A 144,179-nucleotide genomic window follows, 5' to 3' on the forward strand; every position below is an offset into this window, starting at 1 on the left:
TGTACCCCACACAAACAAATATCTGTAAGGTCCCTCAGTCGAGCAGTGAATTTGAAACACAGATTAAACTTCAAAGAGCAGGGAGGTTTTCCAGTGTCTCACAAAGTAGGGCACCTATTGGTAGATGGGTAAAACAAATAAAAATCAGACATGGAATATCCCTTGAGCATGGTGAAGTTATTAATTACACTTTGTATGGTGTATCAATACACCCAGTCACTACAAATATACAGATATCCTTCCTAACTCAGTTGCCGGAGAGGAAGGAAACCGCTCAGGGATTTCACCATGAGACCAATGGTGACTTTAAAACAGTTACAAAGTTTAATGGCTGTGATAGAAGAAAACTGAGGATGGATCAACATTGTAGTTACTCCACAATACGAACGTAACTGACAGAGTAAAAATAAGGAAACCTATACAGAATACAAATATTCCAAAACATGCATCCTGTTTGCAACAAGGCACTAAAGTAATACTGCAAAACATTTGGCAAAGCAAATAACTTTTCCTCCTGAATACAAAGTGTTATGTTTGGGGCAAATCCAATATAACACATTACTGAGTACCAGCATTGTGGTGGCGCATCATGTTATGAGTATGCTTGTAATCATTGAGGACTGGGGAGTTTTTCAGGATAAAAAATAAATGGAATGGAGCTAAGCACAGGCAACATTCTAGAGGAAAATCTGATTCAGTCTGCTTTCCACAAGAAACTGGGAGATTAATTCACCTTTCAGCAGGACAATAACCTAAAACACAAGGCCAAATCTACATTGGAGTTGCTTACTTACCAAGAAAACATTGAATTTTGCTGAGTGGCCAAGTTACAGCTTTGACTTAAATCTATTTGAAATCTATGGCAAGACCTGAAAATGGTTGTCTAGCAATTAACAACAACCAATTTGATAGAGAATTTTGGAAGAATTTTGAAAAGAACAATGGGCAAATGTTACACAATCCAGGTGTAGAAAGCTCTTAGAGACTTACCCAGAAAGACTCACACCTGTAATCGCTGCCAAAAGTGCTTCTACAAAGTATTGACTCAGGGGTGTGAATACATATGTAATGAGATATCTGTATTTCATTATCAATACATTTGAAAAAAAAAACATATATTTAACACATTTTGAATTCAGGCTGTAACACAACAAAATGTGAAATAAGTCAAGGGGTATGAATACTTTCTGAAGGCACTGTGTGTGTGTGTGTGTGTGTGTGTGTGTGTGTGTGTGTGTGTGTGTGTGTGTGCATGTGGCTGTGTTTACTCTCAACACTATATTCATGATGTCTCTGATGGACTGTAATTACATACAAATTAGGGGAGACGGAAGTGACCCCAACACTGCCCTCCAAAGTCGTCAACAGAGGAGTGACACACACACAGCCCACTGGGCAAAAATCTATGTGACGATGTTGAATCAACATGAAAAATGTATTGAATTTGCACCCAACTTTAAATCTAAAGCCAATGACATGCTGACCATTTTTGTTGATTTCACAATGAATTCACATCAGTTGACAACTCATCAATCAAAACTAGATGTTTAACTGACATCTGTGCCCAGCGGGAGAGCAGTGGTGATAAGGGCTAATGATGTGAGATTAGAAAAGTTTCCAATAGCAAACCTACTGTACTGTACCATATATATATATATATATATATATATATATATATATATATATATATATATATATATATATATATATATATATGCCCTTGTCCATTGTTATGCAAATACCTCAGCCTCAGAAGCAACACTTGGGAATGAAGGCTATGTGATTTGAATTATCTTTTAAAACACTCAATAGTTTATTAATCACAGAACAAAAAGACAGTGAAGAGCCACTGTCTGAAAATCCAGAAACATTTTTTATACTTAAAGGTGCAATATGCAGAAAACGCTCTGCCATTTCCTGTTTGCGAAAATGATAATGGTTCACCTAATTTCAGTTTATCTGACAAAACAAGCAATACTTGTGTTAAGAATCGCTGTGAAATATTTTTAATGACAACAAATATTTTATTTTCAGCTGTTGAAGTTCGTGTACCAAACCAAAAGTAAAAGACACAAAAACAAAACTTAAGAATGGGAAGCATAAAAATAGTGCACATAGAATAGATCTACTGCTTTTAGACTTGCATTCAATGAGAATGACAGATCTATTACTCATATGTCTATGTGAATTTGGTGACGTTCACCAAAAAGTTACATAAAAGGATAGTTAGCCCAAATTATAAAATTAAACATTAGTTTACTTACTCTGTATTTGTATTTACTATGGATCCCCCTTAGCTGCTACCAAGGCAGCAGCTACTCTTCCTGGGTTCCAGCAAAATGAAGGCAGTTATACAATTTTGAAAACATTACAATACATTCACAGATTTCACAACACACTGTGTGCCCTCAGGCCCCTACTCCACCACTACCACATATCTACAATACAAAATCTACGTGAAAGTGTGTGTATAGTGCGAATGTTATCGTGTGTGTGTATGCATGTGTCTGTGCCTATGTTTGTGTTGCTTCCCAGTCCCCGCTGTTCCATAAGGTGTATTTTCAAAATGTCAATGCCTCTCATAAGTACAAGTAGTGATGAAGTCAATCTCTTCTCCGCTTTGAGCCAGGAGAGATTGACATGCATATTATTAATATTAGCTCTCTGTGTACATCCAAGGGCCCAGCCATGCTGCCCTGTTCTGCCCTAAGTCCCTTTTTGTGGCACCTGACCACACGACTGAACAATAGTTCAGGTGTGACAAAACTAGGGCCTGTAGGACCTGCCTTGTTGATAGTGTTGTTAAGAAGGTAGAGCAGTACTTTATTATGGACAGACTTCTCCCCATCTTAGCTACTGTTGTATCAATATGTTTTGACCATGACAGTTTATAATCCAGGGTTACTCCAAGCAGTTTAGTCACCTCAACTTGCTTAATTTCCAAATGATTTATTACAAGATTTAGTTGAGGTTTAGGGTATAGTGAATGATTTGTCCCAAATACAATGCTTTTAGTTTCAGAAATATTTAGGACTAACTTATTCCTTGCCGTCCACTCTGAAACAAACTGCAGCTCTTCGTAAGTGTTGCAGTCATTTCAGTCACTGACGTGTATAAAATTGAGTCATCCGCATACATAGACACACTGGCTTTACTCAAAGCCAGTGGCATGTCGTTAATAAAGATTTAAAAAATTAATGGGCCTAGATAGCTGCCCTGGGGAATTCCTGATTCTACCTGGATTATGTTGGAGAGACTTCCATTAAAGAACACCCTCTGTGTTCTGTTAGACAGGTAACTCTTTATCCACAATATAGCAGGGGGTGTAAAGCCATAACACATACATTTTTCCAGCAGCAAACTATGATCGATAATGTCAAAAGCTGCACTAAAGTCTAACAAAACAGCCCCCACATTTTTTATCATCAATTTATCTTAGCCAATCATCAGTCATTTGTGTAAGTGCTGTGCTTGTTGAATGTCATTCCCCATGCTGAATGTCTGTTATAAATTTGTGTACTGTAAAATAGCATTGTATCTGGTCAAACTGTAAGGACAGACGCTGGGAGATGAGAAGCAAGTACAGGGAGTGAACATTTAATAAACAATCGGCATGAAACGAACAAGGACAGCATCTGGACAGGGGAAATATAATGATAATAATGCTGACACGGGGATCAACCCGAGGAACAGACAGATATAGCAGGGGCAATCAACAAAGTAATGGAGTCCTGATGAGTCCAAAGAAGCACTGGTGCGCGTAGCGATGGTGACAGGTGTGCATAACAATGGGCAGCCTGGCACCCTTGAGCACCAGGGAGCGGGAGCAGGCGTGACATTACCCCCCCCCCTCTATGGGCGCCACCCAATATCCCACCTGGGTGAGCCTTATGGCCCGGCCGAGACATGGGAGTCGGACGAGCCGGCTGAGGCGTGGGGGTCGGACGAGCCGGCTGAAGCGTGGGAGCCCGACGAGCCGGCTGAGACGTGGGAGCCCGACGAGGCGGCTGAGGCGTGAGAGCCTGACAATCCCTCTGAGGTGTGGGAGCCTGACGAGCCGGCTGAGGTGTGGAAGCCTGGCGAGCTGGCTGAGTCGTGTGAGCCTGACGAGCCGGCTGAGGCGTGGGAGCCTGACGAGCCGGCTGAGGCATTGTCACGTCCTGACCAGTATTTAGGTATTATTTGTATTATATTTGGTCAGGGCGTGGCAGAGGTATGTTTGTTTTGTATGGTGGGTTTTTTTTGTGTGTGGTTTAGAGGGGTGTGCTATTTAGGTGTTCCTGGGTTTTGGGTGTATGTTTCTGAATTAGTATGTTCTAGGTTAGTTTTTCTATGTGTAGGTTTGGGTGCTGGACTCTCAATTGGAGGCAGGTGTTTCTAGTTGCCTCTGATTGGGAGTCCTATAAGTAGGTGTGTGTTTGGTTTGTCATTTGTGGGTAGTTACATTTTGCACTGCTAAGTATTGTTGCTTTAGCCTGTGAAACTGTCCTTCGTCGTTCTTGTTTTCTTGTTTTTTGTGTATGCTTCATTATATCTAATTAAAAGATGAGCATCCACATTCCTGCTGCGTATTGGTCCTCCCTTCAACACGGCAATACTTGTGACAGGCATGACGTGGAGTGGGAGCCTGTGATCAAACCGAGGCAAGGAAACCTCTCGAGCCAGCCAAGGCGTGGAAGCCCGATGAGCCAGCTGAGGCACCCCCGTTTCCTTTCCAAAGAAGCACTGGTGCACGTAACTATGGTGACAGGTGTACATAATGATGGGCAGCCTGGCACCCTCGAGCACCAGGGAACGGGAGCAGGCATGACAGTATCCCCCCCCCCCCACACACACACACCTGGCATCCCACCTGGGCGAGCCTGACGGCCTGGCCGAGACATGGGAGTCGGACGAGCAGGCTGAGGCGTGGAAGCCCAACGAGCCGGCTGAGGTGTGGGAGCCCGACAAACCGGCTGAGGTGTGGGAGCCCAACGAGCCGGCTGAGGCATGAGAGCCTGACAATTCCGCTGAGGCGTGGGAGTCTGACGAGCTAGCTGAGGCATGGGAGCCGGATGAGCCGGCTGAGGCGTGGAAGCCTGGCAAGCTGGCTGAGCCATGGGGGCCTGACGAGCCGGCTGAGGCATGACGTGGGGTGGGAGCCTGTGAGCCAACTGAGGCAAGGAAACCTCTTGAGTCAGCTTTTTTTAATGTATTGTGTAGTGGAGCTGCATAAGTGTTGCTCTCCACTTTCTGGAGGATCAAGTTTTGAAATCAGTGGTATGATAACTAAAGAGATGGAGAAAACACCTGTCTCCGGATTACATCTTCAAACTAAGGGCAACCGTGGTATGGCATTCCTGACAGGGAGACGCATCCATCATGCATGATGATGTATACAGGTAAGATAGTCTAGCATTAGCAGCTACATTTTCCGGTATTACACATTTCTAATTTTGACAGAAAGTGTTTTGATTTCAAGCTAAAGGGTACTGTTAGCTAGCTAGCTAACGTTCGCTGGCTGGCTCCCTAGCTGACATTATTATTTGTTTCCTAGAGCCGTTTGCTTTTCTAATTAGAGCCTAATGTTAGCTAGCTAACATTGGACCAGGTTGGTTAGCTCCCAGCACTGTGGCATTGTTGGTACGTTGTTCATTGTTGTTTAACTAGCTAACGTTAGCTGGCTGGCTCATTAGCTAACGTTACGTGACGTGTGTGATCTTAAATGTTGTTTACATAGCCAGGTTCATTGTTTACCTAGTTAGCTAGCTATATGTCTTAAGCTAAAGTGTACTGTTAGCTAGCTAGCTAACGTTAGTTTGCTGGCTCCCTAGCGGACGTTATTATTTGTTTCCCAGAGCTGTTTGTTTTCTAGTTAGAGCCTAATGTTAGGCATTGTTGGTAGTTTTTTCATTGTTATTTAACTAGCTAACGTTAGCTGGCTGGCTCGTTAGCTAATGTTACATGATGTGTGTACAACACCCGTTGAATATGGCCGGTGTCAGTAAACGTCTGCAAAAAGCGTAATGAAATTGTTGCCAGCAGAGCTGGTTAGGCTGTTTTCATGGTATCCAGAGGTAAACAAGTGTGCGCTCCGAGAGTGAAACGAAGGCGATTTTCTCAAAAGTGAGTTTAAAAGTTGATCAACTTTCAAAGCAGAATTACTTTCCCATTGTTCCACAAATGCAGTGTATGATATACCATTTTGTATCTCTGAGTATCTACTTTTATCCAATGTAAAAAATACAATTTCACATTTTGCTACGTAATTCCGAATCCAGGTGGTGAGTCACATATAGCAAATAGGAGTGGCAATATCGTCCACTCTTATCCTTAGTAATTTTCCATCCAAGTTGTCAGACCCCGGTGGCTTATCATTGTTAATAGACCACAATAATCTTTTCACCTCTTCCACACTCACTTTACGGAATTGTACATTTCAATGCTTGTCTTCCATAATTTGGTCAGATATACTTGGATGTGTAGTGTCAGCGTTTGTTGCTGGCATGTCATGCCTATGTTTGCTAATCTTGCCAATGAAAAAATCATTAAAGTAGTTGGCAATATCATTCGGTTTTATAATGAATGAGCCATCTGATTCAAAGAATGGTGGAGCTAAGTACTGGATACTGCTTTCAAGAAAATTTCTGCAGCATTAGTAAAGATTTGATCAATACATGTTGATGATTTAATTCCTGTGCTGTTTGTAACTGTCACGTCCTGGCCAGTATAAGGTTAATTGGTATTGTAGTTTGGTCAGGACGTGGCAGAGGGTATTCGTTTTATGTGGTTCGGGGTGGTGTGTTTGTTGAAGGGGCATTTGATTGAAGTATTCCGGGGTTTTTGGGCACTGTGGGTTTCATGTATTATATGGTTAGTCTAGTGTGTGTGTTTCTATGTTGAGTTAATTGGGGTTGGACTTCCAATTGAAGGCAGCTGTTTGGTGTTGCCTTTGATTGGAAGTCCTATATTAGTTGGGTGTGTTTGTCTTGTATTTTGTGGGAGATTGTTCTGTGCTTAGCCTTGTGCCTAGCCAGACTGTTTTGTTGTTCGTGGTTTCGTTTTGTTCTTTTGGAATGTTCGTTTTGATTTAATAAATGTTCAAAATGAACAACCGCATGCCTGCTGCGTTTTGGTCCTCCTTCACCGACGACAACCGTGACAGAATCTCCCACCAACTATGGACCAAGCAGCAGAGGAAGGAGCAGAGGGACTTCGAGTTGGACTGGCGGGAGAAATGGACCTGGGAGGAAGTTCTGGACGGGGCTGGACCTTGGCACCAGGCTGGGGATTATCGCCGCCCGCAGTGGGAAATTGAGGCAGCCAAGGCAGAGAGGCGGAGGTACGAGGCCATGGACGCGCCTAGGGAGAAGCACGAGAGGCACCCCCAAGAATGTTTTTGGGGGGGGCACACGGGTAGTTTGGCTAGGCCTAGGAAGAGCCGGAAGCCAGCTACCCGTGGTTATATGGAGGAGCGTATGGGGTGGAGAGCGCCATGTTTCGCTGAGGAGCGCACTCTCACCCATACGCACGCACAGTCCGGTGCACGTTATTCCAGCCCCTCGCAGGTGCCGTGCTAGAGCGGGCATCCAGCCTGGTAGGAGGATGCCTGCGCAGCGCATCTGGTCGCCGGTACGCCTCCGAGGACCAGGCTACCCAACTCCCGCTCTACGCACGGCTACGATCAGGCCCCTGCACAGCCCAGTCTGCCCTGTACGAGCACCCCGCTCGTACAGGGCTACTAGTTCCATCCAGCCAAGGCGGGTTGTGCAGGAGGTAAGATCAAGACCGACTGTGCGCCTCCATAGCCCTGGGTTTCCAGCTCCTGTCTCTCGTGCGAACCCGGAAGTGCGTCAACCCAGTCCGACTCGTCCTGTTCCCGCTCCCCGCACTAGCCTGGAGGTGCGTGTTCACAATCTGGTAAGCCCAGTACCAGCACCACGCACCAGGCTTCAAGTGCGTAAACCCAGCCTCGCCAGTCAACAGTCATCAGAGCTGCCCGCCAGTCAACAGTCACCAGAGCTGCCCGCCAGTCAACAGTCACCAGAGCTTCCCGCCAGTCAACAGTCACCAGAGCTGCCCGCCAGTCAACAGTCACCAGAGCTGCCCGCCAGTCAACAGTCGTCAGAGCTGCCCGCCAGTCAACAGTCGTCAGAGCTGCCCGCCAGTCAACAGTCGTCAGAGCTGCCCGCCAGTCAACAGTCGTCGGAGCTGCCCGCCAGTCAACAGTTGTCGGAGCTGCCCGCCAGTCAACAGTCGTCGGAGCTGCCCGCCAGTCAACAGTCGTCGGAGCTGCCCACCAGTCAACAGTCGTCGGAGCTGCCCACCAGTCAACAGTCGTCGGAGCTGCCCGCCAGTCAACAGTCACCGGAGCTGCCCGCCAGTCAACAGTCACCGGAGCTGCCAGACTGCGCTGAACTGCCGGAGTGGCCAGACTGCGCTGAACTGCCGGAGTGGCCAGACTGCGCTGAACTGCCGGAGTGGCCAGACTGCGCTGAACTGCCGGAGTGGCCAGACTGCGCTGAACTGCCGGAGTGGCCAGACTGCCCTGAACTGCCGGAGTGGCCAGACTGCCCTGAACTGCCGGAGTGGCCAGACTGCCCTGAACTGCCGGAGTGGCCAGACTGCCCAGACTGTCCTGAGCTGCCAGACTGCCCAGACTGTCCCGAGCCGCCAGACTGGCCAGACTGACCCGAGCGGCCAGACTGGCCAGACTGCCCCGAGCGGCCAGACTGGCCAGACTGCCCCCTAGCGGCCAGACTGGCCAGACTGCCCCGAGCGGCCAGACTGGCCAGACTGCCCCGAGCGGCCAGACTGGCCAGACTGCCCCGAGCGGCCAGAGTGGCCCGACTGCCTGGAACGGCCAGAACCGGAGCCACCTCCTGATATAGGTGGGTTGGGGAGGGGGGGTGTAGCACAGTGCCGTCGTTGACGGCAGCCACCCTCCCTTCCCTCCCTTTTAGTAGAGGGGAAATTTTGTTTTGTTGTTTGGGGTTGTGGTTTGTTTTTTGTTTTTGTAAGGTGCTTCCGGGGTTAGCACCTTTAAGGGGGGGGGGGGGGGTACTGTCACGTCCTGGCCAGTATAAGGTTAATTGGTATTGTAGTTTGGTCAGGACGTGGCAGAGGGTATTCGTTTTATGTGGTTCGGGGTGGTGTGTTTGTTGAAGGGGCATTTGATTTAAGTATTCCGGGGTTTTTGGGCACTGTTTGGTTTTCATGTATTCTATGGTTAGTCTAGTGTGTGTGTTTCTATGTTGAGTTAATTGGGGTTGGACTTCCAATTGAAGGCAGCTGTTTGGTGTTGCCTTTGATTGGAAGTCCTATATTAGTTGGGTGTGTTTGTCTTGTATTTTGTGGGAGATTGTTCTGTGTTTAGCCTTGTGCCTTACCAGACTGTTTTTGTTGATCGTTCGTTCTTTGTTATTTTGGTGTTCATTTTGTATTTTTTAAAAAGCAAGATGAGCATACACATACCTGCTGCGTTTTGGTCCTCCTTCACCGACGACAACCGTGACAGTAACTAACGTGGTAGGTTGACTGATAACCTGAACCAGGTTGCAGGCACGGTTACAGTTTGAAGTTTTTTCTTGAGTGGGCAGCTTGATGAAAGCCAGTAAATATTTAAATCACCCAGAAAATGTAACTCTCTGTTGATATCAAATACTTTATAAAGCATTTCACACATGTTATCCAGATACTGACTGTTAGCACTTGGTGGTCTATAGCAGTTTCCCACAAAAATGGGCTTTAGGTGAGGCAGATGAACTTCAACAGTATTTAACATGAGATCATCTCTAATCTTTACAGGAATGTGGTTCTGAATATAAACAGCAACACCTCCACCATTGGCATTTCTTTCTTTTCTGTAAATATTCTAAACTTGTATTGCTACCACTGTATCATCAAAGGTATTATCTAAGTGAGTTTCAGAGATAGTCAGAATATGAATGTCATCTGTTACTAGCAATTTATTGATTTCATGAACCTTGTTTCTTAAGCTACATATGTTAATGTGGCCTATTTTAAGCAGGTTTCTTCTGGGATGCTTACTTGTTTTCATTGCTTTACTGGGAAGCTTAGCAGAAGTAAATCTGCTCATGTTATTTACAATGGACTTCCTACTAGGGCACACTGCCTCAGTGCAAACAGTATAAATCTCGTTCATCGGCACATGATTACTGCATACAATAGCTATAGGATCAGCAGAGGCATTCAGGGCAGTTATAGGGACATAAATTAGGTTACTTACATTGTGTCTACCAACTCCCCTGGTACAATGAACATTTGCTGAAGCGTTATGACAACTCAGCATCACAATGGTAGGGATTAACTGAGCTGGGCTTGGGTCATTGATCAATGTCTCAACTCAGCCTTATAATGCTGTGAAATGATCCAGGAACCCAAATGATTTGGGTGGATCCCATCCTCCTTATAAAATGTGTTTTGTTTCCAAAAGGTATCGAAATTCTCAAAAGTTGCACACATTGAGCTGCAATAATCACGTAGCCAGTTGTGAGGTGAAAGAATCCTGCCAAAACGTTCAATGCCACGATTTAGAGAGGGCACAGGGCCAGAGATAATGTTTTTTTATTACTTTCTAGCAGAGTGTCAATCAGCTCTTTAAAATCCAGTTTCAACTGTTCAGAGCTGCCCTTTATGTCATTAAAACCCACATGGACTACGATAGAATCGATTTCCATGTCCTGAAGTAGTAAATTCGGGAGCAGCTTAGTAATGTGATTTTCTCGAACTCCAGGATAGGACATTGTTTTTGCACCAGGAACGGTCACATTTCTTATCATGGAGCTGCCCAAAATCACGGCTGGTGAGAAAGACGAGGAAATCCACCCATTCCCACACGTCACAGGATTCGGAGATCCCTTTACGGATGGGTGAGAGGCACCTGGTGCAGGCCTCCGACAGAGCGAGAAGCCCGGCTCGATCCAGAGCAGGGATGGAAGGTTGCCAACGTCGACTTCGAAATCGTAGGAGTAGACACTGCGGCCGCAGACACAGGTACCCCCAGCAACAAAGGTGCAGGAAGATCAGGCTCCAGGACGGCGAAACTATTCGTTGTTTGTATTCGCTTATTTCCCCAGTTTCTTACTTAGGCTGGCGACCTGCGTGATCAAGAAAGCCACCTCAAGAACTTCATGAAAAACACTTGTGACTTCAATTACTTTAAATACAAATGACTGCCCTATTATGCCCTATTATTACAAAAGTATGTGGACTCCCCTTCAAATTAGTGGATTCGGCTATTTCATCCACACCCGTTGCTGACAGGTGTATAAAATCAAGCACACAGCCATGCAATCTCCATAGTACAACATTGGCAGTAGAATGGCCTGCACTAAAGAGCTCAGTGACTTTCAACATGGCACCGTCATAGGATGCCACCTTTCCAACAAGTCAGTTCGTAAAATTTCTCCCCTGCTAGAGCTGCCCCGGTCAACTGTAAGTGGAAACTTTTAGGAGCAACAACGGCTCAGCCACAAAGTGGTAGGCCACACAAGCTCACAAAATGGGACCACCAAGTGCTGAAGCATGTAATGCATATATATCATCTGTCCTCAGTTGCAACACTCGCTACTGAGTTCCAAACTGCCTCTAGAAGTAACGTCAGCACAATAACTGTTAGTCTGGAGTGTCATGAAATGGGTTTCCATGGCCGAGCAGCTGCACACAAGCCTAAGATCACCATGCGCAATGCCAAACGTCAGCAGGAGTGGTGTAAAGCTCACCGCCATTGCACTCTGTAGCAATGGAAACGCATTCTCTGGAGTGATGAATCACGCTTCACCACCTGGCTGTCCGACGGACGAATCTGGGTTTGGCGGATGCCAGGAGAGCGCTACCCGCGGGAATGCATAGTGCCAACTGTAAAGTTGGTGGAGGAGGAATAATGGTTTGGGGCTGCTTTTCATGGTTCGGGTTAGGCCCAGTGATGAGACATCTTAATGCTACAGCATACAATGATGTTCTAGACAATTCTGTGCTTCCAACTTTGTGGAAACAGTTTGGGGAAGGACCTTTGCTGTTACAGCATGACAATGTCCCCGTGCACAAAGCGAGGTCCATACAGAAATGGTTTGTTGAGATCGGTGTGGAAGAACTTGACTGGCCTGCAGAGAGTGCGAACCTCAACCCCATCGAGCACCTTTAGGATGAACTGGAACTCCGACTACGAGACTTGTGGCTGCTCTTGTCCCCATAGCAATGTTCCAATATCTATTGGAAAGCCTTACCAGAAGAGTGATGGCTGTTAAAGAAGCAAAGGGTGGACCAACTCTATATTAATATTCATGATTTTGGAATGAGATGTTCGACAACCAGGTGTTCACATACTTTTGGTCATGTTGTGTATTTGTTGGCATCACATTCAGTGGTTTCTGGTCAACAACCTCAATGGCACACATGGCTGTTCAGTGTTCAACGTTTGGTGTGCAATTTAACGTTTCAGATATAAAAGGTAAAATGTATTAATTTGAGAGGAGAGACGCCAGGGGATAAATCATCGGTATGCTATTGTGCCTCGTTGTCATTAATAACAGCTCTCGTTTTTTATGCGATACCTGGGGAGCACTTGTGTCCTACGGGATTTAGTTGCGCGCTGTGTGGAATACAGATTGAACGCGTAGAGAAAGATGCACACACAGTTGAGTCAGGGTACGGAGTGTGTGTGGATGGGTGTGTGAGAGAGCTGACTATACACAGGGTTCAGGGCTGCCGTTCACAAGAGTCCCTTACCTGTGCGGAACAAATAGTGAATTGGAGATGAAAAGGCGCCCCCGTGCCAATGACCAAAATAAGGGCGAGTGAGTGCTTAGGCTGAACGCATAGGCTATTTTAGTGAATGTTCTAACGATTCCCGGAGACAGGCATTTTGGTGTTTTGAGTGAAGGTAAATTTGGACTCTTAATTCCTACTCTGTCAGTCTTTAATTTGTATTTTTCACCTGTATTTTTATCACTGAGTGCTCAATGGAAGATAAAGGGACAACGTGCGCACCAAGAAAATAACTTGCATCCAAGAGATCCAACAAGTGGCTGAATTAATATTATTTATCTGCATGAACGACTGGACAAAAACAACGGATTAAGCATCGTTGAATTGTTTCATTGTCTTTGTCTGCCGCTCTTCTACCGCAGTGAGAAACCGCTGGTCTTTTTTATTTGCATGTTGCGCTGAAAGCTCACTGGCAGTGCGTCTCAGCAGATGGAGTCGCCGTGATGTGTTTAGTTTTGTTCAGCTAATAGCAATTATAAGTGTGGCAATATAGGCATGTTTCAAAAGTTGGCAATTCATTTCCTCAACCTAGGCTAGATCCATCTCGCAATGTCTGTAAAAATAACTGTCAAGTATCCAGATAAATAAAAAGGATATACTGTGACAACGTCACATTTAAAAAAAAAAAAATCTTCTAAGGCTTCTTAGTGTTCATTTACCAAAGAACGGGGAGGAATTTACGGATCTTCTCCTTTCTCCTGCCTCTCAGTCCTGTGGCCACAGCGGTTCCTTCCTATTCATGGACTTGACCCCCGCACCCTCTTTGAAAGTAAAGTTGTGAACGACTCTCTGAAGAACCACTCATATGAAGACCAGGTCACAGGTGGCAGCCCCAGACCGTCACCGCAGCCATGCCTATCATGCATCCAATCACCTCCAATTTGATGTACCGGGGCATCTGCACTATCCCGGACATGCTCGCCTACCGAGCCCCGGTCAACCTGCCCGAGGACGAGGTTGAAGGTGAGGATAAGACTTTACCTGTTCTATAATCATCTCTGTTTCGGTTACCAGCTCTGAGGGTATTCTGTTGCCTAGTCAATATATAATCATGGCTCTTTCAATGTGTGAAAAAGTGTCAGGTTAAGGCAATTGCATTCACTATAGGCTAATTGGTGTGGCTCCCAGCGAGCGGTTTGAGTTCATTCAGACGGACTCGCTGTCTGCGTTATCAGATTAAGCACCATGGACAGCGCCACTCAAAGCGTCTGCATTTCAAGCAGTCCCTCGCCTCACCGTGATGGCAATGTGTGACTCGGTTTAGACCACCCAACCACTGTAGATTGTCATTCACAGATGTTTCGTGGCTTTTCTACCTCAACGTTATAATTGAATAAATGATGAAGCTATCAATTAATTAATTGATTTAATAATCAATCAGTGAGATAATTGTGTGTGATTAGAGCTTCACCTGTTTGCAGGTGAAAGGGGAATTGTGAGAGGAGTGGGAATTGTGAGAGGAGTGGGATGTCCACATATTCAAAAGACAGTGCTACAAGCCTGTCCACTGAGTCCACATATTTTGTTTATTGGTGTGTAATAGTGGCTTATTGTGGACTTGCTTATCAGTGACTAACCAGTACTTGTTCTAGTAAGAAGGCAGCACTCTAAAATGAAAGCTAGCATTGCTACTGTCTCGCCAACAAAAGGGTTAGCGATCAGTGTTAATGTATGCATATCTGCACCCTGGCACACGTTGCCCAATAGCAATAATGTCTGTATCCATATAAACATCACTTGAAATGTAAAGACCTGGTAGACACATAATCTGTATTACATTGAAACCCTGTAAAGGAATCCTCTCAATGAGACAGAACACTCATGCTTACATTGTGACTGAAATCTCCCACTGTAGTGGATGAAATCACCTATTCTATGAAGTTTCCATTTTTTATGTCAAGTGCACAAGTACAGTGAAATAGTACAGTCATTGTTTATTTCAAGGTACAGTATGTATTTAGTTTTGCTCCCTGATCTTTATTAGCCGATAGAACTTGCAAGATATCATGGTAGCCAATGTTTGTGGTAGCCATTAAGACCTGGATTTACTGTTACTGTTGCTAGTAACGTTAGTAACGTTAGTACTCAGGTTAGCATGTGGTTAGCTATAGCTAACATTGCCCAACGAGAGCATTTTAGCCAGTTTTCTTATATTTACATTTAATGAATACTATGATGGTAAAGGTTTATCCTGATTTTGTGTAACAGTATGAGAAATGCTGATGTGCTGAACTGTTAATAACTGATTTGTTTCAAGGGTGCTAGTGGTTAGCTAGAAGGGGCAAGCCAGTAGGGGTGTAAACGTGTCTATGCTTGAAGTCTGCGCGTTGTATAAGTGATACAGTTGAAGTCGTAAGTTTACATACACCTTAGTCAAATACATTTAAACTCAGTTTTCACAATTCCTGATATTTAATGCTAGTAAAAAATTCCCTGTTTTAGGTCAGTTAGGATCACCACTTTATTTTAAGAATGTGAAATGTCAGAATAATACAAAAGAGAATGATTTATTTCAGCTTTTATTTCTTTCATCACATCCCCATTGTGTCAGAAGTTTACATACACTCAATTAGTATTTGGTAGCATTGCCTTTAAATTGCTTAACTTGGGTCAAACGTTTCGGGTAGCCTTCCACAAGCTTCCCACAATAAGTTGGGTGATTTTTGGCCCATTCCTCCTAACAGAGCTGGTGTAACTGAGTCAGGTTTGTAGGCCTCCTTGCTCGCACACGCTTTTTCAGTTCTGCCTACATATTTTCTAAAGGACTGAGGTCAAGGCTTTGTGGTGGCCACTCATATACCTTGACTTTGTTGTCCTTAAGCCATTTTGACACACATTTGGAAGTATGCTTGGGGACATTGTCCATTTGGAAGACCATTTTGCGACCAAGCTTTAACTTCCTGACTGATGTCTTGAGATGTTGCTTCAATATATCCAAATAATTTTCCTGCCTCATGATGACATCTATTTTGTGAAGTGCACCAGACAACATGATGCTGCCACCCCCATGCTTCACGGTTGGGATGGTGTTCTTCGGCTTGCAAGCCTCCCCCTTTTTCCTCCAAACATAGCGATGGTCATTATGGCCAAACAGTTCTATTTTTGTTTCATCTGACCAGAGGACATTTCTCCAAAAAATATGATTCTTGTCCACATGTGCAGTTGCAAACCGTAGTCTGTCTTTTTTATGGTGGTTTTGGAGCAGTGATTCTTCCTTGCTGAGCGGCCTTTCAGGTTATGTTGATATAGGACTTGTTATACTGTGGATATAGATTTTTTTGTACCTTTTTTCCTCCAGCATCTTCACAAAGTCCTTTGCTGTTATTCTGGAATTGATTTGCACTTCGCACCAAATTACGTTAATCTCTAGGAGACAGAACGCGTCTCCTTCCTGAGCGGTATGACGGCTGAGTGGTTCCATTGTGTTTATACTTGCGTACTATTGTTTGTACAGATTAATTAACGTTGTACCTTCATGTAACGGGCGTCGTAAGGATTAGACCAAGGTGCAGCGGGAACGTGTATACTCATCTTCTTTATTTTTTTGAAAAGAAGGAAAAAACAAACAAATCACGTATACAAAACAACAAATGACACTAAACAGTCCTGTCAGGTGCACAGACACAAAACAGGAGACAACTACCCACAAATCCCATTACAAAAACACCCCTATACATAGGACCTTCTCCATTCAACGACCCCTGTGACAGAACCACCCACCGTAAAAGGACCAAGCAGCGTGAGAGGAGGTACCTGGAGTCGTGGACATGGGAAGAAATCCTGGATGGGAAGGGACCCTGGAGCCAGGCTGGGGAGTATCGTCGCCGAAGGAGGAATTGGAAGAAGCCAAGAGGGAGTGACGGTATTATGAGGCGCTGTATCTTCCAATAGGGGAGGTGAAGAGGCAGCCCCCCAATTTTTTTTTTGGGGGGGCATACGAGGAATTTGGCGAGGTCAGGGGGAGCCCTGATCTAACTTCCCGGGCATTTCGGAGAGAGCCATGGAGTAAACCGGAGCCAGTCAGGGAGTCAAGCGCGGAGCACGACGCTAGATTCCGGAGAGAGGTACTGGTGGAAAGGGCATGGCGGAGCAGGCGTGGGGAGGGGCGAGCAATGCAGTGATGCACACTATGTCGCCCATACGCACTCACAGTCCGGTGTGGTCGATACAAGCTCCTCAACGTTGCCATGCGAGAGTTGGCCGGCAGCCAGGAAAAAGTGCGCCGGCTCAACATATCTGGCCTCCAGTGCGGCTCTTCGGCCCAGGATACCCTACGCCTGCTCCACGCACGGTACTCCAAAACACAGCCCAGTTCGTCCTGTGCCAGTGCTCCGGCCTTGCCGGGCTAGAGTCAGCATCGAGCCAGGACGGGTTGTGCTAGCCATAAGCGCCAGACCTCCAGTGAGCCTCCATGGCCCAGTATATCCTACGCCTGCTCCATGCACGGTACCCCTCATCCCCCAGCACAGCCCAGTTCGTCCTACATTTACATTTACATTTAAGTCATTTAGCACACGCTCTTATCCAGAGCGACTTACAAATTGGTGCATTCACCTTATGATATCCAGTGGAACAACCACTTTACAATAGTGCATCTAAATCTTTTAAGGGGGGGGGGGGGTTAGAAGGATTACTTTATCCTATCCCAGGTATTCCTTAAAGAGGTGGGGTTTCAGGTGTCTCCGGAAGGTGGTGATTGACTCCGCTGTCCTGGCGTCGTGAGGGAGCTTGTTCCACCATTGGGGTGCCAGAGCAGCGAACAGTTTGGACTGGGCTGAGCAGGAACCGTGCTTCCTCAGAGGTAGGGAGGCCAGCAGGCCAGAGGTGGATGAACGCAGTGCCCTTGTTTGGGTGTAGGGCCTGATCAAAGCCTGAAGGTATGGAGGTGCCGTTCCCCTCACAGCTCCGTAGGCAAGCACCATGGTCTTGTAGCGGATGCGAGCTTCAACTGGAAGCCAGTGGAGAGAGCGGAGGAGCGGGGTGACGTGAGAGAACTTGGGAAGGTTGAACACCAGACGGGCTGCGGCGTTCTGGATGAGTTGTAGGGGTTTAATGGCACAGGCAGGGAGCCCAGCCAACAGCGAGTTGCAGTAATCCAGACGGGAGATGACAAGTGCCTGGATTAGGACCTGCGTCGCTTCCTGTGTGAGGTAGGGTCGTACTCTGCGAATGTTGTAGAGCATGAACCTACAGGATCGGGTCACCGCCTTGATGTTAGTGGAGAACGACAGGGTGTTGTCCAGGATCACGCCAAGGTTCTTAGCACTCTGGGAGGAGGACACAAGGGAGTTGTCAACCGTGATGGCGAGATCATGGAACGGGCAGTCCTTCCCCGGGAGGAAGAGCAGCTCCGTCTTGCCGAGGTTCAGCTTGAGGTGGTGATCCGTCATCCACACTGATATGTCTGCCAGACATGCAGAGATGCGATTCGCCGCCTGGTTATCAGAAGGGGGAAAGGAGAAGATTAATTCCACGCCACCTGGTAGGAGCGACCTGTCAGGTAGGACGCAATCCAAGCGTGGGCCGCGCCGGAGATGCCCAACTCGGAGAGGGTGGAGAGGAGGATCTGATGGTTCACAGTATCAAAGGCAGCAGATAGGTCTAGAAGGATGAGAGCAGAGGAGAGAGAGTTAGCTTTAGCAGTGCGGAGAGCCTCCGTGACACAGAGAAGAGCAGTCTCAGTTGAATGCCCAGTCTTGAAACCTGACTGATTAGGATCAAGAAGGTCATTCTGAGAGAGATAGCAGGAGAGCTGGCCAAGGACGGCACGTTCAAGAGTTTTGGAGAGAAAAGAAAGAAGGGATACTGGTCTGTAGTTGTTGACATGGGAGGGATCGAGTGTAGGTTTTTTCAGAAGGGGTGCAACTCTCGCTCTCTTGAAGACGGAAGGGACGTAGCCAGCGGTCAAGGATGAGTTGATGAGCGAGGTGAGGTAGGGGAGAAGATCTCCGGAAATGGTCTGGAGAAGAGAGGAGGGGATAGGGTCAAGTGGGCAGGTTGTTGGGCGGCCGGCCGTCACAAGACGCAAGATTTCATCTGGAGAGAGAGGGGAGATAGAGGTCAAAGCACAGGGTAGGGCAGTGTGAGCAGGACCAGCGGTGTCGTTTGACTTAGCAAACGAGGATCGGATATCGTCAACCTTCTTTTCAAAATGGTTGACGAAGTCATCCGCAGAGAGGGAGGAGGGGGGGGGGGAGGGGGAGGAGGATTCAGGAGGGAGGAGAAGGTAGCAAAGAGCTTCCTAGGGTTAGAGGCAGATGCTTGGAATTTAGAGTGGTAGAAAGTGGCTTTAGCAGCAGAGACAGAAGAGGAGAATGTAGAGAGGAGGGAGTGAAAGGATGCCAGGTCCGCAGGAGGCGAGTTTTCCTCCATTTCCGCTCGGCTGCCCGGAGCCCTGTTCTGTGAGCTCGCAGTGAGTCGTCAAGCCACGGAGCAGGAGGGGAGGACCGAGCCGGCCTGGAGGATAGGGGACAGAGAAAATCAAAGGATGCAGAAAGGGAGGAGAGGAGGGTTGAGGAGGCAGAATCAGGAGATAGGTTGGAGAAGGTTTGAGCAGAGGGAAGAGATGATAGGATGGAAGAGGAGAGAGTAGCGGGAGAGAGAGAGAGAAGGTTGGGACGGCGCAATACCATCCTAGTAGGGGCAGAGTGAGAAGTGTTGGATGAGAGCGAGAGGGAAAAGGATACAAGGTACTGGTCGGAGATTTGGAGGGGAGTTGCAATGAGATTAGTGGAAGAACAGCATCTAGTAAAGATGAGGTCAAGCGTATTGCCTGCCTTGTGAGTAGGGGGGAAGGTGAGAGGGTGAGGTCAAAAGAGGAGAGGAGTGGAAAGAAGGAGGCAGAGAGGAATGAGTCAAAGGTAGACGTGGGGAGGTTAAAGTCACCCAGAACTGTGAGAGGTGAGCCATCCTCAGGAAAGGAACTTATCAAGGCGTCAAGCTCATTGATGAACTCTCCAAGGGAACCTGGAGGGCGATAAATGATAAGGATGTTAAGCTTGAAAGGGCTGGTAACTGTGACAGCATGGAATTCAAATGAGGAGATAGACAGATGGGTCAGGGGAGAAAGAGAGAATGTCCACTTGGGAGAGATGAGGATTCCAGTGCCACCACCCCGCTGGCTCGATGCTCTAGGGGTATGCGAGAATACGTGGGCAGACGAGGAGAGAGCAGTAGGAGTAGCAGTGTTATCTGTGGTAATCCATGTTTCCGTCAGCGCCAGGAAGTCTAGGGACTGGAGGGTAGCATAGGCTGAGATGAACTCAGCCTTGTTGGCCGCAGACCGGCAGTTCCAGAGGCTGCCGGAGACCTGGAACTCCACATGGGTCGTGTGCGCTGGGACCACCAGGTTAAAGTGGCAGCGGCCACGCGGTGTGAAGCGTTTGTATGGCCTGTGCAGAGGGGAGAGAACAGGGATAGACAGACACATAGTTGACAAGCTACAGAAGTGTTGTTTCTTATATTATTGTCTCTTGTGTCTTTAGAGAACTGTTTCACTTTGATATCCTTTTTCTTCTGTCCTGATTTTCTCTTTCTTTTCTTCTGTTAACTAGATATTCTTTGTTATTTTTCGTTAGCTAGCTAGCTTCTTCCAAAAGAGTCCCTAGCAACTGCTTAGCAACTGGTAAACAATTCAGCTAGCTAAGATAACTACAATTTTATGAAAAATAGTAACTTTTTTCAAAAGCCTATCTTCTTTGTTTGTTGCTTCTTTTTTCTCCTATTCAGTCTTGCAGTTTTCTTTTGATTTTTTCTGATGTACTTCACTCTAAAAACCATGTAAATTTCAATATTTGTAGGAGCTCATTTTTCAGCAGCTGCTGCTCAATTTGGAATTCCGGAATCCTGTGCCAGCGCTCCTCCCTTGCCGGGCTAGAGTCAGCATCGAGCCAGGACGGGTTGTGCTAGCCGTAAGCGCCAGACCTCCAGTAAACCTCCATGGCCCAGTACGTCCGGTACCTGCTCCGCACACTCTCCCTCCAGTGCGCACCCATAACCCGGTACGGCCGGTGCCTGCTGTGAGCACTTGGCCCTTAGTGCGTCTCCCCAGTCCGGTGAGACCGATTCCTGCTCCACGTAAAAAGCCTCCAGTGATAATTGATGGTCCAACGCCTAAGGATGATCCATGGCACTAAGCCTCTAGTGATGATCCATGGCCCGGAGCCTGTAGGGACATTCCATGGCACAAAGCCTGAAGAGGTAATCCATGGCCCGGAACCTGAGGAAAGAATCCTTGGCAAGAAGCCTGGAGGGATTCTAAATGGTCCGGAGCTTGTAAGGATAAACCATGGCACGATGCCTGTCGGAATAATCCATGGCCCGGCACCTGTAGTGAGAATCCAAGGTAAGAAGCCTCCAGTGATGATCCTTGGCGCGGAACCTATAGAAATGATCCATGGCATGGAGTCAGCAGCAACGATCATTAGTCCAGAACTGATTATGACGCCTCCTAGTCTGGAGCCTCCGGCGACGCTGTTCCGTCAACGACCCATGTGACAACGGTAAAGAACCATAACATACCAAGTCCTCATTGCTTTTGGGAAAAAAATGTGGCACTCTGAATGAAGTCAACTTATCATCTGACCATATAATTTGATTGAATTATTCTGTATCAGCAAAAAAATATATATCAGCAAAAAAATATATACAGTTGAAGTCGATAGTTTACATACACTTAGGTCGGAGTCATTAAAACTAGTTTTTCAACCACTCCACAAATTTCTTGTTAACACTCAGTTGGGTAAAATAACCCCACTGTTGGTGTTAATAATCAGAGTTGATACATAACCACACCCTTCATTATCATATTTTCCCAACATGCTCTATTGCAGGTTAATTTTAAGAATTGTTTGTTTCAATATCTAGGTTTTTGCATGTAAATTGATTCATTCATTTTATGCTACTCAAATATAAATAACATACATTCTCATCTTTTACTTGGACTTATTGCAGTCATTACTGAAATTGTCGTTCCAGTTGAGATATTTAAGGTAGTCTCATATTGTAGTCTTCTGAACTCTGGCAGTCATTCTGCATGCAAATATTGAATATCCCCAATATGAATTACACATCACTTTGCAAGCCAGCATAATATGTCTTGCAGGTCTGATGTGGCCTGTAAACTATGAGTTTCAGGCAACTGTATTAGGGTAAAACTAGGCACTGAAAAGAAGACCTTAATACAATACATATTTCATGTCTTAATTTCATTTTAATGACAACATATTTACTTAGGATCTTTCTTGTTGAAGACCACAGGACTAAAAATGAATAAATGCAACAACCATGTCTTTGTCACTAGCAAAAAGTCATGGGTGATAACTCAACAATTCAAATCAAAATCAAATCAAATTTATTTATATAGCCCTTCGTACATCAGCTGATATCTCAAAGTGCTGTACAGAAACCCAGCCTAAAACCCCAAACAGCAAGCAATGCATGTGAAAGAAGCACGGTGGCTAGGAAAAACTCCCTAGGAAAAACTCCCTAGAAAGGCAAAAACCTAGGAAGAAACCTAGAGAGGAACCAGGCTATGAGGGGTGGCCAGTCCTCTTCTGGCTGTGCCGGGTGGATATTATAACAGAACATGGTCAAGATGTTAAAATGTTCATAAATGACCAGCATGGTCAAATCATAATAATCATAGTAGTTGTCGAGGGTGCAACAAGCACGTCCGGTGAACAGGTCAGGGTTCCATAGCCGCAGGCAGAACAGTTGAAACTGGAGCAGCAGCACGGCCAGGTGGACTGGGGACAGCAAGGAGTCATCATGCCAGGTAGTCTTGAGGCATGGTCCTAGGGCTCAGGTCCTCCGAGAGACAGACAGAAAGAGAGAAAGAGAGAATTAGAGAGAGCATATTTAAATTCACACAGGACACCGGATAAGACAAGAGAAATACTCCAGATGTAACAGACTGACCCTAGCCCCCCGACACATAAACTACTGCAGCATAAATACTGGAGGCTGAGACAGGAGGGATCAGAAGACACTGTGGCCCCATCCGATGATACCCCCGGACAGGGCCAAACAGGCAATTCACTTGATAGGCACCTTGGGAAATGTGCAAATAATGCTTAAAACCCTACAGCAGGGCTATTCAATTCTGGTCCTGGAGGTCCAAAACACGTCTGGTTTTGTATTTATGTATGGTTCTTCAGAGAACCTAAAATGTTTTCGCTATGGTATCGCTCTCAATAACCTTATTTGGTTCGAACTTTCACCTTTTATTTTTAAGGGTGTATAGAAACCCAGTGGATTAATAATCTCAATGATAGAGAAATGCTCACATTGTGACAGAAATCTCCTATTGTAGGGCTTCACTCAGTGTTGTGTTGTCTGACTGGCTTACCCTTGTCACCTGATTGAGGTTTATGGATCAGCTACAGTATATTTATAGCTTGTATTTAAAGGGAACACAATTATACTGTAGTGTTGAGTTCAGATAGAGAGAGGAAGAAAGGCTCAAGGCACTCAACCCACTCTCAAGTCCCAGTTTGAGACAGACAGCATTTGGCTGCATGGTTGAGCTTTGACAGATTGACTGAAACTGTTGGTATATTGTGTTGCTTTTCGGTGTGAGAAGATGTATATCAATGTACAAACAATTAAAATACCTCACATTTTGGCTTATCTGACCATGACAGAATACATGCATAAGTGTGAATGACAGCGTCTGATTATGTCTTGCAGGTCAGGTCTTGTGAGAGACCTCACTGTGTGGTGGTTACCGATGAGGAAATTCCCTGGGACAAAAACCAGATGAATAGCTAATTGAACCTGGAGTCACATATGCATGCACACACACGCACAGACTCACTCACTCACTCACTCACTCACTCACTCACTCACTCACTCACTCACTCACTCACTCACTCACTCGGTAAAGATGGCACCGGAGATGAAGGCTGACGTTTTACGTGTCCCCAACCAATTGTGTTTTTTTTGTTCGTTTCTTTGCGTTGTTTGTAACTTATTTGAACTTATTTTTTACATAATGTTGCCACTACCGTCTCTTATGACCGAAAATAACTTCTGGACATCAGGACTGCGATTACTCACCACGGACTGGCAGAATCCTTTTTTTCCTTTAACGAGTCTGACGAGCCCAACGTGAATGATATACTGCTCTCCCGGGAACAGGCCCAGATCCCCGTGATTTACGTGAAGAGAAGGAGGAGGCCAAAGGGCGGGCTGCCTTCTGAGAATTTGCAGGCGATCGAATAAACCCCCACTTCCTTCAATTCTGCTAGCAAACAACTTATCTTTGGAAAATAAAATAGATGACCTACGCGGAAGATTATACTACCAACGGGACATTCAAAACTGTAATATCTTATGCTTCACAGAGTCGTGGCTGAACGACGACACTATCAACATACAGCTGGCTGGTTATACGCTATACCGGCAGGATAGAACAACGGCGTCTGGCAAAACAAGGGGCGGCGGACTATGTATTTTTGTAAATAACAGCTGGTGCACAATATCTAAGGAAGTCTCGAGCTATTGCTCGCCTGAGATAGAGTATCTGATGATAAGCTGTAGACCACACTATCCACCTAGAGAGTTTTCATCTGTAGCTGTTTACATACCACCACAGACTGAGGCTGGCACTAAGACCACAATGAATGAACTGTATTCCGCCATAAGCAAACAAGAAAACGATCACCCAGAGGCGGGGCTCCTATTAGCATGCGACTTTAATGCAGGGAAACTTAAATCCGTTTTACCAAATTTCTATCAGCATGTTAAATGTGCAACCAGAGGGAAAAAACTCTGGACCACCTTTACTTCACACACAGAGACGCATACTGTCATGTCTGCTCCCTCTCCGGCCTCTAGGTCCCCATGCTCCTTGTTATGGCGCACACCTGTCACCCTCGTCACGAGCATCAGACTCACCTGGACTCCATCACTTCCTTGATTACCTTCCCTAAATATGTCACTCCCTTTGGTTCCTTCCCCAGGCGTTATTGTTTCTGTTCCAATGTTAAGTTTGTGCGTTGTTCGTGTTTTGTTTTATGTTGCGTTTATTTATTAAAACACTCACTCCCTGAACTTGCTTCCCGATTCTCAGCGCACATCATTACAGAATAATGCCTCACCTAAGGGAAGGATCAGGGAGTGTTTTTTTATTTTTTTTCGGTGGGAATGATGTCGGGTCCGGAAGCCGCTACAGGCTCTCATGCCTCAGCCGGATCACCAGGCTCCCCTGTTACAGCAGGCTTGTCAGTCTTTCATTCCTTCACTGGATTGCCAGGTTCCCCAGCTTCCACTGGCTCATCAGTGCCCCAGGCAGCAACAGGTTCCCGTGTATCAGCAGGGGGGATCGGTCTGCTCCTGATCCCCGGGATCGTCCCTTTGGTTGGTGTCCTGCGGCTGGAGCCGAACACACCGGGGAGGAGATACCGTCATGTATGCCCTCTCCGGCCTCTAGGTCACCAGGCTGCTCGTTATGGCGCACACCTGTCACCATTGTTACACGCACCTGCGTGTCATCAGACTCACCTGGACTCCATCACTTCCCCGATTATCTTCCCTATATATGTCACTCCCTTTGGTTCCTTCCCCGGGCCTTATTGTTTCTGTTCCAGTGTTAAGTCTGTGCGTTGTTCGTGTTTCTTGTTTTGTTTTATGTTACGTTAATTTATTAAAACACTCACTCCCTGAACTTGCTTCCCGACTCTCAGCGCACATCGTTATACAGACAAAGTTCGCCCTCCATTTGGCAAATCTGACCATAATTCTATCCTCCTGATTCCTGCTTAAAAGCAAAAATTAAAGCAGGAAGCACCAGTGACTCGATCAATAAAAAAGTGGTCAGATGAAGCAGATGCTAAGCTACAGGACTGTTTTGCTAGCACAGACTGGAATTTGTTCCGGGATGCCTCCAATGGAATTGAGGAGTACACCACATTGGCTTCATCAATAAGTGCACTGATGACGTCATCCCCACAGTGACCGTACGTACATACCCCAACCAGAAGCCAAGGATTTTCAGGCAACAGCCACACTGAGCTAAATGCTAGAGCTGCTGCTTTCAAGGAGCGGCACTCTAACCCGGAAGCTTAGAAGAAATCCCGCTATGCCCTCCAACGAACCATCAAACAGGCAAAGCATCAATACAGGACTAAGATCGAATCGTACTACACCGGCTCTGTGGCAGGGCTTGCAAACCGTTACAGACTACAAAGGGAAGCACAGCCGAGAGCTGCCCAGTGACACGAGCCTACCAGATGAGCTAAATCACTTCTATGCTCGCCTCGAGGCAAATAACACTGAAACATGCATGAGAGCACCAGCTGTTCTGGAAGACTGTGTGATCACACTCTCTGCAGCCAATGTAAGTAAGACCTTTATCCTCTCTGGGGTATGTGGGACGCTAGCGCACGCTATTCAACAGCCAGTGAAATAGCAGGGCGACAAATTCAAAACAACAAAAATCTCATAATTCAAATTTCTCAAACATACAACTATAATATACCATTTTAAAGAAACACTTCTCGTTAATCCAACCACATTGTCTGATTTCAAAAAGGCTTTACGGCGAAAGCATAACATTAGATTATGTTAGGACAGCGCCTAGACAAGAAAAACCACACAGCCATTTTCCAAGCAAGGAGAGGCGTCACAAAAAACAGAAATACAGCTAAAATGAATCACTAACCTTTGATCTTCATCAGATGGCACTCATTGGACTTCATGTTACACAATACATGTATGTTTTGCTCGATAAAGTTCATATTTATATCCAAAAACCCCATTTTACATTGTTGTGTAAAGTTCAGAAATGTTTTGCCTCCCAAAACTTCCGGTGAATGAGCACATCAATTTACAGAAATACTCATCATAAATGTTGATAAAATATTAAACTGTTATTCAAAGAATTATAGATACACTTCTCCTTAATGCAACCGCTGTGTCAGATTTAAAAAAAGCTTTACGGCGAAAGCTAATTTTGCAATAATCCGAGTACAGTGCTCAGATATCAAAACAAGCCATACAGATACCCGCCATTTTGGAGTCAACAGAAATGACAAAAATTACATTATAAATATTCACTTACCTTTGATGATCTTCATCGGAATGCACTCCCAGGGATCCCAGTTCCAGAATAAATGTTTGTTTTGTTCGATAAAGTTCATCTTTATGTCCAAATACCTCAATTCTGTTTGCGCGTTCTGTCGAGTAATCCAAATTCACTGTGCTCGCTCAATGAGTTCAGACGAAAAGTCTAAAAAGTTATACTACAGTTCGTAGAAATATGTCAAACGATGTATAGAATCAATCTTTAGGATGTTTTTATCATAAATCTTCCATAATATTCCAACCGGACGATTCCTTTGTCTTCAGAAATGAAAAGGAACACAGCTAACTCTCACGTGAAAGCGCGCGATTGAGCTCATGTAATTTTCTCAGTCATCTGATTCCAATGGCTCTTATTCTCTCCCCATTCACAGTAGAAGCATGAAACAATGTTCTAAAGACTGTTTACATCTAGTGGAAGTCTTAGGAAGTGCAAAATGACCCCATTGTATACTGGATAGGGAATCACTTGAAAAACTACAAACCTCAGATTTCCACACTTCTTGGTTGGATTTCTTCTCAGGTTTTTGCCTGCCATATGAGTTATGTTATACTCACAGACATCATTCAAACAGTTTTAGAAACTTCAGAGTGTTTTCTATCCAGATTTACTAATAATATGCATATCCTACCTTCTGGGCCTGAGAAGCAGGCAGTTTACTACGGGCATGCTTTTCATCCGGACGTCAAAATATTGCCCCCTACCCCGATGAAGTTAAACAGGTCAACATTCACAAGGCCGCAGGGCCAGAAAGGATTACCATGACGTGTACTGCAAGGATGTGCTGACCAACTGGCAACTGTCTTTACTGACATTTTCAACCTCTCCCTGAATGAGTCTGTAATACCAACATGTTTTAAGCAGACCACCATAGTCCCTGTGCCAAAGACAGTAAGGTACCCTGCCTAATTACTACCGATCCGTGGCACTCACGTCTGTAGCCATGAAGTGCTTTGAAAGGCTGGTCATGGCTCACATCAATACCGTTATCCCAGAAACCCTAGACCCACTCCAATTTGCATACCGCCCCAACAAATCCACAAATTATGCAATCTCTATTGCACTCCGCACTGCCCTTTCCCACCTGGACAAAAGGAACACTAATGTGAGAATACTATTAATTGACTACAGCTCAGCGTTCAACACCATAGTGCCCTCAAAGATCATCACTAAGCTAAGGACCCTGGGACTAAACACCTCCCTCTGCAACTGGATCCTGGACTTACTGACTGGCTTCCCCCAGTGTTAAGGGTAGGTAACAACACATCTGCCACGCTGATCCTCAACACAGGGGCCCCTCAGGGGTGCATGCTCATTCCCCTGCTGTACTCCCTCTTCACTCAAGACTGCACGGCCAGGCACGACTCCAACACCGTCGTTAAGTTTGCCGATGACATAACAGTGGTAGGCCTGATCACCGACAACGCGAGACAGCCTGTAGGGAGGAGGTCAGAGACCTGGCCGTGTGGTGCCAGGACAACAACCTCTCCCTCAACATGATCAAGACAAAGGAGATGCTTGTGGACTAAAGGAAAAAGAGGACAGAGCACGCCCCCATTCTCATCAACGGGGCAGTAGTGGAGAAGGTTGAGACTTTCAAGTTCCTTGGTGTCCACATCACCAACAAACAATTTTTTAAATTCATTTATTTATTTATTTTTTATTTCACCTTTACTTAACCAGGTAGGCCAGTTGAGAACAAGTTCTCATTTACAACTGCTACCTGACCAAGATTAAGCAAAGCAGTGCAACAAAATCAACAACACAGTTACACATAAACAAACGTACAGTCAATAACACAACAGAAAAATCTATGTACAGTGTGTACAAATTTAGAAGATTAGGGAAGTAAGGCAATAAATAGTCCATAGAGGCGAATTAATTACAATTAAGTATTAACACTGAGTGATAGATGAGCAGATGATGATGTGCAAGTAGAGATACTGGGGTGCAAAAGAGCAAGAAGATAAATAACAGTATGGGGACGAGGTAGTTGGGTGTGCTATTTACAGATTGGCTGTCAACAGGTACAGTGAACGGTAAGCTACGCTGAGAGGGAGAAATAAGTCTCCAGCTTCAGTGTTTTTTGCAATTTGTTCCAGTCATTGGCAGCAGAGAACTGGAAGGAAAGGCGGCCTAAATTAGTGTTGGCTTTGGGGATAACCAGTGAAATATACCTGCTGGAGCGCGTGCTATGGGTGGGTGTTGCTATGGTGACCAGTGAGCTGAGATAAGGCGAGGCTTTACCTAGCAAAGACTTATAGATGACCTGGAGCCAGTGGGTTTGGTGACAAATATGTAGCTAGGGCCAGCCAACAAGAGCATACAGGTCGCAGGGGTGGGTAGTATATGGGGCTTTGGTGACGAAACAGATGGCACTGTGATAGACTACATTCAGTTTGCTGAGTAGAGTGTTGGAAGCTATTTTGTAAATGACATCGCCGAAGTCAAGGATTGGTAGGATAGTCAGTTTTACGAGGGTATGTTTGGCAATATGTGTGAAGAAGGCTTTGTTGCGAAATAGGAAGCCGATTCTAGATTTAATTTTGGATTGGAGATGCTTCATGTGAGTCTGGAAGGAGATTTTACAATCTAACCAGACACCGAGTTATTTGTAGTTGTCCACATATTCTAAGTCAGAACTGTTCCGAATAGTGATGCTAGTCGGGCGGGCAGGTGCGGGCAGCAATCGGTTGAAGAGCATGCATTTAGTTTTACTAGCATTGAAAAGCAGTTGGAAGCCACAGAAGTAGTGTATCTATGGCATTGAAGCTCGTTTGGAGGTTTGTTAACACATTGTCCAAAGAAGGGCCAGATGTATACAGAATGGTGTCGTCTGCGACATCATTGCGGCATCATTGATATATACAGAGAAAAGAGTCAATCCGAGAATTGAACCCTGTGGCACCCCCATAGAGAGGTCCACCCCCATAGAGAGGTCCAGACAACAGGCCCTCCGATTTGACACACAGAACTCTGAGGAGTAGTTGGTGAACCAGGTGAGTTAGTCATTTGAGAAACCAAGGCTATTGAATGTGATTGACAGAGTCGAAAGCCTTGGCCAGGTGGATGAAGATGGCTGCACAGTACTGTCTTTTATCGATGGCGGTTATGATATAATTTAGGACCTTGAGCATGGCTGAGGTGCACACATGACCAGCTCGAAAAACAGATTGCATAGTGGAAAAGGTACGGTGGGATTCGAAATGGTCGGTGATCTGTTTGTTAGCTTGGCTTTCGAAGATTTTAGAAAGGCAGGGCAGGATGGATATAATAGGTCTATAACAGTTTGGGTCTAGAGTGTCTCCCCCTTTGAAGAGGGGGATGACTGATCATTTTAGAAAGACAGGGTCCAGATTATGTAGCCCAGCTGATTTTTTATGGATCCAGATTTTGCAGCTCTTTCAGAACATCAGGTGTCTGGATTTGGGTGAAGGAAAAGCGGGGTTGGGGGCTGGGGGGAGGGGGCTTGGGCAAGTTGCTGCAGGAGGTGCAGAGCAGTTGTCACGTTCGCTATCTTCAAACTCCCGATCATAAATAAACCAAGGCGCAGCGTGCATGGAATTCCACATCATTTAATGAAAAAATGAAACTCAACAAAACAGAAGAAAAACGAAACGTGACGTCCTGGGGCTGCTCACAGGCAGCTACACAAAAACAAGATCCCACAATCACAGGTGGGAAAAGGGCTGCCTAAGTATGATCCCCAATCAGAGACAACGATAGACAGCTGCCTCTGATTGGGAATCATTCCCGGCCAAAAAAGAAATAGAAAACATAGAATGCCCACCCCACATCACACCCTGACCTAACCAAAATGAGAAATAAAACGGCTCTCTAAGGTCAGGGCGTGACAGCAGTTGGTCGGGGTAGGGGTAGCCAGAGGTGGAAAGCATGGCCAGCCATAGAAAAATGCTTATTGAAATGATCGATAAGCATAGATTTATCGGAGGTAACAGTGTTTCCTAGCCTCAGTGCAGTGGGCAGCAGGGAGGAGGTGCTCTTATTCTCCATGGACTTTACAGTGTCCCAATTTTGGGGGGAATTAGTGCTACAGGATGCAAATTTCTGTTTGAAAAGCTAGCCTTAGCTTTCCTGACTGACTGTGTATATTGGTTCCTGACTTCCCTGAAAAGTTGCATATCGCGGGGGCTATTTGATGCGAATGCAGAACGCCACAGGATGATTTTGTGCTGGTCAAGGGCAGTCAAGTCTGGGATGAACCAAGGGCTATATCTGTTCTTAGTTCTATATTTTTTGAATGGGGCATGCTTATTTAAGAGGGTGAGGAAAGCACTTTTAAAGAGCAACCAGGCATCCTCTACTGACGGGATGAGGTCAATATCCTTCCAGGATACCCGGGCCAGGTCGATTAGAAAGGCCTGCTCGCTGAAGTGTTTTAGGGAGCGTTTGACAGTGATGTGGGGTGGTTGTTTGACCGAGGACCCATTAAGTACGCAGGCAATGAGGCAGTGATCGCTGAGATCCTGGTTGAAGACAGCAGAGGTGTATTTAGAGGGCATGTTGGTCAGGATGACATCTAAGAGGGTGCCCATGGTTACGGGTTTAGGGTTGTACCTAGTAGGTTCCTTGATAATTTGTGTGAGATTGAGGGCATCTAGCTTAGATTGTAGGACTGCCAGGGTGTAAAGCATATCCCAGTTTAGGTCACCAAACAGTACGAACTCTGAAGATAGATTGGGAGCAATCAATTCACATATGGTGTCTAGGGCACAGCTGGGGGCTGAGGGGGGGTCTATAACAAGCGGCAATGGTGAGAGACTTGTTTCTGGAAAGGTGGATGTTTAAAAGTAGAAGCTCAAATTGTTTGGGCACAGACCAGGATAGTATGACAGAACTCTGCAGGCTATCTCTGCAGTAGATTGCAACTCTGCCCCCTTTGGCAGTTCTATCTTGTCGGAAAATGTTGTAGTTGGGGATGGAAATTTCAGGATTTTTGGTGGCCTTCCTAAGCCAGGATTCAGACACGGCTTGGACATCAGGGTTGGCGGAGTGTGCTAAAGCAGTGAGTAAACCAAACTTTGGGAGGAGGCTTCTGATGTTAACATGCATGAAATCAAGGCTTTTATGGTTACAGAAGTCAACAAATGAGAGCGCCTGGGGAATGGGAGTGGTGCTGGGGGCTGCAGGGCCTGGGTTAACTGCTACATCACCAGAGGAAAAGAGTAGGATAAGGGTACGGCTAAAGGAGATAAGAACTGGTCGTCTATTGCGTTCGGAACAGAGAGTAAAAGGAGCAGATTTCTGGGCATGGAAGAATAGATTCAAGACATAATGTACAGACAAGGTTATGGTAGGATGTGAGTACAGTGGAGGTAAACCTAGGCTTTGAGTGACGATGAGAGAGGTTTTGTCTCTGGAGGCACCAGTTAAGCCAGGTGAGGTCACAGCATGTGTGGGGGTGGACAAAAGAGCTATCTAAGGCATATAGGGCAGGGCTGGGGGCTCTACAGTGAAATAAGACACTTATCACTAACCAAAACAGCAATAGACAAGCCATATTGACATTAGGGAGAGGCATGTGTAGCCAAGTGATCATAGGGTCCAATGAGTAGCAATAGGTGAGTCACGGGGCCGATTCAGTAGTAGCTACTACGCTAGGCGAGCTGGAGATACGGCGATTCAGACAGCTAGTGTGCCGATTACGTTGGCAGACCAGTCGTGATAGATCGGCGGGGCTCCGTGTTGGCAGTAAAGGGTGCAGGCCAATTGGCAAAAGAGGTATTGTAGCCCAAGAAATTAGCTGGTGGACCTCTTTGGCTAGCTGGGAGATGTGCCCAGCTCAAAGCTAGCTCAAGGCTAACTGGTGCTTGCTTCGGGACAGAGACATTAGCCAGGAGTAGTCACACGGATTGCAGCTAGCTAGCTGCGATGCTCCGGTGTAAAGGTTCAGAGCTTGCAGTAGGAATCGGGAGATGTGGTAGAGAAAAAGCAGTCCTATATGCTCTGGGTTGATATCGCTCTGTGTAGACTGGCAGGTATTGACCGAGCTGAGGCTGGCTGGTGTCCGAGATAATGGTGAAGACCACTAGCAGTGGCTAACTGACTACTAGCTAGTTAGCTGGCTAGTCTTTGATGGGGTTCCGGTTCTAAAGTATAAAATAGCAGATCCGTACCACATTGGGTGAGGCAGGTTGAAGGAGAGTATATTCAGTCTGTAGATGTAAAGTCAGATTTAAATATATCCGAAATAAATACAAAAACATTTTAGGAAAACAATATTTACACGGGACAGGACGGGACAAGACAAAACACACGTCTGACTGCTACGCCATCTTGGAAAATTTCTGGTCCAAGCACACCAAGACAGACGTGAAGAGGGCACGACAAAACCTATTCCCCCTCAGGAGACTGAAAAGATTTGGCATGGGTCCTCAGATCCTCAAACAGTTCTACAGCTGCACCATCGAGAGCATCCTGACGGGTTGCATCACTGCCTGATATGGCAACTGTTCGGCCTCTGACCACAAGGCACTACAGAGGGTAGTGCAAACCCCCAGTACATCACCGGGGCCAAGCTTCCTGCCATCCAGGACCTCTATACCAGGCCGTGTCAGAGGAAGGCCCTGAAAATTGTTAGACTCCAGCCACCCAAGTCATAGATTGTTCACTCCGCTACCGCACGGCAAGCGGTACCAGAGCGTCAAGTCTAGGTCCAAGAGGCTTCTAAACAGCATCTACCCCCAAGCCATAAGACTCCTGAACATCTAATCAAATGGCTACCCAGACTATTTGCATTGCCCCCCCACACCTCCCCCTCTTTTACACCGCTGCTACTCTCTGTTGTTATCATCTATGCATAGTCACTTTAATAACTCTACCTACATATACATATTGCCTCAACTAACCAGTGCCCCCACACATTGACTCTATACCAGTACCGCCCTGTATATAGTCTCGCTATTGTTATTTTACTGCTGCTCTTTAATAACTTTTACTTTTATTTCTTATCTGTATTTCTTAAACTGCATTGTTGGTTAGGGGCTTGTAAGTAAGCATTTCACTGTAAGGTCTACACTTGTTGTATTCGGCGCATGTGACAAATACAATTTGATTTGATTTGACATGCACACAGGCACTCACACGCACACACAGACTCGCATGTGCACACACAAACACACACTCACACATGCATGCATACACACACACAAGATGCAAGCAAGTACGTGCACGCATGCACACACACACACACACACACACACACACACACACACACACACACACTTTGGGCTTGGCACAGCACAGTAAACCTATTCTGTGCTGTGACTGTTTACAATTAGAAAAGCTGGCTGAAAAACGTGAATAACAAAATGATTACATTTTGTATGGATGATGAGTTTCAACTCTCTATAGACTGATCATGTGATAAATCAACGCTCCTCGAGTGGATGCCAACAGGGTTGTTCAGACAGTGAGTAGTTTCGGAATATGTATTTTTCTCTCTCTCTCTCTCTCTCTCTCTCTCTCTCTCTCTCTCTCTCGCTTTACTAGCAAACATATATTTTTCTCTAAGATGAAATACACTGTCTAGTTGCTTCTTTTGTCAACAGACTTATTGAAGAAGGTATTTTTAATTAACCTTGATTTTATCAGGGATTAATACTGAGACCAAAGTATATTTAAGGGATGAGCCCTGAATTACAGAAATGACAGAAAATACACACATCGAAATATAAATAAGCAGAAAGAAAAACACGGTCATAAAAAACAAACATATATCAGTAATAAGTTCGTCAAGCAGCTTTCTGAATTGCCTTAGAGGCACCAAAACATAAAGTTTAATAAGAACATTTTGAAGATTGTTCCACAAATAAGGTGCAAGAAAACTAAAAGCGGATTTACTTGGGTGTGGTAACTCATAAGTCTAAAGTTTAGTAATGACATTAGGTACAGGTGGAGGTTTTGTAAAAGGGTGCTATAAATGAAAACATAACAATGTATCAACCTATGTGACATCAAAGAGGGCAAACCAACTTTCTGGTAGAGAATTCAGTGATGAGTACTAAAACTGCGCCCGTAATAAAGCATAAACTGCATTTAATGACAAACTGCATGTAACGGCTTTAATGAAGTTGAAGTCTAGGACCAATAGGAACGTCGACTGAATAATCTGCTTTATACTTTTTAACGAGAGGCATTACCTATTTCTAGAGAACAAGCCCAATTTTGTTCTCAGCTTCTTAACTAACTCATCAATATGCTTTCAAATGACATATTTTCATCTTTACAAATGCCAAGATATTTGTAAGCAGGGACATGATCAATCTGGACACCATCCAAAGTACATTCAGCAAGCTTAAATCATTATTTTATTTGTATTAGTTATTTTTATGCGCTCTAGAGAACAACATGTACTTACTTTTCCCTGCATTCAGTACTACACTGAACACAAATATAAACACAACATGTAAAGTGTTTCATGAGCTGAAATAAACGATCCCAGAAATGTTTCCATATGCAAAAAAACGTATTTCTCTCAAATTATGTCCACAAATTTGTATACATCCCTGTTAGTGAGCATTTCTTCTTTGCCAAGATAATCCATCCATCTGACAGTTGTGGCATATCGATAAGCTAATTAAACAACATGATCATTACACAGGTGCACCTTATGCAGGGGACAATATAGGCCACTCTAAAATGTGCAGTTTTGTCACACAACACAATGCCACAGAGGGAGCGTGCAAGTTTTGAGGGAGCGTGCAATTGGCATGCTGACTGCAGCAATTTCCACCAGAGCTATTGCCAGATAATTGAATATTAATTTGTCTACCATAAGCTGCCTCTAACGTAGTTTTAAAGAATTTGGCAGTACGTCTAACCAGCCTCACAACAGCAAACCATGTGTAACCACACCAGCCCAAGACCTCAACACCCGGCTTTTCAACCTGCGAGATCGTCTGAGACCAGCCACCCAGACAGCTGATAAAACTGTGGGTTTGCACAACCGAAGAATTTCTGCTGAAACCATCTAAGCATAAGGGAAGCTTATCTGCATGCTCGTCGCCATCACCAGGGTCTTGAACTGACTGGGGTTCAGCATCGTAACCAACTTTAGTGGGCAAATGCTCACCTTCGATGCCCACTGGCACGCCGGAGAAGTGTGCTCTTCACGGATGAATCCCGGTTTCAACTGTACTGGCAGATGGCAGACAGTGTGCATGGCGTCGTGTGGGCGAGCGGTTTGTTGATGTCAACGTTGTGAACAGAGTGCCCCATGGTGGAGGTGGGGTTACGGGCAGGCATACGCTATGGACAACAAACTCAATTGCATTTTATCTATGGCAATTTGAATGCAAAGAAATACCGTGATGAGATCCCGAAGCCCATTGTCGTGACATTCATCCGCCGTCATCACCTCATGTTTGAGCATGATAATGCACAACCCCATGTCGCAAGGATCTGTACACAATTCCTGGAAGCTGAAAATGTCTCAGTTCTTCCATGGCCTGCATATTCACCAGACATGTCACCCATTGAGCATGAATAGGATGCTCGAGATTGACGTGTACAACAGTGTGTTCCAGTTTCTGCCAATATCCAGCAACTTCGCATAGCCATACAACATTCCACAGGCCACAATCAACAGCCTGATTAACTCTATGCGAAGGAGATGTGTTGCGCTTCATGAGGCAAATGGGGGTCACACCAGATACTGACTGGTTTTCTGATCCACGTCCCTACTTTTTTTAAAGGTATCTGTGACCAACAGATGCATATCTGTATTCCCAGTCCAGTGAAATCCAATTTATTTATTTCAATTGACTGATTTTCTCATGTGAGCTGTAACTAAGTAAATTCATGGAAATTTTGGCTTGTTGCATTTTACATTTTTGTTCAGTGTAATTTCAGGTCAATATAGTTTTTCTCTAATACAATGAAGGCAGACTGTAGTTCAGATAGAGCCTGGTCAACCATGGGTGTAATAGCATAAACAACAGTATCATCTGCATTCAAGTGCAGGTTACAATTGTCAATATTTTTATGTAAACAGAAAAAGGTACAGGACCCAGAATTGACCCCTGTGGGACACCTTTCGTGATGTCCAGAAAACTGTATTTAACTCCATCAGTAGACACACATTGAGTTCTATCTGTTAAGTAATTTCTGAACCAGTTACATGCAGCCAAGTCTAGGACATTTGAGGAAAGCCTCTGAATTCGCCATGAGTGATCAACAGCATCAAAGGCCTTTGCCAGGTCATTGAAGAGGGCAGCACAATGTTGCTTTTTGTCCATACAATTAAGAAAATAATTTATAAATAGGGATGCAGCAAAGAAAGTGCGATGACCTGGTATTAAACCTGACTGATGTACATTTAGAATACATTAAAAAAATTAAGAAAGATCTTAGCTGAGAATCAAGGATTCTAATATTTTAGCTTGGCAAGAAAGTTTTGAAATAGGGTGATTAATCATTTAGGTTACAAGGGTCACCAACTTTGTGAAGGGGGAGTACATGGGTTGCCTTCCAAACCTTGGGGATAGTACCAGATATAATCGTCAGGTAAAAAATATGGGTTCATATTTCAGCAGGGCAGAGAGTTGCAGAAAAGAGAGTTGCAGAAAAAATGGATCAAGCATATAAAATAAAATAAAATGTTATTTGTCACATGCACCGAATACAACAGGTGTAGACCTTAGTGTGAAATTCTTACTTACAAGACCCTAACCAACAATGCAGTTTAAAAAAATACAGATAAGAAATAAAAGTAAAAGTAATTAAAGAGCAGCAGTAAAATAACAATAGTGAGACTGTATACAGGGCGGTACCGGTATAGAGTCAATGTGTGGGGGCACCGGTTAGTTGAGGCAATATGTATATGTAGGTAGAGTTATTAAAGTGACTATGCATAGATGATAACAACAGAGAGTAGCAGCGGTGTAAAAGAGGGGGAGGTGTGGGGGGGCAATGCAAATAGTCTGGGTAGCCATTTGATTAGATGTCTTAGGAGTCTTATGGCTTAGGGCTAGAAGCTGATTAGAAGACTCTTGGACCTAGACTTGGCGCTCCGGTACCGCTTGCTGTGCGGTAGCAAAGAGATCAGTCTATGACTTGGGTGGATGGACTCTTTGACAATTTTTAGGGCCTTCCTCTGACGCTGCCTGGTATAGAGGTCCTGGATGGCAGGAAGCTTGGCCCTGGTGATATACTGGGCCATACGCACTACCCTCTTTAGTGCCTTGCGGTCAGAGGCTGAGCAGTTGCCATACCGGGCAGTGATGCAACCCGTCAGCATGCTCTCGATGGTGCAGCTATAAAACCTTTTGAGGATCTGAGGACCCATGCCTAATCTTTTCATGCTCCTGAGGGGGAATAGGTTTTGTCGTGCCCTCTTCACGACTGTCTTGTGCTTGGACCATGTTAGTTTGTTGTTGATGTGGACGCCAAGGAACTTGAAGCTCTCAACCTGCTCCACTACAGCCCCGTCGATGAGAATAAGGGCGTGCTCTGACCTCATTTTCCTGTAGTCCACAATCATCTCCTTTGTCTTAATCATGTTGAGGGAGTGGTTGTTGTCCTTGCACCACATGGTCAGGTCTCTGACCTCCTCCCTCTAGGCTGTCTTATTGTTGTCGGTGATCAGGCCTACCACTGTTGTGTCATCAGCAAACTTAATGATGGTGTTGGAGTTGTGCCTGACCATGCAGTCATGAGTGAACAGTGTGGAGTGCAATAGAGTTGCATCATCTGTTAATCTCTTGGTGCGGTATGCAAATTGTAGTGGGTCTAGGGTTTCTGGGATAATGATGTTAATGTGAGCCATGACCAGCCTTTCAAAGCATTTCAGTGCTATATCAGCCCCAGTGTTTATTTTTATTTTTTATACATCAATCTTAAGCAAGGCATCTAGGACATCACAGGTAGTAAATTGTTCAAATGAAAACAAAGATTCACTAGAAGTTGACGGGTTAACCGTCGAGTCAGCTAGAGGCTGGCAGAAGGAAGAGCAGTTGATTGACTGACTAGGGTCAGTTAAATCACAGTTTATCTAAAATAAAAATCCTGCTGAGGTAAAATGACAATTAAAAACATCACATATCTCATTCTTCTCAGTTAATATGCCATAGTCAGACAGAACATGCTTAGGCATGTAAAAAGAGGAATTTGTACGTTTCAGGCCATTTACTGTTTTCCAACATTTCGAAAGATCACCAGCAGAGTCAAAGATAGACCGTAAAAGATAGTCCACTACAGGGGCAGTGTAGCTGGCAAAGCTCCAAACTCTCAGCATATGAGGACTGATGATGTGAATTATACATGGTGTGAACAGCACTATTTGGTGCACTACACTCGACAGTGTTTTGCCAGACCCTAGGGTAGTGGTTGGTGCTGTGTAGAGCTGGGCTGAGTTGAGGTGGGCATGGTCTGGTTGGGCTGTGCTGTGATGTGCCGTGTCTGTTTGAGTTGTGCTGAGGTGGGCCTGGTCTGGTAACATGGGAGGGAGATTCTGCAGAGCATTGTGGCCAGCGATGCTCCAAACTCTGTGTGGGGCCTCTGTGACTGTGTACGGCTTGGGAATAGCTCAGTGTATGCAGTTTCTGGGAGAGAAGAGGGTGGTGTGGGGGGAAGTGTTGCTAGCTGTTCTTAAGTCTCTGTGAGGCACCGCCGGATGCAGGTCTAAAGGTGCATCTGATTTGGAGTTGGTGGCTGATCTGCTGCTCCTGTGGGGTGAGGTGGACTGGCCACCCAATTTAGCACAGTTCCGGGAGAGGCTGACATTTATCCTCTTGATGGTGGCAGGGTGAACATCTCTCCTCTGTAGCGGGGTGGACATTACAATCCTCACATCTGGGAAGGTGGTAGAGTTCTTCTTCATTACCCTCCCAAGTGATGTGGTCACCCTCTCCTGTTAAGTATGCAGGTCATTGGTTCCAGGATGTACAATTAATACGGCTCGGTGAACCAAGCTGGGCCACAGTCAGGAGCTCCATGGCTTTCTCAGATGTAGGGCACCACAACTTTGCCAACACTCTATTTAATGAGTGAATGTTCCATTGCAGTCCATCATCAAAACAATGTCAGGTTTCTTCTCAGGCCTGTGGAGGAAGTCAGGAGTGGGAGCAGTCATATCTAGAATGATAGAGATACATTTTTCCATTTTGATGTCACTCACCATTATTGAAATGACCTTGCTGCTCAACAAATCAATAAGTTCAGTCTGTATTTCGTGGCCAATGTAGCTGGTAGTGTGACTCGAGGTCCCTTTTTGGATGGGTTAAGGTGCTCTTTTGTGACTGGATCAAATTGTGCCATCAGTTTTGATGGGAAAATTCCCATTTGATGGAGAGTACAGTGTTTCCTTGTGTCCCCTTAGTACCAGATTTCTAATTGCCAGAGACTGCACAATAGCTGTCAGACGTGTCAACACCTCTCTCCATCTTATCCTCTCAGCCTCCATAAGTGCCATCTCATGCTTATCAATTGTTTCCCATTTTTTTATCCTCATTGCCAGTTCTTTCCATGTTTTCATGCAGTTTTTGTGTTCAGGGGCCTCATTTATAAACGTTGCGTAGGCTTGCATGTTTCCAGTCTGTCAGTCCTGAGTTTGCTAAATTAATTTTCTTCTTAGAAAAGAGTTTGCAGCAGAAGCAGAAGAGGCTGTTGTTTCTTTCAGAATACACCAACCAACTTCTGTGGATTTTTTCACCACTCACCAAGGTCTTCCTGAAATACTGGTGGTGACAACTTCTTCCATTACTCTCATTCCTTGGGAAAACAAAGTTAGGTGGTACCTCACTTGGTCCTCTACAAACTAGTTGTGTCCGAATTCTGTCAGTCAGAACTGAAGGCCAGTCAGCAGGGTCTGTAGACAGTGGCTCATCCTCAGCAGCAGGATTTGGTGGGGATGCTGCTACAGGGATTTCTAATGGAGAGCATAAGGGCATTAGTTAACACACGTTATTCACAGCATTTCTAGTGGTGGAACATCCCACATACATACCCAGTAATAATAAAATCATCATTGTTACCTACAATATGGAAACTTAAAACTTTGCAAAAGGGAAAATATTTATTTTGTATATGCGCTACAAGTCCGCTACAAGTCCATGGTGCTTGCCTACGGAGCTGTGAGGGGAACGGCACCTCCGTACCTTCAGGCTCTGATCAGGCCCTACACCCAAACAAGGGCACTGCGTTCATCCACCTCTGGCCTGCTCGCCTCCCTACCTCTGAGGAAGCACAGTTCCCGCTCAGCCCAGTCAAAACTGTTCGCTGCTCTGGCACCCCAATGGTGGAACAAGCTCCCTCACGACGCCAGGACAGCGGAGTCAATCACCACCTTCCGGAGACACCTGAAACCCCACCTCTTTAAGGAATACCTGGGATAGGATAAAGTAATCCTTCTAACCCCCCCCCAAAAGATTTAGATGCACTATTGTAAAGTGGTTGTTCCACTGGATATCATAAGGTGAATGCACCAATTTGTAAGTCGCTCTGGATAAGAGTGTCTGCTAAATGACTTAAATGTAATGTAAATGTTATGCAGGGATGCACACATAAACACATGTGCATGTACCCACACACACACACATGTGCGCGTGCGTACAAACACCTGAAGAATCCTACTGGGGTGAAGTGGAAGCAAATGGGTCTTCATCCTCATCCTCAGGCTCAGATAACATTTGCGAAGACACCTGTGTGGCCGAGGAGGTGGATGGCTCCTCACACCGAGGGTCCAAGATAATTTTTTAAGAGGCCTGTGTGTCTAAGGATGTAGATGACTCCTCATCCTGGCCAGTGCCAGAGGGTGCTCCAAAATATTTCAGAAGTGCCTCCTGAATTTGCATTGAAGGACAGTATATGAGTCTGACAACCTAAATACATTTGTTGCACAATTAAATATACATGTCATTATGCACAATTTGTCAAACTTTCAGAATACTAACCAAATGAACCATACAACCTCCTTGGCTAATTCTAGGCATAAGACACCCCAAAAGACTCAATATACCGCAAAAGATACAAAATATCAGCATAATATAGACGTCTTTTAATGTAGGCCTAGAGCATTGGAAATTCCCCTTACTGAGCTCAGGACCTAGTCAATACAATCACAGAAAACCTTTATGATGTCATCTCAATGAAAGTTAACCAAATTAATCATGTGCTAGTTAGGTTGTAATCGTTTTGCTGCAGGCTACATACATTATTATGATGAAACTGTGTGAAATTATATCCAATGTTATGAAAAAAAGTTGGACAGAAAACGGAATATTGTCGCCCTGTGTGTAATAGCATAGCAAGCAATATAGCAACGTAGGCTAACAAACATAAGTGTTATACTAGCCTATTTCATTACATGCATAATATTATATTCATAAAGAGATGACATACAGTTGAAGTCGGAAGTTTACATACTTAGGTTGGAGTCATTAAAACTCATTTTTCAACCACTCCACAAATTTCTTGTTAACAAACTATAGTTTTGACAAGTCGGTTAGGACATCTACTTTGTGCATGACAGAAGTCATTTTTCCAACAATTCCAACAACAGACAGATTATTTCACTTATAATTAACTGTATCACAATTCCAGTGAGTCAGAAGTTTACATACACTAAGTTGACTGTGCCTTTAAACAGCTTGGAATATTCCAGAAAATGATGTCATGGCTTTAGAAGCTTCTGATAGGCTAATTGACATAATTTGAGTCAATTGGAGGTGTACCTGTGGATGTATTTCAAGGCATACCTTCAAACTCAGTGCCTCTTTGCTTGACATCATGGGAAAATCAAAAGAAATCAGCCAAGACCTCAGAAAAAAATTGTAGACCTCCACAAGCCTGGTTCATCCTTGGGAGCAATTTACAAATGCCTGAAGGTACCACGTACATCTGTACAAACAATAGTACACAAGTATAAACACCATGGGACCACGCAGCCGTCATACCGCTCAGGAAGAAGACGCATTCTGCCTCCTAGAGATGAATGCACCTTGTTGTGAAAAGTGCAAATCAATCCCAGAACAACAGCAAAGGACCTTGTGAAGATGCTGGAGGAAACAGGTAGAAAAGTATCTATATCCACAGTAAAACAAGTCCTATAGCAACCTAACCTGAAAGGCTGCTCAGCAAGGAAGAAGCCACTGCTCCAAAACCGGCATAAAAAAGCCAGACTACGGTTTGCAACTGCACATGGGGACTAAGATTGTACTTTTTGGAGAAATGTCCTCTGGTCTGATGAAACAAAAATAGAACTGTTTGGCCATACTGACCATTGTTATGTTTGGAGGAAAAAGAGGGAGGCTTGCAAGCCGAAGAATACCATCCCAACCGTGAAGCACGGGGGTGGTAGCATCACGTTGTGGGGATGCTTTGCTGCAAGAGGGACTGGTGCAATTCACAAAATAAATGCCATCATGAGGCAGGAAAAGGATGTGGATATATTGAAGCAACATCTCAAGACATCAGTCAGGAAGTTAAAGCTTGGTTGCAAATGGGTCTTCCAAATGGACAATGACCCCAAGCATAATTCCAAAGTTGTGGCAAAATGGCTTAAGGACAACAAAGTCAAGGTATTGGAGTGGCCATCACAAAGCCCTGACCTCAATCCTATAGAAAATTTGTGGGCAGAACTGAAAAAGCGTGTGCGAGCAAGGAGACCTACAAACCTGACTCAGTTACACCAGCTTTGTCTGGAGGAATGGGCCAAAATTCACCCAACTTATTGTGGGAAGCTTGTGGAAGGCTACCTGAAACGTTTGACCCAAGTTAAACAATTTAAAGGCAATGCTTCAAATACTAATTGAGTGTATGTAAACTTCTGACCCACTGGGAATGTGATGAAAGAAATAAAAGCTGAAATAAATAATTATCTTCTGACATTTCACATTCTTAAAATAAAGTGGTGTTCCTAACTGACCTAAGACAGGGAATTTTTACTAGGATTAAATGTCAGGAATTGTGAAAACTGAGTTTAAATGTATTTGGCTAAGGTGTATTTAAACTTCCGACTTCAACTGTAGCTGCATAACTTTATCTTTAGCGCGTTTCTCCTCTTCTTCTTTTCTATTTTCCTAAACTGTGCACCTGATGGCTTAGACCTTTTCTTATCCATTTGTGTTGATTTGGCACTTGAGCATCAATACATTACCCATCCCCCAACACTGTCAACCAAGAGTCAAGAATAAACCAATTCACCTTGGTGGTGTGCAGACTGGTTTTGTATTATTCTTTACAATTTCGCACAAACCAGAAAAAAATGCAACGATATGTCTGTGAAACCATATATTCACAGTATTATGAATGAATTGTGATTTATTTGGTAGTATTTCGTAGTGTGAATGATTTTACTAATTGCATTAGTACTGTAGAAAGTTAAAGGTGCACTATTTGATAGATTCCCCCGCTCCCACTACCTCGGGCTTCCAGTGGGGAGACCTGAGGTCAACCTACCCCCGCACCCCTCCCCATCTCGTACTTCTGAGTGGGAGACCTTCCCAGGCAGTAGCCTGCCTAGCTCACAAACTAGAATCAGGGTGCCCAATCCGACAAGGTTAATTGACAAACAGTCCCACACGTTGACATGATATCATTGACGTGACGTGCAAATGATCAATAGAAAACTGATCGCCCATACCTAAATCCGCTACTGCTTGCCGGAACCAAGTCGATCAATCTCTCCAAATCAAACTATCTCCATAAAATAAAAGTATCTTCTGTATCCTCTAGATGTGCAGAACATAGCAATGCACTAAAATAATTAAACTCTTCACATATAATAAAAATAATTTTACAAAAAATTTACATTTAAGGAGGAGCACTTCTTAAGGGCTGCTGCTCATGGAATTGGTTGCTAGGAGATGTATGTCATAGGAGCAGCATGTCAGTGGTAACATTGTTCTTTGCAGTGTCATTTGCATGATTATATCATTCACTCCTTTAGTGTACCCTGTCACTCCCACATCAGCAACGTTAGACAGTGTCAAATTTCTTCAGAGCACACATGACTTTAAGAGAAAAAACATAGCATCACATAGAATTGTGTTTGCGCACCAATTGCATGTTGTGGGATTTGAGAGAAGACAAGACTGAATCAAACATTTTTAGTGGTACAAAGTGTTAGGGTGTTCTGAGTGAGGAGTTTTTGATTTATGTAGTTCAAATGGATCTCAATTTCTAGCTGTCTAGCAGCCATACATCTCCATTTGACAGGGGCAATAGAATCTTGCTGTGTGCAACAGGTAGTGGCAATTTAATGCAAGCTTCACAATAAAAAAGTAATAATGTATTATGCCGGCGTGTTATGCTTGACCCATTCAGTTTTCCACCACAAAACATCCGCAAATGGCAAAAAAAGAGTAGAACCAGCTCACCTTCTTTTATACTATGATTTGTCTGTTAGATGTTCAATGTTTGATTTTTTTTTTTTTTAATTAAGGAATAGTTTCACCATATTAAAACAGGGTTGACCTTAACATGAAGGAATAATCACTAATCACATTAAATAAATAATAATCTTCAGAAATGACTGTCAAAGCAACAAAAATAACTAGCCTTTATAATGATGATGAATACTTGGAGAAATGTTGGGATTAAGTGGGTTAAAATCCCCCTAGAAGTCAGAGTCACAAATGCAGAATTTCTTTAGCAAGTCTTTATTCATATTAACAATCAGATTGATTGAATTCTCCATGTGGTCTATATTAAATGACACTTCATTTATTCTAACAGGCTTTAAAAATGCAATTTTTGTGCACAATTTTTACTTAAAATATCAAAAGGATATAAAAGGCACTCATTTCATGAAACAACCCTTTTATTTGTAGTCTACAATAGCCTCAGGCTCTTTGAACAGACATCATTTTGAATTTGTCTAATGATATGAGACAAAATGAAAGGTACTGGCTCACTGCAATCAGCCTCTTTCATAATGAGGTAAGCCGCTAAGGCTTAACACACAAATCTGTGTCAGACGGCTAGGCCATGGTGGGTAGTGTTTCAGACAGACAAAAGTATAAAAACTGTTTTATAAAAAGACACATTCTTTTGAGCAGCTGTGTGAATCACAACAATCACAAGTGTGCTTATTTTGAACAATTTGAATACTCACCATTCAAGATTTTCATCAAAATGTGGGAGCAAAGTTGGGGTGGGAGTAGATTGCACAGAATTTACATCCAATAGTACATAAACTCTTTAATGTACAATCCCTGTTTGGCTTCTGAGTCTGTTGGGGGGAGGGTGAGAATTGTCTCTGGTTGTCAGAGATGTTAAATGCATCAGCATCAGCCAGGCGATTGAGGAGGCAGGGAGGGGTCAAATTGGTATGTGAGAGGGTATGGCCTACTAATGATACACACAGCCAAAAACTAGATTTTCAATTACCAGCTTGAACACTCAGGAGGATGAGGCAACCAGCATCGCTCTCCCAACGCCTGAGAGGGGTTGTCATAAGCTATAATTGGAACAGAATAGAATGCCATTTTTTGTTGCTCTGGAGGCTTAAGTGTATGTGGGATAACATATTGCAAATGTACAAGAATACTAGGATTAAGGTGATGTGATCTCAACATTTCCTCCTACACTACTGGGGAGGAATGAGGGTTGATCCTATTCAAAACAGATTCCCATCATCTTCAAATATGATGAGAGCCAGATGTATGGGAGGGAGACAGTACACAGAGATTACAGGGATAGCATCTATGCAAATCATCCTCAATGATGTCTGAGGTGAATATAATTGCACCCTAGCACTGATCCACTTTCGCTGTAGCAAGCTTACAGTGGCCCATGAGCAGCCCACAATTGGCAAAGGCAGCGGCCCAATGTGCATACTGCTCATTGGCTTTGCAGTGGGCCGACACTTCAATAGCGTCATATTGACTTGGTTAACCATGGACGGTGTTGCGATGCTAGTGGCATTGGTGGTAGACATGGGTCCAATATCAGCTTGCCTACAGTGGCATGCTGCCTCATAACCACCAGTTGTCCAATAAATGCTTGCTAGCTCGCCTACAACCACTGATTTAGGTTTCCCACCTTTTAAAACTCTCCCAAGCAAACACTCCACACTCCTTGAGTCATATTCAAATGCAACTGTTTATATAGCGAGTGCACTAGCGTACCCCTTTGGGATAAACTGTTTTACAGACTCATAAACTGTTTTACTGACTCATCCAAAGTAAAGTGTCTGGAATCATCTAAATCAACCAAATTAACAGTCACATCTCTCCATCACCGTGCCTCAGGAGCTGTGATGGGCTTCCACCTTGATTCATTAGGAAAACCAAATGGCTGTCATCTAGGATTGAGATACTATTGGCTGTCGTCCCCCAGAGGCAGGAAGCTGAGGCAAATCTAACAGGAAGTGACTTCAGTAATAGAACAAATAAGAAGTATCTCATGTGCTTCTCTGAGACACATAGTAATACTACTAAGCCTGTATAGTAAAATTGTCTTTCAGTTTATCTTAGTAGCTGTAGGAAAGACATCGTTTTCTTATTTTCTACCAGGTTGTATTTTTTTTATCGCAGCAGAAGCGCAACAACTGTAACATGCAGAAAAGTGCATGTCTATGAATGTACAATGTATTTGCTTTTATGCACTATCTATTGTTTTGATTGACAAACTCACTTTGGATCTCAAAACCATTTCACAATGACAGCAGTGTATTCCTAATGACACTGACAGCCTGCAAGGCTTTGTTGATATTTAGTAAGTGCAGAGGAAACACTGACAACATCTGATAGCCTCAAGGGGAAGGTTTTCTTTCCATTTCTGTGGAAATACTTGAGTGAATACAAATGTGGATATTTAAAGACTCTGGCATATGCTCATTAGGCTTAGGCAGATATGATGAACATAATGTATGCCTGTGCAGAATTTGTGGGTGTTGTGGGGTTGTATTTTCAAGGGGTCAAACATCACCCGTCCATTGAAAACATATGCTGCCGTGGTGATAAGGACAACACATACTGTAACAGTGACCAATCTTCATTGCAAAGATGTGTTGGCTGGTTATCTGGGTGCAGGAGGACCAAATGCACATACTGTACCTTACACTAAAAGAGCAACTTGTTACTCCTGATCATTGAGAATCTATAGTCTATTTAGTCCAACCCAAGGCTTTACTTGTTTCCGAAGGGTAATGAATAACAAATTATTATTTTGATCTTGCCGGTAGGCTTACGGTATGTTAATAGTTTATGGAGTTATAAGGAATCAGGGTTAAGGATTTCATACAAAACTAAGCCAATATCCACACAAGATGTGAAAAAAAGGGTGAACTTAAAATTCTATAAACTCTACGTTTTATTTAATCAATGCAATCACATTTCCCATCTTCTGTCAAGGCCATGTAACAATATGAGGTGTATCTGGTAAATTCCTGACTATAACTCAGCATTCTATTGTCTACATCTAACAAGGAGTTGAGTTATGAGCCATCGACGGCACTCACAGTCCTGTCATCATGTAATTAGTATGGAACAAGATCACAATATGTAGTCCCGTGTGGCTCAGTTGGTAGAGCATGGTGTTTGCAATGCCAGGGTTGTGGGTTCGATTCCCACGGGGGACCAGTATGGAGAAAAACTGAGAAAAAAAATGTATGAAATGTATGCATTCACTACTGTAAGTCGCTCTGGATAAGAGTGTCTGCTAAATGACTAAAAATGTAAAAAAAAATAAAAAATGTCAGAGATGTATGACTTCAGTGTCATGCTGCTCAAGAGAAGTTGCACTGTGATGGAAGATGGTAAGAATGACTTAGACTCCCTCTCTCTCCTTAGCAAGAGGATGATGAAGTGAATTGCAAGATAACTTGTTTGACAAAGTGTAAATCAATTGTGTAGTACCCACCAGGGTTGATTTCAATTCCAGCCAGTTCAGAAAGTAAATCCAATTCCAACATTTTCTCATTGAAGAACATTGCAAGATAATGACATTACAATTTCAATTATGCCTATAGAATTTACTGGAATTAAAATGAAATTGACCCCAACCCTGGTACCCACCCATATTTGTTCATTTTTTGTAGTACTACTGATTGATGAGACAGAAGCAGTAGAAGCAGAAATGTCTACATCTAAATTAAAACATGGATGGATGTGAAAAAAAATAGGCAGCCATTGAAACAGAGAGATACAGATTGTATGTCTAATAAATCATTTTTTAAAATGAAAATAACATCATTTATTTTCCTGAGCCTCCTATTGCCATTGAAATTCTCAGTCTGATTGTGTGGGCATTTTAATACAAATGTAAATACATATACACAGTCCTGATTGGCAGATAGGACCATCTAGACCAGGGTTTCCCAAACTCAGTCCTGGGTTTTAGTTTTTTTCCCTAGCACTACACAGCTGATTCAAATAATCAAAGTTTGTTGATGAGTTGCTTATTTGAATCAACTGTGTCATGCTAGGGCAAAAACCAAACCATGCTCCCAGGGGGGCCCTGGGACCGAGTTTGGGAAACTCTGATCTAGACCAACGTTTCCCAACTCCAGTCTTCCAGTACACCCAACAGAACATTATTTTTTTGTAGCCATGGACAAGCACACCTGATTCCACTTGTCAACTAATCATCAAATCATCAAGCCCTCAATTAATTGAATCAGGTGAGTTTGTCTGGGGCAACAACAAAAAACTGATCTAGACTCTAGACTAAAGCTTACCTCTTCAAAGTTGGATGAAACATACAGTTGAAGTTGGAAGTTTACATAAACTTAGGTTGTAGTCATTAAAACTCATTTTTCAACCACCACAAATTTGTTAACAAACTATAGTTTAGGTAAATCGGTTAGGACATATACTTTGTGCACGACACAAGTCATTTTTCCAACAATTGTTTATAGACAGATTATTTCACTTATAATTCACTGTATCACAATTCCAGTGGGTCAGAAGTTTACATACACTAAGTTGACTGGGCCTTTAAACAGCTTGGAAAATTCCATAAAATGATGTTATGGCTTTAGAAGCTTCTGATAGGCTAATTGACATCAATTGAGTCCATTGGAGGTGTACCTGTGGATGTATTTCAAGGCCTACCGTCAAACTCAGTGCCTCTGCTTGACATCATGGGAAAATCAAAAAGAATTCAGCCAAGACCTCAGAAAAAAATTGTAGACCTCCACAAGTCTTGTTCATCCTTGGGAGCAATTTCCAAACGCCTGAAGGTACCACGTTCGTCTGTACAAACAATAGTACGCAAGTATAAACACCATGGGACCACGCAGCCGTCATACCGCTCAGGAAGAAGACGTGATCTGTCTGCTAGAGATGAACGTACTTTGGTGTGAAAAGTACAAATCAATCCCAGAACAACAGCAAAGGACCTTGTGAAGATGCTGGAGGAAACAGGTACAAAAGTATCTATAGCCACAGTAAAACGAGTCTTAAATCAACATAACCTGAAAGGCCGCTCAGCAAGGAAGAAGCCACTGCTCCAAAACCGCCATTAAAAAAAGCCAGACTATGGTTTGCAACTTCACATGGGGACAAAGATCGTACTTCTTGGACAAATGTCCTCTGGTCTGATGAAACAAAAATAGAACTGTTTGGCCATAATGATCATCGTTATGTTTGGAGGAAAAAGAGGGACGCTTGCAAGCCGAAGAACACCATCCCAACCGTGAAGCACGGGGGTGGCAGCATCATGTTGTGGGGGTGCTTTGCTGCAGGAGGGACTGGTGCACTTCACAAAATAGATGGCATCATGAGGCAAGAAAAGGATGTGGATATATTGAAGCAACATCTCAAGACATCAGTCAGGAAGTTAAAGCTTGGTCGCAAATGGGTCTCCCAAATGGACAATGACCTCAAGCATAATTCCAAAGTTGTGGCAAAATGGCTTAAGGACAACAAAGTCAAGGTATTGGAGTGGCCATCACAAAGCCCTGACCTCAATCCTATAGAAAATTTGTGGGCAGAACTGAAAAAGCGTGTGCGAGCAAGGAGACCTACAAACCTGACTCAGTTACACCAGCTTTGTCTGGAGGAATGGGCCAAAATTCACCCAACTTATTGTGGGAAGCTTGTGGAAGGCTACCTGAAACATTTGACCCAGGTTAAACAAATTAAAGGCAATGCTTCAAATACTAATTGAGTGTATGTAAACTTCTAACCCACTGGGAATGTGATGAAAGAAATAAAAGCTGAAATAAATAATTCTCTACTATTATTCTGACATTTCATATTCTTCAAATAAAGTGGTGATTCTAATTGACTTAAAACAGGGAATTGTTATTAGGATTAAATGTCAGGAATTGGGAAAACTGAGTTTAAATGTATTTGGCTAAGGTGTATGTAAACTTCCGACTTCAACTGTATGCAAATGAAAGATGATCATTGGTCAGAATAATCAGATCAGATTGTGATGTCATACTGTGGGCCTAAAACTCCATCCCACCTGAACAGGCTATAATCCAGGCATTTTTTGTTTTACACTAAAAAGGCATTATCATAATTTTCACAATTTCAGAGTGTTATTTTGACCTCTTAGTATGAAAAAATGATAAACATGTTTTTGACTGCACTGCCCCTTTAATGTAGAACCAAAAGACAGACAGAGAAAATGAAATAGAAATCAAAACTTTGACATGGCAATCTTTTTGTTTCACCGCTGAGAGCATCCTCCACATTATCCAATATTGCAACCTCCACCAACATATCATGAATCTTCACAGTTGCCTTCTCAGAAGCCTTTACATTTGACAGCTACATATCTACCTGGCAGAGATTTCTGGCTTCATTGACAGGATGTCAGCGAAGGTTATATTTCAATTTGTCACCGCTTTTGAAAAGAATGCTGGTGATAAAGATTGTACAGGGAAGCCATGCCTCGGGACTTCGATATGGTAAATGCAATGGGTTCCTAGAATCCAAAATATTCCATATGCACAAAAAGCTTATTTCTGTCAAATTTGGTGGACAAATTTGAATAAATCCCTGTTAGTACGCATTTCTCCTTTGCCAAGATAATCCATCCACCTGACAGGCCCTAATCTATGGATTTCACATGACTAGGAATACATATATGCATCTGTTGGGTGACATGTCTGGTGAGTATGCAGGCCATTGAAGAACTGGGATATTTTCAGCTTCCAGGAACTGGTGGACATTTCTGCAGTCAGCATGCCAATTGCACACTCCCTCAAAACGTGAGACATCTATAGAATTGTGTTGTGTGACAAAACTGCACATTTATTGTCCCCAGCAGAAGGGCACCCGTGTAATGATCATGTTGTTTAATTAGCTCCTTGATATGCCACACCTGTCAGGTGGATTGATTATCTTGGCAAAGGAGAAATGCTCACTAACAGGGATGTAAACAAATTTGTGCACCAAATTTGACAGAAATAAGCTTTTTGTGCGTATGGGAAATTTCTGGGATCTTTTATTTCAGCTCATGAAACATTGGAGCAACACTTTACATGTTGAGTTTATATGCTTGTTCAATATACATATATAAACTCCGCAAAAAAAAGAAATGTCCTCTAACTGTCAACTGCATTTATTTTCAGCAAACTTAACATGTGTAAATATTTGTATGAACATAAGAAGATTCAACAACTGAGACATAAACTGAACAAGTTCCACAGACATGTGACTAACAGAAATGGAATAATGTGTCCCTGAACAAATGGGGGGTCAAAATCAAAAGTAACAGTCAGAATCTGGTGTGGCCACCAGCTGCATTAAGTACTGCAGTACATCTCATCCTCATGGACTGCACCCACCAGATTTGCCAGTTCTTGCTGTGAGATGTTACCCCACTCTTCCACCAAGGCACCTGCAAGTTTTACATTTCTGGGGGGAATGGCCCTAGCCCTCACCCTCCAATCCAACAGGTCCCAGACATGCTCAATGGGATTGAGATCCGGGCTCTTCGCTGGCCATGGCAGAACTCTGACATTCCTGTCTTGCAGGAAATCACGCACAGAACAAGCAGTATGGCTGATGGCATTGTCATACTGGAGGGTCATGTCAGGATGAGCATGCAGGAAGGGTACCACATGAGGGAGGAGGATGTCTTCCCTGTAACGTACAGCGTTGAGATTGCCTGCAATGACAACAAGCTCAGTCCAATGATGCTGTGACACACTGCCCCAGACCATGAAGGACCCTCCACCTCCAAATCGATCCCGCTCCAGAGTACAGGTCTCGGTGTAACGCTCATTCCTTTGATGATAAACGCGAATCCGACCATCACCCCTGGTGAGACAAAACTACAACTCGTCAGTGAAGAGCACTTTTTGCCAGTCCTGTCTGGTCCAGCGACGGTGGGTTTGTGCACATAGGCGACATTGTTGCCGGTGATGTCTGGTGAGGACCTGCCTTACAACAGGCCTACAAGCCCTCAGTTCAGCCTATTGCGGACACTCTGAGCACTGATGGAGGGATTGTGCGTTCCTGGTGTAACTTGGGCAGTTGTTGTTGCCATCCTGTACCTGTCCCGCAGGTGTGATGTTCGGATGTACCGATCCTGTGCAGGTGTTGTTACACGCGGTCTGCCACTGCGAGGACGATCAGCTGTCCGTCCTGTCTCCTTGTAGCACTGTCTTAGGCATCTCAAAGTACGGACATTGCAATTTATTGCCCTGGCCACATCTGCAGTCCTTATGCCTCCTTGCAGCATGCCTAAGGCATGTTCACGCAGATGAGCAGGGACCCTGGGCATCTTTTTTTTGGTGTTAGTAGAAAGGCCTCTTTAGTGTCCTAAGTTTTCATAACTGTGACCTTAATTGCCTACCGTCTGTAAGCTGTTAGTGTCTTAACGACCTTTCCACAGGTGCTTGTTCAATAATTGTTTATGGTTCATTGAACAAGCATGGGAAACAGTGTGTAAACCCTTTACAATGAAGATCTGTGAAGTTATTTGGATTTTTAAGAATTATCTTTGAAAAACAGGGTCCTGAAAAAGGGACGTTTCTTTTTTTGCTGAGTTTTGTATATTTACTGAGTGTACAAAAATTAGGAACACCTGCTCTTTCCATGACATAGACTGACCAGGTGAATCCAGGTGAAAGCTATGATCTCTTATTGATGTCACTTGTTAAATCCACTTCAATCAGTGTAGATGAAGGAGAGTAGACAGGTTAAAGAAGGATTTTTAAACCTTGAGAAAATTGAGACATGGATTGTGTATGTGACATTCCAAGTGTGAATGGGCAAGACAAAATATTTAAATGCCTTTGAACTGGGTATGGTAGTAGCTGCCAGCCATATCGGTTTGAGTGTGTCAAGAACTGCAATGCTGTTAGGTTTTTCACGCTCAACAGTTTTCCGTGTGTATCAAGAATGATCCACCACCCAAAGGCCAACCAACTTGACACAACTCTGGGAAGCATTGAAGTCAATATGGCCCAGCATCCTTGTGGAATGCTTCCGACACCTTGTACAACCCATGGCCCGGGGAATTTATGCTGTTCTGTAATCATGGCCGAATTACCGACTGGGCACGCAGGGCACGTGCCCAGGGGCCCTGACCTCTACGGGCCCCCACTGATTTTGTTATTTACTCACTCATATATCATATTAACATGGCATAAATAATGGCAAAATGTGTATAATTGCAGGAAATTAGCTGTAAAACCGCAAACAATTTAAAAGATATTTAAAGCAAAAACATTTGTTTACCTTTTGTTAACAAGAATTTAAGCTTTCTGCCATTATCAGATATGTCTATCTCCTGGGAAATGTTATTCTTTGTGGACGGGACACCGATCCCGAAGAAGTTATCAAAATACTTTTTCTGCTAACAGGTCCCTTTGTACGTATTAAATTATTGTTTTTAATCCCGGTGCTGAGTTCAACCTAAACTAACTCGAGCAACAAGAGTATGGACAGTAAGAGATGGATTTCATGCATTCTTTATTGTGAAAAAAGAGAGAGAGGAAAGAAAGGAGACACTGGAGGACGTGCACGTCATCAGAAATCTACTGTACACATAGCTTTACTAGGCAGACCAGCCATCACAAAGCTTGAGCTAGTTAGACCTGACAGCATTGATCATTCTACAGACACTGAAAGAAGCTATCCAAAGCTGTACAGCAGCCTTGGGATATACCATCAAGCTAAAACCCAGTGCAGATCCCTACTCACACCACACAACTGATTCCTCTGACATTGCTGCCAAGAGTGAAGAAAGAGCTAGAGCGCATACAAGAGTTCAAGGTTGTCATCATAGTGGAGGAGCACAAGGACTGGAGTGTCAGCATGGTGGTTGTTCCAAAGAAGAATGAGGACGATTTCACTAGTCTCAACGAGTTAGTATGTAGAGAAAAATACAAACTTCCCACTGTTAAACAGACCCATGGCTCACTTGCCGGGCGAAGATCTTCAGCAAGTTTGACGAAAACATGGGTTTCTGGCATATCCCGCTAGCTCAGGAGTAAGTTAATCTAACAACCATCATCACATCTTTCGGACGTTACTACTTCAACGGCCTGCCTTTCGGCATCTCTTCTGCACCTCAACACTTAAAGAACAGAATGGTGACAGAGATCACTGAAGGCCAGAAACCAGATCCGAGTCCAAAAACATTACAAGGGGATAGGCATGCTGGTAGACAGAACAGGCAGAGTGGTCAGGCAGGCGGGTTCGGAGTCAGGACAGGCAAGGGTCGAAATGAGGAGGACTAGAAACAGAGACTGGGAAAAATAGGAGCAAGGAAAACCACTGGTTGACTTGGCAAACAAGACGAACTGGCACAGAGAGACAGGAAACACAGGGATATATACACCGGGGATAATAAGCGACACCTGGAGGGGGTGGAGACAATCACAAGGACAGGTGAACCAGATCAGGGTGTGACACATTGTTGTTTTCCAAATTAATCGGATGGATTACAGTGTGGGCCAGATGACATCTGTGAATTTATTGGAGCTAGGTTAGGGTTAAATCATTTACTTCCCTTTTGATTGATTGCAGAGAATCACTGGATATAGCAATACTTTATTACCTGTGAAATTAACTGTGATTAGTTTTGGTGGGTGAATTGCTTATTCGCTTTTCAATCAAAGAAACCACTGTGAAGGTATTCCAGGATGATATTGTGTCTTTGTTTAATGAAAAGTAATTTGATCTTCATTGGATATAGAATAAGATACTGTACACATATTTTATGTTATGAAAATATAATTGTGCAGTTACCAATATTCCAACTTTGTTGATATGCACAATCAGTTGGGTACATACTTAGAAAACAGGGTTCCAAAAGGGTTCTTCAACTATCCCAATAAGATAACCCTTTTAGATTCTGTGGAAAGGGTTCAACATGGAACCCAAAATAGTTATCCCTGGAAGCAAAATCTTTGTACCTTGAACCAAAAAGGGTTTTTCAAAAGGGACAGCCAAATAACCCTATTAGCTTTTAGAAAGCAAATGCTTTTCTATAGAGTGTATGGATTGTGGATATTTCCTGTAAATAGCTTGGATACATTTAGGATAAACTTTTGGACAGATTTGTTTCTATGCGTAGTATTTGATATTTGCATTTGACCTTTTTTGTGTTCTCATGGTTCTAGCGTGAAGGCTCAGGTTGATCCCACAGAAAAATAATGAACACCAACTTAGAGATCCATCTCACAGCTCTATGTAACATCCTATATCCATGGGTCAAATTGGAATTTGTAAAGTGGCAGAGCTGCATAATTCTTAGCATCTGGTGGAACTCTACCCTACTGACTTCTTGCCCATTTTACGATTTCTATTCAAAATGATAATGGAGAAGCATACCAATTATGGGGACTTTTCCACCACTTTCTGAATCCCAACTTAAGAATAGCACTGAATGTAAATGTGACTGTTTCAAACATTACCTGTCCAAATATCAGTTCACCATGTACTGTCTATCTCTTTTTCATGTGGCCAATAATTTTGGATCTGACTGTAATATATGCCACTTAGCAGATGCCTTTATCCACATTAACTTACTGTGCAGTGAGCGCATACATATTTAGTAGGTTTGAGATCCCTGCAGGAATTTAACCCATGACAGAGTAGCTAGTGCCATGCTCTGAGAAACGCAGGACCACAATCCTGTGAGTATGTTGCACTTTAAGCAGGGTAATGCACTACTTCAAACCTCATAACATATCTGCTACCACTAGAGAGGGTTTTCATTCAAATCTGAGCTGGGAGTTTACCAGAAACACAGACAGCATCCCCTTTAGAATACTCCAGAGCCGTGTTAGGACCCTGTTACAGCAATATTGAAAAAATGTTGGATGTGCAAGTAGGCCCCTTTCCAGCAGAAGATGGGTTAGCTGTTTAAAAATAGCCTGCAGAGCCACACATCACACACGCACACACGCTCGCACACACAAACACCGTTAAAGATCGTAAGCATCGATTTTTAAGGACCTTACATGAAGAGCTGCTGCAATTACTGATGTGAGGGAGTCGTCCTGGCAGATGGGAGCTTGACTGGAGGAGTACAACACACACACACACACACACACAGGGTCTGACTGGAGGAGGGAGTACTTCTCTGGATCTGAGGCATGGAGAGAAACCCAGGATTATAGGATATGTGTGTGTGTGTGTGTGTGTGTGTGTGTGTGTGTGTGTGTGCCTGCCTGTGTGCGTGCGTGCGTGCGTGTGTGTTTGTTCGTGTGTGTGTATGTGTGTGTTGAGTGGATCCCAGGATTGTAGGAGTGGGTATTTCCTCTCCTCAGGCCACTTCACAGCTCTCAAAGCCATCACTTCCCAAATTCACTGACTGGAGGAGGGAGTAATTAGGACATTTTAACAGCAGATAAAAACTAAACTCAAGGCAATCATTTTACTGTAGGCAATGGATGCCTCAAAAACCTCAGTAGATATGTCCTGTGAAGTGTGCTTTCATTCAGGTACGAAGATTATTAATCTAGAGACTGATAAACAGCTTCTATCTCAAGGCCATCAGACTGTTAAACAGCCATCACTAACATTGAGTGGCTGCTGCCACCATACTGACTCAAATCTCTAGCCACTTTAATAATAAAAAATTGGATGTAATAAATGTATCACTAGTCACTTTAAACAATGCCACTTTTTTTAATGTTTACGTACCCTACATTACTCATCTCATATGTATATACTGTACTCTATACCATCTACTGCATATTGCCTATGCCGTTGGGCCATCGCTCATCCATATATTTATATGTACATATTCTTATTCATCCCTTTACAATTGTGTGTATAAGGTAGTTGTTGTGAAATTGTTAAATTACTTGTTAGATATTACTGCACGGTCGGAACGAGAGGCACAAGCATTTCGCTACACTCACATTAACATCTGCTGTGTATGTGACCAATAAAATTGTATTTTATTTTATTTATTTCAGTATTCAGCAATATTTGTTTTACCTTGGAAATAGTCTATTGGTCATGGGTGACTGTAAACTACAGATGTAGTATCTTAATTTGACCAGTTTCCCACAGCAGGAAATTAATCCTGTAGCAACAGGAAATGTGAATTATTATTATTATAATTAATGGACATTTATTTTTTTGCATTTTTTGTTAGGGCAAATCAAGTCTGAATTTTTTTAATGAAAATTACAAACTTTAGAAGCCTTTTTTAAACAATTTGCATTTCCTTCGGCGCAAAAAAACTGTCTGCGACAACAGTGTGATCAAACTAAGATAGCACACTGTACTATTCGTGTACTATAGCCACCACAGGCTAAGGTTAGCATCAGCTACTTGCAAACAAAAGGTTTCAATAACACCCTCTGAAACACCTTGGCTGAAAGGCACTTCAAAACTGCTCAATAATAATAATAATAATTCTGTAGATTAGGTTTCTAGCACCCCTGTTTTGATCGGGGTGTTTCATTTGGTGTAGTCGACCAGATCTTTCTTTTTTAGTCCAATCCTGCTGATTGTTTTGTGCAACCCTGTTACATGTTTTGTTGACTGTGCCCACATGTTCTCTCAGCCTATGTGGGCTCAATCAACAAAACTCCTCCATAATTCAACTCCCACTTTAGCATTGTCTGAATTCTGAGGCAAAATCACCTCAAAGTAAGATCAACCCAAGTCATTCAGACAAGTTTCAGATAGGAAGTCTCCTTTGAGTTTCCTGTGAATGTTGCTGCTATCCCAACATAACTTACATGTTGAACTGATATCTGTCTGGCTCCCAAGTAGTTTCTGTCTGATCAGATACTAACTTAGTTGTGAGCTTCAGCGAGATACTGTTAGTGGCTTTGTGCTTTATTGATTTACAGTACTCTGGGGGGGAAAAGACTAGGACACCTTTCTCTTGTGGGGTTAAACTTTAAATGGTTTTGTAAAACTCAGTGATCTCCAGATCTTCCCTAGTGTGTTTTATCTTCCATCAAGCCCCTAGGGGACTGAACGTAATGGCGTTCTATCTTTGAAGTCCAACAAGCACCGTTTTACATCAAAGCAAATGCCACTCAGTACAAATAAAATGGTGGCAAACACTCCCAGAGAGAGGAGGATGCAGCTCTGAAGCTCACTGAAGCAAACAGGAACAAAGAAAAAGAAAGGGAACAAACACAGATCTGTTTAAAGGAGGTCAAAATCAGTTACAGGATATCTGCGTCAGCAAGGAAACGTTATCTGAGATAGGGCCAGGGTCAGGAAGTAATGCTTGCTTACTTTATCTGTTTTTAGGTGAATATTTTCTACAGAATTTCAATCTTTTACATGCACTATGGGCTATACTATACCTTCCGTTTTGTCCATGACCGTATGCTGTCCATTGCCCTAGGTTATATCTTGTAGAGATAGACAGTACATGGTGAACTGATATTTGGACAGGTAATGTTTGAAACAGTCACATTTACAATCGGTGCTATTCATAAGTTGGGATTCATAAAGTGGTGGAAAAGTCCACATAATTGGTATGCTTCTCCATTATAATTTTGAATAGAAATCTTTTTAATTCTGTTTCTGATATTAAGGTCCCCCTCCTCATTTAATTGTTGATCATATTCATATGAGATTCATAAGAGATTGACGGTCTTTAATTTGACTAATAAATTGTGAATATTACTGTTACAATTCTCTGCCCATATGTCTGAAAATGTGATTGCATCTCACTAGTAGAAAAAAATTGAAAAAAAGCTGAGCATTTTATGTCTCTTGGGGACAATTAAGACAGAACATTATCTCTTTGTGGATTTAGCTGTGTGTCATGTGGCCCCAAAGAGAAACAGAATCTGCAGGATTATGCTGAATCAAGCTCCCTTTGAAGGATAGTTGGAGTGCACGCTATATCGTTTTTTTATTTTTATCTTTGGGCTTTGTGATTCTTTTCAGATAGTTAGCAGAACTCAATAAATGTGTGGCAACTGATTGCTTCAGTTTTTTGTAGTTATGAAACTTAAAAGTATTGATTTATACAGTACTTCATAATTTCTGTTAATTAATATACACATTTGATTACATGTAACTTAAAGTAATTACAATTACTAACTTTATTACTCTGATCTATAGTTTATTACTCTAGATTACTCTGATCTATAGTCTATTACTTTATTACTCTGATCTATAGTTTACTTTATTACTCTGATCTACAAATTGTGTTTACATAACACACACTTTTCAGGTCGGTTTACTACAAACTTCATGTTGAATGAACGTAATATTTTTTTGTTATGCTTACTTCCTAGCCATTAGCCTGTACTCAATTACTGTAAGTTGCGACAACTAATACGCGAATTAAAAACTATAACTTACTTCAATCAAAAGGTAGTTGTACATCTAATCAAAACTTTGTGGCAATAGTTTTTTTTAGTAGCACCAACTCAAACTAAATAAATGCAATGTTAATAGAAATATTAAAAGAACATGTGCAAATGAATGCTTTTAAACCAGGAATATAATGGATTTATTGTTGCAGTAACAATAACACATTTCCTGAAGAAGAAGAAAAACTCCTGATCAAAGTACATTTAAAGAAAATACAGTAAAAGGTTCACATGTCAGATAACAGTGCAAGGTTCACAATTAAAGAGCACAGATTGAGGTCAATGTGGCAATGTCTAAGTGGAGGTCAGGTTTGGTTCAGTCATTTTCAATTCAGTCGATTTGGTAAGTAAACTGAAATTAGAATATTTTCCTCATTGCCTCCTTTTGAGGAAAACATTTTAATTTCAGTTTACTTCCTGAATTGACTGAATTTAAAATGGAATTGACCTGACACTGATCTCCACTGAGACATTGCCCTTATGTAAGCCCCAAAATCAACTTGTCAGTGCTAGGCCGTGTTACAAACAGTGGACAACACGCTTGAAAAAGTAACAGTGGTAGACCTATTCAAGTGCCATGTTAATAACGGTGGACAACATGCTTAAAAAAAGTAATCTCAATACATTTGAGCAAGGAATTAATAAGTTAAGGAAAATGGTAATTTTAAGAAACACCATGACCTACAATTATTAGCCTACATACTGCAACGGTTCACTTTTAAAGAGAATTCAAGAAATTGAAAAGGAGTCAACCGAGGGGTGTGACGGTCAATCTCAGGTTTGGCAGGTTCTGGTTTGTAATTCGCTGGAACTCTACATACATCTGCATTTGGAATAGACAGACAACAAAGGACAGTATTTAGAAGTTATCACAAGTTTGGAACACTGTATCACAATTTAACTCAGTATAACTAATATATTAAAGCAGGTCAAATTAGTGTAAAAACAGCATTGCAATTTTACATGCGACTCCATGCCCAGAGCAGGCCAGAGATCATGGAACTCCTTTACAGGTGGAGTGTCGGTGACTATAACCTGGCGCAGCAGGGCGAATGTGGTCTCCATCTTCCTATTGATCAGGGGTAAGTTCTTTTCCATCTTCTGAACTTCTTAGACCATTTCCTGCCTCTGCGTTTCAAGAGTCCACGAGTCCTCTCCAAGGGGGAAGTTTGTCAGAAAGTTATCTTCAGCCCGCTTAGTGCAGTGGTTCATTCTCTGGATTGTTCTCCTTCTTTTTCCTGCGTTTACAGACCTCCTGACATCCTGCTCTCCTCAACTTGGTTCTGTAGTTACCCATCTTGAATTTGATGTTGTTCTTCCATCCATTCCACCCAGTGTCAGATCCTGCCTCTTTCAGACAAGTGTTTCGTAACAAGAGCTTCAGCTACCTTTCCTATCACTCGGTCGTTTGGGTAAGCCTTGAAACTGTACACAGTAGTCATATTTTTGGTCTCTAGACAACTGAAGATATTTTTCATTCCTTTCAAAGGCAGCATTTTCTTCTCTAAGATTCAACTCTACCTCCAATGCAAAAGTAGGCATGTGAAAAACGTCTGGCGGCCACCTACTGAGGCGCTCTGGGGAAGACACATCTGAAAGTATTTCTATCAGCTGTAGAACTTGTATCTCAATTGGACAGACAGGTTAACTTGTGTAGATGATAGCTCGTAGGAACAAAGATGTTCTACATACCATGACTCAAAGTGACTGCAGAGAAGATAAAAATGGTTATTCACAAGATATATCTGAGCAATTTTGCAGAGCTGAGGCAGCCCCCCATTGACTCCAACTGACACAAACATGCCAGAGGCATAGTCTGTGCCATCAACGGTGACCTTCGATGTAGTGTAGATTATGTTGCTAGTCTTTCTGTCCCCAAATGTATACTTGAGCTACTTCTGGTAGTGTTAAAACTAGGATATAGTTAACATTAGATGTTTGGGTCTGTGGTGTGACAAATGATGGAGCATTGAGATGATACGCCATCATGTACTGGTGTCTGGTTGCCAATGTCTTAAAGTTCTGTGTGTCTTGTACAACCCTTTTCAAGAAACAATGTTTGCCCTCAAACCGCATAGTCCAGAGGTGCACCAAGGGCCCAAAACACTTAATAAGTTTGGGATAGTGCTCGACATAGTGATGTTTAGGGCAAAGTCTATACTCAGGGAAGATCTCTTTAAGAATCGGTCTGTGATCACTAATTTGACACTGCAAATACTTAATGGTCTCATCTGTAAACGCTGGACACAATGCCAATTCTATCATTTCTTTCAAGTCCATCAAAACTAGCCATGAACCATCACCCTCTGGGACTTCACTGCCCACCAACACTGGAAGTAATCTGAGGAGAGTGGCATTCTCATGTCCATTCCCCCCTGTTGTCCCTTTAGAAGTGAATGTCTTGGGAATGGGCTGTGGTCTATCAACTTTGTCTGTGTGCTGTGTCAGTTGGTAGAGCATGGTGTTTGCAATGCCAGGGTTGTGGGTTTGATTCCCACGGGGGACCAGTACGGAAAACAAAATGTATGAAATGTATGCATTCACTACTGTAAGTCGCTCTGGATAAAAGCATCTGCTAAATGACTAAAATGTAATTGAATGTGATGTACTTAAGGTAAAGAGAGTTTAACAGGCAAAATACCTTCCAAAATAACATGAAGTATATCTGGTGGAAAACCTGTGAAGGGGTGGAAATACTGCAGTGATTCATGTGGGACACAATCCACTTTCACACCAAACTGACTGCTCAGAGTATCACTTTGCACAACATTTTGTACATGAATGTCATGGTTGGCTTTAGATCTCAGGCTAAACTCTCCTTCTCTGACTTTATTGGACTGAAACTGTTTGTTGGTGGCCATACAGAATGTACAAACCTACTCTGCTCTGAAAGACTCTAGAACCCCCCCAATCCATGGGCAGCAAGATTGTGAGCCAAAACACAAAAGATGGTTCCCTTGACATTCTGACCAATGGATTCAGTGAAAACGGCATCCTGTTCAAGAGACAGAATGCCATGTAATAATGGTACAAGTTCAGCCACAAAACCATACTTTTGGAGGTCTGTCACTTTACACAGTACGACAAGCTGTATAGTGTGTAAGGCTGATCAGTATTTACTGGGTAGATTGGCAAGGACCCAGTATATTGCTGATTTGTGAATTTTTTGGGATGTGCCAAGTGGGTTAGCAATTTCTAAATCATCAATATACAGCTGGAGTGACAGTTTAAGTTCTCCTGTTGAGAATAAGTCATTTTCTTGAAAATTTGAACCATCTTTGTGGGACATGTAGTGACTTGGCTCAATATTTGGTTCTGAGATCTTGCTTAGAATATCAGTGTTTTTAAACAGTTCTTGAATCACCTGAAGTACTGGAACATAGACCATTGTGTGTCCAGGCTGCTCGAAGTCTAAAACATACAGTACTGGATGGCGTTTTCTCCTCTTGGAAGATGACAACTGCGCACCTTCAGCAGTAGCACTTACAAGAATATTACTGTCCATGACCGCATCGACAACTTCTTTAAGCATAGTATCACTAATAGTGTGGTCATGCTTCTGCAATACCTCGTTAAAGGAGAATATCTACTTTAATAAGTGGTCAACGATTTATTGTGTAGCTGTATCTGACACGATATACTGCCTTTTTTAAATAAAGAAGCTACATTTTGTTTCAGCTGATTCCTCAATTCACCAGTGGCATCATCTGTTTCTGTGCTCTGGCTGGGACATTCTTCACATAAGTCATCTGATCTAGTGGCAGGGGGGTTATGAGTTTGCTGACAGACAATGTCATGACAAAAATCTGACCTAACACTCACTTGGTGTGTCCTACTCTTGTGTGAATTAAATGACGGGTACATATTTGTGCGGTAATCACAACCCTTAAATGGGCATGCCACCATCTAATGCTTCTTTAAATGTCCCCTAAGGTGACTGAAGAGTACAGATTCAAAGAAAGGTTGCTTGAATGTACACAGAGGGCAGATAAAAGATGCATGCTCCTGACCTGCCCTATTCCTGACCTCTGCAGTGTGGTATCGTGATAGATGAGTTTTAAGTGCATTGAGTGACTGAAATGTGCAAACACCATCATAGAGACCTGGTTGTGGACTCACTCTTGAGTAATGACTGTGCTTTAGACAATAGTGTTTTAGTAAATGTGTTCTAGAGTGAAAAGGAGTTGCACACAGCAGAATAAATGGTCTTCACTAATTGGTTATGACTATGTCGTGTCTTTGGCTATGCCGGATTAAGTGATATGACATGCTAACTTATAAAATGATTTCTCTGTAATTAATATTACCTGATTAAGCTAATCATGTAAATGTAATTAACTAGAAAGTCGGGGCACCACGGAAGAACGTTTATAGAGCCGTTACCTTCCGAATAAACTCTTAAAATACTTTGTAATATTTTACATCGATAGCAGTCAATATTAACCCTTGTCTTATTTTCAGTCTCATAATGAAAGTTGTAAATTCTTGGTTATCTTCACAAACCCTGGCTAACAAGTTGAATCAGCAATACAAAATTGGGTTTAATTATTTATTTACTAAATAACTAAACTAATCACACAGAATTACAAATACACAGAATACAAATGATGTCATACAGAAAACGTCCTGGTGGACGGAACCTGTATCATGGCTGGTTACACAAAGGAAAGGGGGTTGGGCTTGAATGAAAGAGCGGGAAGACTTAGGAACGAAGAAACAGCAGCTATGCTATCATAAATACATTATCTTATGCATTCTAAATTACCACCCATTTGGAAAAGGAAAATGCAATAAATATTTACTCGGAGCTGCGCTTCGGTAGATTGGTCATAGATGCTGGCCGGGTTGGCCAACAGATCTTCCTGTAAACTCTTAAGAATGTCTCTGGTGGTAAATTGGATACGTGGTGGTATCTTCGTCCGTCTGTTAGACTGGATCCGTCGTCCGTTCTTTCCTAGCCCACGTCTACAGCGGCCGCTGCTAACTCAACGGCTAGGAAGTATCACTTCTGTAGTGAATAAGCTCAAAGTTCATACCAGTTCATACCATAGCTCACGCCGAGGTTGGCTTAGTTCTGTCCTTGACATGTGTGTCCTTCTAACGTAGAGGCTGCAGACCTTACGTACTGGAACAACCTGGTTATCTTTTCGTCAAAGGCTTATATAGTGGAGAGGGGGGAAGGGTGTGTTTCATCGTTTATAACCCCTCCTCTTCACAGGGGTGGGCCACTGATCAAGCAGGGCACTTTCCTTATGAAAACCCAATTCTCTCATTTGGAAGCTAAAATGACATTTAATCTCCTAACAAACAATTTCAATATCAAACATTTCAATTGCATAACAATTCCATGTGACTCTGATAACTAGAGGGTGTATACTTTCTCAGGTACAGTTTATGTCGTCCTGTCATCAGTCATAATGTCTCAGATGACAACAGAACTGACATACATACTCATTACGTTCCCCAGCATATTTCCAACTGGTTTTATTACCAAAATATGGTTCCTTTTCCCCATTTGTTTGATGTTCCCAGACTCTCTATATTTAACACAGGCTATTCAAGTCCTTCAGTAGGGTCAGAGAGGGGAAGGGAGAAAGGTATTTATGGGGGGGGGTCATAAACCTTACCCACAGGCCAACGTCATGACAACTAATTGGCTACAGAAACAGAATAATCCAAAATGTTGTTCCTGAAGTCATAGGTAAAACTCTGGTGGCCTATCATTTTTAAAACAAACTTAGTCTTAGAAAAAGACTGTTGTACTAACAATTTTTAATCATGTTTCGATTTCAAGAAGTCACAAAATGCTGTTATGTTGTCCATCTCAGGTAATTTCAACCTTACATTTAACTACTAGCTTTCTGTCTAGAGCACCAACATCCTTCAGTCAGGCCTGTAGAGAGAAAGTATCAATAAAGAATTAGTATTACAATTTGTAGTGGTAACATTCTTAGGGTTGGAAACTAGTGTTTATGTCAAAGTATGTAGGCCTACTACTGTTCATTCAGAGAATTACAGAAAATTATATTTATAACTTTAGATATATTTCACACCCAAGCCAAATATCAACATCAGAAAATAAGCATATGCTATTTGAATAGTACATAACTAATTCAGAATTCGTGTTAACTTTCAAAAATCTGCATTGTAACTAGGAAGCATGCCACTGAATCAAGCTTAGGATACGCCATTTAGCACCTGTCACATTATACTCAGCAATTACAGACGTCCTATCAGATATCAAGGTAAGACCCAGATGGAGACCGTGTCGAGGTAACAATGTTTATTATAGCAACAGGGGCAAAGGTACAGGACGGCAGGCAGGCTTAGGGTCAGGTCAGGCAGAGGTCGGTAATCCAGAGGTGGGGCAAAGGTACAGGACGGCAGGCAGGGGCAGGTAGAGTGGTCAGGCACGTGGTTACAGGGTCAGGACAGGCAAGTCAAAAACCAGGAGGACGAGAAAAAATGAGACTGGGGGAAAGCAGGCGCTGACACAAAAATGCTGTTTGGCTTGACAAACAAGACGAACTGGCAACAGTCAAACTGAGAACACAGGTATAAATACACAGGGATAATGGGGAAGATGGGTGACACCTGGAGGGGGGTGGAGACAATCACAAAGACAGGTGAAACAGATCAGGGTATGACAGTACCCCCCCTCACCTGGCGTCTTACCTGGGCGCATACCTGGTTGACCGGGGTGGTGTAGGTGGAAGTCGGCGATGAGGGCTGGGTCCAGGATGTCTCTAGTGGGGACCCAGCATCTCTCCTCCGGGCCATAACCCTCCCAGTCAACCAGGTACTGGAAACCCCTGCCCCGTGGTCGAACCCTCAGGAGGAGCCACACCGTGCACGACGGATGGCCATCAATGACATGGGGAAGAGGGGTGGGCCTGGAAATAGAAGACAAAGGCCTGTGAGACACAGGCTTAATTCTAGACACATGGAATTTAGGATGAATACGAAGGGTACCGGGCAATAGAAAGTGGACAGCAGAGGGGCTGATGATCTTGGAGATGGGGAAAGGACAGATAAACCGGGGGGATAGTTTTCGAGACTCCATCCGGAGGGGCAGATTCCGGGTGGACAGCCATACCTTCTGCCCGAGATGATACTGGGGAGCCGGGGTCCGATGGCGATCCGCTTGTCGTCGATACCTGGCGGTGGTCTTGAGGAAGGCCGACCGGGCTCTCCTCCAAGTACGACGACAGCGGTGGACAAACATCTGGCCAGAAGGTATGCCAACCTCTTCTTCCTGCTCAGGGAAGAGCGGGGGCTGATACCCCAGGGAACACGGAGATAGGCCCGTGGCAGAGCATGGAAGGGTGTTGCGGGCGAATTCGACTCACACAAGCTGCTGGCTCCAGGTGGTGGGGTTGGCAGAGATCAGGCATCGCAGGATAGTTTCGAGGTCCTGGTTGGCTCGCTCCGACTGGCCGTTGGACTGGGGGTGTAACCCGGAAGACAGGTTGGCCGACGACCCAATGAGGGTGCAGAACGTCTTCCAGAACTGGAACGAGAACTGAGGACCCCGGTCGGAGACCATGTCCACTGACAGTCCATGGATCCATGAGGTTGGCCATCTCTTTGGCAGAGGATGGTTTGGGGAGAGGAATGAAGTGGGCAGCTTTAGAAAACCGATCCACTATGGTCAGGATGTTGGTGTTGCCATCAGATGGGGAGGACCCGTGACAAAGTCCAGGGAGATGTGCGACCAGGGACGGTGCAGGACAGGCAGAGGTTGGAGGAGACCAGCTGGAGCTTGCTGAGGAGTCTTGTTCTGTGCATACACCATGCGAGCTGTGACGAATGCGGACACGTCAGGAACCATAGTAGGCCATCAAAAGCGTTGTCGCACAAAAGCCAGGGTCTGACGGGCGCCAGGTGGCAGGCAAGCCAGGACTGCGAAGTGGACGGCGTCAGCAACAATCATCCAGTTATCAGGCCAGCCCCCTGGGGTTCGGCTGGGAATGCTGCACTTCACAGACCTGCTTCCCTATTCCCCAGCTGAGTGCAGTCGCCAGGCATGAAGTGGGGAGGATGATCTCGGGTTCCGGGGTAGTAGTCGTAGGGCTATAGTGGCGGGACAGTGCATCCTGCTTGACATTCTTGGATCCCGGCCAGTATGAGAGGGAGAAGTTGAACCGTGTGAACAGCAGGGCCCATCTGGCTTGCTTGGAGTTGAGGTGCTTGGTGGTGCGGAGATACTCCAGGTTCTTGTGGTCAGTCCACACGATGAACGGATGTTCCACCCCCTCCAGCCAGTTCATCCGACACCATCGTCACCGCAAGAAGCTCCCGACTCCCCACATCGTAGTTCCTTTCCGTTGCGTTGAGGAGATGGGAGAAGAAGGTGCAGGGATGTAGCTTGAGGTCAAAGGACCAGAAAACTGGGACAGAACAGTCCCCACTCCGACATCCGAAGCATCAGCCTTCACCACGAACTGACGAGATGGGTCAGGATGAACCAGGATGGGAGCTGTGGTGAAGCGATATTTGAGGTCCCGGAACGACCGGTCAGCAGCTGGAGACCACGTGAACGGAAACTTGGGCAAGGTGAGTGCTGACAGGGGGGAAGCTAGGGTGCTGTAACCCCGCATTAAAGTGGCGATAGAAGTTGGCGAACCCCAGGAAATGTTGTTGCTGCACCCTGGATATAGGCTGAGACCAATCCATCACTGCGCTCATCTTCCCGGGATCCACCTGGACACTCCCAGCAGAGATGATGTAACCCAGAATGGGGATGGTGGAGCGAATGAAACTCGCACTTCTCCGCCTTCACAAACAGCTGATTCTCCAGAAGGCATTGAAGGGCCTCCAAGACGTGTAGCCAGTGTTTTCGAGGGGAGCGGGAGAAGACGAGTATGTCATCAATGTAGATGAAGATGAACCAGTTCAACATGTCGCAGAGGACAACATTCATCAGAGCCTGGAACACAATAGGGGCATTGGTGGAGCCAAAGGGCATGACCATATACTCGTAGTGGCCACTGGCTGTGTTGAAGGTTGTCTTCTACTCGTACCCCTCTCGTGGCTGCACCAGGTTGTATGCGTTCCGTAAATCCAGCTTGTAAAACACAGTGTCTCCCTGGAGCGGCTCGAAGACCGAGGAGATGAGTGGTAGTGGGTAGCAGTTCTTCCCTCCCAGACAACCCGTTCCCTCCCAGACAACCCGTGGAATTGCTCCAGCAAACTGTCCAATGCCCCGTCATGGCATTCAGCCAACATTTGGACCCCATCCACAAGGCCACGAAACAATTCCTCGTGCATACCGATGGTGGCTCCCTGGGTGAAGATGGCGTTGCACAGTTGGCCCGGGTCTGCTACATTGTAGAATAATAGTGAAATCATCTAGTAACTAATGACCATTGTTATGTTTGGAGGAAAATGGGGGAGGCTTGCAAGCCGAAGAACACCATCCCAACCGTGGAGCATGGGGGTGGCAGCATCATGTTGTGGGGTTGCTTTGCTGCTGGAGGGACTTCACAAATAGATGGCATCATGAGGCAGGAAAAGGATGTGGATATATTGAAGCAACATCTCAAGACATCAGTCAGGAAGTTAAAGCTTGGTCGCAAAAGGACAAGCTTGGTCTCCCAAATGGACAATGACACCAAGCATACTTCCAAAGTTGTGGCAAAATGGCTTAAGGACAAAAAAGTCAAGGTATTGGAGTGGCCATCACAAAGCCCTGACCTCAATTCTATAGAAAATTTGTGGGCAGAACTGAAAAAACGTGTGCGAGCGAGGAGGCCTACAAACCTGACTCTGTTACACCAGCTCTGTCAGGAGGAAATGGCCAAAATTCACCCAACCTATTGTGGGAAGCTTGTGGAAGGCTACATGAAACGTTTGACCAAGTTAAACAATATAAAGGCAATGCTACCAAATACTAATTGAGTGTATGTAAGATTCTGGCCCACTGGGAATGTGATGAAAGAAATAATAACTGAAATAAATAATTCTCTCTACTATTTTTCCGACATTTCACATTCTTAAAATAAAGTGGTGATCCTAACTGACCTAAGACAGGGAATTGTTATTAGGATTAAATGTCAGGAATTGGGAAAACTGAGTTTAAATGTATTTGGCTAAGGTGTATGTAAACTTCCGACTTCAACTGTATGCAAATGAAAGATGATCATTGGTCAGAATAATCAGATCAGATTGTGATGTCATACTGTGGGCCTAAAACTCCATCCCACCTGAACAGGCTATAATCCAGGCATTTTTTGTTTTACACTAAAAAGGCATTATCATAATTTTCACAATTTCAGAGTGTTATTTTGACCTCTTAGTATGAAAAAATGATAAACATGTTTTTGACTGCACTGCCCCTTTAATGTAGAACCAAAAGACAGACAGAGAAAATGAAATAGAAATCAAAACTTTGACATGGCAATCTTTTTGTTTCACCGCTGAGAGCATCCTCCACATTATCCAATATTGCAACCTCCACCAACATATCATGAATTTTACTAGGATTGAATGGAATTATGAAAAACTGAGTTTAAATGTACTTGGCTAAGGTGTATGTAAACTTCCAACTTCAACTGTATATGCTAAGCACTTGTTGGCTGCTTTTCCTTCACTCTGCATTCCAACTCATCCCAAACCATCTCAATTGGGTTGAGGTCAGATGATTGTGGATGCCAGGTCATCTGATGCAGCACTCCATCACTCTCCTTGGTCAAATAGCCCTTACACAGCCTGGAGGTTTTGGGTCATTGTCCTGTTGAAAAACAAATGATAGTCCCACTAAGTGCAAACTAAATGGGATGGCGTATCTCTGCAGAATGATGTGGTACCCATGCTGGTTAAGTGTGCCTTGAATTCTAAATAAATCACAGATAGTGCCACCAGCAAAGCACCCCCACACCATCACACCTCCATGCTTCACGGTGGGAACCACACATGAGGAGTTCATCACCTTCTCTGCATCTCACAAAGACATGGCGGTTGGAACCAAAAATCTCAAATCTCAAGTAGAACGATTTTCACTGGTCTAATGTCCATTGCTCGTGTTCCCTGGCACAGGCAATTCTCTTGTCATTGGTGTCCTTTAGTAATGGTTTCTTTGTAGTAATTTGACCATGAAGGCCTCCACGCAGTCTCCTCTGAACAGTTGATGTTGAGATGTGTCTGTTATTTGAACTCTGTTAACTTCTATGGGCTAGGTGGGACGTTAGCGTCCCACTCTATTCAACAGCCAGTGGAAGACCGTGGCGCGAAATACAAAAAACCTCAAAAATGCTATAATTTCAATATTTCAAACATACGACTATTTTGCACCATTTGAAAGATAAGACTCTCCTTAATCTAACCACATTGTCCGATTTCAAAAAGGCTTTACAGCGAAAGCAAAACTTTAGATTATGTTAGGAGAGTACATAGACACAAATAACCACACAGCCATTTTTCAAGCAAACATATATGTCACAAAAACCCAAAACACAGCTAAATGCAGCACTAAACTTTGATGATCTTCATCAGATGACACTCCTAGGATATTATGTTATACAATACATGCATGTTTTGTTCAATCAAGTTCATAATTATATCAAAACACAGCTTTTTACATTGGCGTGTGATGTTCAGAAATTGTATTCCCACCGAAAACTTCCGGTGAATTTACTAAATTACTCATGATAAACGTTGACAAAATACATAACAATTATTTTAAGAATTATAGATACAGAACTCCTTTATGCAATCGCTATGTCAGATTTTAAAATAGCTTTTCGGCGAAAGCACATTTTGCAATATTCTGAGTACATAGCTCAGCCATCACGGCTAGCTAATTTGACACCCGCCAAGTTCGGGGCTCACTAAACTCAGAATTAGTATTCAAAAAATTGGATTACCTTTGCTGTTCTTCGTCAGAATGCACTCCCAGGACTGCTACTTCCACAACAAATGTTGTTTTTGTTCCAAATAATCCATAGTTATGTGCAAATACCTCCGTTTTGTTCGTGCGTTCAGGTCACTATCCAAAGGGTAACGCGCAAGCGCATTTCGAGACAAAAAAATTCAAAATGTTCCATTACTGTATTTAGAAGCATGCCAAACGCTGTTTAAAATCAATTTTTATGGTATTTTTCTCGTAAAATAGCGATAATATTCCAACCGGACAATGCTGTATTAATTCAAAAAGGAATAGAAAAAATTGCGAGGTCTCGTGAATGCGCATTTCCAATCTCTTAGCCACCAGGCAGTCCACTGACAAACTGTGCTCCTGTACTCTGCCCGGAGACAGGAGACGCGTCAATCCGCTTTCTGAATGCTTTAGAGAGTCAATGGAAGCCTTAGAAAGTGCTACATAACCCCACGGGCACTGTAGTTTCGATAGAGAAGCAAAGGGAGAACTACAAATTCGCAAACAGGCCACGTCCTGCTTGGAATTTTCTCAGGTTTTTGCCTGCCATATGAGTTCTGTTATACTCACAGACACCATTCAAACAGTTTTAGAAACTTCAGAGTGTTTTCTATCCAAATCTACTAATAATATGCATATTCCCGTTTCTGGGAAAGAGTAGTAACCAGTTTAAATCGGGTACGTTTTTTATCCGGCCGTGAAAATACTGCCCCCTAGCCCAGACAGGTTAAGCATTTACTGGGGCTGCAATATCTGAGGTGCAGTAAACTCTAATGAACTTATCCTGTGCAGCAGAGGTAACTCTGGGTCTTCCTTTCCTGTGGTGGTCCTCATGAGAGCCAGTTTCATCATAGCGCTTGATAATTTTTGCGACTGCACTTGAAGAAACCTTTGAAGTTCTTGATATTTTCTGTATGGACTGACCATCATGTCTTAAAGTAATGATGGACTGTTGTTTCTCTTTCCTTATTTGAGCTTTTCTTGCCATAATATGGACTTGGTCTTTTACCAAATAGGGCTATCTTCTGTATACCCCCCTACCTTGTCACAACACAACTGATTGGCTCAAATCCATTAAGAAGGAAAGAAATTCCACAAATGAACTTTTAACAAGGCACACCTGAAATGCATTCCATGTGACTACCTCATGAAGTTGGTTGAGAAAATGCCAAGAGTGTGCAAAGCTGTCATCAAGTTACTAGATGACTCCATATGGGCTCCCGAGTGGTGCAGTGGTCTAAGGCACTTCATCTCAGTACTTGTGGCGTCACTACAGACACCCTGGTTCGATTCCAGGCTGTATCACAACCGGCCATGATGCGGAGTCCCATAGGGCGACACACAATTGGCCCAGCGTGGTCCGGACTTGCTTATTTAAATAAAGGCAAGTCAGTTAAGAACAAATTCTTATTTACAATGACCGCTTACACCGGCCAAATCCGGACGACGCTGTGCCAATTGTGCGCCGCTCTATGGGACTTCCAATCATGGCCGGTTGAAATACAGCCTGGAATAATTTTTTTAATACGTGTTAAAAATAAAGAAAAACCCTGGAATGAGTAGGTGTGCCCAAACTTTTGACTGGTACTGCATATGACGTCAGACATAATCAAGGTCAAACTTGACTGTCAATCTATCATCAGAAGTCCTGATATCAGATAAACTCTCCGATAGATTTCATCTGATTAAACAAATACCAGTCTCACGAAATCAAAAGTGAGGTGCATGTTATGGGAACCTAAAACAGTTATGTTACTACAACATTTTCACATATATTATGTTTGCAGAACTTAATACAATTAATGAATAGTACTGTTTGAGTTTACAGTGTGTTAATAGATGTCTTGTGCTGACAGCTATGGCATTGATATTAGTAATATACTGTAAACGTACACCGAGTGTACAACAAATTAGGAACACCTCCCTAATATTGAGTTGCTTCTCCTTTTGCTCTCAGAACTGCCTCAATTCGTCAGGACATGCACTGTACAAGGTGTCGAATGCATTCCATACGGATGCTGGCCCATGTTGATTCCAATGCTTCCCACTGTTGTTTCAAGTTGGCTGGATGTTCTTTGGGTGGTGGACCATTCTTGATAGACACGAGAAACTGTTAAGCGTGAAAACCTAGCAGCATTGCAGTTCTTCACACTCAAACCGATGCGCCTGGCACTTACTACCATACCCCGTTCAAAGGCACTTAAATATTAAATATTTTGTCTTGCCCATTCACCCTCTGAATGGAACACATACACAATCCATGTCTCTATTGTCTCAAGGCTTAAAATTCTTTGTTTAACCTATCTACACTGATTGAAGTGTATTTAACAAGTGACATAAATAAGGGACCATAGCTTTCACCTGGATTCAACTGGTCAGTCCATGTCATGGAAACAGCAGGTGTTGTTTCCATGACATGGAAATGCATTGTGTATATTTTGATGTGTTATGGAAACCTATTGCATGACTGTTGAGCGTATAAGTGATGATTGTTAGCTCTGTATGTATGTTGTTATGATATCAGATTAATCCACCACACTGGTAAGTATTGAAGACATATCTTAAATAGCCCTATCAGATTACAGTAAAGCATATTATAGATTTTAGTAAATATCATAGTAAAAGATTATAGTAAAAAGTCCACTCACAACTCTTGAGAATTCCCTTCTGCATAACTCATGTAACACTGTTATAACACTGATACGTCATGGTCTCATTAGAATGTCAAAATAGTGGCATTTAACCATTGTAACGAGAGCTGACACAGAAGTCCCTGACACCAATCTTGGTGCCCATGTACCAGCCACCGAAGGGGTGCATCTAAATGTATAGAAATGCTTACAAATGCTTTATAAAATGATCATAATACCTTCAAGATGTTGTAGCGAGAGCTGCCACAACCGTCCCTGACTACTATCTCTGTGCCCATGTACCAGCCACTGAAGAGACAGGTGGTGAATTCCAGCCCCCACACCTCTAGCAGCATGCTAGATACAGCAGGCAGGCTATCCCACTTCAGATTCAAGTCCATGAACCAATCATACTTGTATGCCGAAGCATAGAAGGACAAAGAGATGCACTCAAATTAATAACAGTCAAGGTTTGGAGGAGAGATGGTGAATGTGACATAACTTGACTAACTTGACTAATTGATTCAAATAAATCGGCTAGCACCTGGACAGTCTGTCATGGAAAGAGTTCCTAATATGTTGTACACTCAGTGTATATGTAGTGCAATGCATACTGGCGGCAGAGAAGTCAGGCGCAGGAGAGCGAAACTGATTTACAATGGTGTCGTTTAATATCCATAAACCACCATCAACAGAACAATACAATAAATGGGTCAAACAAAACCCGGTAAATACCAGCATACCATGCATAAGCACTACAAGAAACAATTACCGACAAGGACATGAGGTGGAACAGAGGGTTAAATACACAACATGCAATTGATGGAATTGGAACCAGGTGTGATGGAAGACAAGACACAACCAATGGAAAATGAAAAGTGGATCAGCGATGGCTAGAAGGTCGGTGACTTCGACCGCCGCCCGAACAAGGAGAGGGACCAACTTCGGCGGAAGTCGTGACAGTATAGACTGTATATATACTGAACAGAATAAAAATGCAACATGTAAAGTGTTGGTCCCAGAAATAAAAGATCCCAGAAATGTTCCGTACTCACAAAAAGCTTATTTCTCGCAAATTTTGTTCACAAATTTGTTTACATCCCTGTTAGTGAGCATTTTTCCACTCAGTGTATATCGTCATAAATTGTAAGTAACCTGGACAAAGAGCATATTTCTCTACGCAAACCTTGACAAACACTGGATAATATATTTATTTTGATACGGGTAAAAAACAATGGCACATTTAATCTACGGCAAAGTTTATTTGCAACGTGGTATTCAACCTTTTTAGATGTTTTATTCATCTCTGTCTTTAATCAATCTGTAAGTTAAGCCAATTAAGAGATATAGCACCTTCTAAAATGGTTTTGCCACCTTCTCTAAAGGTCTTGCCCCTCCTGAGAGGCAGCATCTGAGCTTTTCAATAGAATAGGTGTCTGCTCTGCTGCAGAGCTAACTGTTTAAACAGCTAACACCAGCAAACAGATGGAGCCAGGGACCTCAGGTGGATGTATAAACAATGGGATCGGGAGCAGCCGGGCTACCCATGAGGTGAAAAATGTATCTGGAGGCTTTCAATAACTCAACCCCATACCTGCAATAATACATTGGATAAACGGGGGGAGGGGGGTGGTGAAAAACAGCTCCAGTAAAATGTAATTCTACTCCACCTTATAAATTGTTTGTCACATTGTAATCCGTTGTAATCCATGATAGCCAAGTACCCCTGTCCCTGTAGCAGATTGGTTTCCATTTTGTTTGCGCCTTAAAACAAAACAAACAAAAAAATCCCAAAGCCTTGGCAACATCTTATGTACACAATACCAACACATTATGTCATCATTCATCCTCACATTTTGTTTTTGTTTTCCTCACACAAAATATATGTCAAAAGGAGTCAGGGGTTTATTTTGTCCAGACTTGCCTATACATCCCCATTCTGAAACCCCACTACATCAATGCAACAGCAAATCACATTCACTACACTGCATATCATTAACAATGAGTTTTAAGAGTGAACACAGAATTACGAAAGCTTGAGCATTTGTAATAGATTAGAAAAAAAGTTGTAATAACTGTGAGAACACGAGCAAGTAACATTTCCCTTGTGCATTCAATTCTAGATTTATTCATATTCAAATCGGGTTTTGTATCTTTTCAATTCCCACTTGCAAATGTTATCTATAATGTAATCACACAGAGCTATGTTTCATTTCCCAGCTTACAGTGATTTAACACAAATATAATATTATACATGATTATTTAAAAAATGTGCTGTTGAATCTTGGCTCCTGTGAAAGAAAGAGTAGCAACCAGAGCAGATTTATCCTACAGTACATTCCCTAAACTACATATTTTATGATCAGTCATTTCACATTATCACTTGACAAGTGTCATTTTTTATATGACTGGACAATGATCTACAACAGATATGAATGATGGGATTCAGTCACTGATAAGGAAATGGGCTTTGAAGCTTGTTCCAGATGTGGGGGAAGTATTTTAAAGCTGGACCTGCTCAGTATGCTTTAGATTTGTTTAATGTAGAATGGAAAAGCAAACATTTCCTCCCAAGTGGCCTCCCGAGTGGCACAGCAGTCTAGGACACTGCATCTCAGTGCTAGAGGCATCATTACAGACCCTGGTTTGATTTGAGGCTGTATCACAACTGGCTGTGATTGGGAGTCCCATAGGGTGGCACACAACGGCCCAGCGTCGTCCGGGTTAGAGTTTGGCCGGAGTAGGCCATCATTGTAAATAAGAATTTGTTCTTGCCTAGTTAAATAAATTAAATTATGTGTCTGTCAGATATTTTTGTCCCGAAGCAACCATTTATATACGGCCTAACTAAAGCCATGCTTTTTGGACTTATTTGTGGCACTTTGCTTTTACCGGTATTTCCAGCATTATGCACTAGGTTTACTGCAGGTAGAGAATCCTAAGAAATTACACAAGCTGTTTCCAATCAATCAATATCTGGTTGTGGGTGTTTGGTAGGGGGATCGCCTATGCCAGGGGAGGAGTAGCTGTGCTAATCTTAATTGCACAGAGCCTATTATTTGGCAGGGAATACTATTTATAGATCAGTGACACAGAAGATGTAGCAACAACTGGGTCAATTAGGGGCAGTTAAATGGGAGAGTCAATGAAACCAACCACGGAAGTATATTGTAGCGATTTCGGGGGTACCACTGACCGAGACTCGAAACAGGATCCAGCGGCTGTCAAGCCAACCTCTTGAAAGGGCGCGGATTAATTACCAGGGCCCGGTTTCCCAAAAGCATATTATGATCTTAGCCTTTGCTACAATATACAGTGCATTTGGAAAGCATTCAGACCCATTCACCTTTTTCAACATTTTGAAATGTAGCAGCCTTAAACTTAAATGGATTAAATTAATGTTTTTCCTAATCAATCTACACACAATACCGCATAATGACAAAGCAAAAACACTTTTTTTACGTTTTTGCAACAAAATAATCCATAAATACCTTATTTACATATGTATTCAGACACACTCCTGTCTATATAAGGTCGCACAGTTGACAGTGCATATCAGAGCAAAAAACAAGCCATGAGGTTGAAGGAGACATAATTGTGTGGAGGTACAGATCTGGAGAAGGGTACCAAAATATTTCTGCAGCATTGAAGGTCCTCAAGCACACAGTGGCCTCCATCATTTTCAAATGGAAGAAGTTTGGAACCACCAAGGCTCTTCTTAGAGCTGGCCACCCGGCCAAACTGAGCAATCGTAGGAGAAGACATCTAAAAGCAACTAAAGGACAAGATTCTCTGGTCTCATGAAACCAAGATTGAACTCTTTGGCCTGAATGCCAAGCGTCACGTCCGGAGGAAACCTGGCACCCTCCCTACGGTGAAGCGTGGTGGTGGCAGCATCATGCTGTGGGGATGTTTTTCAGCATTAGGGACTGGGAGATTAGTCAGAATCGAGGGAAAGATGAACAGAGCAAAGTACAGAGAGATCCTTGATGAAAACCTGCTCCAGAGCACTCAGGACCTCAGACTGAGATGAAGGTTCACCTTCCAACAGGACAATGACCTTAAGCACACAGCAAAAACAACACAGGAGTGGCTTCGGGGGCAAGTCTCTGAATGTCCTTGAGTGGCCCAGCCAGAGCCCGGACTTGAACTCGATCGAACATCTCTGGAAATACATTAAAATAGTTGTGCAGCAACGCTCCCCATCCAACCTGACAGAGCTTGAGAGGATCTGCAGAGAAGAATGGGAGAAACTCCCCAAATACAGGTGTGCCAAGCTTGTAGTGTCATCCCCAAGAAGACTCGAGTCTGTAATCGCTGCCAGTACTTTTTATGTTTTTTTCCGAAGAGGTTTATGTCACGCAAAATGCATAAGAAAGTCAGTGCATTGCAGACAGTATTGAGTCAGCTGCTGCTGACTGCGCTCAGGACTGATTTCTGAGAATATCTACAACTTCATCAGGAAGCTGTCAAACTATCGTAAATAAAGCACAAGCTGCTACACGCTGTTTATCAGTGCCCAAAATCACTAGCTAGCTAGCTGTTCCATCTCCGCGTTTGTCAATCAGTGGTGGAAACAAATACCCAAATGTCATCCTTGAGTAAAAGTAAAGCTACCAAAATAGAAAATGACTCAAGTAAAAGTGAATCACCCAGTAAAATACTACTTGACTAAAATTGACTAAAAGTACTTGGTTTTAAATATACTAAATGTATAAAGTAAATGTAATTGCTAAAATATACAGTATCACAAGTAAAATTCCTTATATTAATTTTAAGCAAACCAGACGGCACATTATTTATATATATATATATATTTTTTTTACTGATAGCCAGGGGCACACTCCAACACAGCATTTACAAATTAAGCATGTGTGTTTAATGAGTCCACCAGATCAGAGACAGTACCGATGACCAGGGATGCTCTCTTGATTAGTGTGTGAATTGGACAATTTTCCTGTCCTGTTAAGCATTCAAAATGTAACGAGTACTTTTGGGAGTCAGGGAAAATGTATGGAGTAAAAAGAATACTGAAAAACAAACGCAACATGTTAGGTTCCCAGAAATGTTCCATACCAACAAAAAGCTGATATCTCAATAGTATGCACAAAGTTGTTTACATCCCTGTTAGTGAGCATTTCTCATCCACCTGACAGGTGTGGCACATCAAAAAGTTAAACAGCATGATCATTACACAGGTGCACCTTGTGCTGGGAGTAGTATAAAAGGCCATTCTAAAATGTGCAGTTTTGTCACACAACAAAATGCCACGGATGTCTGAAGTTTTGAGAAAGTTTGCAATTGGCATGCTGACTGCAGCAATATCCACAATATCCTCTGTTGCCAGAGAATTGAATGTTCATATCTCTACCATAAGTCGCTCTGGATAACAGCGTCTGCTAAATGACTGAAAATGTAAAATGTAATGCACAGCCCAATGTCGCAAGGATCTGTACACAACTGCTGGAGGCTGAAAATGTCCCAGTTCTTCCATTGCCTGCGTACTCACCAAACATGTCACACATTTAGCATATACGAGATGCTCTGGATTGACGTGTACGACAGCGTGTTCCAGTTACCGCCAATATCCAGCAACTTCGCACTGCCATTGAAGAGGAGAGGGACAACATTCCACAGGCCACAATCAACAGCCTGGTCAACTCTATGCAAAGGAGATGTGTTGCAATGCATGAGGCAAATGGTGGTCACACCAGATACTGACTGGTTTTCTGATCCACATCTCAATTTTCTTTTTAAGGTATCTGTATTTCCAGTCGTGAAATCCATGGATTAGGGCTTAATGATTTCATTTAAATTGACTGATTTCCTTATATGTCACGATTCCCACCGACGGTGGCGCCCCCTCCTGCTCGGGTGGCGCTCGGCGGTCGTCGTCACCGGCCTATTAGCTACCACTGATTCCCTTTTTGGTTTTCCCTTTTTGGTTTTGTGCACCTGTGTTTAGTTTGGTGAATTAGCGGGGCTATTTATGTTAGCTGGTCCGCTTCCGTGTTGTGCGGGATTATTTCTATTGTGACGGTTCATGTTCGTGTCGGCGCTATTTTACGCCGTGTGTACTTTCTCCCCTGTGTTTGGGAATATTTTGTTTGATGAGTGAGTGTACATTAAATACGCCACTACCCTGTGCTCGCTGCTTCCTGTGCCTCATTCCTTCACCACGACTGCCAATCCATTACATTATATGAACTGTAACTCAGTAAAATCTTTAAAATTGTTGCCTGTTGCGTTTCTATTTTTGTTCCGTGTACATTATTTTCTTTAGGAATGTAGTGAAGTAAAAATGATCAATGAAATATAAAAAGTAAAGTACAGATACCCCCCAAGACAACTAAAGTAGTACTTTACAGTATTTATACATAAGTATTCTCCACCACTGTTGTCAATGAAGCTAGCTAGTAGTAGCTAGCAGGTACATTGAACAGACAGGCCATATTAGCTAAATCGGCTATCAAGTCACTGGCGAGTGACGACGTGTGTGTTTTGGGGACGTTTCACATTTACAGCTTTCTCACTATCTCTTACCAGTGTGCATCTGTTTGGCAGTGTTTTATATCGAATCATGTCACAAAACAAGTTGTGGCGGGACACAAGATGCTCGTGTATAGGTTTTGAATTTTGGAATATTGACAAGTGGCAGTGTGGATGCAAGTGTGCATCGTCTCAATTTTCAATATGACCAAAACAGTGGAAGACTTGAGTAATCACTGTCAAACACCTCAATTGGTTGTCTTCTGTAAACATGTCCAAGTCCGAGGCGCTGTGTAATGGTTAGGTCTGTCTCACTGTTTGAAGGTTCGCTGCTATGATTGGATAGAACGTAATTAGCGCAGCTTCATGAAGGTTTTCCCTAGGTGGTACAATCCCGTGTTAGTGGGTAAGTGACATGATTGTAATCCAAACCCAACCCTCATGTAAGTCGTGAGTTACACAACTCTCACAAAAATGTTTTGAAAAATACTGACTTTGGCTCAATTCCAACAGTTTGCAGTTTGAAATGTAACAGTTGCATTTCCTTCACATGTTTCCTGCAATTTCTTTGGGATCAATGATTAACAAGTGGAAGCAATAAAAAAATGAAAACCCCTATTCTGAACTAATATTTATACCAAATGTTTTAAGGTCTATACACAAATTGGCTACATAGCTACCCATCCATAGGAATACAGGTATTTGTATCCTCTACTACACAATAAGCAATAAAAGAGTTAGCTAGCTATGTTACTTCAGCTGCATTGCAAGACAAATATCTTCAATCTCTACGTTAACATTACTTCAATAAAGAACAATGACAATTCGGACTTATATATTTGTTTTGAAGGAGCAAGTCAAGTTTACAAAATTGTTCATTCAATTTCCAGTAACGTTAAATGCTTTAGCTGAATTCTTTACTTCCACTGGTTTTCACAAGATGATAGCCTTGCTTTCTGGTTTGCTCAGGAGTTCCTAAAACATTAAACAAGACAAATTACAATTCATATAACTGTGAACCGCACACATAGAAAGCTAAATGCATAGCTAGCTGGCCAATGTTAGCCAGATTTTTGTAAATTAACTTTTGCATTATAATTTGTCTCTACAGCTAACATATTCCTGTTAACTGTAAATGTTTTGAATGATTTGTTATAAAGTTATAATTCCTTACATTTGCTTCAATCCTAGTATTTTTCTCTCCAGGGTTGGGTTACAGAACATCATTCTCGATTAGCTTTGTTTCGAGGGCCCAGTAGAGGGCTGTAAAGGCACTACGCCTCACTCAAAGTTTAATTGGATACCATTACGACTCGATGACCAAAATTATCCTACTTACATTTTTTTTTATAAATTTGAGCACTGGAATAAATGTTCCTGACTAATATCGATGCGATATAGGCCGTTTGCAACCCCAAAAATTGCTGCAACTTACAAGTCAGTTGGAGAGAATCAACTTGACCAAAGTGATGTGTAGAATCAATAAAAATACTATTCCCGGCCAAATAATAGGCCTTGTGCAATTAAGATCCACCCACCAAACACACACGCACAACCAGACATTAATTGATTGATTGATTTCTTAGGCGCACAGAACAGGTGGGCTGGTTTCATATACTCCTTCGTATGTGTCTTCTCTGCAGAGATCCGTGAGGCGTTCAAGGTGTTTGACCGTGATGGGAATGGCTTTATTTCCAAGCAGGAGCTAGGCATGGCCATGAGATCCCTGGGATACATGCCCAACGAGGTGGAGCTGGAGGTCATCATACAGAGACTGGACATGGACGGTGAGACACGCACACACACACACACACACACACACCCCGACGGACATACTCAGGGCACTCACACAGGCACCCACATAGTTATGCATACACGCATTCATGTGGGCTCGCAAACACACTAGCATAACAGATGTCTTCGACCCACTGTCATCAACAGGTGATGGTCAGGTGGATTTCGAGGAGTTTGTCACTCTCCTCGGACCCAAGCTGACAGCAGCCGGAATGCCTGACAAGTTCCACGGAACCGACTTTGACTCCGTGTTCTGGAAGGTAAGTAATCATTACCCGCATCTCTCCTGCTGATTACCACTGACAAGCTGAAGCAAAGGCTTCTGGGTGATCAGGATGCTTCGCTATAGCTGTCATCTATCTATCAAATCATTTATCTATCACGTTTATCTAAGTCTTTGTGACTTGGAACAAAGACAAATATAATTGCCAGATTTGGTTGGATGCATAATAGGACAGTGCCATCCCTTTTCTACGCTTGTCTTATTATCAAATAAAGTGAAATCTATGTAGATGTAATCAGGCATTGATTCTGTGACAGTTTGCCAGATAATTACCCTCCCATATTGACAGTAATAGGAGTCACCAAGTATTTAGAGACTGATTCAGGCTTCCCTTGGCAATGTCTATGCCTAAGCAGTGTTTTTGTGTTCAATCTAGAACAAACACACACGTTGTAATGTGTGTATGGAAGTGTATGTTCCCAAGTCAAGACAGTCATTCAATATGTCACACGCATCAATGGGCAGTGTTGTGTTGTTCACTCAGGCTAGAAAGTCCAGGATCAGCTTACCATTCCCAAATCTAAACCATATCCATTGGGGTGAAAAACATAAAATCATCCTTGAAACAGTATCTCCACCGTAGTGACAACAGCTCGTGATTGTCTGTGCATGTGTGCTTGTGTCTAGACCGACATGCAGAAGCTGACGGTGGAGGAGCTGAAGAGGCTGCTGTACGATACGTTCTGTGACCACCTGACCATGAAGGACATCGAGAACATCATCATGACCGAGGAGAGCCATATAGAGAACCCAGGGGCCTGCCAGGTTGATATAGACAGTAAGGGATCTTATAGTACACACTTTATAGTACACACTTCAGGTGGATATAGATCATAAGATACTTATTGTACACACTATAATACACCGTGTTTAATTGTTTTCTTGAGACAGGCATATACAGTGAGGGAAAAAAGTATTTGATCCCCTGCTGATTTTGTACGTTTGCCCACTGACAAAGAAATGATCAGTCTATAATTTTAATGGTACGTTTATTTGAACAGTGAGAGACAGAATAACAACAAAAGAAAAACGCATGTCAAAAATGTTATAAATTGATTTGCATTTTAATTGTAACGCTTTCGTTTGGAGAAGTATCGGAGTCAGGTGCAGGACACAGGGATAAGTGCAAACAAATGTGTTTACTCAAAAACCACAATCAAAAATTCTCCCACAGCAAAATAACAGGGTTGGGAGAAACACCTCCAACAACCACTAAACATGAACAATCACAGACAAGACAAAAAGGGAAGCCAGAGGGTTAAATAAGGAACATAATCAGGGAATTGAAAACAGGTGTGTATAATTAAGACAAAACAAAACGAACAGGGAAACATAGATCGGGGGTGACCAGTAAGCCGGTGACGTCAACCGCCGAACGTCGCACAAACAAGGGGAGGGGCCGACTTCGGCGGAAGTCGTGACATTAATGAGGGAAATAAGTATTTCACCCCCTCTCAATCAGAAAGATTTCTGTCTCCCAGGTGTCTTTTATACAGGTAACGAGCTGAGATTAGGAACACACTCTTAAAGGGAGTGCTCCTAATCTCAGCTTGTTACCTGTATAAAAGACACCTGTCCACAGAAGCAATCAATCAGATTCCAAACGCTCCACCATGGCCAAGACCAAAGAGCTCTCCATGGATGTCAGGGACAAGATTGTAGACCTACACAAGGCTGGAATGGGCTACAAGACCATCGCCAAGCAGCTTAGTGAGAAGGTGACAACAGTTAGTGCGATTATTGGCAAATGGAAGAAACACAAATGAACTGTCAATCTCCCTCGGCTTGGGGCTCCATGCAAGATCTCACCTCGTGAAGTTGCAATGATCATGAGAACGGTGAGGAATCAGCCCAGAACTACACGGGAGGATCTTGTCAATGATCTCAAGGCAGCTGGAACCATAGTCACCAAGAAAACAATTGGTAACACACTACGCCGTGAAGGACTGAAATCCACACTAGGTGTGTTGTGGTCAGATGAGACCAAAATGGAGCTATTTTGCATCAACTCAACTCGCCGTGTTTGGAGGAGGAGGAATGCTGTCTATGACCCCAAGAACACCATCTCCACCATCAAACATGGAGGTGGAAACATTATGCTTTGGGGGTGTTTTTCTGGGGACAGGACAATTTCACCGCATCAAAGGGACGATGGACGGGGCCATGTACCGTCAAATCTTGGGTGAGAACCACCTTCCCTCAGCCAGGGCATTGAAAATGGGTCGTGGATGGGTATTCCAGCATGACAATGACCCAAAACACACGGCCAAGGCAACAAAGGAGTGGCTCAAGAAGAAGCACATTAAGGTCCTGGAGTGGCCTAGCCAGTCTCCAGACCTTAATCCCATACAAAATCTGTGGAGGGAGCTGAAGGTTCGAGTTGCCAAACGTCAGCCTTGAAACCTTAATGACTTGGAGAAGATCTGCAAAGAGGAGTGGGGCAAAATTCCTCCTGAGATGTGTGCAAACCTGGTGGCCAACTACAAGAAACGTCTGACCTCTGTGACTGCCAGCAAGGGTTTTGCCACCAAGTACTAAGTAATGTTTTGCAGAGGGGTCAAATACTTATTTCCCTCATTAAAATGCAAATCAATTTATAACATTTTTGACATGCGTTTTTTTTCTGGATTTTTTTGTTGTTATTCTGTCTCTCACTGTTCAAATAAACCTACCATTACAATTATAGACTGATCATTTCTTTGTCAGTGGGCAAACATACAAAATCAGCAGGGATAAAATACTTTTTTTCCCTCACTGTAGATTAACTGAGAGGGAGTAACAAGTGAGAGATATGGAAAGTTGACGTGGTGGGAAAATGCATAGCCCGGAGGTAGCTGCGTTATATGTACTGTAGCTCTTTTCCTCTAAAATACCTTCCTTATCCTCTTGCCTCCCTTCCCTGTCAAGCAGCTAGTCCAACGCAGCAAGTCAAGCAGACGTGTGTACGCAAGAGCCTGATATGTGCTTTCGCCATTGCTTTCATCATCAGTGTCATGCTTATCGCAGCCAATCAGGTGCTGCGGAGCGGCATGAAGTAGACGGGGACACCTATGGCCTCCTGACCCTCTGAAAGAGACTAATGTAAGACACCTGGACAAATGACTGAGGAAAAACTTCTAAACAAAAACCACAAACACAACCACGACCACAACAACAATGACAAAAACAACAACAGACAATCAAACCAACATTAAAATAAACTGAAAGGAAACTAATACATGGCTCTCATCCAATTGACTTCATCTGCATATTTCCCAACTTTCTCCTTAAACTCCTTTCTGAATGGAACCCATTGAGACCCTACTATGTGGGCCTGGAGGATGACCATCATCTGTGCATGAAGTGCATGGATTTAACCAGTCGTCTCTTGAAACATTTGTAGAAGTTATTATAAGTGTATATCCATACAACTGTGTAACAAACATAGGTGTGTTTTAAATCACGTATGGCCAACTGTGACCACTTTTGTTAATGGGGTTGGGGTCGGAGGTCAAGGTGTCAAGTTAAGGACCAAAGTTCAGTGGTCAGGGGAGGGAATGGAGAATGAGTTTTTCTGTATTGTGTACCAAATAATATTTCATGATAGGAATATTTCACAGTTCTGCATGAACATAAGGGCTGTTTAGTAGACTACATGCTCATATTGTAAAAGTAATTTGTTGGGGAACTGTTCTTATCGACGTACTGTGGACTATTAACTTCACTGAGCACCCCATGACGATCATCACAGTATATCTTACGGCCAATGAAAAACAAACAGCTCAGACTTGATGTATTGTATTAGCATATCACTGAGAAATCCTAAAGTATGTTATTGATATGTGTTATATGTGCATAGCCTAGTGCAGGTAGCTTAGTGGTTAGAGATTTTTGCCAGTAACCAAAAGGTTGCTGGATCATATCCCCGAGCCGACAACATACAAATTTGTCATTCTGCCCCTGAACAAGGCAGTTAACCCGCGGTTCCCCGGTAGGCTGTCATTGTAAATAAGAATTTGCTCTTAACTGACTTGCCTAGTTAAATAAAGGAATACATTTGTTTTTATTAACATACAAAGAAGAGGGTTGTTTGCTTTATATAAGATGAATGATGGAATGTATATTGTGCTCCTTGGTCAGTTCTATTTACATGTCTATATCGAGCAATAAATCATGATTATACATATCACATGTGATATCACCGGCCAGACATGATCTACATAGTCCTTTAGGCTCATCTATAGGGCAGCCCTGCACTGGAGAATCAAAGCAGGAGCAATGACCTTCAATATGCTTCTGTCCCATGGTAGGTCCTTGTTGTCCTTGGGATGGATGCAATACTATGAGATAAAAGAACCAAACAAAAATAACAATCATCTTTAAAGGACCTAAACATTAATTCTGAAACTACCAGGAAGTTTAACAAGACAGGCTAAGTGGGCGGGGAGCTTATATTCATGAGCTCACCATGACTGACAGCTTTTTGAAAGCTCGATGTCAAGCAACTTGGATGTTTTGAGCAGTGTTGCAGTAAAATCATCTCAAGCACATTTGGTGATACACAAAAGCAACTCAAACAACGTTAAAATTGCATCAATTCTATATATATTTTTTATACATCTCCCGTTTGGAATGTCTCTTGTGATGCGGTTTACAGCAGCACTGACAAATTTGGTGACTTTTGTTCCATGATGGCTGAATACCTAGCTAACCAGTAACGAACACCAGACATGGATGAATGGGGAAACATATAAGTAGCTTTGCCAGAGGGTAAACTTTTAATTATATTTACTAACACCCTACAGTCAAAATTTAGCACCAGTAGAGTAGCTATCTAGCTATATGAACCACACCCCTCTGCAAACACATCTTCTTCAATGTTGGTTACAAGGCAGAACGTATGTAGGTAAGATAACATCATGTTACCATTGGTGTAATAAAATGAGTTAAGGGGATGTCACCTTGTACCCTTAATGATTCCAAGTGTTTAACATGGGGGAGGGGACCAGTAACTTTATGATACAACTTTGTCAATGTAGAAGCAACAGTCATTTTTCATACTTTGGTCATCATAGTTTGATGACCAAAGTTTCCTTCAGATATTTCATGAAAAACTTGATTAAGACTGTTCATGACCATTAAGGCACTGCTGAAACATCAGGTTTCTATCCTCTTTCATTCTGGGACTATACCGCAGCTATACTGAACATCACATAGCCCGTGAAGCTCTGCAATAAAGCACTACTCCATGTCTGTGTAATATTTATGCTATCCCAGTGGTCTTTAAAGTGTTCTGCATGTTTGCCAATGTTGCCATTGAATGACGTCCATGAATACTGAGAGAATCTGTATACATCTGTAAGATACAAAATGTCAACCAAAGCTATGAAAGTAAATCACCGTATGTAGTTAAAGGTCTCTTACTAACCACAAGATAATTAACATTTAATAGCTCATCGCTAGGGCCTAGATTCAATCAGTTCCAGCGCTAACCAGCGATATCCGACAACTGCATAGCAGTTTCATTGTTTTGTTTAGGTGATGCCTGTGGTGTAACTGTGCTGGAGCTATCAAATTGGTGAGCCGCTGCTCTTGTCGTCATTGTCACATTGGACATTTTACTGCACTGTTAGGAGCTAGTAACAAAAGCATTTCGCTGTACCCACTATAACATCTGCTAAACTGTGTACGCGACTAATAAACTTTGATTTGATACCACACTCATCCTTAAACTCCCACCTGTGTTATACGTTCAGAACAAGAAAATGTAGCCGAAATAGAAAAAATGACACTCAAATTGAAAATCATTGAAGTAAATAATAAGGATTTACACAAAAAAATATACATGACCGTTCAAAAGTTTGGGGTCATTTAGAAATGTCCATGTTTTTGAAAGAAAAGCACATTTTTTGTCCATTAAAATAACATCAAATTGATCAGAAATACACTGTAGACATTGTTAATGTTGTAAATGACTATTGTAGCTGGAAATGGCAGATTTCTTATGGAATATCTACATAGGTGTGCAGAGGCCCATTATCAGCAACCATCACTCATGTGTTCCAATGGCACGTTGTGTTAGCTAATCGAAGTGTATCACTTTAAAAGGCTAATTGTGCACCGGGGCCTCCCACTCCTCTTTCTATTCTGGTTAGAGACAGTTTGCGCTGTTCTGTGAAGGGAGTAGTACACAGCGTTCTATGAGATCTTCAGTTTCTCTGCAATTTCTCGCATGGAATAACCTTCATTTCTCAGAACAAGGATAGACTTGAGGAGTTTCAGAAGAAAGGTCTTTGTTTCTGGCTATTTTTTGCCAGTAATCAAACCCACAAATGCTGAAGCGCCAGATACAAAACTAGTCTAAAGAAGACCAGTTTTATTTCTTCTTTAATCAGGACAACAGTTTTCAGCTGTGCTAACATAATTGCAAAAGGGTTTTATAATGATCAATTAGCCTTTTATAATGATAAACTTGGATTAGCTAACACAACGTGCCATTGGAACACAGGAGTGATGGTTGCTGATAATGGGCCTCTGTACACCTGTGTAGATATTCCATTAAAAAAAATCTGCCGTTTCCAGCTACAATAGTCATTTACAACATTAACAATGTCTACACTGTATTTCTGATCAATTTGATGTTATTTTAACGGACAAAAAAATTGCTTTTCTTTCAAAACAAAGGACATTTCTAAGTGACCCCAAACTTTTGAACGGTAGTATATATAAACACAACATGCAACAATCTCATTGATTTTACTGAGTTACAGTTCATATGAGGAAATCAGTCAATTGAAATAAATTCATTAGGCCCTAATCAATGGATTTCACATGACTGGGAATAAAGATATGCATCTGTTGGTCACAAATACCTTACAAAAATGGGCCTTAGGATCTCGTCACGTTTTTTTTGTGCATTCAAATTGCCATCGATAAAATGAAATTGTATTTGTTGTCCGTAGTTTATTCCTGCCCATACCATAACCCCACCGTCACCAATGCGGCACTCTGTTCACAACGTAGACATCAGCAATCCGCTCGCCCACAAGACGTCATACACGTGGCCTGCGGTTGTGAGGCCGGTTGGACGTACTGCCAAATTCTCTAAAACAACGTTGGAGGCAGTTTATGGTAGATACATGGACATTAAATTCTCTGGCAACAGCTCTGGTGGACATTCCTGCAAATTGCACTCTCCAAATTACATTCCTGCCAATTGCATGCTTCTTTAAAACTTGAGACATCTGTAGAATGATATTGTGGATGACAAAACTGCACATTTTAGAGTGGCCTTTTATTGTGCACCTGTGTAATGATCATGTTGTTTAATCAGCTTGATATGCCACACCTGTCATGTGGATGGATTATCTTGGCAAAGGAAAATGCTCACTAACAGGGATGTAAACCAATTTGTGCACAACATTTTTTTAAATTAAGCTTTTTGTGCACATGGAACATTTCTGTGATATTTTATTTCAGTTCATGAAACACGGGACCAACACTTTACATGCTGCGTTTATTTTTTTTGTACAGTGTACATCAGCCAAATCAAGGTGTAGATTACAACACACATTCAAGTGTTTGAACTTGTTACAAGGCTGCATGGGATTATTACTAATGCAATAGCTTTAGTGCAGGACGCCGCTTGCTGATTTGACAGCTCCAATGCAGTTACATCTCCGACATTGCCTAAATAAAAACAATTATACAAACTGCTATGCAGTTGTCAGTTATCACAGGTTAAGGCAGAATGGGATTGAATCTAGCCCTGGGTTCTGTTGTTGGATCTCTGAATGTGGGCATGATGACATGGATTATATTTGTTGGAGATTTGACTATTCAGCTGTGAAGTGTATGAATCAGAGATGAGATCTCAATGTAACGAAAATAATAGGACAAAGCATTGGAGAGATACTGTGGAGCATGAACAAAATAACAAAAATAAAATGCCCTTCTCTATAATACTGAAATATGTATTGGAGGCTGAGGATACTTCATTTGTATTGAATAGAACTTTTTTGTGTTTCACATGATTGTCAGAACCAGTATTTGTGTATTATGAATAAGCATACCACCGAGGAGATGGAATAATGATTACTGTCCTGTCTAAAAACAGTCAGGACAACAATTATCTCATGTGCATGAGCATTTTGTTAAAAGCATCAAGGTCGCAAGAGGACATAATACAATTGCACATTGTCAATTTACATGTACTTTAAACAAATGTACTGTAAACAAATGTAGCACTTTGTAGTACTGCGCAAAACATACTTGTCTATGTTTTGAATACTGTTTTGTACATATTCCTTATATCATCAAAAGAATGCAATGATAAAGAAGAAGAGTAGATGATGACCCCACCTAATTTGTTGTTGTTACATTTAACTGGTAAATCTGTTGTTGGTACATTCAGTTTGTGCGACAGTTGACCACACTGCTTAAATGTCTTTATTTTTTATATATTCTAATGAGACTACAATATGTTGCCCTTTGAAACCAAGGGTCTGGAGAAGGTTGTTCCATGACCTGTTACTTTGCCTTATCCTCTGAGACACTTTGGCATTGTACGTTTAAATAAAGTGTAAACGAAACATAGTTTATTGTCAAAGCAAAGCTGTACAGAAATAGAAACCAGTCAAATATTTATTTTCTTTTACAGATGAAACAAAATGTGTTGTAATGTATAAACGTTGAGTCTACTTAATGTTCTAGTTCCATTCATTGTATTGTAATATGATACTTAATGTTTCTGGATCTTGCAAAAACATGTTACTGTATATTTTCCGCCCCCTGTGACATATGTTCATTGATCACACCAGATGTCTGTCTGTCGTGGGATGGTATTTCACATAAATAAAGTATATTAATGCACAACTATTGATGAGTGAAATTACATAAGACCTACAATCATAACACTGTCTTTGAATGATGACCAGCTCTATGAACAAGCTCTGTTTGACATTATGACATTTCAGATAGTAACTCAACTTAAAAACTGATGTGTTTTCGTGGGTTCAGTAGATTTATGGATTGCTATTATATTCCATCTCAAGTCGCCTCTTGGCTTTCCAGAGTCTCTAGGTCCCAGGTGTGCAATCTGTCACATGTGGTTTAAGACCTTAGGTAGCATGTCACTTTGATGATGCTTACATTGCAGTATCACTATTGGGCACACACATTTGATAGTCAGTCCATGTTGTATCTGTGGATCCCAGCTGATCATTATGATGCCTGTTGCCATCGTTCCTCCTCTGAGATGTTTTTGGATTCTGGCCTAGTATCATCACCAATCCCCCTGGCTTCATATCACCTTCATCTGTCTCTTTGAAGGTTCTGATGGAAGTCAGGCTGCTGTAAGACAAAGTAAGAACATCCCCTCATACATAACAGACATGGGAATAGACTGAGAGGTGTTACTTTACAGTATGTGGCATGTGCTATGCTCTTGATACAATTTGTCAAAATGTTAAAAGACATCGAACTTCTGCATCCAGCTGTTTTGATGTCGTTGGCCATTTGGGAGATATGTCTGAAGAGACTTGGTGACGTAGTTAAAGCTTGTGTATGCAGGCCCATCCCTTACAAAAAAACGTTTGCCGTATTAAAAAATGCAGTAACTGCATTCGATTTTGATATTTTGTACACAGTAATCGCAGAATAACTGCAGTGTACTGCAGTTGAACTGCAGTTTCACTGTACTCCAACTGCAGTTGCAATGCAAAAACATTTCGTAAGGGAATGATCTGGGGGTGACTGGTTATGTGACCCCGTTAAAGAGGCTTATTTTCATGATCTATGGTCCACATTCCCATCCATGGGTTTAGACCCAACTTATCAAACGAAGTGAAATCCATGTAGATGTAATCAGGTGTTAATTCTGAGACAGTTTGCCAGATAATTACCCTCCCATATTGACAGTAATAGGATTTACCAAGTATTTAGGGACCGATTCAGGCTTCCCTTGGCAATGTCTATGCCTAAGCAGTGTTTTTGTGTTCAATCTAAAACAAACACACACGTTGTAGTGTGTGTATGGAAGTGAATGTTGCCAAGTCAAGACAGTCATTCAATATGTCACACGCATCAATGGGCAGTGTTGTGTTGTCCTCTCAGGCTAGAAAATCCAGGATCAATTTACCATTGCCAAATCTTCACCATATCCATTCGGGTGAAAACCATAAAATCAACAGTTCCTGTTTGTCTGTGCGTGCGTACGTTCTGTGACCACCTGACCATAGACGTCTAGAACATCATCATGACCAAGACATTTTATAGTTCACACTGTATGATACACACTTTAACATGCGTCTCAGGTGGATATAGATCATAACATACTTCTTGTACACACTATAATACACTGTGTATAATTGTTATTTGAGACAGGCATATAGATTAACAGAGGGAGTAACAGGTGAGAGATATGGAAAGTTGACGTGGTGGGAAAATACATAGCCCAGAGGTAGCTGCATTATATGTACAGTAGCTCTTTTCCTCTAAAATACCTTCCTTATCCTCTTGCCTCCCTTCCCTGTCAAGCAGCTAGTCCTACGCAGCAAGTCAAGCAGACGTGTGTACGCAAGAGCCTGATATGTGCTTTCGCCATTGCTTTCATCATCAGTGTCATGCTTCTCTCAGCCAATCAGGTGCTGCGGAATGGCATGAAGTAGACCGGGACATCTATGGCCTCCTGACCCTGGACAAATGACTGAGGAAAAACTTCTAAACAACAACTAAACCCCTATCCAAGGGTTTAGACCCCGCTTCTCCATCTCATTCTTATGGAAAACACCATCCTAACACCAAAACATTTATGTATTTCTCACCATACTTGTAGTGGCATGGATTCCACCTCAGAACCTCTAAATTGGTGCCAGAAAGTGTCTTGTCTGCCAGAAAGCTAAACCAACAAGACATTTAGCTAGCTAGCTAAGGGTTGGGTTCAGAGGAAGACAGTTGGCAACCCTAGTTAGATTGATAGCTAGCTTGTTTGGTAGCAGATTAGCTAGACCAATAACACATTCATGTTACCTAAAGTGAAATGTAGCCAGACGTTCATAGCAGTCCTGTCTCAATGAACCCCAACAACACAGCCCCCAACCCTTAGCTACCCCTAGTAGCTACTAGGGGTATTAGCCGGGATGTCCCTTATATTGGGCTAAATTGGTTTGTCCCATACGTGATCTCCCTTGTCCCGTACATTCATCTAATCACAGTGTAGCGTAATCGCGCCAATTCCGGCAAAGTAATTTCTGTTGTTGTTCGGTCGGTTTGGCATATCAAGGAAATATGGATAAACCGGCAAAAAATAAAAGACTGTGCAGCTACAACAAACAATGGGAAGTAAAAAAGACGTTAGTTAAGGCTGTCAAGGCCACGCTAGCTAAAGGTGCTAGCAATATCGACGCATTCTTCGTGACGTCTACTGCCGAAAATGATGAACGGGCTCACTACCGAAGGTGAGCCCGTGTATTTCTCAGTTGCCAGTGATGCCTCAAACAAGGGAAATAGAAAAATGTTTCCAGTGTGCGTCAGATATTTCTGTGTCTGATGGAGTGCAGTGCAAGTTACTTGACTTTTATGAAGACAGTGCTGAAACGGCAAATGGCATACTCAAGCTCTGATGTACTGTCTGGAAAAGCATGAACTAGATATTAGACACATCACAGCCTATGCAGCAGATAATGCCAATGTCAACTTTGGAAAACGCCACTCTGTTTACCAGTTATTGAGCAGTGACAACAATCGCATTCTGAAAGCTAATTGCCCAGCTCACATAATTCATAACTCATAATGCCTTTTGCCTTTCCAATTGAATAAGAATAAGAATATACACTGTATATTCATTCCCATTACACCATACCCACACCGCCGTGTCACCGTGCACTGGCACGCCACCTTTTGTCCCTTATTTGGTAGTGAGAAAGTTGGCAACCCTAAATCTGTGTTCCACTCACTGTCTGAAGGCCTAGCAAAAACGGTCTAGTCTTTTAAAAGCTGTCTATGCCACCCAAAAAGCTAACTTTGTGCAACAGGAATATACATCTGATATACATCTGATTGTGGGTTGCTGTAACATCGGTAGTAGCTAACTAGCTAGCTCTCGACTCTAACTAGCTAATGTTAGCTAGCTAATTCTGTGAAACACAATAATAGCTACATCCATGTATTGTTGTTAAGCTACCATAGCTGCTCTCTGTGCAAGCAATTGTGATACAGCTATAGCTTTATACCCCCAAAGCTGATGGGGTGGCTTGCCAATTTAACCTGAACTTAACTAGCTAGCTAACTAACTAAAGTAGCTAGAGGACTTGGTTACCTAATTTTCTATTATTAGGCTTTATGTTAGGCAAGCTAGCTAGGTGGCTAAATATCTATCCAAATGCCAGCTCATAATCATAATCCTAGTGTGTCTACTACAAAAAATGTATATTGATGAGAAAGAGTAACTAAGAGGAAGATTTGGCTTTAGACACTTTATTATCCTATGTGAGCGATAGCGCATGGTTAATACTCATCTTGGGGGTCTGTGGGTTATAATCAACGTGAAAGGTGTCCCATCATCATTGAGCTGATATATTTCAACAAATGGCTGTGCAGGGGAGTCTAATGTGTTGTCCTTTTTTTCAGAAAATAATGCTTGATGGTAGACATATATTTCCTGGTGTTGTTACGTCTACTCCCGCTCTCCCTCTCTGGTGCTAGACGTCACCGATCTACTAACCACCGGTCCTAGCAATCCATCTTTATGCACACCTGGCAACCATCATTACGCACACCTGTACCCTATCATCAGTCACACCCGGACTTCATTATTACCTTCATTACTTAACATTTATCTAGCACTCTGTTTTGTCAGTCATCAGGTAGTATTGTTTGTGTTTCCGTGTTTTGTATTGTTCCATGTTCGTTATCATTAAACTCACTAACTGCACCTGTTTCCTGACTCCCTGCGTCTACGTTGCAGGAGTGGAGTACATGGGGAGCCAGCTGGTGTTGTCAGGGCTGTCTATCCCTCTCTAGATGGACAGTATGCTGGATAAAGACATAGATGACGCTAAATAGGAATTTAATACAACTTTATAATCCATTGGTTAGAATGGAAAATATGTATTAACTCTTTCCCATCACCAACAAATACACACACGTTGACACAGGGTCAGCAGCAGTGCAGAGCCTCTGAATGGAGAGCAATTGTGGGGGGTTAGGTGGCTTGATCATGATCAAGGGCACAATGGCAGAAGATGGTACATGGGATCAATGACCAACAGCCTTCCAGCTGCCAGTTCAATTCCATTCCCATTTTTTTCTTGACCGGACTGGGGCACATTCTTATATTTGTCCAATCAATACACAGCTGATTCAAATGATCAACGTATCAAGCTTTGATGGTTTGAATCAGATGTGTAGTGCTAAGGCAAAAACAAAAATGTGCACCACTTTGTTTCCTTAGGATCAGGAAACAGTGCTCTATGGCTAGGCAACTACAGGAGCAATGAATGAGTGTGGTGCCATGACTACAATGGTTCAAGCCAAGGACAACACAAAAATGGGTATGGATTTGAACTGGCAGCTGGAAGGCTCCCATGTACCATCTCCTGCCATTTTACACTTGAGCAAGGCACCCCCACGATCTCCACTCAGGGGTGATGCACTGCAGGGTGTTGGGAAAAACAGAAGACCGATTTCTGTTCTAACCAATGGACAATAAAGTATCTATTCTCTCCTTGTTCTTGTCACAAGATCACTCTTTGCACATCTCTACACCCACACCGCTGTTGCCTCTATTGCACCACTGTACAAGTACTCCTTGTATTGTACTACACTGCCATTACTGTATGTATGGCTACTATTTAATTGTGCTATGTCAACTATTCCTTATCTTCAGAACAAATAAACGTTGAATTATTACTATGGCTCTCCATTTGGAAGTGGCCTACTTAAATATTTGACACTTTGAAATACTAATTTCTCTATTACTATGACTACTTTGAGTATTATTGTGAATAACTTGTTTATTGTGAAAGATTGTGATATTGTGAGAAACTAATATATCGTATTATAAAATGTTTACTTTGCCAACAAATGTGAGAGCCAGAATTAGACAGCTGAAATGAGACCACTAAAATTATACTTTTGAACTTGAGATTGAAATACAAACTGAAATCTTGACACTGACAGGCCTATAACATCTCACCTGTAGCCTAATATGAAATTAACTCATGCAGAATTACATTTTTCTTGCAGTACAATGATACACCAAATGTTATGTTTGTCTCAGGAAAAGGAGTGGAGCAATATGGTAAGATTTTTCTTTCAGTATTTTGAGCAAATGCGAATATGGGTATTTTTAATCAGTGATTGGTACTTTTACAGCTGTCAGTATTTCAACCACATAAAATATGCATCAGAAACATGGATTTTCGTTTTCAGTGGTTTTAATCTGAAATTGTTTGCCAGGGAATAATATTTAGGCTATGCTGTTTAGAGATAATGCATTTTCTCCCCAGGCCCATCAAGAGAAGCAACATTGAAAGAGAAAGCTTTACAGATGTCAGCTAGATGATTGCTGCATTCATTCTTTAATTTAAGACATTTACTCTTGTCTGTACCAATTTATTTGTTATGTACAGCAGGGGTCTCTTTTTTTTTAGCTTTCAAATAGGCATATTCTTCTCTTCTCCAATCCCCTCCAACTCTTCCCCAGGTCCTTAGAGTACAAGAGAAAGTAGTGCACTATGTTTTCTGTCAATATACACTACCGTTCAAAAGTTTGGAGTCATTTAGAAATGTCCTTGATTTTGAAAGAAAATCAAATTTTTGCACAAATTGATCAGAAATACAGTGTAGACGTTGTAAATGACTATTGTAGCTGGAAATGGCAGATTTTTTATGGAATATCTACATAGGCGTAAGGAGGCCCATTATCAGCAACCATCATTCCTGTGTTCCAATGGCACGTTGTGTTAGCTAATCCAAGTTTATCATTTTAAAAGGCTAATTGATCATTAGAAAACCCTTTTGCAATTATGTTAGCACAGCTAAAGAAGCAATATAGTGAGGGGAAAAAAGTATTTGATCCCCTGCTGATTTTGTATGTTTGCCCACTGACAAAGTAATGATCAGTCTATAATTTTAATGGTAGGTTTATTTGAACAGTGAGAGACAGAAAAACGCATGTCAAAAATGCTATAAATTGATTTGCATTTTAATGAGGGAAATAAGTATTTGAGCCCCTCTCAATCAGAAAGATTTCTGGCTCCCAGGTGTCTTTTATACAGGTAACGAGCTGAGATTAGGAGCACACTCTTAAAGGGAGTGCTCCTAATCTCAGTTTGTTACCTGTATAAAAGACACCTGTCCACAGAAGCAATCAATCAATCAGATTCCAAACTCTCCACCATGGCCAAGACCAAAGAGCTCTCCAAGGATGTCAGGGACAAGATTGTAGACCTACACAAGGCTGGAATGGGCTACAAGACCATCGCCAAGCAGCTTGGCGAGAAGGTGACAACAGTTGGTGTGATTATTTGCAAATGGAAGAAACACAATAGAACTGTCAATCTCCTTCGGCCTGGGGCTCCATGCAAGATCTCACCTCGTGAAGTTGCAATGATCATGAGAACGGTGAGGAATCAGCCCAGAACTACACGGGAGAATCTTGTCAATGATCTCAAGGCAGCTGGGACCATAGTCACCAAGAAAACAATTGGTAACACACTACGCGGTGAAGGACTGAAATCCTTCAGCGCCAACAAGGTCCCCTGCTTAAGAAAGCACATATACATGCCCGTCTGAAGTTTGCCAATGAACATCTGAATGATTCAGAGGACAACTGGGTGAAAGTGTTGTGCTCAGATGAGACCAAAATGGAGCTATTTGGCATCAACTCAACTCGCTGTGTTTGGAGGAGGAAGGCTGCCTATGACCCCAAGAACATCATCCCCACCATCAAACATGGAGGTGGAAACATGCTTTGGGGGTGTTTTTTTGGTAAGGGGACAGGACAACTTCACCGCATCAAAGGGATGATGGACGGGGCCATGTACCGTCAAATCTTGGGTGAGAACCTCCTTCCCTCAGCCAGGGCATTGAAAATGGGTCGTGGATGGGTATTCCAGCATGACAATGACCCAAAACACACGGCCAAGGCAACAAAGGAGTGGCTCAAGAAGAAGCACATTACGGTCCAGGAGTGGCCTAGCCAGTCTCCAGACCTTAATCCCATAGAAAATCTGTGGAGGGAGCTGAAGGTTCGAGTTGCCAATTGTCAGCCTCGAAACCTTAATGACTTGGAGAAGATCTGCAAAGAGGAGTGGGACAAAATCCCTCCTGAGATGTGTGCAAACCTGGTGGCCAACTACAAGAAACGTCTGACCTCTGTGATTGCCAACAAGGGTTTCGCAACCAAGTACTAAGTCATGTTTTGCAGAGGGGTCAAATACTTATTTACCTCATTAAAATGAAAATCATTTTATAACATTTTTGACATGCATTTTTCTGGATTTTTTTGTTGTTATTCTGTTTCTCACTGTTCAAATAAACCTACCATTAAAATTATAGACTGATCATTTCTTTGTCAGTGGGCAAACATACAACATCAGCAGGGGATGAGATACTTTTTTCCTTCACTGTAAGGCACTGCATCGATCCCGAGCTGTATCACAACCGGCTGTGATCGGGAGTCCCATAGGGCACCGCACAATTGGCCCAGCGTCGTCCAGGTAAGGGGAGGGTTTGGCCGGGGTGCTTTACTTGGCTCATCGTGCTCTAGCAACTCCTTGTGTTGGGCTGGGAGCCTGCAGGCTGACCTCGGTTGTCAGGTGAACAGTGTTTCCTCCGACACGTTGTGGCTGGTTTCCAGGTTAAGCGGGCGGATGTTAAGAAGCGCAGTTTGGTGGGTCATGACTCTACCTTCGCCTCCCAAGCTGGTTTGGGAGTTGCAGCAATGAGACAAGATCGAAATTGGGGAGAAAAAGGGGGTTAAAAAAATGTAATTAAAAATATATCAGAGGTTGGACTATTCATAATTTTACTACAGAAGTCCTTTCTCCCCAGAGTGTGGTTTGATTACTTTGTTAAAATACAGTTCTCATGATGCTTTGCAAATGGTCATAATCAAATGCAAACAGCTAGAGATTAAGCTGATGTGGTTCTCTATACCTTAGATGTACTGTTATTGACTAGGATTAAGTGGCCGGAACTGTCAATGTCAACTCCACCTACATTGGACATATAGCCATTATCAACAAGCCGCCACACAACCAGAAAAATATCCTCCCTTCACCCAGTTCCTTATCTAGCTAACAAGCCGAAGTTCACATATTTCACAGTATTGTTAGCACGCTATTTAGGTTGCTATTATAAGATATGGTCTGGTGCAACACATCTGGCTACCCAGCTCCACCCAGATATGCTACCACGAAATCTGAATCTTTAAATCTCTAACTCAACCTTTAACTTTCCTCACTGCCCCTGAGCCCTCCATTTCACAGGTCACTGACTGTGGAGCAATCAACCAACTATTAGGAAACCAAACAATGTTACGTTTCCAGCCAGGAGGAAATGTCACTACATTTGACCCATTAGTCAACACTGGGTTGTTTGTGTTAAGGGGATAATATCTGATTTCATCAGTAGGACGAAAAAGGTGTTTGGAGAAAGAAGTATACCAGTATCAGCGTGTCAGCATATTTCTTAAAGGTCCAGTGAGAGTTGGTTTTATAGTTCATTCTTAAAAGTTGTTGTCACAGGCGTCGATGAAGGGGGACCAAAACGCAGTGGGTAAAGTGCTCATCTTCTTTTATTATTTAAATAAAGTGAACACTTAAACAAAAATAACACACCGACAATAAACAGTTCCGTAAGGCACATAGGCTATACCGAAAACAACCACCCACAAAAACACAGGGAAAAACAGGCTGCCTAAGTATGGCCTCCAATCAGAGACAACAAAAGACACCTGTCTCTGATTGGAAGCCATACCTGGCCACACATAGAAAAAGAAACATAGAAAACTAGAACCAAAATCCCCTAGAACCCCAAAAAAACAAAACACACAAAACAAACACCCCCTGCCACGTCCTGACCATACTACAATTACAAATGACCCCTTTACTGGTCAGGACGTGACAAGGTGGGAGGGGGAGTTCTAAGCTGACATATGGAATTTTTTAAGGTGGGCATACTATGGATCATTTAGCTATTTGATTTAGAGTTTTCGGTCTCTTGGTCCCAGCTTTGATACACCTGTACTGACATCAACTTCTGGAAGGTAGTGGGGTGAACAGGCAGTGGCTCGGGTGGTTGTTGTCCTTTGATGATCCTTTTGGCCTTCCTGTGACATCGGGTGATTGTAGGTGTCCTGGAGGGCAGGTAGTTTGCCCCCGGTGATGCGTTGTGCAGACCTCACTACCCTCTGGAGAGCCTTACGGTTGTGGGTGGAGCAGTTGCCATACCAGGAACAATGGTAGCCCTCTTGAAGCATGTAGGGCACAGCAGACTGGGATAGTGATTGATTGAATATGTCCGTAAACACACCAGCCAGCTGGTCTGCGCATGCTCTGAGGACGCGGCTAGGGATGCCATCTGTGCCAGCAGCCCTGCGAGGGTTAACACATTTAAATGTTTTACTCACGTTGGCCACGGTGAAGGAGAGCCCACCAGTGTTGCCAACTTAGTGACTTTGTCGCTATATTTAGCGAGTATTCAGGCCCCTCTAGCGACACATTTTCAAAAAATCAACTAGCGACAAATCTAGCGACTTTTTCTGGCTTTATTGGAGACTTTTGGAGACTCTGACGTGAAAGCACATATCGTTCTTACTCTTCTCAACGAGCAGCGGGTGCTGCCGTGGGCCCCACCCCCGTCCCAAAGCACTCACAGGCGGCCCAGTCCTCACGCAGCAGTCCCTCCCAGCTGCAGTCAGAGCAGGAGATGTTCACCCCTCCGTGTCCAGACTGCAAATGAAACGTGCATGCGGGAAGCCGCTGCTAGCTGATCACGCCCTGGCTTACATTCAGGGCGGGATGTAAATGTAAAATGTTCTTTGTCTAAAATAAATCACTGCACAAAAATAAATCACTGCATTTGACTCACACACCCTCAGTCACTTACTCACCTTGTCCACTGTGTGTGTGCCTCTCTGTGACATAAGCTAAACATCTAGCTGGCTAGCTCATCATGTCTCCGTCTAAACTGTACACTCAAAAATACAGAAAGAAGTGGGAATCAAACCCTAAATTCAAAGGCAGGTTGAAGCCGTTTATTGGAGAAGATACACGGGAATACTGCCTGTATTGTAAGGCTGATTTCTACGCCAAACCTAGTGATGTAAAAAAACACATGACAACTCAAAAACATACTCAAAAGACAAAGCCTTATAACAGTTCCACCCAAAACTAGCTGCCATTTATGGTTAAAAACATTTACTCTGCAAAAAAGGCTGAGGCCAACATGGCATTAGCTATCGCTGAACACTGTTCCGCTGGCATGTGATCACATTGGAGAAGCATGTAGAGCTGCTTTCTCAGACTCCACTGCTGCTACCCACTTCAAAGTGCACAGAAATGATTAATGGTGTTCTAGCACCATACTTTCTGAAAAAGTTGGTCGCAGACATGGGTGACCAGCATTTCAGCCTCCTCCTCGATGAGTCCACGGATGTAAGTGTTTCTAAGTACCTGGGGGTTGTGATAAGGTACTTTAGTGACACCAAGCAGACAATTGTATCAACATTTCTAGGGCTTGTTGAGTTGGAGGGAGGAGGTGCCAAATCTATAGCCTGTGCTGTTGTGGCTTTCCTCGAGAAGTGTTGTCTTAAAAAAGAGAAACTCCTGGGGATAGGGACTGACAATGCCTCTGTTATGACAGGGATTAACAATGGGGTAAAGTGCTGAAGGAGGAGTATGGTCTCAAGTATCTGGTTCTTATTCGCTGTGTGTGCCACTCTCTGCAGCTTGCCCATTTGTAGTTCTAAACATATTTAGGGTGTTTTTTACTCTTTGTCTCTCCCACGACATTATTCCTCTCTCCTACAGCGTACATCCCAATTACATGCACATGGCCAATTATGCAAATTAGGCGATGACGTCATTTAGCGACTTTTAGGACAGCCAATAGCTACTTTCCTTACTGAGGAGTTGGTAACACTGGAGCCCACAGGTTTTGGTAGCGGGACATGTCAATGGCACTGTATTGTCTGCAAAGCGAGCAAAGAAGTTGTTTAATTTGTCTGGGAGCAAGACGTTGGTGTCCGCGACGGGGCTGGTTTTCTTTTTGTAATCCGTGATTGACTGTAGACCCTGCCACATGCGTCTCGTGTTTGAGCCGTTGAATTGCGACTCTACTTTGTCTCTATACTGACGCTTAGCTTGTTTGATTGCCTTGGAGGGAATAGCTACACTGTTAGTATTCGGTCATGTTTCCGGTCGCCTTGCCATGATTAAAGCTGTGGTTCGCACTTTCAGTTTTACACTGAAAACGCGAACAGTTACACATGTCAGTACAAACACACAACAAGTAAGTCACATGGGGAGAGGTGTTGTGCTGTGAGGTGTTGCTTTATTTGTCTTTTTAAGCCAGGTTTGCTATTCACTAGTGCTATATAAGATGGAAGGGAGTTCCATGCACTCATTGCTCTGTATAACACTGTACGTTTCCTTGAATTTGTTCTGGACCTGTTACTTAGCCTGACGCACCTTTGCTCTTCCAGTCTCCAAAGTGCCCTTTTGGGTGGTGGTATAATTTCCCCAAAAATTATTATTTTGACATTAAGTTTGCTCCCCCACCCCTCTGTTGATTGCACCTGTTGATCTGCCCTGTACGGAGCTTGCATGCACCGGGTTGTGCCTGTTTCCCAGTCCCGGTATCCAAACATGCATGGCTTGAGAGATGCAGTCACCGGTAAAGTGTGTGTAGCTAGCTACAGTACCTAGTTTAAATATCAACAGTACTGCCACCGAAGTATAACATTTAATTAACCCAATATCATCATCACCATCATCAGTATCTGGTCAGGTTGGCTGATTTGATACATGCAGCAGAGAAATCAAATCAAATTTTATTGGTCACATGTACGTTTAGCAGATGTTATAGCGGGTGTAGCGAAATGCTTGTGCTTCTAGCTCCGACAGTGCAGTAATATCTAACAAGTAATATCTTACAGTTTCACAACATATACACAAAATACACGGAAATCTAAGTAAGGAATGGATTAAGAAAATATGTCAGAGCGGCTTGGACTAAGATACAGTGGCATAGTATACAGTACAGTACAGTATATACATATGAGATGGGTGATGCAATATTTACAGACAATTAAAGTGACTAAGATACCGTAGAATAGTACAGAGTACAGTTTACACATATGAGATGAGTAATGCAAGATACGGAGACATTGTTAAAGTGGCTAGTGTTTAATTTCCTTAAAGTGGCCAGTGATTCCTAATCTATGTCTATAGGCAGCAGCCTCTGATGTGCTGGAGATGGTGGTTTAACAGTCAGTGGTGTAGTATAGAATAAAATACAGTATATACATATGAAATGGGTGATGCAATATGTAAATCCAATTTACAAGTGACTAAGATACCGTAGAATAGTGTGGAGTGCAGTTTATACGTATGAGATGAGTAATGCTAGATACGGAACATTATTAAAGTGGCTAGGGACCCATTTCTAAAAGTGTCCATTGATCTCTAATCTATGTCTATAGGCAGCCGCCTCTGATGTGCTAGTGATGGCTGTTTTGCAGTCTGATGGCCTTGAGGTAGAAGCTGTTTTTCAGTCTCTCGGGCCCAGCTTTGATGCACCTGTGCTGACCTCGCCTTCTGGATGATAGTGGGGTGAACAGGCAGTGGCGTGGGTGGTTGTTGTCCTTGGTGATCTTTATGGCCTTCCTGTGACAGCAGGTGCTTTAGGTGTCCAGGAGGGCAGGAGGTTTGCCCCCGGTAATGTGTTGGGCAGACCGCACCACCCTCTGGAGAGCTTTGGGGTTGTGGGCGGTAATACAGCCCGACAGGATGCTCTCAATTGTGCAAATGTAAAAGTTTGTGAGGGTTTAAGGTGTTAAGCCAAATTTCCTGAGCCTCCTGAGGTTGAAGAGGTGCTGTTGCGCCTTCTTCACCACACTGTCTGTGTGGGCGGACCATTTCAGTTTGTCAGTGATGTGTACATACCTACACGTACGCTACGGTCACAAGACGCAGGCCTCCTAATTGTCCCTAGAATTTCTAAGCAAACGGCTGGAGGTAGGGCTTTCTCCTATAGAGCTCCATTTTTATGGAATGGTCTGCCTACCCATGTGAGAGACGCAGACTCAGTCTCAACCTTTAAGTCTTTACTGAAGACTTATCTTTTCAGTAGGTCCTATGATTAAGTATAGTCTGGCCCAGGAGTGTGAAGGTGAACGGAAAGGCTGGAGCAACGAACCGCCCTTGCTGTCTCTGCCTTGCCGGTTCCCCTCTTTCCACTGGGATTCTCTGCCTCTAACCCTATTACAGGGGCTGAGTCACTGACTTACTGGTGTTCTTCCATGCCGTCCATGGGAGGGGTGCGTCACTTGAGTGGGTTGAGTCACTGACGTGGTCTTCCTGTCTGGGTTGGCGCCCCCCGCTTGGGTTGTGCCATGGCGGAGATCTTTGTGGGCTATACTCGGCCTTGTCTTCGGACGGTAAGTTGGTGGTTGTGGACATCCCTCTAGTGGTGTGGGGGCTGTGCTTTGTCAAAGTGGGTGGGGTTATATCCTGCCTGTTTGGCCCTATCCGGGGGTATCATCGGATGGGGCCACAGTGTCTTCTGATCCCTCCTGTCTCAGCCTCCAGTATTTATGCTGCAGTAGTTTGTGTCGGGGGGCTAGGGTCAGTCTGTTACATCTGGAGTATTCTCTTGTCTTATCCGGTGTCCTGTGTGAATTGAAATATGCTCTATCTAATTCTCTCTTTCTTTCTTTCTCTCGGAGGACCTGAGCCCTTGGACCATGCCTCGGGACTACCTGGCATGATGACTCCTTGCTGTCCCCAGTCCACCTGGCCATGCTGCTGCTCCAGTTTCAACTGTTCTGCCTGCGGCTACGGAACCCTGACCTGTTCACCGGACGTGCTTGTTGCACCCTCGACAACTACTCTGATTATTATTATTTGACCCTGCTGGTCATTTATGAACATTTTAACATCTTGACCATGTTCTGTTATAATATCCACCCGGCACAGCCAGAAGAGGACTGGCCACCCTTCATAGCCTGGTTCCTCTCTAGGTTTCTTCCTAGGTTTTTGGCCTTTCTAGGGAGTTTTTCCTAGGGAGTTTTTCCTAGCCACCGTGCTTCTTTCACATGCATTGCTTGCTGTTTGGGGTTTTAGGCTGGGTTTCTGTACAGCACTTTGAGATGTCAGCTGATATACGAAGGGCTATATAAATACATTTGATTTGATTTGATATGCCGAGGAACTAGAAGCATTCCACCTTCTCCACTGCGGTCCCATCGATGTGGATATGGGGGTGCTACCTCGGCTGTTTCTTGAAGTCCACGATCATCTCCTTAGTTTTGTTGATGTTGAGTAAATTGTTCTTTTCCTGGCACCATACTCCCAGAGCCCTCACCTTCTCCCTGTCGGCTGTCTCGTCGTTGTTGGTTATCAAGCCTACTACTGTTGTGTCGTCTGCAAACTTGATGATTGAGTTGGAGACGTGCTTGGCCACGCAGTCATGGGTGAACAAGGAGTACAGGAGGGGGCTGTCCCGATACCGATGTTTAGCCTGCTTGATTGCTTTGCTGAGGGAATAACTACACTGTATTCTTTCATATTCCCAGTCTTCTTGCCCTGGTTAAATGTGGTGGTTCACGCTTTCAGTTTTGCGCGAACGTTCACATCTATCCACGGTTTCTGGTTAGGGTAGGTTTAGCAATTGTCGAGGGTTTTAGCAGCACGAGTACAACATTCAATATGTTGATAGAATTTTGCGGCCTTTTCCTCAAATTTGCTTTGTTAAAATCCCCAGCTACAGTAAATGCAGCCTCAGGATATGTGGTTTCCAGTTTGCATAAAGTCCAGTGAAGTTCTTTGAGTGCTGTCGTGATATCCGCTTGGGCGGAATATAGACCGCTGTGGCTATTATTGACGAAAATTATCCCGGGTGATAGTACGGTCGGCATTTGATTGTGAGATATTCTAGGTCAGGTGAACAGAAGGACTAGAGTTCCTGTATGTTATCATAGTTGCACCATAAATCGTTAATCATAAAACATATACCTCCACCTTTCTGCTTCCGGAGAGATGTTTGTTCCTGTCGGCGTGATGTACTGAGAACACAACTGGCTTTACAGAGTCAGACAGTATATCTTGAGAGAGCCATGTTTCCGTGAAGCAGAGTATGTTACAATTCCTGGTGTCTCTCTGAAAAGCAACTCTCGCCTTGAGCTCATCAATTTTATTATCCAGAGTTTGGACATTAGCGAGTAAAATACTCGGGAGCTGTGGGTGGTGTGCACACTTCCTAAGCCGGACCAGAAGACCGCCTCGAGTACCTCTTCTCCGTTGGCGTTGTTTTGGGTCAGCCTCTGGAATAAGTTAAATTGCTCTGGGGAGAGCAAACAAAGGATCTGCTCCAGGGAAGTCGCAACCCTGGTTGTAATGCTGGAAGTTCTGGTGAGGTACTGCCGCTCTAATATCCAATAGTTCATCCCGGCTGTATGTAATGACACAAAACAATTCCTGAGCTAATAACTTAAAATATAGAACATAAAACAAACAATATACTGCAGAGTTGCTTAGGAGCTAGTCGCGATGCTGCCATCTCCGTTGGTGCCATCATACAGACAGAGAGGAGTGCCTGGAATGGCAACTGATTGGCCTCCGACCGCAAGGCACTAGAGGTAGTGCGAACGACCCAGTACATCACTGGGGCCAAGCTTCCTGCCATCCAGGAACTCTATACCAGGCGGTGTCAGAGGAAGGCCCGAAAAATTGTCAAAGACTCCAGCCACCCTAGTCATAGACTGTTCTCTCTGCTACCACATGGCAAGCAGTTCCGTAGCTCCAAGTCTAGGTCCAAGAGGCTTCTAATCAGCTTCTACCTCCAAGCCATAAGACTCCTGAACACCTAGTCAAATGGCTACACAGACTATTTGCATTGCCCCCCTCACTTTGGGGTGCCAGGACAGAGAAGAGCTTTGACTGGGCTCAGCGGGAGCTGACCCCCATAGGGGTGGGATGGCCAAGAGGTGGCAGAATGGAGTGCTCGGTTTGGGGTGTAGGGATTGAGCATAGCCTGAAGATCCCCTTGCTGCTCCGTAGGCATGCGCCAGGGTCTTGAAGTGGATGCAAGCTTCGGCTGGAAGCCAGTGGAATGTGTAGATCAGCGGGGTGACATAGGAGAATGTGGGAAAGTTGAACACCAGGTGGGATGCTGCGTTCTGGATAAGTTGCAGGGGTTTGATGACACAACCAGAGAATTGCAGTAGTCTAGACGGGAGATGACAAGTGCCTGCATTAGGACCTGCACCACTTTCAGTGTGAGGGAAGGTTTTACTCTACGGATGTTGTAGAGCAGGGGTATTCAACTCTTACCCTACGAGGTCCGGAGCTTGCTGGTTATCAGTTGTACCTGATACTTATTTGCACCCACCTGGTGTCCCAGGTCTAAATCAGTCTGTGATTTTAAAAAAGCAGTGGAACTGGCTTCGAGGTCCAGAGATGAATCTGAGGGTTGTAGAGCATGAACCAGCAGGAGCTGCTTTGTTTGTAGAGAACGACAGGGTGTTGTCCAGGGTCACGCCAAGGTTTTTTGCACTCTGGGAGGGGGACACTGGCGTTGTCAACCGTAATGGAGACGTCTTGGAGCGGGTAGGCTTCTGGAAGGAAGAGCAGCTCCATCTTGTCAAGGTTGAGCTTGAGGTGATGGGCAGACATCCAAGCTGAGACGTTTTCCAGGCATGCAGAGATGAGTGTCACCACCTGGTTGTCAAAAGGGGGGGACGGAGAAAAGTAGTTGAGTGTCATTTGCATAGCAATGGTAGGAGAGACCATTTGAGGATATGACGGAGCTGAGTGACTGTGTGTAGAAAAAGAGGAGAGGGTGTGGAGAGGCTGAGTCGCCCAGCCCTGAGAAGGTGGAGAGGAGGAGAAGAGGATCTGATGATTCACATTGTCGAACGCAGAGGGTAGATCTAGGAGGATGATAACAGAGGAGAGAATCAGCTTTGATAGAGCAAAGAGCCTTGGCAACACAGAGGAGAGTGGTCTCAGAGTGAGTCTTGAAGCCTGACTGGTTAGGGTCAAGAAGATTGTTCTGACAAAAATAAGAGTTGGTCATAGACAGCTCGCTCAAGTGTATTGGAAAGAATAGAAAGAAGTGATACCGGTCTGTAGTTTGACATCAGAGGGGTCAAGTGTTGGTCTCTTGAGGAGGGGAGTGACTCTGACCATCTTGAAGTCAGAGGGGACTCAGCCAGTGGTCAGGGATGAGTTGAGGGAGATGAGGATTGGGAGGTCTCCAGAGATTGTCTGGAGAAGGGAGGAGAGGATGGGGTCGAACGGGCAGGTTTGACAGGCAGCTGGACATCACTAGTTGCAAGATTTCATCTGGAGAGAAAGAGGTCAGAGCTTAGGATAGTTCTGTGTGAGTGGGACTAGTGGACTCAAATGTAAATGTATACATTTTAGCAGACACTCTTATCCAGAGCGACTTACAGTTAGTGCATTAATCTTAAAACCTGTTGAGGACAGACGTTCCGCCAGCGGGACCCCTCGCCAACAGCCAATGGAATAGCAGGGCGCGAAATACAAAACAACAAAAATCTCATGATTCAAATTTCTCAAACAATCAACTATTTTACACCATTTTAAAGATAAACTTCTCGTTAATCCAAACACATTGTCCGATTTCAAAAAGGCTATACGGCGAAAGCATAGCATTAGATTATGTTAGGACAGCACCTTGACAAGAAAAACCACACAGCCATTTTCCAAGCAAGGAGAGGCGTCACAAAAACCAGAAATACAGCTAAAATGAATCACTAACCTTTGACGATCTTTATCATATGACACTCCCAGGACTCAATATTACACAATACATGTATGTTTTGTTCGATAAAGTTCATATTTATATCCAAAAACCCCATTTTACGTTGGCGCGTGATGTTCAGAAAATGTTTTGCCTCCCAAAACTCCCAGTGAATGAGCACATCAATTTACAGAAGTATTCATCATAAACATTGATTACAAGTTATTCAAAGAATTATAGATACACTTCTCCTTAATGCAACCGCTGTGTCAGATTTCAAAACAGCTTTACGGTGAAAGCACATTGTTCAATATTCTGAGTACAGAGCTCAGCCATCAAAGCAAGCTATACAGTTACCCGCCAAGTTCTGGAGTCAACAAAACTCAAATAGTATTATAAATCTTCACTTACCTTTGCTGATCTTCGTCGGAATGCACTCCCAGAACCCCCACAAGAAATGTTTGTTTTGTTCGATAAAGTCCATCATTTATGTCCAAATACCTCATATTTTGTTCGCGCGTTTAGATCACTATTCCAAAGCTACAATGCGCGAGCGCAAAACCCTAGACGAAAAGTCAAAAAGTTCCATTACCGTTCGTAGAAACATGTCAAATGATGTTTACGATCAATCCTTAGGGTCTTTTTATCATAAATCTTCGATAATATCCCAACCAAACAATAGCGTATTCATTACAGAGGAAAAAGAAGGAACGGCGCGCCTGCGTAACCGCACTGTAAACAACTCATTGGCCTCAGCCTAATCCCCTCTTATTCTCTCCCCAGTCACAGTAGAAGCATGAAACAAGGTTCCAAAGACTGTTGACATCTAGTGGAAGCCTTAGGAAGTGCAAGATGACCCCACAGACACTGCAGTTTGGATAGGCAATCACTTGAAAAACTACAAACCTCAGATTTCCCACTTCCTGGTTGGATTTGCCTGCCATATGAGTTCTGTTATACTCAGACATCATTCAAACAGTTTTAGAAACTTCAGAGTGTTTTCTATACAAATCTACTAATAATATGCAAATATTTGACTCTGGGCCCGAGTACCAGGCAGTTTACTCTGGGCACATTTTTCATCCAAATGTGAAAATACTGCCCTCTGTCCCAAACAGGTTAAAATAGCTAGGTGGGACAACCACATATCACAATAACAGTAAGTACATATTTCCTCAATAAAGCAGCTTTCAGCAACAGAGCTAGTTTACTTCACAAAAGGGTGAGTAGAGGGTGCGAGATTATTTAAGATACTCTTTGAAGAGGTAGGGTTTCAGATGTTTTCGGAAGATTGACTTTGCTGTCCTAGCTTCAGGGAGAAGCTGGTTCCACTATTGGGGTGCCAGGACAGAGAATAGGCTGAGTGAATGAGGAACGGATGTCATCAACCTTATTTTCAAAGTGGTTGACCAAGTCGTCCAAAGAGAGGGAGGAGGATCAAGGAGGGAGGAGAAAGTGGAAAGTCATTTCCCAGGGTTAGAGACAGAAGCTTGAAATTTAGAGTGATAGAAAACGGCTTTAGCAGCAGATACAGAGGAAGGTCCTCCAGAAGTTTTGTTTTCCTCCATTTTCGCTCAGATACTGAAAGCCCTGTTCTGTGAGCTCGCAGTGAGTCACACAGCCATGGAGCTGGAAGGCCGAAGGCAGGCGTTGGGAGGTTGAAGTTGCCTAGTATGATGTGTGGTGAGGCATCGTCAGGAAATGAGCTTATCAAGGTGTCAAGCTCATTGAGGCACCTGGTGGGCGATAGATTACATCATGAAATTCAAATGAGGAGATGGACAGGTGAGAGAGAGAGGGGGAAAAGATACATTCTCTAATAAAAATAAGTGAGTAGCCCTGTGCCACCACCGCGGTGACCAGATTCTCTCAGACTATGAGAGAACACATATTCAGCTGACCAGAGATCAGCTTGAGTATCAGTGTTCTCTGGGGTAATCCATGTCTCTGTCAGGCAGACATGATCGGTAGTTCCAAACGCTGCTGAAACCAAAAATTCCACACAGGTTGTATGCTCAGGGTACACTACATTAGAAGAGTTGCAGCAAAGGGGTGGGCACACAAAGTTGACAAACCTACAAAAGAGCAAAATGAGAATCTGAAAATAACTAGGTGAGATACTCAAGTGAGAGAGTAGTGTGAAGCTTTCCTCTCTTTCTCCTCAAATATCGCTGAACTGTCTTTGTTTCGGCAATGACACTGCCGCTGTAAAAACAGGGGAGACTGAAGTACTAACACGTATTGCCTAGCAGAGGTGAACGCCTTCCATTAATAATTGCTGATTGCCTGGTAGAGGTTAAGAAAACTCCTCCTACAACACACCCACAAATTAGCAACAACACAAATTGGCCTGAAACTAAGTCAATGTATCAGCAGTCACAAGTTCTGAGCAATTAAACAGTTCAAACAACAATGATTACATATGCTACTAGGGATGCATTTAGACAGGCAGCCCAATTATTATATTTATTCACTAATTGGTCTTTTGACCAATCAGATCTGCTCTGAAAAATATCTTACGTGAAAAGTTCTGATGTGATTGGGAAAAATACCAATTAGTGGAAAAAAAGATCACAATTGGGCTGCCAGTGTGAATGCAGCCTAGGTAGAGAGACAGCACTTAACTTATATTTACTTAGCAAGACAATATCAACAACAATTGATTTAATGAAAAACTATAAGCCTTGTACAACTTGATATATTATTGGCTTAAGTTAGAGCATTTTCCAACTGTATTTAACAAGTACCTCAACATGACTATCAAGTGTGACTATCAAGTACTGTATCAAGCCCAACACATCCTCCTCAATCATATGGATAGATGTGGTTCCTGTGACACTGAGTAGGACATTTGCATGGCATGTGGTCTTTGGGTGTAGTTACAGAGGTTGGCAATGTGATATGCCACACAGGTGCGTAGGCAGGTCATCAGTCATCCAGTTCAGGATTGGATGACACCTTATGTTCTCTGATATTAGCTGTGTCACTGAGTGAAATGCGTTTAAATTCAGTAACACTTTATTTGACTTACACTGTAATTATAGCAGTATCCTTAACCCTAACCTGAACCTTAACCACAACCCTAACTCTAACCCTAACCCTAATTTCATGTCCACAACCTGACTCAATCCCAACCCTAACCCTAACCTCAACCCTAATCCTAACCATAGCTTCATGTTCACATCCCGGTTCAATCTTAAAGGAATACGTCGGGATTTTAGCAATGAGGCCTTTTATCTACTTCCCCAGAGTCAGATGAACTAGTGGATACCATTTTTATTGCTGTGTCCAATATGAAGGAAATTAGAGGTAGTTTCGCGAGCCAATGCCAACTAGCGTTAGTGCTATGATTGGAAGTTTATGGGTACCTGCCAGCATGCTAGACATAAACATGGTATCCACAAGTTCATCTGACTCTGGGGCAATATATAACGGGCCTCATTGCCAAAATCTCAAAGTATCCGTAGAGTCGATGTCGGCAGCCCCGCTGAAATCTAGTTTGCATTAAAAAACAATCCCCATAAAAATCTGTCAGTTTAAGCTAGAGATATCTGTTTAGTTTTGTATTGGGTGCGTCTCAATCCACCACATCCACCGATGTTGCACTTCCGCACCTGCGGTGAAAGGTGACAGAGTTAGAGCGATGTTTATCAAACCATGAGACATCCCAAAAATTGGTCTTGTCACAAAATCGTCTATAGCGTCTGAAAGGTTTGGCTATTATTAGTACAAACTATATTAATACAAACTAGTATGACCCCTCTATGGAAAGATGAGACTCTCATGAACAGGTACAGTACCAGTCAAACGTTTGGACACACCTACTCATTCAATCATTTTTCTAGATTTTTATTGTTTTCTACATTGTAGAATAATAGTGAAGACATCAAAACTATGAAATAACACATGCAATCATGTAGTAACCAAAAAATTATTAAACAAAGCACTCTTTGCCTGCTTTGCACACTTGGCATTCTCTCAAACAGCTTCACGAGGAATGCTTTTCCAACAGTCTTGAAGGAGTTCCCACATATGCTGAGCACATGTTAGCTGATTGTCCTTCACTGCATTCCAACTCATCCCAAACTATCTCAATTGGGTTGAGGTCGGGTGATTGTGGAGGCCAGGTCATCTGATGCAGCACTCCATCACTCGCTTTCTTGGTCAAATAGCCCTTACACAGCCTGGAGGTGTGTTTTGGGTCGTTGATAGTCCCACTAAGCACAAACCAGATGGGATGGCATATCGATGCAGAATTCTGTGGTGGACATGCTTGTTAAGTGTGCCTTGAATTCTAAATAAATCAATGACAGTGTCAGCAGCAAAGCACCCCCACACATCACACCTCCTCCTCCATGTTTCACTGTGGGAACCACACATGAGGAGATCATCGATTCACCTACTCTACATCTCACAAAGACATAACGGTTGGAACCAAAAATCTAAAATTTGGATTCATCAGACAAAAGGACAGATTTCTACCGGTCTAATGTCCATTGCTCATGTTTCTTGTCCCAAGCAAGTCTCTTATTCTGAATGGTGTCCTTCAGTAGTGGTTTCTTTGCAGCAATTTGACCATGAAGGCCTGATTCACGCAGTCTCCTCTGAACAGTTGATGTTGAGATGTGTCTGCATTTATTTGGGCTGCAATCTGAGGCTGATAACTGTAATGAACTTATCCTCTGCAGCAGAGGTAACTCTGGGTCTTCCTTTCCTGTGGTGGTCATCATGAGAGCCAGTTTCATCATAGCGCTTGATGGTTTTTGCGATTGCACTTGAACTTTCAAAGTTCTTGAAATGTTCTGTATTGACTGACCTTCATGTCTTAAAGTAATGATGGACTGCCATTTCTCTTTGCTTATTTGAGCTGTTTTTGCCATAATATGGACTTGGTCTTTTACCAAATAGGGCTATCTTCTGTATACCAACCCTACCTTGTCACAACACAATTGATTGGCTCAAGCACATTCAGAAGGAAAGAAATTACATATAATTAACTTTTAACAAGGCACACCTGTTTATTGAAGTGCATTCCAGGTGACTACTGACTGCAGCAACAGTTCTAACAAAGTACATTGTAACATTACGTCCCAAGTCGTCCATTCAAGTATGCAAGATCATAATAGGGACTCTGACTCTCCTTGTCATTTGTAGGTGTGCATTGATGCTTAAAAAATAAATCACAGTTCAGAGCAAAAACAAAGCCATGAGTTTGAAGGAATTGTCCTTAGAGCTCCGAGACAGGATTGTGTCGAGGCACAGATCTGGGGAAGGGTAACATAACATTTCTGCAACATTGAAGGTCCCCAAGAACACCGTGGTCTCCATCATTCTTAAATTGAAGAGGTTTGGAAACACCAAGACTCTTCCTAGAGCTGGCCGCCCGGCCAAACTGAGGAATTGTGGAGAAGGGCCTTGGTCAGGGAGGTGACCGATAACCCGATGGTCACTCTGACAGAACTCCAGAATTCCTCTGTGGAGATGGCAGAACCTTCCAGAAGGACAACCATCTCTGCAGCACTCCACCAATCAGGCCTTTATGGTAGAGTGGCCAGACGGAAGCCACTCTGTAAAAGGCAGATGGCAGACCGCTTGGAGTTTGCCAAAAGGTACCTAAAGACTCTCAGACCATGAGAAACAAGATTCTCTGGTCGGATGAAACCAAGATTGAACTATTTTTCCTGAATGCCAAGCGTCACGTCTGGAGGTAACCTGGCACCATCCCTATGGTGAAGCATGGTGGTTTCTCCATCATGCTCTGGGGATGTTTTTCAGTGGCAGGGACTTGGAGACTAGTCAAGATCGAGGCAAAGATGAACGGAGCAAAGTACAGCGAGATCCTTGATGAAAACCTGCTCCAGAGTGTTCAGGACCTTCAAACAGGACAATGACCCTAAGCACGGAGCCAAGATAATGCAGGAGTGTTTTTGGGACAAGTCTCTGAATGTCCTTGAGTGGCCCAGCCAGAGCCCGGACTTGAACCCGATCTAACATCTCTGGAGAGACCTGAAAATAGCTGTGCAGCAATGCTCCCCATCCAACCTGACAGAGCTTGAGAGGATCTGCTGAGATGAATGGGATAAACTCCCCAAATACAGGTGTGCCAAGCTTGTAGCGTTATACCAAATAACATTCGATGCTGTAATCGCTGCCAAAGGGGCTTCAACAAAGTATTGAGTAAAGGGTCGAAAATGACTTAAATTAGCAAACATTTCTGAAAACCTGGTTTTGCTTTGTCATTATGGGGTATTGTGTGCAGACTGAGAAGGGGGAAAAAACAATTTAATATGTTTTTTTAATAAGGCTATAACGTAACAAAATGTGGAAAAAGTCAAGGGGTACTTTCCGAATGCACTGTGTATGGCGACTGTTCAGTTCCAAAAATAAGGGGTTAAATACATGGATTTTTGTTTTTGAAATGTTTCTTGATCTTTCTTATATCTCTTATATCTTGATTTAAAAATTCTAAATAAAAAAGGACAATTATCCTTCCAAATCAAATAGCAAAATGATCCTAGTTATGACCTTCTTAAACAATTCCATAGCTTAGTAGAACCCCCTTCTCCTCAGACTATAATGGTTTAACCCTAGCCATAACTCTAATGAAATTGTAATCTCACGTACCAATCATTTCTGTTTTGTAAAAGTTATTGTTTGTTTTTCATCTTTGGTGCCTTGGAGACCTGCAGTATGCAGAAGTGACGGGCATTTCACAAGATATCACATGCTGCATGTTTTCCTGAAATTATGATGATGGTGTGTGTATATGTTTTTTAAGCTTGATGTGTGGATCACCTAACCTGGCAAACATGACCCACGTGACACACAGCGCAGGGAGATCTGTGACCACATCGGTGTGGAAAGGAGGCTGTTTGTTAATGCAATATTCACTCAGAAATTGTGCGATGGGTTTGATTGGTGCCCTCAAATGTAGTTTTTTTCCCCTCGGGGGTTGATACCTCTCGTTGTTTGGAGTTGAAAATCCAACCGTGTATGTAAGGTAACGACGCTCGGGGGCTGTGTTTGGCTATGCGTGTGGGTGTTTGAATGAGAATGACACAGAAGATAGCCAAACAGTAAAAGCACAGCCTCCTTCATTATCAACGCGTTGTGCCAACATCATCAAAGAGCCACTCCAGAGTCTGAAGTCAGGAGTACATCGACAGTTAGGTGTTAGCCACACTATGGATCACAAGGGCCCAGTTTTTCAAAAAGTATCTATCTGGATTTCGCCTATTGGATAGGATTAAATTCATAGACATAGAATGAATTGAACAGATGAATCATTGACTTGAACGGGGGCTCCTGTTCTATTTATACCCATTTAATTCTATCCGATAGCCGAAATCCGAATATATAACTTTTGGAAAAACTGGGCCCAGGATATCCATTAGACTAGATGTGTTTTCCCATCAGTGTGACAGTAATGTAACTGTCTGAAAAACAGTTGTTTGGGGGTCCGAGGATGTCAGAACCTCTCTCTCCCCTCGGGGTTGTGAATGCGTGTTTGAACCAACATTTTCATTAAACATGTCTAACCTTTAACCAAAAGACTACTCAGCAAATCCATATGAATGGTCAACAAATGTTCACAAACCTTACACTGTATTTCACTATATGTACATAGTGGTACCCCATAACAACTGTTTGTTTGGGGTCTCCTGAGGTATGTCTCAGTAAATCACACCATCCTCTTTTTGAAACGGTAATTGTACTCTTTAAGATGGGCCCTTTACTTATGACTTAAACAGATCCATTTTACCCCCTTGATAACCTTTTAATGCACTGGGCTAAATCAGGGGCACACAGAGTGTTTTTCTTGGTAGTCTTAAACAAATCTACTGTGAACCAAAAGTCTACACCTCACCTCCTCTTATGGACTTAAAAAAGAAGACACCAGTAACATGTCAGATATAGTTTAAATGTATTCATTTTTGAGTTTGCATCCCAATATGACACTTTAAATACATCACAGAAGACTGAAATGTATCAAGACACCTATTGTGTTTATTGAGCTGTACACTAAGATGCTCAGTTGGTCAATATACCCCTCCAGTGATTCCCCAACATCTTGTCAACATGGCCCTCAAAAATGGAGCAGATATTATATAATGGTCTATCTTTATAGACATTTATCCATAACAAGGCCTAGACAGTCCCTATAGTGTTCCAAAATCTCAGCAAAATGTCACATTTTTAAGCATCTTTATTTTCATGCAAATAACCTGTCAAAAAGCATTTCTATGACCAAATTCACATTCTTTAGTGTATGTAGACAATAATGTTTTTCATGTTTTCCTGAGTGTTTGAGATTAGGTCCCTAAATGGTCGAAAAGCTCTTCACTCCTGAGAAACTCCATCAGTGGAGTCTCTTCCAGGCATAAACTCAAAACGGATGTCATTCAGTTCTTTCTTCAAGTTTCTCAACCTCAACACCAGGCTGATGGGGACTTTGGTGGTGGAGGAGGCAGCGGGGTCCTGGGCTGGAACGTCCCCCTGGATCAGGGTGGCCTCGCCTGGCTTGTCCTTGTCCTAGGCCAAAATATCTTACAGGTAGGCCCTCTTTCACTCTTTCATCATGTCAGAAGCTAACAGGCTCCCAGAGGCAGGACCATAAAACCCCCCAGCTCACTCAATTGTGCCTCCTCTCTTCAACAGATAACCTGGGAATCCTTTCTTCCACATGGAACTTTTTTTTTGAAAGTTAGTTGAATATTCGAGGTGATGTTTGTATATAGAAATATATTATTTAAGAATGATATGGATTAAAAATGAAGGCTATTTATCCATTGAGCAGTAGCCATTGTTTTTATTCATACTGTTTGTATACAATAGCTTCTGCCCTCTTAGATTATATTTGACCCTCTTATTATATCAAAACCTCTCAGACTAGAAAGTATGATTAGAAAGTATGATTAGAAACTTTGGTCAACTACGTTCAAACTATGATTAGAAATGATAATTAGAAACTATGACAAACTATGATCAAACTATGATAATAAACTATGAACAACTATGAAGCCATGTCTGTGTGAGTGATGGTCTATTATTTTATTGTGTAATATTACTCTCTCTCTCGCAATGCATAACATTTCACTCAATGTATAACAAAGTAACAAATATTTAACGTTTAAATGTTTTGTATTGCAACAGTTATGAAAGACAATGACATCACATTTTTAGGGAATTATTAATATAATGAGTTACATAGTGTGCATCTATGATAACTTTATGTAATAGATCCTTTCTCTCTCTCAGGCTATGAAAAAGACAAGACATGACATTGACTCCTGAGTATTGAACTTTTGCCCACTCTATAGCCACCCTGGTTATTATATTACCATGAGGGTCATCTATGAACATTGGAACATCTTGAATAACAATAAGGGACACTTGTACTCTTAAATGTCCACTCAGCACAGCCCTTGGAGCATGGTTCCTCTCTAATTTTAATCCTGGGTGTATGACTTCTAGGGAGTGTTTCTTCGATGCTGTGCTTCAGCATATGCATTGATGGGTCTTAGATTTTTAGACTGGGTATCTGTAAAACACTTTGTGACAACTGCTGATGCAAAAAGGGTTTTTAAGAAAAACATTTGGTTGATTGACAGATTTGTATTATTATACAAATAATATAACAATATTATCATCATAATCATTATTATTTTACAGGTGAGACATACCCAGAAATGTCAACGTCATGTCAAGTGCTCAAATCTGTACAACAGATTCACGTATTCACGTACAGTAGCTCCAACTTACAAGAATGTGTTTACAAGGCAGTGATGAAAACAGTTTATATGAGCGATAATTCAAACATACAATGATACATATATATTTGATACAATTAGCCATTAAAATGTGTTGTTACAAAATCACTTCTCATTGTGTACATTTCAAGGTTTCATTTCAAGGTTTCACAAACATAAAACAATCTAGTTGATGTTTCTCGGAACGTCTAGCCGTAACAGGTTAATGTTTCTCGGAACGTCTAGCCGTAACAGGTTAATGTTTTTCGGAACGTCTAGCCGTAACAGGTTAATGTTTTTCGGAACGTCTAGCCGTAACAGGTTAATGTTTCTCGGAACGTCTAGCCGTAACAGGTTAATGTTTCTCGGACTAACACACTGTTGAGTTTCCTATTTACTAAAGAACAATCACTAAGACAAAACACAAAAAGTTGTAATATAATCTGTATACATGTCGTTCTATACTGAAAACAGGTACATTCTGAAAGATTTAGATGTGATAACAATTTAGGATAATACTGTTTCTTTATTTTACTTAAATGGTATTATTTATGTTGTCTCATACCATGCTAATACACTACCAAACAATGCAAGCAGATGTGGAATTAACCCCGAAACATTTGTGTGTATTTCACACCAATAGGCTTGATCAGATCCTCTTTCCTATTCAGGCATCATATAATGCACAGTCACATGTAAATCCCAAAACTCCACCAAAAAAACATTGAAAACCTTAACATGACTACTGGCAATGTCTTTATTTTCTGCACCATCCATCCTAGTAAGCCTTACATCCTGAATGTATATGTACTATAAAATATGCACCTGGGCACACATGGGAGGGGTGGGACCACATACCCTTCCAAGTAATTGAAGCGAGAACATAATTGCTATATTCTAATTAAAATCATTGACCTATAAGAGAACACTTGAGCAAAGCAAAGCAAAGCATGACTCATATATAATTAAAACAACATTATTCTTAATGAGAAATATAATCTAATAAACAAATGTTTGCATAATGAAAGACAGTTTTCATGTCTCCAACATTGTATTTAGCTCTGTATAAAACTTTCATATTGTCAGTAAGGCCATTGAGAATAACAGTAGACAATAGTTATCGTGGGTAGTTTAGGGATAAATATAATGAAGCATCATGAATGTTAAAGATTTGTTCAAAGTGTGGATTTTGAAAGAGGGGATAGAACCCCAAAGCAATAGTGGTAAGAAAGATCATAAAGGTAATTTCAGACTCAGGTTTAGGGGGGGGGGTAATAACTTTATGGAAACCACTATTCACACTATGTGGATTATAAACATTTACAGACATAGAGAACCATCACATCAAGAAGGTGTAACCGTGATGAATGGCAATTCAATGTACAACGGTAGTCTTCTGTAACAAGCAATACTTATTAAATATGTTTACATACATGCATGACTGAATGGTTTCACAAACTCCTTTAAAAGGTTCTGTAAGTAAGTTGCAACAGGCCTCATTCAGCAGTCTGAATTAACCCTCCAGCTGTGTTCCGGTCTAATTGGACCGATTTACAAGTTCTCTCTCTGAAAAATGTAGTTCCTTTAATCTGATTGTCATAAGGTTCCATGACTTTGTCCACAGGGCATCTGAACACACAATACATTTTGATGATTTTCATTCAATTTTGGGTGTTTTATTTAACTTTTGTACACCTGTGGTGTTTCCGGTCAAAAATGACTGGTCATTAGAAATGAATGAGTGAGACTACAATTACTGTATAAAATTGAGTTCAGGCACATGCCCATTCATCAGATGGACACACTTCCTCTCCCACTTCCACCCCCACATGCATGTGTGTTTGAGCGCGCACACACAGGCACACCTCAGTCCCCTTCTTGGCTTCCATGGCAGCCCCCATGGGACCTTTCCCCAATATAATCTTTCCCCCACGGGAACCACATCTGTTGGCATTCTCACAAACAATCGCAACATTGTTTCAATAATATATAGAACTTTTCTCGCAGCTTTGGTATATAAAAGCTTTTTTGAGGCCTTGCTCACAATTCATTCTGTGGCAGCACAATGACCAAACGATGTACTGTATGTGAGACTCTTGATCATATCTTTGATCATAACACTGGTGAGGAGTAGAGGCCAGGAAAATTGACAGTGAAGATGCATTAGAGGAGAAAGTAGTCTGTGATAAATAGCACAATATGTTTCATCTGAGTATTTGTTATTGTCAAAATAATCCATACGTTATGCTTTTTTTTACTCTAACTAGTTGTATGAGCGCAGGTCAATGAGGCCTACAGGCCATTAATAGCAAATAATTTCAAAACGTGTAATGTTCACAAGAACTTAAGTTGATAAAAAGATCCAACACAACATTAGGTGATAATATATGTATTATTATGGATTTATTATCAGCTATAATTGGGCGGTCATTTTGAAACGAACACAACAGGAGGGTTAACCTAGACACACCAAACCATTAATGTTTAGAGGAGCTTGGAGATTATTCCACAAGTAAGGGGCAAAGAGCTGATTTACCTAACTCTGTACAGACCAAAGGAATTTCCAGAGCTAGCTATCCCTGAGACTGTGTATGATGACTCCGACTCGTACGTCTAATGGTATATGTTGTAGATGTTAGCTACAGTGGGAGTTTACAGTATGTCAAAGAGCTATATAAAGGCAAAGAGAGCAATGAATTGACCTACGTGACCTCAAAGAGGGTCAGTCTACTTCATGATAGAGAATGCAGGGATGTGTACTGAACCTGTACCCATAAAAAAAACTAAGTGATCTATGGTCAAATGCTTCTAAAGGCTTTAATGAAGTGGCATCTGCATTCATATAGATGATTTCGCCATAGTCTAGGACCAGTAAGAACATCACTTGAATTATCTGCTTTGTACTATTAAGCATGAGGCCTGACCTGTTTCTGTATAAGAAGCCCCTTTTTATATTCATCTTCTTAAATAACTAACTCATCAATATGTTTTTTTTTAAAAGACAGCTTAACTACACATATACAACATACAAGGTACATACACTTCAATCATTTGAATAATTTTTGTACACTCTAGAAAACAACTTATACTTAGTTTTACACATATTCAATAATAATGTAAGGTCAATAAAGGTTTTCTACAAAACAATGAAAGCATAATGTAGTTCAGATAGAGCATGATCAGCAGGGCGGGCGATAGAGTACACAAACGTATCGTCTGCTTACAGGTGCAGGTAAAACTTTATTATTATTATTATATTTACATTTTCCTGACAAAACAATATTATTAATGTATACAATATAGTTATTTGTTGGACATTCTAACATATAACACAATATTGAGACACTAAAAAAATGTATATGCAACATTTGAACATCAATTTCATCAATTGCCAAGAAACTTAAGATCTCGTACAACACTGTGTACTACTCCCTTCACAGAACAGCGCAAACTGGCTCTAACCAGAATAGAAAGAGGAGTGGGAGGCCCTGGTGCACAACTGAGCAAGAGGACAATTACATTAGTGTGTCTAGTTTGAGAAACAGACGCCTCACAAGTCCTCAACTGGCAGCTTCATTAAATAGTACTCGCAAAACACCAGTCTCAACGTCAACAGTGAAGAGGCGACTCCGGGATGCTGGCCTTCTAGGCAGAGTTCCTCTGTCCAGTGTTTGTGTTCTTTTGCCCATCTTAATCTTTTCTTTTCATTGGCCAGTCTCAGATATGGCTTTTTATTTGCAACTCTGCCTAGAAGGCCAGCATCCCGGAGTCGCCTCTTCATTGTTGGGTTAAGGGGCCACCCAACGAACCATTCATGTTCACTATTTAATATATTGGGTATTGATGATTAAAGGTTAGACTGGTTATAAAAAACATTGGTTCAAAGACATATACAGACACGTTCAGAGTCATAGGTCATGAGATCCTCGGACGCTCCAGGACACAACCGTTTTCAGACAGGTGTTTTTAAAGACACACACTAACACAAACACACACACACACCTTACAGGAACCCCTGGCCCTTGTGTAGAGAAACAGATCGGGGAAGACATAGGGAGAGAGATATTTAATTCATTAAAGGTCATTTACATTTTCTTTTTAAATATAATATTTTCTTCAAAAATGTTAATTCCCGAAATGCCTACTGTACATATTACAATTATTAAAAAGTTTACTATGCAGTATTAAAACTATAACTCAGTTTTTTTACTAAACCTTTATATAAATCCTAAATACCCATTAAATGTTTATGTATAATTATTTTGTTGTAGGAAAGACTGTTTTCTAAATGTATTGTCTTAGAAAGAACGCCTTGGAACCTGGCTCTCTCTCTCTCTCTGAATGTAACCTGACACCCTGTCTCACACACACAAACACAAGTTGTGTATGGTTCACACTGCAGCTCTTTGCCCAAACTTGAAAAAGGCCTCTTTAACCTCTAGGGGCTAGGGGGCAGTATTTTCACGGCCGGATGAAAAACGTACCCAATTTAAACAGGTTACTACTCTGGCCCAGAAAATTGAATATGCATATTATTAGTAGATTCGAATAGAAAACACTCTGAAGTTTCTAAAACTGTTTGAATGGTGTCTGTGAGTATAACAGAACTCATATGGCAGGCAAAAGACCTGAGAAATTGAATCAGGAAGTGGAAAAATTTAGAAATGTAGTTTTTGTTTAGAATCCCTTGGAAAACTACAGTGACATAGGATTTACGTTACATTACATAGGATTTACGTCACCTCCTAACTCTTCTATTGGCTGTCAACAATCTTTATGAACAGGTTTCAACCGTCATCTGTTACCGGGCAGATCATTTTGGCTCAGTCAATCATTGGCCAGTCTGAGGAGAGGTGTCTTATGATGCGCGTACATGTGACGTCATCGTTTAAAAAAAATTTTCCTCTGGGATGAATAGCTATTGCCCGGTTGTTAAATTATCGCAATTTAACGTTAAAAAATACCCTAAAGGATTGATTGTAAACATCGTTTGACGTGTTTCTACAAACGGTAATGGAACTTTGAACATTTCGTCTATGGATTTGCGTCCATGCCACTGTAAAGTGTTCTGGATGGGTCAACAAAATGGACGTATTTGGACATAAATGATGGACTTTGCAGAACAAATGAACATTTCTTGTGGAAATGGGTGCCCATCCGAGTGCATTCCGCCGAAGATCAGCAAAGGTAAGTAAATATTTCGAACATATTGTTAGAGATTTGTCGACACCGTGGTTGTAGTTTAACTGTATAGCTTAGCATTGAAGGCTAAGTTCTGTACTCAGAATATTGAACAATGTGCTTTTTCCGTAACGTTATTTTGAAATCTGACAAAGTGGTTGCATAAAGGAGTAGATTATCTCTAATTCTTTAAATAATTGTTATAAAAATGTTCAACGTTTATGAGTTCTTCCGTAAATTAAATGTGCCTATTCACCGGCAGTTATGGGGAGAAAACATTTTCTGAACGTCACGCGCCAATGTAAAAATTGGGTTTTTGGATATAAATATAAACTTGATCGAACAAAAAATGCATGTATTGTCTAACATGATGTCCTAGGAGTGTCATCTGATGAAGATTGTCAAAGGTTAGTGCTTAATTTTAGCTGTAAATCTGGTTTTGTGATGGCTATCGTGCTTGGAAAATTGCTTTTTTTTTCTTTGCTGAGGTGCTATGCTAAAATAATCTAATGTTTTTCTTTCACCGTAAAGTATTTTTGAAATCAGACAATGTGATTGGATTAACGAGTTGAGTATCTTTAAAATGCCGTATAATACTTGAATTTTAATTTTGAGATTATTTTCTTTTGAATATCGCGCCATGCTATCTCACTGGTTGTTGTCCAACCAATCCCTAGCCTCAAGAGGACTGAAGGACGCAAGGGACAAGTCAATTTTCTTGACTTCTTTTATTTATTTAGTCAGTTAGTTCGTTTTTTAGCTAATTAGTTAGTTAATTAGGTTGATAACCTTTAAAGGCAAAACAAAAAAAGAAATAAACATTACTTCAAGTAAGGTCTTTTCAAATTAAATATATAATCAATGTAGTCATATTGTCTAAATTGTACTATATACTAAATTAGACAATTGGTCTCAATTCTCAACACAAATAAACACCCCACTGGCAACAATTTTACACAACAATGTCCATGTGGCTACCGGTTGAGTCTCCAGAATCCTAAATGAGCTGAATGTGTATGAATGAGAGTCTCCTCTTCCATGAAGGACTTCCAGTGAAATGCTTTTTCACCAAACATTTCACCACTTGCTACCACAAAGGTTCACCAGTATATATGTTCCCCAGGGAAACACAAGCTAATGATGGGTTCCACAATGCATACACTCTTTCGCCCCCTGCTGGTGTTTTATCTTTGAAATCAGTTGAAAATGTGAATTCCTTGAATATGAATACCTGTCTTTTGACGCAACAAACACACACACACAACCTTTGACGGAGAGACATAGGTCCAGAGGAAGAGAGACAGAGAGAGCCTGAGATTTCATTAAAGGTATATTACATTTTAAATCCCTTTATTTCTTCAACATTTTTACTACCAACATTTAAACATATTACTATTATTAAAAGTTACTATGCAATATTAAACTATACCTCTAAATTTTTTGTTTTTTTACAAAACCTTTATATATATCATACATATTATTATCACACATTACTACAAAATATATATTTATTTATTATTTTTCATTGTCAGAAAGACAGCTAAAAATTTTTTTCAACTATTATTATTTTCTTAGAAAAGAAGGCATCGGGAAGGGTTCTCGCTCTCTCTCTCTCTGCTTGTAACCCCACAGCTTGTAACCTGACACCACCCATGCAACCAGGCCTCACACTCACCCCAAGGGGGGAGAGAGACATGGAGAGAGGCAGCGATTTCATTCATTGAAGGTAAATCACAATACACCTATAATTTGTCTAGGAGGCATGTTTTCTGTGGTTTATCTGCTTTAGACATTGTATTTGGTATTTTATTAGGATCCCCACTAGCTGTTACAAAAGCAGCAGCTACTCTTCCTGGGGTCCACACAAAGCATGAAACATAATACAGAATAGCATAATACAGAATAGACTGGAACAGCTCAAGGACAGGTCTACATAAAAAAATAAAAATTCACACGTAGCCTACATATCAATGCATACACAAAAACTCTCTAGGTCAAATAGGGGAGAGGCGTTGTGCCACGAGGTGTTGCTTTATCTGTTTTTTGAAACCAGGTTTGCTGTTTATTTGAGCAATGTTAGATGGAAGGAAGTTCCATGTCATAAGGGCTCTATATATTACTGTACTCTTTCTTGAATTTCTTCTGGATTTGTGGACTGTGAAAAGACCCTTTGTGGCATGTCTGGTGGGATAAGTGTGTGTCAGAGCTGTGAATTTTCAACACATTAATGTGTCTTATAAAAATAAGAAGTGACGCAGTCAGTCTCTCCTCAACTATTAGCCAAGAGAGACTGGCATACATAGTACTTATATCAGCCCTCTGATTACAATTAAGAGCAAAACGTGCCGCTCTGTTCTGGGCCAGCTGCAGCTTAACTTGGTCTTTCCTTGCAGCACTGGACCACACGACTGAACAATAATCAAGATTAGACAAAACTATAGTCTGCAGAACTTGCTTTTTGGAGTGTGGTGTCAAAAAAGCAGAGCATCTCTTTTTTACGGCTAGACCTCTCCCCATCTTTACAACCATTGAATCTATATGTTTTGACCATGACAGTTTACAATCTACTTGTTCAACAGCCACACCATTAATTACCAGATTCAGCTGAAGTGTAGAACTTAAGGAATGATTTGTACCAAATACAATGCTCTTAGTTTTAGAGATGTTCAGGACCAGTTTATTACTGGCCACCCATTCCAAAACAGACTGCAACTCTTTGTTAAGGGTTTCAGTGACTTCATTAGCTGTGGTTGCTGATGCATATTTGTTTGAATCATCAGCATACATGGACACACATGCTTTGTTTAATGCCAGTGGCAGGTCATTGGTAAAAATAGAAAAGACTAGAGGGCCTAGAAATCTGCCCTGCGGTACACCACACTTTACATGTTTGACATTAGAGAAGCTTCCATTAAAGAAAACCCTCTGAGTTATATTAGATAGATAGCTCTTAATCCACGATATGGCAGAGATTGAAAAGCCATATCACATAAGTTTTTTCAACAACAGGTTATGGTCAATAATATCAAAGGCTGCACTGAAATCTAACAGTACAGCTCCCACAATCTTCTTATTATCAATTTCTTTCAACCAATCATCAGTCATTTGTGTCAGTGCAGTACATGTTGAGTGCCCTTCTCTTTAAGCATGCTGAAAGTCTGTTGTTAATTTGTTTACAGAGAAATAGCATTGTATTTGGTCAAACACCATTTTTTCCAACAGTTTGCTAAGAGCTGGCAGCAAGCTTATAGGTCTGTTGTTAGAACCAATAAAGGCCGCTTTATCACTCTTGGCTGGCGGAATTACTTTGGCTTCCCTCCAGGCCTGAGGACAAAGACTTTCCTCTAGGCTCAGATTAAAAATATGACAGAAAGGAGTGGCAATAGAGTCAGCTCCTCAGTAGCTTTCCATCTAAGTTGTCAATGCCAGGAGGTTTGTCATTATTGATCGATAACAATCATTTTTCCACCTCTCCCACACTTGCACTGCCTTTCTTTCAATATTTGTTTTTTTAGGCATGAATACAATTGCTCACTGTTTGTTGTGGGCATTTCCTGCCTAAGTTTGCCCACTTTGCCAATGAAATAATCATTAAAATAATTGGCAACAGCAAATGGTTTTGTGATTTGATGAAAGATGAAGTTGAATTTGTCTTTCTGCCCATCATTTCATTTAAAGTTTTTTTCCATTATTCATAATAAAGTTTCTTCTTCTTTTTATTGAGTTTAGTCACATAATTTCTCAATTTGCAGTAAGCCAGTCAGATGTGCAGCCGGACTTATTAGCCACTCATTTTGCCCCATCTCTTTCAACCATATAGTTTTTCAATTACTCATCAATCCATGGAGCCTTAACAGTTCTAACAGTCAGTTTCTTAAAACTCTTTGGGCTAAGGGGCGGTATTTTGACGTCCGGATGAAAAGCGTGCCCAAAGTAAACTGCCTGCTACTCAGGCCCAGAAGCTAGGATATGCATATAATTAGTAGATTTGGATAGAAAACACTGAGTATAACAGGACTGAAATGGCAGGTGAAACCCCATATTTTCATCCTACCACTGATTTCAATGGCTGGCACTATTATAATAAGGCGAAATCCTCCCCGATTGCAGTTCCTAGGGCTTCCACTAGATGTCAACAGTCTTTAGAAAGAGTTTCATGCTGTTTTTTTTGAAAATGAGGGAGAAGTTGTAGTTTTTCTAAGTGGCTCCCATTTTGGCTGTAGTGTTTCCAATGCGCGTGGAGGAAAGTGCATTCTTTGTTATTTATCTCCGGTAAAGACAATAACGATTCTCTGTGTTAAATTTTATACTTCATTTGCGAATTAGGATACCTAAGGTTTGATTATAAATGTCGATTGACTTGTTTGGATAAGTTTATTGGTAACGTTTGGGATTCATTTTGTATGCATTTTGAAGGAGGGAAACCGAGTGGATTATTGACTGAAGCGCGCCAGCTAAACTGAGTTTTTATAGATATAAAGAAGGACTTTATCGAACAAAAGGACCATTTGCAATGTAACTGCAACCTTTTGGAGTGCCAACAGAAGAAGATCTTCAAAGGTAAGGCATATATTATATTGCTATTTCTGACTTTCGTGTCGCAACTCCCTGGTTGAAAATGATTTGTTATGCATTTGTATGCGGGGCACTGTCCTCAGATAATCGCATGGTTTGCTTTCGCGTAAAGCCTTTTTGAAATCTGACACGGCGGCTGGATTAACAACAAGTTAAGCTTTATTTTGATGTATTACACTTGTGATTTCACAAAAGTTAAATATTTATAGTAATTTAATTAGAAATTGGCGCTCTGCAATTTCACCGGATGTTGTCAAATCGATCCCGCTAAAGGGTTTTGATCCCTAAGACGTTTTAACAGGTGGATGTTTATCAATAATTGGAAGAAGCAATTTCAAACATTCATCAAGTGCAGCATCTGGATGCTCCTCATTAATCACATCAGACCAACAAATATATTTAACATCATCCACATAAGAGTCACAGCAAAATCTTTTGTATGATCTCTTATATACTATTTTAGGCCCAGCTGTTGGAACTTTGGCTTTCCTGGATATAGCCACTATATTGTGATCACTGCATCCAATGGGTACAGATATAGCTTTAGAACAAAGTTCTACAGCATTAGTAAAAATGTGATCGATACATGTGGACGATCTTGTTACTGTATTGTTTGTAAACACCCTGGTAGGTTGATAATTAACCTGAACCAGATTACAGGCACAGATTACAGTCCTCTTGAGCGGACAGCTTGATGAAAATCAATCAATATTCAGGTCCCCAATAAAGTAGAACTCTCTGTTTACATCACATACACTATCAAGCATTTCACACATATTATTTAGATACTGACTGTTAGCACTTGGTGGCCTATAGCAATACCCCAAAAGAAAAGGTTTTAGATGTGCCAAGTGAACCTGCAACCACAACACTTCAATAACACTTGACATAAGATCTTCTCTAAGCATTGCAGAGATATATGGCTCTGAATATATACAGCAACACCTCCTCCATAAGCATGTATGTCTCTTCTATAAATGTTATATCCTTGTATTGCTACTGATGTATCATCAAATTAATTATCTAAGTGTGTCTCAGTGGTTATAACTATACAGTGCCTTGCGAAAGTATTCGGCCCCCTTGAACTTTTCGACCTTTTGCCACATTTCAGGCTTCAAACATAAAGATATAAAACTGTAATTTTTTGTGAAGAATCAACAACAAGTGGGACAAAATTATGAAGTGGAACGAAATTTATTGGATATTTCAAACTTTTTTAACAAATAAAAAACGGAAAAATTGGCCATGCAAAATTATTCAGCCCCTTTACTTTCAGTGCAGAAAACTCTCTCCAGAAGTTCAGTGAGGATCTCTGAATGATCCAATGTTGACCTAAATGACTAATGATGATAAATAGAATCCACCTGTGTGTAATCAAGTCTCCGTATAAATGCACCTGCTCTGTGATAGTCTCAGAGGTCCGTTTAAAGCGCAGAGAGCATCATGAAGAACAAGGAACACACCAGGCAGGTCCGAGATACTGTTGTGGAGAAGTTTAAAGCCGGATTTGGATACAAAAAGATTTCCCAAGCATTAAACATCCCAAGGAGCACTGTGCAAGCGATAATATTGAAATGGAAGGAGTATCAGACCACTGCAAATCTACGAAGACCCGGCCGTCCCTCTAAACTTTCAGCTCATACAAGGAGAAGACTGATCAGAGATGCAGCCAAGAGGCCCATGATCACTCTGGATGAACTGCAGAGATCTACAGCTGAGGTGGGAGACTCTGTCCATAGGACAACAATCAGTCGTATACTGCACAAATCTGGCCTTTATGGAAGAGTGGCAAGAAGAAAGCCATTTCTTAAAGATATCCATAAAAAGTGTTGTTTAAAGTTTGCCACTAGCCACCTGGGAGACACACCAAACATGTGGAAGAAGGTGCTCTGGTCAGATGAAACCAAAATCAAACTTTTTGGCAACAATGCAAAACATTATGTTTGGCGTAAAAGCAACACAGCTCATCACCCTGAACACACCATCCCCACTGGCAAACATGGTGGTGGCAGCATCATGGTTTGGGCCTGCTTTTCTTCAGCAGGGGCAGGGAAGATGGTTAAAATTGATGGGAAGATGGATGGAGCCAAATACAGGACCATTCTGGAAGAAAACCTGATGGAGTCTGCAAAAGACCTGAGACTGGGACTGAGATTTGTCTTCCAACAAGACAATGATCCAAAACATAAAGCAAAATCTACAATGGAATGGTTCACAAATAAACATATCCAGGTGTTAGAATGGCCAAGTCAAAGTCCAGACCTGAATCCAATCGAGAATCTGTGGAAAGAACTGAAAACTGCTGTTCACAAATGCTCTCCATCCAACCTCACTGAGCTCGAGCTGTTTTGCAAGGAGGAATGGGCAAAAATGTCAGTCTCTCGATGTGCAAAACTGATAGAGACATACCCCAAGCGACTTACAGCTGTAATCGCAGCAAAAGGTGGCGCTACAAAGTATTAACTTAAGGGGGCTGAATAATTTTGCACGCCCAATTTTTCAGTTTTTTATTTGTTAAAAAAGTTTGAAATATCCAATAAATTTCGTTCCACTTCATGATTGTGTCCCACTTGTTGTCGATTCTTCACAAAAAATTAGTTTTATATCTTTATGTTTGAAGCCTGAAATGTGGCAAAAGGTCGAAAAGTTCAAGGGGGCCGAATACTTTCGCAAGGCACTGTATGTTTGGATCATAATCATGAATCAGAATATGAATGTTATCTGATGTTAGCAAGTTATTGATTTCATGAACCTTATTTCTAAGGCTACATATATCAATATGGGCTATTTTCAGCCATTTCCTGTGTAAACATAATACTGAAAAGAGCAGACGAAGAAAGAGAAAAATATATACATTCAGCAGTCAAATAATCAATTGGTGTGTGTGTGTGCTGCGGGATTGAGGCTACAAACCCATAGGCTCTCTCATCCCTTCCAGGCTTCTGGGAGGGAGGGTGGATAATGAGCCTGTCATAGTGGATGTACGCAATGTCCTCACACGCTCTGGCAGCTTTCATGGCTGGGATTAGTTCTTTCCTCTTCTGGCGCACAACTTCAGGATAGTCCTCGGTGAGGAAGATATAAGTTCCTCTCAAGTTCTTGGCTCTTTCCAGAAGAGCTACTTTGTCCTTGAACCTCAGGAACTTGACCACTATCGGCCTGGTTGGTTTTTCTGTCCTGTGGGTGCGCTCCACCTCAATCTTCCTGTGGTCCATCTTCAATTTCTCAGAGGTCATTTCCCTCACTTTGTCCTTAGACTCCGTCCAGGTCTCATGTGGAGAGTTTGCAATTACGTCCACAACCATGTTGTTCCGTCTTGATTGTCCCTTGAGAGTCTGATTTATATGTCATTGTTATCATGGATTTACACACAGAACTGATGTCCTCTCTCAATGACTTACAGATTGTTGTCATCTTGCTGTTCTCCTGTTTCAACTCATCGAGCTGACCCTGGGAGAACTGCAAACTGTTCTTCAGGTCCTGGACCTCTCTAGTCAGATCGTCCATTCTTTTTATTAGTAGAATCCACAAGCATTTGGACAAAACACTTGAATATATTTTCTGGTTGTTGTAACAACTGCGAGTAGGTCTATTTTTGTTCGTATAAAAGATCCTTCACATGTGATAGAGAGACACCACTGTCCTCAACAGTACTCCCGCCGGCTTTGGTCTTTGTCATGGTAGCTAGCAACATAGGTTACGCTGTTACTCCTTGCAGTTCCAGACAGGGCAAGTCACTAGGAAAATTGAAAACAACAAACAGCAGACAGACAAACAGCCACAAACCCGGGACAATCCATGGTCCCAGCCACAATGGCTAACCATGTCGCGGGCTGCGTTCAGAAAACCTCACTAGCTTGATATGCAACTGACTAGCAGCTAGGCTAGCTGCAACGCCAAATAGCTCCTCAGACCAGGCCTTGGTCAGCAGGATCACTGGAAAGAGACAAGCAGTCCCAGCAACTGATGCCAACTGCGTCGCGGGATCCAAACTAAGCTAGGTAGCTAGCAATAACTTTCCAATACACTTTCAAACAACAAACTTTCCAAACAAACAAAACCAAGATCTTCCTCGTTCCGCATTCAACTTGTCATAGGACAAGTCTAACACTTACTTATACTCAGGCAGACATACCCAGCAAATACTTTTCCATTTCACAAGCTCCCTAAACAGCAGCTCCATAAGTTCACTACATAAATTCCCAACTGTTTCAGATGTTCAAACTCAGGCCTCCCCATTCACAACATAAATTCCCAACTGTTTCAAATGTTCAAACTCAAGCCTCCCCAATTCACTACATAAATTCTCAACTTTTTAAAATTGCAAACTCAGGCCTCCCCCATTCACTACATAAATGCCCAACTGTTTCAAATGTTCAAACACATTCAACAGTTCAACAAGGCCACTACACATCAATCACCAGGACATTTTTATTGAAAACATATGCTTTACTTCAAAGGCACTATCATGTTACATAAGCACTCACTTCATAATGTGAGAACATCCGGACAGGATGCCCATAAAAGGGCATAAACACATGACACTAAAAATAGATCATCAATCACTTTTTGACACATGTCGTCTATTATATTCTCTCTTGCCTATATTGCCATAATCTGCAAGAACTCGCTTACTCATTAGGGAAATACGAAAAGCTAACTTAAATCACTGTCAAATACCAACAAATGTCAGGTTAACAGTTAGCTCATAGCAACACATTAAGATCCACCTGTCTCACTGAGCCCAAGCAATGTAATGCGGTCCTTCTCATGCAGAACCCTGAGTGGCCATTTAAACCCCTGACTGAGGGAAGTAAATTACCCTGGCATCCCCCATAACACTGAAAATCACACTCAGATTGCAAGGTTCCGGCGCCAATCTTCACCTGATTCCCAATATGAGCCACTAAGGATGGTGTCAAAATCTCTCTATTTTCTCTAGGCTCAGCATTAGAGATTGCAATATTATGGAAACATAGTGGTGGATGAAAAAAAGTGGCATGTTTGGTATTGTCTATACTGAGATTAGGCCTGTGATATCTACGTGTTGTAAAAATAGTGGCCTATATGTTGTATGTTTGTCTACGTTTACTGAGGATTTTTTTACTGTTAAAAATGATGAGGTATCTCTCTCCAGCACTCTGTACCTACATGAGTAGCCTAGCTCCCCAAACACACGACCATGTCTCATTCTGGATCTGTAGAACCCCACTTCACTCTCCCATGGTTGGTGATAGAAGAACAATTTAGGTAATAGGGAGGGGGGGATGGAGAGAGAGAGGGAGCAAAGATAAAAGGAAGAGAAGGAGAGAGAGAAGAGAGAGACACATCTCTGGGGGATGACAAACGTACATATTTTCATAGTGCCATAGAGTCATCACAGTCACAGATATAGTGAGGAAAAAAAGTATTTGATCCCATGCTGATTTTGTACGTTTGACCACTGACAAAGAAATTATCAGTCTATAATTTTATGGTAGGTTTATTTGAACAGTGAGAGACAAAAATAACAACAAAAAGATCCAGAAAAACTGTTAGTTTGGTTTTGTCTTAATTATACACACCTGTTTATGATTCCCTGATTATGTTCATTATTTAACCCTCTGTCTTCCCTGATTGTCTTGTCCGTGATTGTTTCCTGTTTTGTGGTTGTTGGAGGTGTGACTCCCAACCGTGTATTATTGCTGTGGAAGAAGTTTTATTATGGTTTTGAGTAAACACATTTTGTTTGCACTCATCCCTGTGTCCTGCGCCTGACTCCGATACTTCTCACCCAAGATTTGACGGTACATGGCCCCGTCCATCGTCCCTTTGATGCGGTGAAGTTGTCCTGTCCCCTTAGCAGAAAAACACCCCCAAAGCATAATGTTTCCACCTCCATGTTTGACGGTGGGGATGGTGTTCTTGGGGTCATAGGCAGCATTCCTCCTCCTCCAAACACGGCGAGTTGAGTTGATGCCAAAGAGCTCCATTTTGGTCTCATCTGACCACAACACTTTCACCCAGTTGTTCTCTGAATCATTCAGATGTTCATTGGCAAACTTCAGACGGACATGAATATGTGCAGGATTTCAGTCCTTCACGGCGTAGTGTGTTACCAATTGTTTTCTTGGTGACTATGGTCCCAGCTGCCTTGAGATCATTGACAAGGTCCTCCCGTGTAGTTCTGGGCTGATTCCTCACCGTCTCATGATCATTGCAACTCCACGAGGTGAGATCTTGCATGGAGCCCCAGGCCGAGGGAGATTGACAGTTATTTTGTTTTTCTTCCATTTGCAAATAATCGCACCAACTGTTGTCACCTTCTCACCAAGCTGCTTGGCGATGGTCTTGTAGCCCATTCCAGCTGTGTGTAGGTCTACAATCTTGTCCCTGACATTCTTGGAGAGCTATTTGGTCTTTTATACAGGTAACAAACTGAGATTAGGAGCACTCCCTTTAAGAGTGTGCTCCTAATCTCAGCTCGTTACCTGTATAAAAGACACCTGGGAGCCAGAAATCTTTCTGATTGAGAGGGGGTCAAATACTTATTTCCTTCATTACAATGCAAATCAATTTATAACATTTTTGACATGCATTTTTCTGTATTTGTTGTTGTTATTCTGTCTCTCACTGTTCAAATAAGCCTACCATTAAAATTATAGACTGATCCTTTCTTTGTCAGTGGGCAAATGTACAAATCAGCAGGGGATCAAATACTTTTTTCCCTCACTGTAATAAGTCTCTAAGCATACACACACATTTTTAGCACCTGTCCAAGGAGGACCCACACAGACACACACACACACACACACACACACACACACACACACACACACACACACACACACACACACACACACACACACACACACACACACACGCAGAGACACACACACAGATCCAGAAGGCAATCGTGTCTCATCGCCCCTCACACAGCTCTCACAGCACCACCACCACACGTCTCAGAGATCACATTCGTGATTACCTTGAAGCTGCACCCAATTATAATTAAGGAGAAGATGGGGCCTACCGCATCAGGAGAGAGAGAGGGAAAGTGTGTGAGAGAGAGAGATGACAGTACTCTGCAACACAGGGGGATGAAGACGAAAGATAGAAGAAAAAAATACAAAAGAATCCTGGGGTACAGACAGAGAGAGACACTCAGAACTCACAGTCACATTTCAAAGGGAAATCACAAGTGAAACAATATGTTTGGTGAGATAGGGAGTATTATGTCCCCTGCCTCTCGCAGGCTATTATTCACCACATTCAGCTAAAAGAAAGTCAATTTGATGAGAAGCCAGAGAAATCGTAGCAGTGAGGAGAGCTGCCTCAGATGTGCCCGAACCTCCAGAGGGATTTTCTCTCTTTTTTTTTCTTACCCCTATTTCTATTCCCTATTCCTCTTCAACGGCAAATGGAATTCAAACTTATTAAATGTGATTCGGACGAGGCCGGGGAGGGGAGGGCAGGGTCGTCCGGTGAATGGGGGATGAGGGAAACGCTATTAACACCAGACTACACAGGACTACATTTCATCTTAACTGATTTGCCTAGTTAAATAAAGGTAAAATAAAATAAATAAAACTAAATCAGCATGGATTGGATTGCACAGTAGGCTATATCAGTCAGAGAGATTAGCTTGACTGGAAAAGCATTCAAGCTGTTATTATTATTTAGTGATACAATCATAGTGTTCTTTATAAGATGACCTTTAGTACCGCTGCTTGAGTACTCGGTTACTTGTAAGCTGTTTAAAAAAAAAATAATGTTGTGAAATTGAAATATTCTACTGAAAAAAACTTCACGAATATAATAAAATGTACTGTTACCAATCGTTCTTCCTCTTATCTCAACCAAATAACTTGGCATATAGGATTGGAAGTGAATGAATATTCTTTGGAGATTTTGTGCTGTCAATTTTTGTGCTGTTATTGTTCTGTCTCCCTATCTATCCACGAAAGCTACAAGCTACGCTTGGATCATCAGATAAGATCTCTCACCAGGATCTGAGCACCATGATCATTTACTATTGGGACTTTGCCACACTCTTCAAAGTTCACTATCCCTCTTATGGTCATTTAGTGCACTCATGTGGTTATAACTACTACTATCATTATCATCATTACTACTATCATTATCAATCATCAAAGTAACCGAACTGAAAGGCCGTTTTGAAACGCACATGATTTATGTAAATAAACAGCAAAATTATAAAACAGTGCATCAACTCATAATTTCATAACAAAATTATAATTTTATAACAGATCACAACATCCAGCAGTTGTCAAAGACTCCAGCCAACCTAGACTGTTCTCTCTGCTACTGCAAGTCTAGGTCCAAAAGGCTCCTTAAAAGCTTCTACCCCCAAGCCATGAGACTGCTGAACAGTTAATCAAATGACTACCTGGACTATTTCAGGTCTTTCTTGGAAAAGAGATGTTATCTCAATGAGAAAAACCTGTATAAATAAAGGTTACATAAAAATTATTATAGATTTTTTTGCATTGACCCCCCTTTTTTTAAGCTGCTGCTACTCACTGTTTATTATCAATGCATAGTCACTTTACCCCTACCTACATATGCATATTACTTCAATTACCCCGACTAAACTGTACCCCCGCACATTGACTAGGTACCGGTACCCCCTGTATATAGCATTATTATTGTTATTACTTTTTTTTTTACTTTCGTTTCTTTAGTAAATATTTTCTGAACTGTTATTTTTCTTAATGCCTCATTGTTGGTTAAGGGCTTGTAAGTAAGCATTTTCAGGGTAAGGTTGTATTTGGCGCATGTGACAAATGCAATTTGGTTTGATTTGACTACATTTTGGGCACAATTTAACACTTTAGTAGCTTCCTCCTTTGGAAAAGCATTTCAAGATGTATTTAAATCACGTCTCTTTCACATATGGTTGGATCAGAATCACCATTATAATCACTGGCCAGTACGGAGAATTAAGTAAAACCACATGTCCAAATGTCTATCTCCATCCATGGCTAATTTAGGAAAAGGCCAACTTTATCTAGCTCACGATAGATAACCTACACATATAGAGGGGCGCTGTTTCGCTCGCTCGGATGCTTTCTCCAGGGGAGATACACCATATTTAAAAAAGTATGTGGACACCCTTTCAAATGAGTGGATTCGGCTATTTCAGCCACACCCGTTGCTGACAGGTGTATAAAATCGAGCACACAGCCATGCAATCTCCGTAGACGAACATTGGCAGTAGAATGGCCCTACTGAAAAGCTCAGTGACTTTCAATGTGGCACCATCATAGGATGCCACCTTTCCAACAAGTCACTTCATCAAATATCTGCCCTGCTAGAACTGCTAAGTCCAAACGTAAGTGCTGTTCTTGAGAAGTGGAAACGTCTAGGAGCAACAACGGCCGCGAAGTAATAGGCCACACAAGCTCACAGAACGGGATCGCCGAGTGCTGAAAAAAAATTGTCTGTCCTCGGTTGCAACACTCACAACTGAGTTCCATACTGCCTCTGGAGGCAACATCAGCACAAGAACTGTTCGTCGGGAGCTTCATGAAATGGGTTTCCATGGCCGAGCAGCCGCACACAAGCCTAAGATCACCATGTGCAATGCCAAGCGTCAGCTGGAGGGGTGTAAACGCATTCATCTGGCTCTCCGACGGACGAATCTGGGTTTGACGGATGCCAGCAGAACGCTACCTGCCCCCAAAGCATAGTGCCAACTGTAAAGTTTGGTGGATGAGGAATAATGGTCCCGAGTTGTTTATCATGGTTCAGGCTAGGCCCCTTAGTTCCAGTGAAGGGAAATCTTAATGGTACAGCATACAATGACATAATAGATGATTCTGTGCTTCCAACTTTGAGTCAACTGTTTGGGGAAGAAACATTTCTGTTTCAGCATGCCCCCGTGTACAAAGTGAGGTCCATACAGAAATGGTTTGTCGAGATTTGGTGTGGAAGAACTTGACTGGCCTGCACAGAGCCCTGATATCGAACCCCATCGCACACCTTTGGGATGAATTGGAACACCGCCTGCGAGCCAGGCCCAATTGCCCAACATCAGTGCCCGACTTCACTAATGTTCTTGCGGCTGAATGGAAGCAAGTCACCGCAGCAATGTTCCAACATTTAGTGGAAAGCCTTCCCGGAAGAGTGGAGGCTGTTATAGCAGCAAAGGGGGTATGAGATGTTCGCGAGCAGGTGTCCACATACTTTGGTCATGTAGTGTACATTCTGCCTCTTTCGAATTTAAGGACAATTATGAAATACAAAGAGACAAAAGATATATTCTTCTTATGTTTTTTTACCCTTTTTTTATTGGTCCATTTTTTAGGGAAGCATGGCTTCCCTTGGCATCTATGAATACACAGCACTGCTCCAGAGAGGAAGTTCCAGAGAGGAAGTTGGTTTCAGTTACCTTCTCTTTGATGGTTCCGATATAGCCCAGATAGAGCCTGGTGATTTCACAGATGTAAAGCAGAACCACCCCAGTCACAAGGAGAGCTTGGAAGTAACCAAGTAGGTAATACAACTAAGACTAATAACGCATTATTGATTTGGGTATGCTATAAATAATAAACAAAGCATTGTGGAACCTTGGGGCTACCTCTGTGAAGTCATACGAAGAACCCACCTTCTGATCCAACATGACAACAGCAGAGACCTACCAGCATGGGAACTGGAATATGTTGAAGTAGAGGAGCATCTGAAGGGGAAGGTGGGACACCAACTCATTGATAGGAATATAGAAACAAAGCGATAGATTGACCATAAATAAATGTATATTTGAAGTATATACATTTGAAGTATATAAATGCTTTCCTGAATATCCAAACACTCTCCAAAAGGATGTGAAATACTTTCCTAAAATACCTCTTCAAATACATTTCAGAGTAACAAATATATTGAATACATAGGCTATTTGAAACTGGCATCATATAGTATTCTGCCTATTCTTGGAATCAGGCCTAGCTGTTTTGTCATCTTGCTCCTTGTTGTAGTCACTGCTAAAGTCCCCTGTCCTGTTGTTAGTGAACACAGACCCACTGACGGAAGCCAGGCCCATATGCAGGTTCTTGGGTGTGGGGGAGTAGAACACAGGCATGGTGGCTGCCCAATACAACCATGCCTGCTATCAGTTTGTTTGTGTGGGTGAAGGCAACAACAGTGTGTTTGTAATTGTGTGTGTGTGTGTGTGATTGAGGGCTGTAGGGATTAGTTAGTTAACCAGACGGCAGTGTCTGCTAATTAGATTATCAGAGTGGAGAGAGGAGGGATGACAGGGGGATTAGTGCCCTAGACAGACATAACTGCGTGGTGGCTGTGGCTCTGCACTCAGTACCTTGTTAGTGTTTTAATACATGGGAATAGATGTATGATGTCAACCAAGTTTTCAAATGTCAAATTGAACATTCCTTGGGAAAAAAATAACAATAGATAAAACCCATCAATAGAGACAATTTTCCCAGCCATATCATTTGGTTCCTTGGAAGTTGTAGGAACATATGTTTTTGGTTTCTTATTGATTGTGGGAACGAAGCCATATGTTCCTGACTGGTAAAACTGAACGTTTTTTTTATGTTCTGAGAAGAAATTAAAAGTTAATTTTTAGGTTGCAGAGGGGCTCAGAACATTTTACTCTGGTTGCTTGAAATTTTTCCTGGGAGGTTTTATTAACGCCCTGAGAATGGAAATGATTGCTACTTTCAATTTTTTTTAAATAACTTCCTTAAAACATTCACTGAATGTTTCAATAAAACACCATCTTATTTTAGGTTAACTGTTTTTATCTCAAATAGGACACATGGAAATTAATGTATTTTTTATTGTGACACAGCATCAGTGAGATTTGAACCTATAATCTTCTGTTCTCTATTGATGGAATTATTCCACTGCGCCACCAGGATGGAGCTAACATGTTTTTTTACACATACAAGGCTGTTCATTTTAGTTTATTCAAACAGACCCAATTTCAAAGAAAACAAGCACTCATTAAGATCAGGTATGCCCAATTAGTGGCCGCGGCCAACACACCTGAACACACTTTACAAGATAAAGGATAGAGTTTTGTTGATTATGAGAACGGAATGGATATGTTTTTAAATAAGATTCTTAGAATGTTCTTTGAACGTTATAAAAGTTTTATTGTGTTTTTTTTATGGAAAGTGTTCTTAACGTTACCGGAACAATTTGAGAACATGACTTTAAATAGAACAATGAGAACCTGTAGGGGCCTCCCGAGTGGCGCAGCGGTCTAAGGCACTGCAGTGCTTGAGGTGTCATGAGAAAGCGGTATAAGGCACTGCAGTGCTTGGATATCATGAGAAAGCAGTATGCATTTTTTATTTAAACCTGTAGGAAAGATTATGCTGAAATTCCCACAGAAGAACATTGTTTCTTAGCATTCTTAGAACAATTTGAGAACATTACTTTAAATAGAACCATGAGGAAAGCTTTAGGAAACGTATTGCTCAAGTACGGAAATTCCCACAAGAAGAACGTTGTTTCTTAGCGTTCTAGAACCATGAATAAACATTCCCAATGTCAAACCAGTTGGAGAATGTTCCTAGAACATTCCCAAAATAAAAATGAAATATACCATGTTTGAACTTTCAGGAAACGTTCTGTTAAAGTAATAAAATACTAAGAAATACATGTGCTGAGAATGTTCTAAAGCCAAGCAGCTATCTTGCACCATTCCCAGAAAGTTGTGGGAAGGTTGTATGCAAAATAACCATAGGACTACCACACATTCACCAAGCTCTATGAAACATGTGGTTCTCAGAACATTAAGTGCTTGTTGTGAATCCCCTGTAATTAATATAAGGATTAAGACAGGTTATATTTTAAATCAACATCACACATATTTGCTACACTAACTTATATCAATCGTCACCTGTTGAAACTTTGCTCTATGACTTTAATGAGATGTAGATAAACCATGTTTTGATGGAAGATAGTGTGGTAAGCATATCATTAGGAATTAGAATACTAGATGGACATGAACCTTCTTATGATGGTATAAAGGTCAGCCGTTTAGGTCAGGGAGTTGGTCAACCATGGTTTGCAAGTGCTGTGATAAGATATTGTGTAAAATAATGAATTTGAAGAATTTATCTGCACTGTATGTTTGTTAGCTAGTTTGCCTGCCAGTTTAAGAGGAATGATTCCATTCATTTTTCAAATGAACTGCCATTATTCCAATATTCCATTAAAACAATGCAGCAATAAACTGGCAGAAATCAGTTGGACTTGCAACAATTACTGATATTGTATCATATAATAGCACTCATAGCTTTCCAAGAAAACAACAATTGAGACATTTATGATCTGCTTACATATATATATTTTAGAGGCTATTTAGACAGAAAATTGGTCAACAACCCATATCAACTGTATATATAATTATATGACAATATTTTAGGTTGACAATAATTCTACTACACAATTTCTGATATATCACCTGCCTTACCTTTATTTACCTGCATAAGTAAAAGATGGATTATGTCAATTCTGCCGTTCACGCCAATTAGACTGGTTTGGATTTCTCCCTGGCCAATCTGGCTGCCATTTTCACCCCATTCTAACGTTGAGGGTTTATTACATAGTAATTTAATAGGATCTCTATAAAATGGTAGTAAGCCACAAAAAGTCAGTAAGAGAAACATTTTACGTAACTTGTGAAAACTTTTATTGACAAATTCATGATTCAATTAATGTTTAAATTACAGTGAGCCGGTGTGGTAGGGCTCTGCTTTGCTCAACTGCACAGTGTCTGTAGTCCTCAAACTGAGGCCTGGATTATGTTGTGGCCTTAGGGCCTCACTCATCATGTGTGACAGGGTGCAATGACAGAGTATGGCCACAAGGTGTCCCTGTGCTTACAACTCATCTCTGGGGGCACGCAGGGGAAAATACTGAAACTGCTCAGGCACCTCCTCTCCCTTCTGAGATCTATTGTAGAAACCCAGCAACTCCAGCAGACTGCTGATCTCATCCACCTTCATGTTCTTTACAGGGACAGTCTGATACAATACACACAAAATGTTTACATTCAGTACCGGCGGGGAAACCATAATGCAAGATTGAACAGGTTCAGAAAATATACAGCATCACTGTCAT

The 144,179-nt window shown here is 42.3% G+C and overlaps 1 protein-coding gene and 1 pseudogene across 2 annotated transcripts; one reads left to right on the plus strand and one right to left on the minus strand.

Moving 5' to 3' along the window:
- Window positions 1-12,711: 12,711 nt before the first annotated feature.
- Window positions 12,712-86,761, plus strand: cabp7a (calcium binding protein 7a). 2 transcript variants are annotated; one of them, XM_029716338.1, is made up of 6 exons: window positions 12,712-12,883; window positions 13,478-13,731; window positions 83,171-83,314; window positions 83,469-83,581; window positions 84,232-84,382; window positions 86,515-86,761. In XM_029716338.1, the coding sequence occupies exons 2-6, from the start codon at window positions 13,620-13,622 to the stop codon at window positions 86,640-86,642; spliced, it is 648 nt and encodes a 215-aa protein (XP_029572198.1). In that variant the 5' UTR covers window positions 12,712-12,883; window positions 13,478-13,619; the 3' UTR covers window positions 86,643-86,761. The 2 variants fall into 2 exon arrangements, with proteins under 2 accessions (XP_029572198.1, XP_029572199.1); XM_029716339.1 differs by having other exon boundaries at window positions 12,712-13,731; window positions 86,594-86,761.
- Window positions 86,762-143,724: 56,963 nt separating this feature from the next.
- LOC115165161 (selenoprotein M-like) overlaps window positions 143,725-144,179 on the minus strand; it is a 2,132-nt pseudogene continuing 1,677 nt past the window's right edge.

The sequence above is a fragment of the Salmo trutta genome, chromosome 27, assembly GCF_901001165.1.
Source record: "Salmo trutta chromosome 27, fSalTru1.1, whole genome shotgun sequence".
Taxonomy (NCBI): domain Eukaryota; kingdom Metazoa; phylum Chordata; class Actinopteri; order Salmoniformes; family Salmonidae; genus Salmo; species Salmo trutta.

Bases quoted from the DNA above. Each gene is read 5' to 3' on its own strand.
- cabp7a (XM_029716338.1), top strand. From the start codon at position 13,620: ATGCCTATCATGCATCCAATCACCTCCAATTTGATGTACCGGGGCATC. The intron at 13,732-83,170 runs GTGAGGATAAGA...TCTTCTCTGCAG, and splicing joins GCCCGAGGACGAGGTTGAAG to AGATCCGTGAGGCGTTCAAG. The intron at 84,383-86,514 runs GTAAGGGATCTT...CCTGTCAAGCAG, and splicing joins CTGCCAGGTTGATATAGACA to CTAGTCCAACGCAGCAAGTC.